The sequence below is a fragment of the Dendropsophus ebraccatus genome, chromosome 4 (assembly GCF_027789765.1).
Source record: "Dendropsophus ebraccatus isolate aDenEbr1 chromosome 4, aDenEbr1.pat, whole genome shotgun sequence".
Lineage (NCBI taxonomy): Eukaryota > Metazoa > Chordata > Amphibia > Anura > Hylidae > Dendropsophus > Dendropsophus ebraccatus.
Genome location: NC_091457.1, coordinates 20,185,476 through 20,309,827, shown reverse-complemented (window position 1 = coordinate 20,309,827; position 124,352 = coordinate 20,185,476). Strand labels below are relative to the sequence as shown.

Genomic DNA, 124,352 nt, shown 5'->3' with positions numbered 1-124,352 from the left:
AGGAGGAGAATTCCTAATATCTGTATGGAGAGTGCACTGTAAAGTAAAACAACTACTTAACTAGTAATTTACAATTAAACTAGTAATGGAAGCCACATAAATGCAGAGTGGCTACTATACAGAGCTGGGCTGTGTATATGTATAGCATAGTATGGATTATAGATGGTGCTGCCATAGCAAAACCAGGGAAAAGAGGAGGGATACCAAAGGGTAAATACGTTTTAACAAATATTAATAATAATTTTAGTATATTTCTTGTGACATGGACTCTTATTTCATAGTTCTTGTAAAAAATAAAGTTTTTTAGCCCTAGAGTAAAATAGAAAGAAAAACTATACTTACCAAGCCCCCCTTTCCCCTGCTGCTGCTCTTCTTCTTCTTTCTGCTTTGATCTTCTTTCTGCTTCCAAGATAATCGCTCTGGAGCAGAACCTTCCAGCTCAGCCAATCAGCAGTGGTGTCCCTTCTGTGCCAGTGATTGTAGGCCCTACTTCCAAGCAGGAAAAAGAAAGAACATCAGGGGACCAGAAGGAGGTGAACAGGAGCTGAGTAGAGGGATAGGTAAGTATGTTGTTTTTCATCTACTTACCCCAGCCCTGGCAGTATTTCAATTTTTTACTCTAGGTCCCCTTTAGTCTTGGACAACATCTTTAAACTCACATGCACATAACTTTTTTAGTGTTTGACAGTGCAATAATGAACAATTTTGATAATAAAGTTTGAGCTTTTTTTGTGGGATGACCACTCTTACAAGGATAATGTTAAATAATTTTCTCCATTTCTAGACTTATCTTGCAGTAAAATTGTAGTGATTGCCTAATGATCATTGAAGTATCTTTTTACATGGGGACCCCCCCCCCCCCAATCGAATGCGGCAGGTACGTGAATGTTCGAGTACAATCGAGCCTAGGTTTTTCCGAGGTTCGATCAACGCCACCTCTGACACCTGTCAAATTTTAGCCAGGGCCGGATTTCTCCTTTAAGATCACTTTGTCATTACTCTGAAAACCATGATTATAAAAATCTTCTGACAGGACAGGTACACTTTAAATTTGTCATCTTATATGTGAACTTGAGAAACCTTGCTTGAGAAACCTTTGTTCAGTGAATTGCTATAGAGGAATAAACACATTTTGTATTTTATCTATATCCTGCATTGATGCCATGTTACTTTGGTAAACAATGCACTGACTAAGGAGTCACAAGCCAGTTTATGGAATATGTGATGTGCTATGTAAGTTCTGGTGAACAGGAAGTGCAATTTAAACAGCAGAACAGTTGTCCCCTGGGGTAGACAGACATCCAGAAAGATATCCAGGTAATGCAAATGTGGAGGAAGAAGATGGCACTCACCAACAGGGTATAATCATCTGGTGTTATTGAACATCTGAGGATCGGGAGAGGAAGGAGTTGGGTGACCACAGTTTCGCGGCTGAACACTTTATGTAACCCTCCTTCCTCCCCCGATCCTCGGATGTTCAATAAAGATGATTATACCCTGTCGGTGAGTGCCATCTTCTTCCTCCACATTAAGGCTATGTTCACACTACGTATATTTCTGGCGAATATACGCCCGTAGTTTTGAGGGTGATGCGTTCTCTTGAAAGTATACGATATACGCCCGCACAATGCACACTACGTATGAGATTACGGCCGGATCGTATACGGCACCGTGAAAAATGAACAAGACCATTGTTTGAGGACCGAACTGTTCCAACTCACGGCCGTGGATTTCCATGCGGTCCCGTACGAAGTACTTATTTCAGCCAAATTGAACTTGATTTTTAGATCCAAAAGGTTCTGTGTGTTTTCTTGGGCTGGGCGAAGATTTCTAAGTAAATGACCTGCTTCAGATCGCTTCAAAACAAGCTAGGGAAGCATAACTCTACTACGGGGGTATGTTCGCGGTTCGCACGCATCCGGCCGCATGTCTATTTTTCCCACGGCCGTACTTTCAGCCGCACATGTCCGGCTGCATACGAACTATGGCTGGATTAGTACGTAGTGTGAACATAGCCTTATACAGTAATATTAAAGTGTTCCTGTCGTTTGTAAAAACTTTTGACATATAAAGATATATCAAAAGTTCAAAGTCTGAGTGTTCACACAACACTGAGTGTGGTGATATGTATGGTGATAATATGTGGTGATATGTATGGTGATATGTGATGATATGTGTGTTGATATGTATGGTGATATATGTGGTGATATGTATGGTGATATGTGATGATATGTGTGTTGATATGTATGGTGATATATGTGGTGATATGTGTGGTAATATGTATGGTGATATATGTGGTGGTCTGTGAGGTGATATGTATGGTGATATGTGTTGTGACAATATGTGATGATATGTGTGGTGATAATATATGGTGATATGTATGGTGATAATATGTGGTTATATGTGTGGTGATATATGTGGTGATAAGTGTGGTGATATGTTTGGTGATAATATGTAGTGATATGTATGGTGATAATATGTGGTGATATGTATGGTGATAATATGTTGTGATGTGTATGGTGATAATATTTGGGGATATGTATGGTGATAATATGTGGGGATCTGTGTGGTGATAATATGTGGTGATATGTGTGGTGATAATATATGGTGATATGTATGGTGATATTTGTGGAGATAATATGTGGTGATATGTGTGGTGATAATATATTGTGATATGTATGGTGACAATATGTGGTGATATGTGTGGTGATATATGTGGTGATAAGTGTGGTAATATGTATGGTGAAATGTGAGGTGATAATATGTAGTGATATGTATGGTGATAATATGTGGTGTTGTGTATGGTGATAATATTTGGGGATATGTATGGTGATAATATGTGTTGATATGTGTGGTGATAATATATGGTGATATGTGTGGTGATATATGTGGTGATATGTGTGGTGATATATATGGTCATAAGTGTGGTGATATGTATAGTGATAATAAATGGAGATATGTATGGTGATATATGTAGTGATATATGTGGTGATATGTGTGGTGAAATTTGCGGTGATACATGTGGTGATAATATATGGTGATATGTATGGTGATATGTATGGTGATAATATTTGGGGATATGTATGGTGATCATATGTGGTGATATGTGTAGTGATAATATATGGTGATATGTGTGGTGATAAATGGTGATATGTATTGTGATAATATGTGGTTATATGTGTGGTGATATATGTGGTGATAAGCGTGGTAATATGAATGGTGATATGTGAGGTGATAATTTGTTGTGATATTTACGGTGATAATATGTGGTGATATGTATGGTGATAATATGTTGTGTTTTGTATGGTGATAATATTTGGGGATATGTATGGTGATAATATGTGGTGTTATGTGTGGTGATATGTATGGTGATAATATGGGGTGATATGTGTGGTGATAATATATGGTGATATGTATGGTGATAATATTTGGTGATAATATGTGGTGATAAGTGTGGTGATATGTAAGGTGATATGTGTGGTAATAATAAGTAGTAATATGTACGGTGATAATATATGGTGATATGTATGGTAAAAATATGTGGTGATATGTGTGGTGATATATGTGGTGGTAAGTGTGGTGATATGTATGGTGATATGTGTGGTGATAATATGTAGTGATTTGTACGGTGATAAAATGTGTTGATATGTATAGTGATAATATGTTGTGATGTCTGTGGTGATAATATTTGGGGATATGTATAGTGATATATGTGGTGATATTTGTGGTTATATTTGTGGTGATATGTATGGTGATATATTTGATGATATATGTGGTCATATGTGAGGTGATAATATATGATAATATGTATGGTAATAATATGTGGTGATATGTGTGGTGATATGTGTGTTGATATATGTGGTGATATGTGTAGTGATATATATGGTGAAAATATGTGGTGATATGTATGATGATATGTGGTGATATGTATGGTGATATGTATGGTGATATGTGTGGTGATATATGTGTTGATATGTATGGTGATATATGTTGTGATAATATGTTGTCATAATATGTGGTGATATGTGGTGATATGTATGATGATAATATGTGGTGATATATGTGTTGATATATGTGGTGATATGTGTGGTGATAATATATGGTGATATGTGTGGTGATAATATGTGGTGATATGTGTGGTGATAATAAATGGTGATATATATTGTGATAATATGTGGTTATATGTGTGGTGATATATGTGGTGATAAGCGTGGTAATATGTATGGTGATATGTGAGGTGATAATATGTAGTGATATATTAGGTGATAATATGTGGTGATATGTATGGTGATAATATGTGGTGATATGTATAATGATGATAAGTGGTGATATGTGTGGTGATAATATGTGGTGATATGTGGTGATATGTATAATGATATATGTGGTGATAATATATGGTGATATATGTGGTGATAATATATGGTGATGTGTATGGTGATAATATGTGGTGATATGTATTGTGATAATATGTCGTGATATATATGTGATATATGTGGTGATATATATGGTGATATATGTGGTGATATGTATGGTGAAATGTGTGGTGATTTGTATGGTGAAATGTGTGGTGATATGTGTGGTGATACATGTTGTGATAATATGTGCTGATATGTATGGTGATAATATGTGGTTATATGTGTGGTGATAAAATGTGATGATATGTATGGTTATATATGTGGTGATATGTATGGTGATAATATGTGGTGATATGTGTGGTGATAATATATGGTGATATGTATAGTGATAATATGTGGTGATATATGTGGTGATAAGTGTGGTGATATGTATGGTGATATGTGTGGTCTTAATATGAAGTGATATGTATGGTTATAATATGTGGTGATATGTATGGTGATAATATGTTGTGATATGTATGGTGATAATATTTGGGGATGTGTATGGTGATAATATGTGGTGATATGTGTGGTGATATATCTGGTGATATTTGTGGTGATGTGTATGGTGATATATGTTGTGATATGTGTGGTGATAATATATGATAATATGTATGGTAAAAATATGTGGTGATATGTGTGGTTATAAGTGTTGTGATATGTATGGTGATATGTGTGGTGATAATATGTAGTGATTTGTACGGTGATAAAATGTGTTGATATGTATAGTGATAATATGTTGTGATGTCTATGGTGATAATATTTGGGGATATGTATAGTGATATATGTGGTGATATTTGTGGTTATATTTGTGGTGATATGTATGGTGATATATTTGGTGATATATGTGGTGATATGTGAGGTGATAATATATGATAATGTGTATGGTAATAATATGTGGTGATATGTGTGGTGATATATGTGGTGATATGTGTGGTAATATATGTGGTGATATGTGTAGTGATATGTATGGTGAAAATATGTGGTGATATGTATGATGATATGTGGTGATATGTATGGTGATATATGTCATGATATGTATGGTGATAATATGTGGTGATATGTATGGTGACACTATGTTGTGATATGTATGGTGATAATATTTGGGGATATGTATGGTGATAATATGTGCTGATATGTGTGGTGATATTTGGGGTGATGTGTATGGTGATATATGTGGTGATATGTATGGTGATAATATGTGGTGATATGTGTGGTGATAATACGTGGGGATATGTGTGGTGATATGTATGGTGATATATGTGGTGATCATATATGATGATAGGTATGGTGATATATGGGGTGATATGTGTGGTGTTAATATATAGTGATATGTATGGTAATAATATATGGTGATATGTGTGGTGATAATATGTGGTGATATGTCTGGTGATAATATATGGTTATATGTATGGTGATAGTATGGTGATATGTGTGGTGATATATGTGGTGATATGTGTGTTGATATATGTGGTGATATGTGTAGTGATATGTATGGTGATAATATGTGGTGATATGTATAGTGATAATATGTGGTGATATGTATGGTGATATATGTGGTGATATGTATGGTGAAATGTGTGGTGATATGTGTGGTGATAATGTGTAGTGATAATGTGTAGTGATATATGTGGTGATATGTATGCTGATATATGTGGTGATATTTGTGGTGATGTGTATGGTGATATATGTTGTGATATGTGTGGTGATAATATATGGTGATAAGTATGGTAATAATATGTGGTGATATGTGTGGTGATATATGTGGTGATAAGTGTCGTGATAGGTATGGTGATATGTGTGGTGATAATATGTAGTGATATGTACGGGGATAATATGTGGTGATATGTACGGGGATAATATGTGGTGATATGTACGGGGATAATATGTGGTAATATACACTCACCGGCCACTTAATTAGGTACACCATGCTAGTAACGGGTTGGACCCCCTTTAGCCTTCAGATCTGCCTCAATTCTTGGTGGCATAGATACAACAAGGTGCTGGAAGCATTCCTCAGAGATTTTGGTCCATATTGACATGATGGCATCACACAGTTGCCGCAGATTTGTCGGCTGCACATCCATGATGCGAATCTCCCGTTCCACCACATCCCAAAGATGCTCTATTGGATTGAGATCTGGTGACTGTGGAGGCCATTGGAGTACAGTGAACTCATTGTCATGTTCAAGAAACCAGTCTGAGATGATTCTAGCTTTATGACATGGCGCATTATCCTGCTGAAAGTAGCCATCAGATGTTGGGTACATTGTGGTCATAAAGGGATGGACATGGTCAGCAACAATACTCAGGTAGGCTGTGGCGTTGCAACGATGCTCAATTGGTACCAAGGGGCCCAAAGAGTGCCAAGAAAATATTCCCCACACCATGACACCACCACCACCAGCCTGAACCGTTGATACAAGGCAGGATGGATCCATGCTTTCATGTTGTTGGCGCCAAATTCTGACCCTACCATCCGAATGTCGCAGCAGAACTCAAGACTCATCAGACCAGGCAACGTTTTTCCAATCTTCTACTGTCCAATTTCGATGAGCTTGTGCAAATTGTAGCCTCAGTTTCCTGTTCTTAGCTGAAAGGAGTGGCACCCGGTGTGGTCTTCTGCTGCTGTAGCCCATCTGCCTCAAAGTTGGCCGTACTGTGCGTTCAGAGATGCTCTTCTGCCTACCTTGGTTGTAACGGTTGGCTATTTGAGTCACTGTTGCCTTTCTATCAGCTCGAACCAGTCTGCCCATTCTCCTCTGACCTCTGGCATCAACAAGGCATTTCCGCCCACAGAACTGCCGCTCACTGGATGTTTTTTCTTTTTCGGACCATTCTCTGTAAACCCTAGAGATGGTTGTGCGTGAAAATCCCAGTAGATCAGCAGTTTCTAAGGTTACTCAGACCAGCCCTTCTGGCACCAACAACCATGCCACGTTCAAAGGCACTCAAATCACCTTTCTTCCCCATACTGATGCTCGGTTTGAACTGCAGGAGATTGTCTTGACCATGTCTACATGCCTAAATGCACTGAGTTGCCGCCATGTGATTGGCTGATTAGAAATTAAGTGGTAACGTGCAGTTGGACAGGTGTACCTAATAAAGTGGCCGGTGAGTGTATATGTATGGTGATAATATGTGGTTATATGTATGGTGATAAAATGTTGTGATGTTTATGGTGATAATATTTGCGGATATGTATGGTTATATATGTGGTGATATGTATGGTGATATGTGTGGTGATAATATATGATGATATGTATGGTAATAATATGTGGTGATATGTGTGGTGATATATGTGGTGTTATGTATGGTGATAATATGTGGAGATATGTGTGGTGATAATACGTGGGGATATGTGTGGTGATATGTATGGTGATATATTTGGTGATATATGTGGTGATATGTTTGGTGATAATATATGATGATATGTATGGTGATATGTGTGGTGTTAATATATAGTGATATGTATGGTAATAATATGTGGTGATAAAATATGGTTATATGTATGGTGATAGTATGTGGTGATATGTGTGGTGATATATGTGGTGATATGCCTGTTGATATATGTGGTGATATGTGTAGTAATATGTATGGTGATAATATGTGGTGATATGTGTGGTGGTGATATGTGTGGTGATACATGTTGTGATAATATGTGTTGATATGTATTGTGATAATATGTGGTTATATGTGTGGTGATAAAAAGTGGTGATATGTATGGTTATATATGTGGTGATATATGTGGTGATATGTTTGGTGATAATATGTAGTGATATGTGTGGTGATATATGTGGTGATAAATGTGGTGATATGTATGGTTATAATATGAGGTGATATGTATGGTGATAATATGTGGAGATATGTATGGTGACAATATGTTGTGATATGTATGGTGATAATATGTGGAGATATGTATGGTGACAATATGTTGTGATATGTATGGTGATAATATTTGGGGATATGTATGGTGATAATATGTGGTGATATTTGTGGTGATAATTTGTAGTGATATGTACGGTGATAATATGTGGTGATATGTATGGTGATAATATTTGGGGATATGTATGGTGATAATATGTGGTTATGTGTGGTGATAATTTGTAGTGATATGTACGGTGATAATATTTGGTGATATGTATGGTAATAATATGTTGTGATGTCTATGGTGATAATATTGGGATATGTATGGTGATATATGTGGTGTTTTTTGTGGTGAAATTTGTGGTGATGTGTATGGTGATATATGTTGTGATATGTGTGGTGATATGTGGTGATATGTATGGTGATATATGTGGTGATATGTATGGTGATATTTGTGGTGATATGTGTGGTGTTAATATATAGTGATATGTATGGTAATAATATATGGTGATATGTGTGTTGATAATATGTGGTGATATGTGTGGTGATATATGTGGAGATAATAAATGGTGATATGTATGGTGATATTATGTGGTGATATGTGTGGTATTATGTATGGTGATATTATTACAACATATATTACCACATATATCACCATACATATCACCACACATATCACCACATAATATCACCATATATTATCACCACATATATCACCATACATATCACCAAATACTATCACCATACATATAACCATATATTATCACCACACATATCACCACATATTATCAACACACATATCACCACATAATATCACCATATATTATCACCACATATATCACCATACATATCACCAAATACTATCACCATACATATAACCATATATTATCACCACATATCACCACATATTATCAACACACATATCACCACATATTATCCCCATACATATCACCATATATTATCACCACACATATCACGACATATATCACCACGTATATCACCATACATATCAACACACATATCACCACATTTTATCATAATACATATCACCACATATTATCACCACATATTATCACAACATATATCAGCGTACATATCACCACATATATCACCACACATTATCACCACACATATCACCACACATTTTACCATACATATCACCACATATATCACCATACATATCACCACATATTATCACCAAACATATCACCACATATTATCACCATACATATCACTACACATTTCACCACATATATCAAAACATATATTACCACACATATCACCACATATTATCACAAGACATATCACCATACATATCACCACATATTATCATCATACATATCAGCACATATTATTACAACATATATTACCTCATATATGTGCTGATATGTATGATGATAATATGTGGTGATATGTATGGTGATAATATATGGTGATATGTGTGGTGACAATATGTGATGATATGTATGGTGATAATATGTGGTGATATGTTTGGTGATAATATGTGGTGATATGTATGTGATATATGTGGTGATATGTATGGTGAAATGTGTGGTGATATGTGTGGTGATAATGTGTGGTGATATATGTGGTGATATGTATGCTGATATATGTTGTGATAATATGTGGTGATAATATGTGGTGATATGTATTATGATAATATGTGGTGATATGTGTGTTGATATGTATGGTGATATACGTGGTGATATATGTCGTGATATGTGTGGATTTAATATATGGTGATATGTATGGGGATAATATGTGGTGATATGTATTGTGATAAAATGTGGTGATATATATGGTGATATATGTGGTGATATGTATGGTGATATATGTGGTGATATGTATGGTGATAATATGTGGTGATATGTGTAGTGATAATATGTGGTGACATGTGTGGTGATAATATGTGGTGATATGTGTGGTGATAATATATGGTTATATGTATGGTGATAATATGTGGTGATATGTGTGTTGATAATATGTGGTGATATGTATGGTGATAATATGTGGTGATATGTGTGTTGATAATATATGGTGATATGTGTGGTGATAATATTTGGCGATATGTAGGGTGATAATATGTGGTGATAATATGTGGTGATATGTATGGTGATAATATGTTGTGATGTCAAGCGTGATAATATTTGTGGATATGTATGGTGATATATGTGGTGATATGTGTGGTGATATTTGTGGTGATGTCTATGGTGATATATGTTGTGATATGTGTGGTGATAATATGTGGTGATATGTGTGGTGATATTTGTGGTGATGTCTATGGTGATATATGTTGTGATATGTGTGGTGATATATGTGGTGATATGTATGGTGATATATGTGGTTTCATATGTTGTGATAATATGTGGTGATCTGTGTGGTGATAATACATAGTGATATGAATGGTGATATATGTGGTGATATATGCTGTCATAATATGTGGTGATATGTATGGTGATAATATGTGGTGATATGTGTGTTGATAATATATGGTGATATGTGTGGTGATAATACTTGGTGATATGTATGGTGATAATATGTGGTGATATGTTTGGTGATAATATATGGTTATATGTATGGTGATAGTATGTGGTGATATATATGGTGAAATATGTGGTGATAATATATGGTGATATGTATGGTGATATTATGTGGTGATATGTATGATGATAATATGTGGTGATATGTATGGTGATATGTGTTGTGATAACATGTGGTGATATGTGTGGTAATACATATGGTGATATGTGTGTTGATATATGTGGTGAAATGTGTAGTGATATGTATGGTGATAATATGTGGTGATATGTTTGGTGATAATATGTGGTGATATGTATGGGGAAATGTGTGGTGATATGTGTGGTGATATATGTGGTGATATGTATACTGATATATGTTGTGATAATATGTGGTGATATGTATTATGATAATATGTGGTGATAATATGTGGGGATATGTGTGTTGATATACGTGGTGATATATGTCGTGATGTGTGCGGTGATAATATATGGTGATATGTATGGTGATAATATGTGGTGATATGTATTGTGATAAAATGTGGTGATATATATGGTGATATATGTAGTGATATGTGTGGTGATATGTATGGTGATATATGTGGTGATATGTATGATCAAATGTGTGGTGATATGTATGGTTAAAATATGTGGTGATATGTGTAGTGATAATATGTGGTGACATATGTGGTGATAATATATGGTTATATGTATGGTGATAATATTTGGTAATATGTGTGGTGATAATATGTGGTGATAATATCTGGTGATATGTATGGTGATAATATTTGGTTAGATGGGATAATATGTGGTGATATGTGTGGTGATATGTATGGTGATAAATTTGGTGATACTTGTGATATGTGTGGTGATAATATATGATGATATGTATGGTAATAATATGTGGTGATATGTATGGTGATATATGTGGTGATATGTATGGTAATAATATGTGGTGATATGTGTGGTTATAATATGTTGTGATATGTGTGGTTATAATATGTTGTGATATGTGTGGTAATATTTATGGTGATATATGTCGTGATATATGTCGTGATATGTATGGTGATCTGTGTGGTGATAATACATGGTGATATGAATGGTGATAATATGTGGTGATATGTGAGGTGATAATATGTGGTGATATGTGTGGTGATAATATATGGTGATATGTGTGGTGATAGTATGTAATGATATGTGTGGTGATAATATATTGTGATATGTATGGTAATAATATGTTGTAATATGTTTGGTGATATATGTGGTGATAAGTTGGGATAGGTATGGTGATATTTGTGGTGATAATATGTAGTGATATATTCGGGGATAATATGTGGTGATATGTATGGTGATAATATGTGGTTATATGTATGGTGATATGTATGGTGATAATATGTTGTGATGTGTATGGTGATAATATTTGTGGATATGTATGGTGATATATGTGGTGATATGTATGGTGATATTTGTGGTGATATGTGTGGTTCTAATATATAGTGATATGTGTGGTAATAATATGTGGTTATATGTGTGGTGATGTATGTGGTGATATGTATGGTGATAATATGTGGTGATATGTATGGTGATATATGTGGTGATATGTATGGTAAAATGTGTGGTGATAATGTGTGGTGATATATGTGGTGATATATGCTGTCATAATATGTGGTGATATGTATGTGATAATATGTGGTGATATGTATGGTGATAATATGTGGTGGTATGTGTGGTGATAATATATGGTGATATGTGTGGTGATAATATATGGTGATATGTGTGGTGATAATATGTAATGATATGTGTGGTGATAATATATGGTGATATGTATGGTAATAATATGTGGTGATATGTATGGTGATATATGTGGTGATATGTATGGTGATATATGTGGTGATATGTATGGTGATATTTGTGGTGATATGTGTGGTTCTAATATATAGTGATATGTGTGGTAATAATATGTGGTGATATGTATGGTGATATATGTGGTGATATGTATGGTAAAATGTGTGGTGATATGTGTGGTGATAATGTGTGGTGATATATGCTTTCATAATATGTGGTGATATGTATGTGATAATATGTGACAAATAGTAAAAATCCACGGCACTCAATGTTATGCAGAAGTGAAAAAGTTTATTTTACAGTGAAAAAGAATAATGTATACTCCGACCAATATGAGATACTATGCAATAGAGATCATAATAGTAAGGCAAGCTTTCGGCCCTTCCCGGACCTTCTTCAGGCTAAAGGATCTCGTGTGCAGTGTGTAGCTGGGGTCTGGTGGAGACACTATGGTGATAATATTTGGTGATATGTGTGGTGATAATATATGGTGATATGTATGGTGATAATATGTGGTAATATGTGTGGTGATATGTATGGTGATATATGTGGTGATATATGCTGTCATAATATGTGGTGATATGTATGGTGATAATATGTGGTGATATGTGTGTTGATAATATATGGTGATATGTGTGGTGATAATATTTGGCGATATGTAGGGTGATAATATGTGGTGATAATATGTGGTGATATGTATGGTGATAATATGTTGTGATGTCAAGCGTGATAATATTTGTGGATATGTATGGTGATATATGTGGTGATATGTGTGGTGATATTTGTGGTGATGTCTATGGTGATATATGTTGTGATATGTGTGGTGATAATATGTGGTGATATGTATGGTGATATATGTGGTGATATGTATGGTGATATATGTGGTTTCATATGTTGTGATAATATGTGGTGATATGTATGGTGATAATATGTGGTGATCTGTGTGGTGATAATACATGGTGATATGAATGGTGATATATGTGGTGATATATGCTGTCATAATATGTGGTGATATGTATGGATCTCGTGTGCAGTGTGTAGCTGGGGTCTGGTGGAGACTCCACCAGACCCCAGCTACACACTGCACACGAGATCCTTTAGCCTGAAGAAGGTCCGGGAAGGGCCGAAAGCTTGCCTTACTATTATGATCTCTATTGCATAGTATCTCATATTGGTCGGAGTATACATTATTCTTTTTCACTGTAAAATAAACTTTTTCACTTCTGCATAACATTGAGTGCCGTGGATTTTTACTATTTGTTGGATATATGGTTGAAGAACCACAACCCACTGAGCACCTACTAGCGAGAGGTGTGCAACACTGATTTGCTCCACTCTGATAATATGTGGTGATATGTGTGGTGATAATATGTAATGATATGTGTGGTGATAATATATGGTGATATGTATGGTAATAATATGTGGTGATATGTGTGGTGATATCTGTGGTGATAAGTGTGGTGATAGGTATGGTGATATTTGTGGTGATAATATGTAGTGATATGTATGGTTATAATATGAGGTGATATGTATGGTGATAATATGTGGTGATATGTATGGTGATAATATGTTGTGATGTCTATTGTGATAATATTTGGGGATATGTATGGTGATATATGTGGTGATTTTTGTGGTGATATTTGTGGTGATGTGTATGGTGATAATATGTAGTGATATGTGTGGTGATATATGTGGTGATAAATGTGGTGATATGTATGGTGATATGTGTGGTGATAATATGTAGTGATATGTATGGTTATAATATGAGGTGATATGTATGGTAATAATATGTGGAGATATGTATGGTGACAATATGTTGTGATATGTATGGTGATAATATTTGGGGATATGTATGGTGATAATATGTGGTGATATGTGTGGTAATAATTTGTAGTGATATGTACGGTGATAATATTTGGTGATATGTATGGTGATAATATGTGGTGATATGTGGGGTGATAATATGTTGTGATGTCTATGGTGATAATATTTGGGGATATGTATGGTGATAATATGTGGTGATATGTATTATGATATGTGGTGATATGTGGTGATATGTGTGTTGATATGTATGGTGATAATATGTGGTGATATGTGTAGTGATAATATGTGGTGACATGGGTGGTGATATATGTGGTAATATGTGTGGTGATATGTATGGTGATATATGTGGTTTTATATGTTGTGATAATATGTGGTGATATGTATGGTGATAATACATAGTGATATGAATGGTGATATATGTGCTGATATATGCTGTGATAATATGTGGTGATATGTATGGTGATAACATGTGGTGATATGTGTAGTGATAATATGTGGTGATATGTGTGGTGATAATATATGGTGATATGTATGGTGATAATATGTTGTGATTTCTATGGTGATAATATTTGGGGATATGTATGGTGATGTATGTGGTGATAATATATGGTGATATGTATGGTGATATTATGTGGTGATATATATGATGATAATATGTGGTGATATGTATGGTGATATGTGTTGTGATAATATGTGGTGATATGTGTGGTAATACATATGGTGATATGTGTGTTGATATATGTGGTGAAATGTGTAGTGATATGTATGGTGATAATATGTGGTGATATGTATGGTGATATATGTTGTGATATGTACGGTAAAATGTGTGGTGATATATGTGGTGATATTTTTGGTGATATATGTTGTGATAATATGTGGTGATATGTGTGTTGATATGTATGGTAAAATATGTGGTGATATATCTGGTGATATATGTGGTGATGTGTGTGGTGATATGTATGATGAAATGTGTGGTGACATGTATGGTGATAATATGTAATGATATGTGTAGTAATAATATGTGTCGATATGTGTGATTATAATATGTGGTGATATGTGTTGTGATAATATATGGTTATATGTATGGTGATAATACATGGTGATATGTATGGTGATATTTATGGTAATATGTGTGGTGATAATATATGGTGATATGTATGGTGATAATATGTGGTGATATGTGTGATGATATGTGGTGATATGTGTGGTCATATGTATGGTAATATATGTGGTAATATATGTTGTGATAATATGTGGTGATATGTATGGTGATAATATATGGTGATATGTGTGGTGATATATGTGGTGATATGTGTGTTGATATATGTGGTGAAATGTGTGGTGATATGTATGGTGATAATATGTGGTGATATATGTGGTGGTGATATGTGTGGTGATACATGTTGTGATAATATCTGCTGATATGTATGATGATAATATGTAGTGATATGTGTGTCGATAATATATGGTGATATGTATAGTGATAATATGTGGTGATATGTGTGGTGATATATGTGGTGATAAATGTGGTGATATGTATGGTGATATGTGTGGTGATAATATGTAGTGATATGTATGGTTATAATATGAGGTGATGTGTATGGTGATAATATGTGGTGATATGTATGGTGAAAATATGTTGTGATATGTATGGTGATAATATTTGGGGATATGTATGTTGATAATATGTGGTGATATGTGTGGTGATAATTTGTAGTGATATGTACGGTGATAATATTTGGTGATATGTACGGTGATAATTGGTGATATGTATGGTGATAATATGTGGTGATATGTATGGTGATAATATATTGTGATGTCTATGGTGATAATATTTGGGGATATGTATGGTGATATATGTGGTGATTTTTGTGGTGATGTGTATGCTGATATATGTTGTGATATGTGTGGTGATAATATGTGGTGATTTGTTTGGTGATATATGTGGTGATATGTATGGTGATATTTGTGGTGATATGTGTGGTGTTAATATATAGTGATATATATGGTAATAATATATGGTGATATGTGTGGTGATAATGTGTGGTGATAATATATGGTTATATGTATGGTGATAGTATGTGGTGATATGTATGGTGATATATGTGGTAATAATATATGGTGATATGTATGTTGATATTATGTGGTGATATATGTGGTAATATGTGTGGTAATACATATGCTGATATGTGTGTTGATATATGTGGTGAAATGTGTAGTGATATGTATGGTGATAATATGTGGTGATATGTTTGGTGATAATATGTGGTGATATTTATGGGGAAATGTGTGGTGATATGTGTGGTGATGTGTGGTGATATATGTGGTGATATGTATGCTGATATATGTTGTGATAATATGTGGTGATATGTATTATGATAATATGTGGTGATATATGTGGTGATAATATGTGGTGATATACGTGGTGATAATATATGGTGATATGTATGGTGATATATGTGGTGATAATATGTGGTGATCTGTGTGGTGATAATACATGGTGATATGAATGGTGATATATGTGGTGATATATGCTGTGATAATATGTGGTGATATGTATGGTGATAATATGTGGTGATATGTGTGGTAATAATATATGGTGATATGTGTGGTGATATTTGGTGATATGTATGGTGATAATATGTGGTGATATGTATGGTGATATATGTGGTGATATGGATGGTGATAATATGTTGTGATGTCTATGGTGATAATATGTGGTGATATGTATGGTGATAATATGTTGTGATGTCTATGGTGATAATATATGGTGATATGTATGGTAATAATATGTGGTGATATGTATGATGATATGTATGGTGATATGTGTGGTCTTAATATATAGTGATATGTATGGTAGTAATATATGGTGATATGTGTGGTGATAACATGTGGTTATATGTATGGTGATAACATGTGGTTATATGTATGGTGATAATATGTTGTGATGTGTATGGTGATAATATTTGCGGATATGTATGGTGATATATGTGGTGATATGTATGGTGATATTTGTGTTAATATGTATGGTTTTAATATATTGTGATATGTATGGTAATAATATGTGGTGATATGTGTGGTGATATATGCGGTGATATGTATGGTGATATGTGGTGATATGTGTGGTGATAATATATGGTTATATGTATGGTGATAATATTTGGTGATATGTCTGGTGATATATGTGGTGATATGTGTGTTGATATATGTGGTGATATTTGTAGTGATATGTGTGGTGATATGTGTGGTGATATGTATGGTGATATTTGTTGTGATATGTATGATGAAATGTGTGGTTATATGTATGGTGATAATATGTGGTAATATGTGGTGATATGTGTGGTGATAATATATGGTTATATGTATGGTGATTATATGTGGTGATATGTGTGTTGATAATATGTGGTGATATGTATGGTGATAATATGTATGGTAAAATGTGTGGTGATATGTATGCTGATGTATGTGGTGATATGTGTGGTTATATATGTTGTGATAATATGTGGTGATAATATGTGGTGATATGTATGATGATATGTGGTTATATGTATGGTGATAATATGTTGTGATGTGTATGGTGATAATATTTGCGGATATGTATGGTGATATATGTGGTGATATGTATGGTGATATTTGTGTTAATATGTGTGGTTTTAATATATTGTGATATGTATGGTAATAATATGTGGTGATATGTGTGGTGATATATGCGGTGATATGTATGGTGATAATATGTGGTGATATGTGTGGTGATAATATATGGTTATATGTATGGTGATAATATTTGGTGATATGTCTGGTGATATATGTGGTGATATGTGTGTTGATATATGTGGTGATATTTGTAGTGATATGTATGGTGATAATATGTGGTGATATGTGTGGTGATATGTATGGTGATATTTGTTGTGATATGTATGATGAAATGTGTGGTTATATGTATGGTGATAATATGTGGTGATATGTGTGATGATAATATGTGGTGATATGTGTGGTGATAATATATGGTTATATGTATGGTGATAGTATGTGGTGATATATGTGGTGATATGTGTGGTGATATATGTGGTGATATGTATGCTGATATATGTGGTGATATGTGTGGTTATATATGTTGTGATAATATGTGGTGATAATATGTGGTGATATGTATGATGATAATATGTGGTGATATGTATGATGATATGTGGTTATATGTATGGTGATAATATGTTGTGATGTGTATGGTGATAATATTTGCGGATATGTATGGTGATATATGTGGTGATATGTATGGTGATATTTGTGTTAATATGTGTGGTTTTAATATATTGTGATATGTATGGTAATAATATGTGGTGATATGTGTGGTGATATATGCGGTGATATGTATGGTGATAATATGTGGTGATATGTGTGGTGATAATATATGGTTATATGTATGGTGATATATGTTGTGATAATATGTGGTGATATGTGTGGTGATATGTATGGTTATATTTGTGGTGATATGTATGATGAAATGTGTGGTTATATGTATGGTGATAATATGTGGTGATATGTGTATTGATAATATGTGGTGATATGTGTGATATGTGGTGATATGTGTGTTGATAATATATGGTTATATGTATGGTGATAATACGTGGTGATATGTATGGTGATATTTGTGGTGATATGTGTGGTGATAATATACACTCACCGGCCACTTTATTAGGTACACCATGCTAGTAACGGGTGGTCTTCTGCTGCTGTAGTCCATCTGCCTCAAAGTTCGACGTACTGTGCGTTCAGAGATGCTCTTCTGCCTACCTTGGTTGTAACGGTTGGCTATTTGAGTCACTGTTGCCTTTCTATCAACTCAAACCAGTCTGCCCATTCTCCTCTGACCTCTGGCATCAACAAGGCATTTCCGCCCACAGAACTGCCGCTCACTGGATGTTTTTTCTTTTTCGGACCATTCTCTGTAAACCCTAGAGATGGTTGTGCGTGAAAATCCCAGTAGATCAGCAGTTTCTGAAATACTCAGACCAGCCCTTCTGGCACCAACAACCATGCCACGCTCAAAGGCCCTCAAATCACCTTTCTTCCCCATACTGATGCTCGGTTTGAACTGCAGGAGATTGTCTTGACCATGTCTACATGCCTAAATGCACTGAGTTGCCGCCATGTGATTGGCTGATTAGAAATTAAGTGGTAACGTACAGTTGGACAGGTGTACCTAATAAAGTGGCCGGTGAGTGTATAGTGATATGTATGGTAATATGTGATAATATGTGTGGGGATAATATGTGGTTATATGTATGGTGATAGTATGTGGTGATATGTGTGTTGATATATGTGGTGATATGTATGTTGATAATATGTGGTGATAATATGTGATGATATGTATGGTGATATATGTGGTGATATGTGTGGTGAAATGTGTGGTGATATGTGTGGTGATATGTGTGGTGATATGTGTGGTGATATGTGTGGTGATAATGTGTGGTGATAATATGTGGTGATATGTGTGGTGATATGTATGGTGATATATGTGGTAATATATGTTGTGATAATATGTGGTGATATGTATGGTGATAATAAGTGGTGATATGTGTAGTGATATATATGGTGACATGTGTTGTGATAATATGTGGTGATATATGTGGTAATATGTGTGTTGATATATGTGGTGAAATGTGTAGTGATATGTCTGGTGATAATATGTGGTGATATGTGTGTTGATATATGTGGTGATATGTGTGGTAATATATGTGGTGATATGTGTGTTGATATATGTGATGATATGTATGTTGATAATATGTGGTGATATGTATGGTGATATGTTTGGTGATATGTGTGGTGATATATGTGGTGATATGTATGCTGATATATGTGGTGATATGTGTGGTTATATGTTGTGATAATATGTGGTGATAATATGTGGTGATATGTATGATGATAATATGTGGTGATATGTGTGGTGATATGTATGGTGATAATATATGGTGATATGTATGGTGATAATATGTGGTGATATGTATGGTGATAATATGTGGTAATATATGTTGTGATAATATGTGGTGATATGTGTGGTGATATATGTGGTGATATGTGTGTTGATATATGTGGTGAAATGTGTAGTGATATGTATGGTGATAATATGTGGTGATATGTTTGGTGATAATATGTGGTGATATGTATGGTGATATATATGGTAAAATGTGTGGTGATATGTGTGGTGATATATGTGGTGATAATATGTGGTGATATGTATGATGATAATATGTGGTGATATGTGTGTTGATATGTATGGTGATATATGTGGTGATATATGTCGTGATATGTGTGTTGATAATATATGGTGATATGTGTGATGATAATATGTGGTGATATGTACAGGGATAATATGTGGTGATATGTATGGTGATAGTATGTTGTGATGTGTATGGTGATATTTGTGGATATGTATGGTGATAATACGTGGTGATATGTATGGTGATATGTGTGGTGATAATATATAGTGATATGTATGGTAATATGTGATTATATGTGTGGTGATAATATGTGGTTATATGTGTGGTGATAATATATGGTTATATATGTATGGTGATAGTATGTGGTGATATGTGTGGTTATATATGTGGTGATGTGTGTTGATATGTGTAGTGATATGTATGGTGATATATGTTGGGAGAACGAGCGGGGACAGCGCTGTGCTGCAGTGCATCCTCTCCCCGCTCTGCACTAGAAAAAAAGAGTTCGGCTCATAATGTACGACTATGGATCCCGACTCTTTTTTCCTACACAGAGCGGGGAGAGGACGTGCTGCAGCATAGTGCTCTCCCGCCTCGTTACTAGTCTAATCTCTCAGACCTGGACCGATCAAAATCTTTGACATGTCTTGGGGTTTGACAGTTTCAGAATGGGTCTTTCCTTTTTCAACATGACTGTGCTCCACTGCACAAAAAAAGGTCCCAGAAGAGATGGTTAGACGAACGTGGTGTGAAGGAACTCTGGTAACCCTGAGCTCAACCCCATTGAACATCTACGTTTTGAATAGAATGCTGAATGCAAATTTTTATTTCGCTTATTGGGGACATTTCCACACAGACGACCAAACCCTTGTAAAAATGGAGACTGTCATAGCAGAAAATGGGACCCCCATGTCCATATAAACGCCCACTGTTCTGGAATGAGTCAAGCGAGTTCATACAGATGTTCAGTGTGTCCACATACCTTCTGCCCATATAGTTGTCATGTTACTTGGACCATGAGGCCCAAATAGAAGCACCAAACTGGGTGACAGTCCCCACTCTAGACTAGAGATGAGCAAACCGGTTCGGCCGGTATGGGATCCGGGTCGGATTTTCCCAAAAGTCCGAGTCCGCTCGGATTCGGATTTTTGGAAGTCCGCCCTGAATTTTTTTTTTCTTGCTGGAAGTGTTCCGAGCGGGAAAAGCGCTATCCCATGATGCCCAGAACACTTCCAATCAGCAGGGATGTTGCACTAGCCCCCCCCCCCCTTTGTCACATTGGTATAGCTTTAAGAGGAGCGGCCTCCATGTTCACTACTGCTGCCCCTGTACTGGCCTCAAATGACTATTGCTGGACCTCCACTGGCCTCCAATGACTATTTCTGCTCCTTCACTGCATTTGTGACCTTTTTCCTGCATAGGCCCTGTAATGGTGAGTTTCCTGCATAGACCCTGTAATGGTGAGTTTCCTGCATAGACCCTGTAATGGTGAGTTTCCTGCATAGACCCAGTAATGGTGAGTTTCCTGCATAGACCCAGTAATGGTGAGTTTCCTGCATAGACCCTGTAATGGTGAGTTTCCTGCATAGACCCTGTAATGGTGAGTTTCCTGCATAGACCCTGTAATGGTGAGTTTCCTGCATAGACCCTGTAATGGTGAGTTTCCTGCATAGACCCTGTAATGGTGAGTTTCCTGCATAGACCCTGTAATGGTGAGTTTCCTGCATAGACCCTGTAATGGTGAGTTTCCTGCATAGACCCTGTAATGGTGAATTTCCTGCATAGACCCTGTAATGGTGAGTTTCCTGCATAGACCCTGTAATAGTGAATTTCCTGCATAGACCCTGTAATGGTGAGTTTCCTGCATAGACCCTGTAATGGTGAGTTTCCTGCATAGACCCAGTAATGGTGAGTTTCCTGCATAGACCCTGTAATGGTGAGTTTCCTGCATAGACCCTGTAATGGTGAGTTTCCTGCATAGAACCTGTAATGGTGAATTTCCTGCATAGACCCTGTAATGGTGAGTTTCCTGCATAGACCCTGTAATAGTGAATTTCCTGCATAGACCCTGTAATGGTGAGTTTCCTGCATAGACCCTGTAATGGTGAGTTTCCTGCATAGACCCAGTAATGGTGAGTTTCCTGCATAGACCCTGTAATGGTGAGTTTCCTGCATAGAACCTGTAATGGTGAATTTCCTGCATAGACCCTGTAATGGTGAGTTTCCTGCATAGACCCTGTAATAGTGAATTTCCTGCATAGACCCTGTAATGGTGAGTTTCCTGCATAGACCCTGTAATGGTGAGTTTCCTGCATAGACCCAGTAATGGTGAGTTTCCTGCATAGACCCTGTAATGGTGAGTTTCCTGCATAGACCCTGTAATGGTGAGTTTCCTGCATAGACCCTGTAATAGTGAATTTCCTGCATAGACCCTGTAATGCTGAGTTTCCTGCATAGACCCTGTAATGATGAATTTCCTGCATAGACCCTGTAATGGTGGATTTCCTGCATAGACCCTGTAATGGTGAGTTTTCTGCATAGACCCTGTAATGGTGAATATTGAAGTCTAAAAAAAAAAATTGACTTTGAGATATTGAAAAGATAATGATATTACTGACATGTAGAGCCCTAAACTCAACCAAATACACTACCCCCGTATCATATAGATGCTTTAAACTATGAAATCCGAAGAAATCCGATATCCGGTCGAACCAAACTTTTTCAAAAAATCCGGAAGTCCGGTCTGAACGAACTTTTGAAAAGTTTGCTCATCTCTACTCTGGACTAACTACACAGAAAGGAAAGAGCTCCAACAGGCTGGGTCAATGGGCTGGGCATAAACGAACATAACTGGAAAACGGGAAATTCACGAAAAAAAAAAAAACAATACAAGGTCAAGCAGGCTGGGTCAGAACCAGGAGGTTAGCGTCAGGCTGAAATTGAGGCAAAGGCGATGGTTAGAACACAGACAGGAAATCAGGATACAAAGAAAGCGCGATAGAGAACATTAGTAAGGTGAGTAAACGATCAAGGTGCCCAGATTACATACACAGAGGCTAAGGAGGATGGGAACACTGGCATTGTTGCCTCCCGATGACCTGCCAGTTCTCCTGACAACCTGGGGAAGTATCCTCAGGCTCAGAGGAACGGTTGGAAGGAGCGCCTTTACAGGAGAAGAGGCTGGCATGGGGTCAGATGTGTCTGCAATAATGTACTTATTTGTTTCCCTGAATCAAAGGTTAAGCAAAAAACATGGCGACACCATATAAAGGTTTATTATCATTGTGTGGTGGTGGTATGAAATAAAACAATCTTGGGCCATAGAACACTATCGAAGAGTGTAAAGTATACACTGGTGTAATGCCCACAGCAACCAATCACAGCTCTGGTAAAATGAAAGAGAAGATGTGATTGGTTGCTTTGGGCAGTTGACACTAATAAATCAAATCTGGGCCAACACAATCCCTATAATATTAGTTCCTATGTGTACGCAGATAAGATATGGTGAAATAAAAGACAGACAGTAAGTAATACAAAGGTACATTTACTTCAATAAAATAATTCTTTCATACAGCACAAATCAGAACAGGTGTAATGGTGATCATTGGGGAGTTGTAGATAATATCACAAGAATGGCTTTACACCACCATACAGGAGTGGGGGATGTTTACAAATACTGATTTTTTTTTTTTAAATCTCTTTATATCATTTTCCAGAATTTTAAAGCAGGAATGGACAAACTTTTTTAGCATACAGCCGAAGCATGATGTAAATCCCCCCTAAGCTATAATATAACTTCCCATAAACATGAACTTTAAAAAGTTCCATTTTAGTTTGGCAATGTATTCAGAATTTAAATACTTTTTTGCTGAATTTAAAATATTTTAACAATTAGTGGATCTGATAACTTCTGTCCCTTTCTAAGTATGGTTCTTTCTAGATTTTCTATGAACACAAAGTTGCAATAATATTACAATTAGTTGTTTTTCCTAAAGTGAGTGTCACAGAGATTAGAGCCAGATACCATAGCCTTCTATTATTATTATTATTTTCTGACCATATTTATCCTATTTTATTATTCTGTCATCATTATGGGGCAGCCATCTTGCCTGAGCTGTTATTACCAGCATTTTACAGCAAGCCCCGTGGATATAGGCAACAATGACCTGTTGATATGAATAGGAGAGGTTTGTGGGCATGCTCTGTGACCTGTACATATCTAATTCTACAGGGAATAGCTTCAGCTATTCTGAATAACAGTGTCTTATCTAGACCCTGGTGTCACTGTTCACTGTAATCTGTGATGATCAGGAGGAGACTGATGAAAAATGATCTGTACAGAACAGGAAGTCTCAGGCCCCTTTTAAATAGGCCATATATTGACTGCAGGAATGCTCGTTCCTGACAATGGACCTGATTGCATCTTTTGTGTTGTCTCTGTAAACAAGGGGTCTGTGTAAAAGGGCCCCTTTAGTTTTAGTGGTCAGAATGAAAACTGTAGAAATTTTAGGATTGTTAAAAAATATAGATTAAAAAAAAAAACATGTTTCATATAAAAACGTCATTTGACACATTCCCTTTGAGTATTGATCTAATATAATCAAATACAAATTATGAGCACCACTCTCCAACCATTTGCCTAGGTAAGAGGAGAGGCTATGTGACTAAAATATATGTAATAATAACATAAAATATTGATAGTGGAGCATGCTGATATATTGCCTTCTATCTCAATACATAGTAAAAGCATAATGGTAACATAAGTGATGGCTGGAATAGCCGACTATCCTCCCATATTCTTTTGTACTGAGTAATATTCCCCATGGAGCATGCTACAAACCCATTTACATGGTAAGTGATTCAGCAGTATTACGTATTCTCTTTAATGTCTGAATGGGATACATTACTCCAGTTACATCTTCAGCCCTAATACAAAGAGAGAAGCAGATCAAACGTCACTATACTAGAAATATCGTTTTCCTACACGTCTCTTATTTAGATTTTTTCACTTACAAAAATAATGGCTTTTCGCCGATTCGTCACTCTCTTTTTTCCATAATTCAGTTTATTCATAGTAAGAGTGATGGACGCCTATTCATTTCTTAATCTAAAGTTAATCTAATCACTTTATTATGCTTGCATTGGAAGGCTTATAGCCGAATCGGATGTAATACATTACAAAATATTTGTCTATATATAGAGACCTAGTTATACCCTATTACTATGTTAGACCTAGTTAAACCCTATGACTTTGGATTTTTGGTGGCGTAATAATAAATCATACTCACCTCCCCTGATCCCCCACAAGTCTCAGTATGCGACCATGCAGTCCCTGATCATCACCGCTCCCATCTGCTTCTGACACTGCCTGCTCAGCCAATCACAGTGTCCCATCTCAATGATTGACTGAGGGAGCAGTTCCTGCTAAGACAACTTTTTTTTTTTTTGGTTTAGTACAGGGTAGGGAACCTTGGCCCTCTAGCTGCTGCAAAACTACAACTCCCATCATGCCTGGACAGCCAAAGCTAAAGCTTTGGCTGTCCAGGCATGATGGGAGTTGTAGTTTTGCAACAGCTGGAAAGCCAAGGATCCCTGCCCCTGGTTTTGTAGCTTGTACATTAGTCATTCTGTCCTTGTTTCATTTAAATTATTAATTCCTAGCAAATGTATGCACCAGCCAACCCTAATGGAGAGTAAGAAAAGAGACACAAGGGAGCCCCTAGTCCTTTTACAAGATGCAGTTTTGGGTCTTAGTGCCGTCCTATGACTCCATCTTTTTAAACCATGGCTGTTTTCTCCCAGAAACAGCACGACTCTTGTCCTGTTTGTGGGTGGTACTGCAGCTTTGTGGAGTTGTGATACCACACAACCTGAGGACATGCCTTTGTATGTGTTTTTTTGCAAGAAAGTAGCTGTGTTTTTTTCTAATCCTGGATAACCCTTTTAACATAGAATGCTACAAATGTAGCCTGGAGTACCCCTTTAAGCTATGTTCACACAATGTAAAACAGTGGATGTTGTTTGCAGTGTTAAACAACGGCCGCAGTTAAACATGTTTCTCTGGCCGATACTGCATTATTAGCTGAAGGAAGATTATTTAAAGGCCACTGAAAACTGCCGGCCTAATGGATGTGCTTGGAAGTCAAATATCCATAGATTTTCACGCACAGTACGGTTGGCATGACAGCCACACAATATTCATTTATATTGTGTGAACATGGCCTTAAAGGAATACTGTTCCCCCTCTGTTCTGTATGAGGACATCTCTACACAGCTATAAAACCTAAATTCTGCAGTTTTCATACCTTCCTTTATAATAGATCTCTTGGTGCTTGGTCCAGTGAAAAATACCATTTTGCTCCGCCCACATCAACGCCGTACGCCCTGCGATCAATGATGTCATTGGCATCTAGGTCCCGCCCCCTTGACGGCCATTGGAATGCCCTGGCCTAGAGGTCTAGGCCTCGATGCTGATGACGTCATGGAAGGGCAGGGCCTACAGTGTTGATGAGGGTGGGGCAAAGTGGCCTAGCGGTCGTGAACCCCCCGCCCAAGTGGTACAATCTACCAACGATAAAAAGAATTTTTCACTGGACCAAGCACCAAGAAGTCTATTATAAAGTAAGGTATGAAAACTGCAGAAAGTAGGCTTTACAGCTGTGTAGAGAAGTCCTCATACAGAAAGAAGGTGACAGTGTCACTTTAGGCAATGATCACACTACGTAAGTACCGTAATGATCAGGGCTGTGATTTTTGCGGTACTCACGTAGTGTTGCACCTGAGGGAATCCCGGCTGGAGTGCATACACATAGTTTACACTCCGGCCGGGATCCATAGCGGCGACGCAAGAAACTGACATGTCATTGAATGTTCATTGAATAGCAGCCGCAGAAAACTCTGTCAGTTCACACAATGGAGAGTGCGGCTTCGGCTGCATGCTCCATTGTGTGCAGTGGGGAACTCTGATGCCGGCGTGCACGGATGCGCCTGCAGCCGAATTTAGCCGGCCGAGATTATCTTTTCTGACACCAGCCGTTGGGTCACGGAACAACCGAAACATGCCCTGTTTGGTACATGCCCCTCCATATGGAGTAAAGCCTAATTGCAAGATATGCCAAGTGAGTGCCGGGAATTTCCTTAGTTGTTGCTGTATATCTATCCACGTAGCACCACGCTCCGGAGTGCCGACTTCCTGTATACACTCTTACAGAGTGGGAACATAGCCTTAAAGGGAATGTGTCACAAAGAAAAAAAAAATGGGAAAGTGTTAAAATTACATTTGTTGTTGTTTTTGGTTAATTTATATATGTTATTTATATTTTTTACATGTAAGGAAATATGAAAAATTAATGATCTAATTTTTCATATTTCCCACTGATGGCCTCTAGGGGGAGCTCCAGCAGGTAAAAAGTAACCTGAAATACAGCTGCTGAAAAGAGGCAGTCTCTGCTTTACTGCTGTGACATCATCACCTCCCCCTTCTTTTCACAGAACAAAGAGGGGAAAGGAGCAGTGCCATTTTGTTGTTGTCTGTATAGCAGTACAGATACTGATAGAAGTGTGTCCCCAGCCAACTTCATAATACACCTCAGCTCTGCTCCAGATGATTTGAAAATCTGGATACAGTCCTGCAAAACTTCACCCAGGACTGTATCCCACTTATCCAGACATGCAGAGCAGAACTCAAATGCTGCCAGCTGACAAGCCGACGGCCGTGCGAAGCGAAGCACTTCACTACTACCATTAATTTGCTCCTCCCTGATGTACACTCAGACAGGCAGCTCATACACGCACACCCATACGGGGAGATCTAACGCGCACACCCATACGGGGAAATCATACACGCACACCCATACGGGGAGATCATACACGCACACCCATACAGGGAAATCATACACGCACACCCATACAGGGAAATCATACACGCACACACATACGGGGAGATCTAACGCGCACACCCATACGGGGAAATCATACACGCACACCCATACAGGGAAATCATACACGCACACCCATACAGGGAAATCATACACGCACACACATACGGGGAGATCTAACGCGCACACCCATACAGGGAAATCATACACGCACACCCATACAGGGAAATCATACACGCACACACATACGGGGAGATCTAACGCGCACACCCATACGGGGAGATCTAACGCGCACACCCATACGGGGAAATCATACACGCACACCCATGCGGGGAAATCATACACGCACACCCATACGGGGAAATCTAACGCGCACACCCATACGGGGAGATCTAACGCGCACACCCATACGTGGAGATCATACGCGCACACCCATACGGGGAGATCATACGCACACACCCATACGGGGAGATCATACGCACACACCCATACGGGGAGATCATACGCGCACACTCATACGGGGAGATCATACGCGCACATTTATACAGACAGGTGGGTCTCCTGACAGCTGCTCCTGGTGCTCCAAAGCTACCCTCTTATCTCCGTCCACATGCAGCTCCCCGCTCAGGCTCCAGTAGCCTCTGACCATAACACACACCTCAGCTGCTGTAGAACCTCCATACTACATCTCAGCTGCGACAGAACCCCATACTGCACCTTAGCTGCTGCAGAACCTCATACCACATACCTCAGCTGCTGCAGAACCTCATACCACATACTTCAGCTGCTGCAGAACCCCTTACTAGACCTCAGCTGCTGCACAATCTCATATACACCTCAGCTGCAGCAGAACCTCATACCTCAGCTGCTGCAGAACCCCTTACTAGACCTCAGCTGCTGCAGAACCTCCTATACACCTCAGCTGCTGCAGAACCTCATACCTCAGCTGCTGCAGAACCCCTTACTAGACCTCAGCTGCTGCAAAACCTCATATACACCTCAGCTGCTGCAGAACCTCATACCTCAGCTACTGCAGAACCAGGGGCGTAACTAGAAATGGCTGGGCCCCATAGCAAACTTTTGATTGGGGCCCCCCCGCCCCACCCCCTCTCGATCGACCACTATGCCATCAACACACTCAGCTCTACACAGGTTCTGTACACCATATAAATTACAGTACAGTTACATCAGGTGACTTACAGGAGACGTCTTCTCTGATCGGAGTTCTTCCCTTTTCATTTTCTTTTCCATCTGCCCTGGGCCGAACTTCTCCGGGCCACGAATCCACAGAATCTGCCAGACAGACATATTAGTCTCCTCACTCTATCACCATCCTCATCTCTACCAACTGCACATTGCCCCTTTACACCCACATTTAGTGGGCAGGCTGACTCTATGTGATCCCATTTTAGTATATGGCCCTCCTCTCTGTCGCCCCTCCTTATAGATAGCTTCCTTATGTTGCCCCCCCCCCCCCGCTGTCCCCCTTATAGATGCCCCCCATGTTGTCCCCTTATAGATGGTCCCCTATGCTGCCCCCCTATAGATGGCCCCCTCTTCCCCTATATTGTCCCCTTATAGATGGCCCCCTTTCCCCCTTTATTGTCCCCTTATAGATGTTCCCCTCTCCCCCAATGTTGTACGTTTATATCCCCCTCTCCCCTATGTTCTCCCCTTATAGATGGCTTGCTCTCCCACTATGGTGTCCCCCCTAATAGATGGCCCTCTCTCCCCCCCCCTTATAGATGCCCCCTTCCTTATAGATGCCCCCTTCTCTTCCCCCGCCCCTTCCTTATAGATGCCCCCTTCTCCCCCCCCCTTCCTTATAGATGCCCCCTTCTCTTCTCCCCCCTTCCTTATAGATGCCCCCTCCTCTTCTCCCCCCCTCCTTATAGATGCCCCTTCTCTCCCCCCCCTTCCTTATAGATGCCCCCTTCTCTTCTCCCCCCTTCCTTATAGATGCCCCCTTCTCTTCCCCCCCCCCTTCCTTATAGATACCCCTTCTCTCCCCCCCCTTCCTTATAGATGCCCCCTTCTCTTCTCCCCCCTTCCTTATAGATGCCCCCTTCTCTTCCCCCCCCCTTCCTTATAGATGCCCCCTTTCTCTTCCCCCCCCCTTCCTTATAGATGCCCCCTTCTCCCCCCTTCCTTATAGATGCCCCCTTCTCCCACCCCCCCTTCCTTACAGATGCCCCCTTCTCCCCCCCCCTTCCTTATAGATGCCCCCTTCTCCCCCCCTTCCTTATAGATGCCCCCTTCTCCCCCCCCCCTTCCTTATAGATGCCCCCTTCTCCCCTCCCTTCCTTATAGATGCCCCCTTCTCTTCTCCCCCCCCTTCCTTACAGATGCCCCCTTCTCCCCCCCCCTTCCTTATAGATGCCCCCTTCTCCCCCCCCTTCCTTATAGATGCTCCCTTCTCTTCTCCCCCCCCTTCCTTATAGATGCCCCCTTCTCCCCCCCCCTTCCTTATAGATGCTCCCTTCTCTTCTCCCCCCCCTTCCTTATAGATGCCCCCTTCTCTTCTCCCCCCCCCTTCCTTATAGATGCCCCCTTCTCCCCCCCCCCCCCCGTCCGAGGAAAGCAAGTTTAAAAAAAAGAAAAAAAACTCACCTAACAACACGCTCCCCCGTCGAGCCTTTTTCCTGTCACCCCCTGTCTGATGCGCGGCTGCCGTCTGATGCCGGGTCCTAGCCCCGGCAGCGCGCGTATCATAGAGTCCTGTGTGGGCTTGTGGCTGCGACTTCCGGCACACGTCTCTGTGCCGGAAGTCGCGGCCGCAGCACAAGCCCACACAGAACTCTATGATACGCGCGCTGCCGGGGCTAGGACCCGGCATCAGACGGCAGCCGCGCATCAGACAGGGGGTGACAGGAGCGCTGTGGACCGATCCCGTGCTCCTCCTGGCCCAGTGACTCCTTTTCCCTATGGTTGGGGAAAGGAGTCACCGGGTCGGGAGGAGCACGGGACCGGCCCCCGGCTACAGCACCCGGGAGGCATGCTCAGCCGCCGGGTGCTGCAGGATATGTAAGCTCCAGGGGCCCGCGTCAAGGGCCCCCTGATGCGGCGGGGCCCCGTAGCAGTCGCTACGGCGGTAGTTCCGCCAGTGTGCAGAACCCCTTACTAGACCTCAGCTGCTGCTAATTGCTTGGGAGCTAAAATGAAATTCTTTGCCAGGTCATATATATCCCATCTATACCATGTTAGCCTTGCATTACATATGCAGATGCAGTGTAGTAGCTACAGGCAGTGTCCTGACATTGGGAAGGATGGGGTTAACACACTGGCAGCTTTTCTCTTTATTACTCTGGTCAGTGTGACACTTTTCTGCCTCCTCCATCCACTATCTCCTGAGACGGAGCTCCCCTGTCCCAGCATGTAGCACTGTAGTCTCTGTGCGTCCCCTCCCCCGTCCTCCTGCACGGAGCTGAGTCCTGCCGGCTCATAATCAGATCAGTCACAGCCCGAGCAGGAGGATGGGGAGAGCGGCTAGATGCTGAGGATAGTGCTGGGCACTGTGTACCTTCTCTGGGGGCTCCACAAGTATGGCGTCTGGCTCCCTCTGCAGCTCCCTGTGTGTGTGAGCTGCGCATGTCAGCTCTCAGCTACATTGTAGCAGACATGATGGGAGCCGTCCATTGACTCCAATGTACTGAGGGCTGCCATAAAGCAACTGTGTATGTGTCGTGCAGGGAGACATACACAGATGCAATTGCAAATGGCAGCCCCCAGGGAAGCACATTATTGTTAATTTTACAAAATATAAAAACAGGAATCAAAGTCTAACTATTTTTAAAGATATTAATTAAATGAAACAAAAATAATAAAAAAAGAAAAAAATAAGTGACACATTCCCTTTAAGCTGTAAATCACTACAAACACAAAGGTAAATAAAAGAAAGACATGAGAACAGAGTACATACAGTAAAGAACAGTGTTCTGGTAATATTCTTGTTTTCAGTATTATAACATAACATCTAGTCAATAAGTAGCAAATCACTAGCGCTATAGTACTAGACCTAGAAAGCTGAGAAGTAGCTGAGCAAGACCAATACATTACTGGTGATGATTCTAAAGACGCTGAAGAGGAACGCTGATAGAACTGCCATCCTATGGGGCAGGAGCCTAGTATCCACTAAGCAACAGACTGATAAAAAGCAGGACCTGGGGCAGACAAAGCGGATTCAGCTTAAAGGGGTTATCCAGCGCTACAAAAACATGGCCACTTTTCCCCCTCTCTTGTCTCCAGGTCAGGTGCAGTTTGCAATTAAGCTCCATTTACTTCAATGGAACTGAGTTCCAAACCGCACCCAATCTAGAGACAAGAGAGGGGAAAAAGTGGCGCTCCACATACAAGATACAGGAACTGGTCATTGGGAATACAGAGAATGTAACGTTTCTCAGCACACACAGCTACATGGTAATATCCATATTTTGCTACCTGGTAATAGAGGTTCGCTATATAACTCATAGGCTTTGTGTAGTGTGACGCTATCATACAAAACAAGTTCACAGGTGTTGTGTTCCAATACAGACATATATTTCAGGAATCTGACAATGCTTTCACAAAGAGATGAAGCACTTGACAAATAGCATCTTACATCAGAATGTAACAAAGCTTGACATGAGCTCCATTCAGACAGGAGTCCCTCACCTTTACAGGGGTAATCCAGGAGAAGGATAACATAGCCGCTATCTTCCAGAACCAGCGCTGCTCCTGTCCTCAGTTTGGGCGCGGCTTTTGCATGAAGCCAAGTTGTAATACCACACACATCCTGAGGACAGGGGTGATGCTGTTTCTGTAAGAAAGCGGCTATGTTTTTCTAATTTTGGATAATCCTTTCAATACTTTATTATTCTTTCTATGCATGACCACAGATCCTATAATACAGGTTCCTATGAAGCCATATTATTTCAGAACCATTATATCTCTATTATATCCTTCGAAAGGGAAGGACAGGAACCAATCAGTGATGACTAGCTGTGTTGACACTATATACAGGATTATTTATTAAAGGGGTACACCAGCGAAAATCTTTCAAATCAGCTGGATTCAGAAAGTTATATTTGTAATTTACTTCTGTTTAAAAATCTAAAGTTTTCCAGTACTTATCAGCTGCTGTATGTCCTGCAGGAAGTGATGTATTCTCTCCAGTCTGACACAGTGCTCTCTGCTGCCACCTCTGTCCATGTCAGGAACTATCCAGAGCAGTATCAAATCCCCATAGAAAACCTCTCCTGTTCTGGACAGTTCCTGACACGGACAGAGGTGGCAGCAGAGAGCACTGTGTCAGACTGGAAAGAATGCACCACTTCCTGCAGGACATACCGCAGCTGATAAGTACTGGAAGACTGTAGATTTTTAAATAGAAGTAAATTACAAATCTGTATAACTTTCTGACACCAGTTGATTTGAAAGGAAAAAGATTTTCGCTGGACAACCCCTTTAAATTCCTGCACTTGTTTCTTTATCTTCATATGCAATATTGGTACTTTTTTTTTTCTTTTTTAGAAACCTTTTTTTTTAACATCTTTATACAATTTTAAACTAAAGCCACAGCACGATATTCCATTGCTTTAATAGTTGTTTCTTTCCAAAAACAATAGACATCACTTTGTAAGTATCAAGAGGCCACCACCGGGACTCCATCACTTTTATGTATCAGTATAGTTTTCACCACAACCTCTACAGCCATCCCAGAATATTCTAGTGCAATTGAGTCATCCAGATATTTTATTTCAGAGCTTCTTCATCGCTGGGGGAAAGGTTTCCGGTAGGGGACTCTCTATCGGCTGCCGCCTGAAACAAAAAAAGGGTAGACTAAAATGGGCATACTGACCCCTCATCTAAATTCCTGGGGTATATGTATTTTTTAAATCACTTTTTATCCTGTATTTAAAAGATGGAATGAAGCAATTCTATTTTTTTCACAGAATTTTGGTTAATCAAATTTGTGGATAAAAGTCTACTGTATAAATCCCTATAGCGAGAGACCTGCATATATATATATATATATATATATATATATTATATATATATATATAGTACATCATGCACACTATCTCATACGCACAATACACCCCACCGCCACATACACAGTGTACTCCACTGCTGCCTCATATATGTTAAATACCTCACTGCTACCCCATATACACCTAATAAATATTTAAACCTTAGGCCCTCCAACTATTACAAAACTACAACTCCCATCATGCCTGGACAGCCGAAGGCTGTCCAGGCTTGATGGGAGTTGTAGTTTTTCAACAGCTGGATGGCAGAAGGTTCCCCATCCCTGCTGTAAACCATGAATCCCATTGCTAAGAAATTAGCTGCTTCTGCAGAGATGCCCACATACTGTACAGTATACAACACTGTGGTGCTCAATTATAATTATTAATTATTATTTAAATGATTTAATTATTTAAATTATTTTAATTTATAATTATTCAAGGGCCGTGAGTTACTGAACTGAATACTGGGTTATGAGTGAACCCATAATAATGAGGGATACTCTTGGCTCCAGTGCCCTCGCGGTATGAGGACGGATTACCATCAATGCTGAATGACTGCAGGGTTGAGAGGTGTAAAACGGTGCCATCTGGTGGTGGAATAGACTATTACAGCTAAAAAACTTAAAATTCAGAAAGCTCACAACATGTTGGGTTAGGTTTCTTTAATGTCTCACAGATCTGTACAGTTAGGTTAATGTGTGGAGGGGATCACATTAATGCCTGATATATCTGTTCATTGGTTTACTTTTAAAGGGGAACGGAGTGAAATAAGTATTTCCCAGTTGCTCTATCTATTGCATGCGGTCTTTTAAACACTCGCAATAAAGAAATTACATACAGGATTGGTTTGCATATAGAATATGCATGCCAGCCTTATAGGAAATTTTGAAAGAAAGTCATATAGCCCTCAAAGTCACAGCAGCCCTCAGAAATTCTCTTGAATAGGGGTAGATAGAAAGAAAAAAGGAATGGTAGAACAATTCACAAAATACAATGCAAATAATAAAATTGGCCGGGCGCTAATGGAAAGAATAAAAAAAAAAAGGTAAAAAAGTAAAATCTACAGATTGGGTATATTTCTGTAGTGTATACCCAGAGAATACTGCAGAGAGTCCGAGCAGGGGAAAAGATGCTAGCTGTATACAGTTGTTGTAAGTGTTCACTGTTTGTATTAGCTGTTTGTGTGAGGTAAAAGCGGCAGAATTCCGTGGCAGAACTCCCACCGTGGAATCCCGCCTGCCTCAGTGTGTCAATGGGATGCAACATGCGCCTCTCTGCTCAAAGGATTGACAATTTACAACAACTGTGTTACAGCTATCACCGACTCACTGTATACAGCTAACATCTTTTCCCTAGTTTTCTCCCCACACCAGTGACTACAACGCTGCTTGGACCAGGGCTGTGGAGTCGGAATCAGAGCTATTTTGGTTGGAGTCGGAAAAAAATGTACCGACTCCGACTCCAGCTTTAAAAAAATCTTTAAAAAATGTTGAATTAAGTTTTGATATGAATTTTACAAGTTTTGCTCATGAATATATATTATGAGCAACATTCTAATAGGACACTGGCCCTATTACATAAGGGTGGTCGGGGAAAAGTTGTCGGTCACTATTTGGAAGTTTGTTTCTGAGCTGGAAGATTCCATTGTGTGGGGGGAGATCTGTGCTGTTCTCTTCCTGGATGCTGGATGATTGTATATGAGCAGCAGTGTAATATGAAGATATCCTGTGTAATATAGAGGAGGAGGAGAAGACATAAGTAGTGTAGCTGTATCCTTAGTGTGGTGTTTTCTCTCAGGGAGAAGATTGTGTGTTTTTCTTCAGTGTTCTATGGCTGCAGCTGTGTGTGTGTGTGTGCGCGTGCTATGGCTGCAGCAGGCTGTGTGTGTGTGTGCGCGTGCTATGGCTGCAGCAGGCTGTGTGTGTATGCTATGACTGCAGCAGGCTGTGTGTGTGTATGCTATGGCGGCAGCAGGCTGTGTGTGTGTGCTATGGTTGCAGCAGGCTGTGTGTGTGTGCTATGGCTGCAGCAGGCTGTGTGTGTGTGTGTGTGTGTGTGTGTGTGCTATGGCTGCAGCAGGCTGTATGTGTGTGCTATGGCTGCAGCAGGCTGTGTGTGTGTGTGGTGCGCGCTATGGCTGCAGCAAGCTGTGTGTTTGTGCTATGGCTGCAGCAGGCTGTGTGTGTGTGCTATGGCTGCAGCAGGCTGTGTGTGTGTGGTGTGCGCTATGGCTGCAGCAGGCTGTGTGTGTGTGTGCGCGCTATGGCTGCAGCAGGCTGTGTGTGTGTGTGCTATGGCTGCAGCAGGCTGTGTGTGTGTGTGCTATGGCTGCAGCAGGCTGTGTGTGTGTGTGTGTATGTGTGTGCTATGGCTGCAGCAGGCTGTGTGTGTGTGTGCGTGCTATGGCTGCAGCAGGCTGTGTGTGTGCTATGGCTGCAGCAGGCTGTGTGTGTGTGTGTGTGTGCACTATGGCTGCAGCAGGCTGTGTGTTCTATGGCTGCAGCAAGCTGTGTGTGTGTGTGTGCTATAGCTGCAGCAGGCTGTGTGTGTGTGTGTGTATGCTATGGCTACAGCAGGCCGTGTGTGTGTGTGTGTGCGCGTGCTACTGCGTGCCCCCACAGTGACCTTCTATATCACTATGTGTGACCCCTCTCTATATCACTATGTGTGACCCCTCTCTATATCACTATGTGTGACCCCTCTCTATATCACTATGGCTGACCTCTATATCACAGGTATCTGGCATTGTTAGCAGTGTTTCTTTAAGTATGGTGAATATTTAGTTACAAACACAGAAGACGGTCAGCAGGAAAAGACCACCTGCTCCATCTAGTCGTGAGTAGTTCAGGACTGCTATTCCCTACTGCTGCCTGTATCGATGAGTACGGGCAGCAGCAGGGAATAGCTGCGGACTCTCCCTTAAAGGTCTATCAATCAAAGTGGGGTGGGTTGTGAGAAAGGGGCCTAAGACCACCCTGTAGACGTGTGGCTCAAGCAGCATGAAAGTGATGACAGGTTTCCCTTAAGCTGAGTAAAGTGAATTCTCACTTTTTGTACATTTGTGACTGTGAACTTTCAGAATGCATACACTTAATTCTTTTACTCTAAGTTTGTTTTTATTCTGTTCATTTATAGAATCTTATGAGAATGGCTATGCTTTCTGGCCTTGAGTGCATAACACAAAGTAGTCCATCGGCCGGGGGAGAGTTTACCTCCCATTAACCGACTAAATACATTTTATAAATGACTGCACTTTGGCTCAATAAATCTAGTGACACGGGTTTGTTAAAGCCGTACCTATTTTCTTAAAAGACGCCTTTTCTTTTTTTTTCATACATCCCACTGCATTAAGCCAGTGTGACATCCTGACCATGGCACACTCCAGTGCTCTCAGCACTCGGGCATCTCTCTGTACTTATGGTAACCAGCACCGTTGTCAGTGGGGAAGGAAGTTGGGATGCTGAGCCAATTTGCTCCCTTCGGGCCAGATTGCTCTCTGCTGCTGAATCGCGCCTGCCTCAGTGTCAAATGGCATCTCTATGGGAGGGCTTGCGCGCCTCCACTCAAAGAATTGACATGTCAATTCCATCGAATTTACTCGTGTTTTTTTGCAGAAATCAATAGTACAGGCAATTTTAAGAAACTTTGTAAGTGGGTTTATTAGCCGAAAAATGCATTTTTATCATGAGAAAGCAGGTTGAAGCTCTCCCTGCTGTCTTTATGGTTGTCTATGGAGAGGGGAGGGGTGGAGGGAGATAAGGCACCAAAACAGGACAACAAAGAGTTAATTTACAGCTACATCACAGCTATCTCCTCTCAAGTCAGCACTGACCTCTCACACAGTTCCCGCTGTGTAATCCTTTGTTCTCTGCTGGCGACTAATCTCCCTCCTCCCCTCTCCATAGAACAGACAGGGGCACATCTGATGCAACAAGACGTGATTTCCTGATAATGAGCAGTGGATGAGAGGGAGGGGGGGGGACCTGAGAAAAGGCTTTGTGAATGCAGATAATGGCATATTTGCCTAATAAATCCAATTACAAAGTTACTTAAAATCGCCTGATCGACTATTGATTTCTGAAAAAAAAAAAAAAAATTACAGTGACACTTTCCACTATCCAGAGATTCCTGTGATTGGTTTCCTGAGAGCATCACACAATTTTGCTAGGCTTCTGACTCAGGTTCTCTCCTAGTCCTGACACTGGTAATGGCTCATGACCTTTGACCTATGCTTGTTGTTGACCGGGCTAGATGAACATCCCCTGTTCAATAGGTTGCCTGTGCAGATAGAAAGGGACCATCGCCCAGTTGGAGCGGCCACCATCTAGGTTGGGAACTCCAAGTAGGCCTGCGCTTTCCTGTCTGCAGCTGTCTAACACTTATTTACTGTATAAAGTGTATACTGTCTGTATAAGAATAAAACATAAATCTGTTACTCACCAGACAACCAGCACAGCATGCGACTAAGCAGACCACAGCAAATACTAAAGCCAAAAATATATACTCGAAGATTAGGATTCCAAATGCAACTTTGTACACAAGATCATTGCAGCGTCTCGGGTTCTCCTGGTAGATTCTAAACACCCAGACACTTCCTGTGGGAAGAAAAACACATTAAAGGAAATAAATCCATACAGTACAAGATATATATATATATATATATATATATATATATATATATATATATATATATATTTATTTACATAGCCGAGTAAAAACATGTAAAGATGCATACTGTAAATTGTTACCCACAGGGCTTTTATATAACTTATAGTTAAAGGGGCACTCTGGCCAGTCATATTTGTTTGTATGTTGTTGGGGTTGCAGAGAAAATAATTAATAATCCATACTCATCTAACACGCTCCCCTACTACAACATGAATGGAGACAAATGCTTCTCCCGCCTCCAAGACTTCTCTCGTGCTGCACCAGTTCTCTGGAACACCCTACCCAAAGACCTCAGACTCATACCGAACACTCACAGTTTTAAGCGTACTGATTGGCTGATGAGAAGCGAGGAGAGCCGGGAGCCTCACACACAGCCGCAGCGTCAAGCAGGTAATGTATGCTGCGGGCTGGGGCTGCGAGCAGCAGGGGGTTCGGGTCACATATCTGCAGCGGAATGAAAATTCTGCTGCGGATGTGTTACCCCATAGAACTTCACTATCGCAGCGTGAAATGCGATGCAGATCCAGTCAAAGCTACCCTAAAGGGGTTATCCAGCGCTACAAAAACATGGCCACTTTCCTACAGAGACAGCACCACTCTTGTCTCCAGTTTGGGTGCAGGTTTTGCAATTCAGTTCCATTGAAATGAATGGAGCATAATTGCAAACCACACCTGAACTGGAGACAAGAGTGGTGCTGTCTCTGTAGGAAAGTGGCCATGTTTTTGTAGCGCTGGATAACCTCTTTTAAAATACTGTCTGCTATTCCCTACTGCCGTCTGTATCGATGAGTACGGGCAGCAGCAGGGAATAGCAGAGCTGCGCCTGCACTGCACATTTGTTACTTTGCGTTGCCGTTTATATAAAATGCCAGGAAATGTACCTGAAATAAACCACAAAAAGGAAAAAAGGCCCAGAAAACTCTCTATTGTATATGCCAATTTTGCAGCAACCAACTTCAGTGGGATAAGAGCGAAGGCCAGTAAGTGAATTACTCCACCCACTATCAGGTAGATCGGGATCATCGGCTCTATTGGACAGTTGTCAATATGCATGGATCCTAAAAATAAAGAAAAAATAATCATTATAATAATAACAAATTAGAAAAACAATGATGGGGCTGGGCTGGATTGACATGAGAAAAAATACGCACGTATCAGGCCTATGTGACTGCGGCCTGTGAGCAGCTGTCCTGTTCATCTTACCTGTAATAACCATGGCAATGCTGAGCGCCGTCCAGAGCACCAAACTAAATATCTGCGAGCCTGAAAGAAAAAGCACAAAAACACCTGTAACTAATTTATGTAATGCTAGTTTTGCAGGAAAAAAAACTACTTATCTACAAATACAAATTCAGATGAATAGTTTTGGTGTACTGTGCACCAATAGGACTGCCTGACCACTCTGGAAAAACCATCCCCTTAACACACCTCAATATTCATGAACACCCGGCTTTGGCTGTCCAGGCATGATGGGAATTGTAGTTTTGTAACATCTGGAGAGCCGAAGGTTCCCTATCCTTGCTCTAAAACCTGATACTGATACAGGTTCTTTTTATCTAGTGTCTTCTTACGTTCTGGTTGTAATTTTTTTTATTCTCTTTTTTGTACATAAATATTGGGCAGCCACAGTTGTTCTTCTCTGCAAAGAATAGCTTAGTGAAATGCTTTATAGAAGTCCCATGACTTATTCTCGGAGATGACTCTGACTTCTATGCCGTAGGCTAATCTGTAATGTTTACAGACAAACGCACAGGGAGGGGGAGGGGGTGAGCTCTGACTACCACCTCCTGTCTATGCTGGGTCCTGTGTTATCTGCCTCCAGAATAATACCTGTCAATGTAATTTTGTCTGGGATGATAATGAGAAGACAGCTAAAAAGTGATCTATAAAGAACTAAAAATGTCAGCCAATAGTCAGGCACAGCTGTCTGTGGGAAAGCTGCAAGATTTCAGGATTTTATGTTAATAATTATGTTAATGTTAATAAGTTTTCCATATTGATAGCATCACTTTATGAGGGTGTCTAACCTCTGGGATCCACACTGTTCTTTTAACCTCTTAAGGACGGGGCCAATTTTCGTTTTTTGCGTTTTCGTTTTTTCCTCCTTGTGTTTAAAAGGCCATAGCAGTTGCATTTTTCCACCTAGAAACCCACATGAGCCCTTTTTTTTTTTGCGTCACTAATTGTACGAATGGCACTAATTAGTGCCATTCCCCTGGGGTAAAGCTGACTTGTTATGCATGTTCCTCAAGTTGTTGCGATTACAACGATATGTAACATGTATAACTTATATTGTATCTGATGGCCGGTAAAAAATTCAAACCATTGTTAACAAATATATGTTCCTTATAATCGCTCCATTCCCAGGCTTATAGCGCTTTTATCCTTTGGTCTATGGGGCTGTGTGAGGTGTCATTTTTGGCGCCATGATGTGTTCTTTCTATCGGTACCTTGATTGCGCATATACGACTTTTTGATCGCTTTTTATTACATTTTTTTCGGGATTTGATGCGACCAAAAATGCACAATTTTGCACTTTGGGATTTTTCTGCGCTTACGCTGTTTACCGTGTGAGATCAGGAATGTGACTAATTTATAGTTCGGGCGATTACGCACGTGGCGATAGCAAACATGTTTATTTATTTATTTACTTTTATTTAAAACATGGGAAAAGGGGGTGATTCAGACTTTTATTAGGGGAGGGGGGCTTTTTACTAATAACAATACTTTTTTTTTTTTCACACATATACTAGAAGCCCCCTGGGGTTAGGGTTATTCCCCCTGAGGCTAGGGTTATTCCCCCCTGGGGCTAGGGTTATTCCCCCTGCCGTTAGGGTTATTCCCCCTGGGGTTGGGGTTATTCCCCCCCTGGGGGACTTCTAGTATAAGTGCACTGATCTCCCATTGAGATCTTTGCTGTATACAGCAAAGATCAATGAGATCGGCACTCGGATGCTTTCGGCTGCTGCAGCCAAAAGCATCAGAGTGCCGAGCCGGGATCAGCGCCATTTTGGCGAAGACCCCGGCAGGAATAGGATGTGTGGATCGCTCCTCTGGGACAACGTCCCGGATGAGCGATCTACGCCACTAAACACCAGGGAAGTGCTGCATACAGTTTTCGGATGCAGCTGTCAACTTTGACAGCTGCATCAGATAACTGAATTAGCGGGCACGGCGATCGGACGGTGCCCGCTAATAGCCGCGGTCCCGGGCTACACGCGGCACCCGGGATCGCGGAGGTTCAGTACCGATACGTCATGCGTCGTTAAGAGGTTAAGGAGAAGTCCGGGGAAAACGTTTATGTATTTCCCCCCAGAAGTTATACAAATGCCCAATACAGTGGTACCTTGGTTCTCGGACTTAATTGGTTCAGGAAGGTAGTTTGAGAACAGAGCAGTGTCTTCCCTTAGGAAATAATGTTAGTGTGTTTAATTGGTTCCAGCACCAACCAATAATTACCTACAGTACCCATATATTACATTGTATAGTGCCCAGTTTAATCTCTACAGTACAATACAGAACAGCACTATATACTGTACAGGACATTATACACAAGAAACATTCTACAAAACCATCAATTATAGTACAGTAGTCACTAACTCCTCACTCATCCTTTACTGAATAGTCTCTCCCCCACCCCAGCACTGTAACGGATGGGAGATGGTGGTGCACTGTCTGTACCACTACTGCACTGTATATGCACTCCAGCAGTCTTATACAGAACTGTACTGTATGTGAAGCCTCACCAGTGCTAAACTCACCACGTACAACCCACCATCCACGCTCGCAAAAACGTTCAGATACCGAGTACTTCAAGACTGGGGCCCCGAAAAGTGTTTGAGAACCGAACAAGAGTTTGAGAACCAAAGCAAACTTTCCTTGAAAATACAGTTTGAGTTCCAAGCAGTTTGAGAACCGAGCAGTTCAAGAACCGAGGTACCACTGTATACACTTATTACGGGAAATGCTTATAAAGTGCTTTTTTCCCTGCACTTACTACTGCATTAATGCTTCACTTCCTGGATAACATGGTGATGTCACTTCCTGGATGACATGAGGGACACAGGGAACTGGAGGGACACTGAGCATCCCTCTACCATCATCCTCTCCAGCAGCCACAGCCCGCACAGCTCTGGGAGTCGGGCATCACCATTTTATCAAGGAAGTGACATCACAATTTTATCCAGGAAGTGACATCACCATTTTATCGAGGAAGTGCATTACCATGTTATCTAGGAAGTGACAGCACCATGTTATCCAGGTAGTAACATTGCCATTTTATCCAAGAAGTGAAGCATTAATGCAGTAGTAAGTGCAGGGAAAAAAGCACTTTATAAGCATTTCCAGTAATAAGTGTATATTGGTGATTTGTATAACTTTTGGGAGGCAATACTTTAATAAAAATTTTTGCCAGACTTCTCCTTTAAAAGGAAGAGCTGGAACAATCTTCAGTTCCCTGCGTAGCCAGGAATGAAAAAAAAAACAAAAAACACAGATTTGTTGACACGTGCACATACTATGTTTTCCTGCTCATGTATAACACTTGCTGTACTGACATGGTTTCTTTCTGACTATTGATGCAAAATACTGTGACCACAGGAAGAGGAGCACAGACTTCTGAGCTGTAGGCTGGCCTCACACAAGCATATTTCAGATGCAAGTCCCAGCCTGACCCGAAATACCAGGTGTCACCAGGGGCCATCAGACCAACAGTCATTCCCGAACCTGTATGTGTAATATGGAGTAATACTTTGACTCGTTCCCATATCTTAGGGCCCTATTCCACCGGACGATTATCGTTTGCATAATCGTTAACGATTTCAAACGACCGCTATTGCGAAAGACCTGAAAACGTTCACTCATTTCCATGGAACGATAATCGTTACTTATGATCGTAATTGCGATCGTTTTTCTTCGCTATTTATTCGCTATTGCGTTCGTATCTATTGCGAACGACCGAACGATGTCTTATTCAATGCGAACGATTTGCAAACGTTTTGCGAACGAGCAACGATAAAAATAGGTCAACGATTTCTCGTTCGGTCGTTAATCGTTAACTGCATTTCAAACGAACGATTATCGTTTAGATTCGAACGATTTAACGATAATCTGAACGATAATCATCCGGTGGAATAGGGCCCTAAGTCTTGGAGGACTTGGGAAATGCTCAGGCTCAGCTCTCTGTGCAGCACACACAATGGTAGTAATAGGAAGTGTATTGTGTATCCTAATGCACTATAGCTGGGTATTAGAGAACACAATAGACTGGGGAGCGGCCCTCTGTCACTAGTGCTGTGCACACTGCAGTCAGAGCAGAGACAGCCTGGATTACTGGATGACGAAGCAATCTGCCGGAGGCGGCAGTGTACATGGTGCTGGATGCAGAGAGTCCCCCCCCCATGTGGCAATTACAAATCTGTATAACTTTTTGGCATTGTTGATTTTTTCCCCTTTAATGAGACTTTTCCCCAGAAAGTTTAGAACTGTGTTTGGCCCTCTCTGACCTGGGTCTGTACACCACTGTTGCGTAGAACATATGCAAGGTAAATAATGCTACCATATACAATGAGCACAACAACAATATAAGGAGTATTAATTGATCTTTATTGGTTGTATAAAAAACATGTAATAATTATACACTGATACAGAACAGGAAACATGCCAGTTCATCTATTACAAATGAATAAAATGCATACTAAAAGTATGAACTTCGTATGAACCTGAACTCTCGGCTTCTGATTCCCGCTGTCTGCCCGCTCCGTGCAGCGGGTGGAAACAGCCTGAGGACCGCCTAGAAAACTGGGATACAGCCATAGCCATAGGCTGTATCCCAGTTTTTCAGGCGGTCCTCAGGCTGTATCCACCCTCTCCACGGAGCAGGCAGACAGCGGGAATCAGAAGCCGAGAGTTCAGGTTCATACTAACCTGAACCTCAGCCGGTTCGCTCATCCCTAATGGTTTTGTAGGAAAATTTTCAGGATAATTGGTTATTTCCCCATTGTAAGTCTCTGCTCATTCTGGGCTAAGTAGTCATGTGGGCGGTCCTATTCAGAGACTGACAGCTATCTGTAGGTAAGTGTACAGGTAATCAATCAATCACTAGGGCCACTTAGTGATTGACAGTTCTTTCTACCCACACACTTACACTGAGAGAGCTGTCAACCTCTGAATAGGACCGCCCACATGACTACTTAGCCCAGAATGAGCAGAGACTTACATGGGGAAATGACAAGTTATCCTGGAACTTTTCCTTAAAAAAAACCCCAAAAAACTATACATCAATCTGCTGAGCAAATCCTGCTCGATAACAAGATGCCTTCAAGTTGGATTGCATTTTCAGTGTGACAGGTTCCCTTTAAGTCATGTGTATCATTTCTTAGTGTACTACAAATGACCACAAATCCCTAATAAGTGTGTGGCATGAACATTTTCCACAGAGTTGTCCACAGATAAGGAAAGAAATCCCTATTGTAGCCCAGAAGAAACCGGAGCTTAGGGACTGTCACTTTAATGTCTCGCTGCAGATTTTCTGCATGGAAATTCACAGCATTTACAGCGGCAGTAAAGTGGATACTGTACATTTTCCAAAATCTCAAGCACATGCTGTGGGAAAAAATAAATCTTAGGCTTTGTTCCCTTATTCCTGCTTAAATCTTCACGGTAGTGTGCTGACACAGCCGCGTGGACTGTTTGGAGCTCCTGGCATCATAATGATACATGATGCTGGGAATTAGGATAATCTCCTCTGTCGCACACAGACTGTGTATATGTATATATATATATATATATATATATATATATATATATATATATATAGACTGTGCATGAATGTAGGAATAAGGCCTCACAGTACATTCACATGTACTGCATCTGGGGAAGTGAAAACCTGCAGGGGTTCTGTAGAACAGCACAATTTTTTTTGCAGACCTGTCCCAATACTGTGCAGTACAGTCTGATGATAGATCTGCTATAAACTGGGCTGTCGGGAATCACGTCCCTCACAAACAAGCAACGTCCAATTACTGTAGTCTTTGGCTGGAGGCCGTCCTAACACTGGCCATGATCAATTTCTCTTCTCTCCTATATGGCTGTAAAATATTAAATGTTAAAAGGGTATTCCTCTCTCCAAAAGTTATCTCTTTTTCTGTCCCCAATAGGGGATAACATGATGATCGCCTTGTGTAAGGCCAACGCTCCAATGATTCTCTATGGAGTGCAGCTCTTGGCAGTGTTCAGTCCCATACTGAATCAATATAGTGCTGGACTTGCATGTGCAGAGTGCTTCATCCAATGGGAATGACAAGGTCCACGAAATGATCAAATGTGCCACTACTATCACACACCTTTTTATAAACCGTAGGCTTGGGGGGATAATAGAGGATAATGTCACCCTTTGATTTCATAAACCTTGTAATCTTAAATTGAAATGAACGGGTGACAGAGAATGTTTTTTTTTCTTTTCACACCGCACACAAACATCTTTCTTTACACTTACCCTTTAATTTCATTTTAAGGGAAAAACGAGCTGCGCCGCCACTTCCCACTGAAAAATGAAAACAACCAATTGGAAATGACTGTGCGTTTATATGGAGGGACGACGCTCCCTATAGCAAATTACCAGATAACAATTTGGTAAGTTGCCATAAGGCGTGGGATGTCGGCACGGCACAAACTACTGCAAGAAATATATAAAAGAAAACAATGAAGCTGAGATTTTCCTGTTATGCCAGAGAGGAAATAATTGTATTGAACTTAATTAGGAAAAAGTCAACTAGATGGAAAGAATTTCATAAAGTTCCAATTCTTTCCCCTTAAAGTATTTTTCTTTATACTTTAAAGGGAATCTACAGTGCAAAGGGGCTGCTCAGTATTTCTTAAAGGAGTACTACAGCGAAAATGTTTTTCTTTTAAATCAACTGGTTTCAGAAAGTTATACAGATTTGTAATGAACTTCTATTTTAAAATCTCTAGTCCTCCCATACTTATCAGCTGTTGTATGTCCTGCAGGAAGTGGTGTATTCTTTCCAGTATGACACAGTGCTCTCTGCTGCCACCTCTGTCCATGACAGGAACTGTCCAGAGCAGTAGCAAATCCCCATAGAAAACCTCTCCTGCTCTGGACAGTTCCTGACATTGACAGAGGTGGCAGCAGAGAGCACTGTGTCACACTGGAAAGAATACACCACTTCCTGCAGGACATACAGCAGTTGATAAGTATAGAAATACTTGACATTTTTAAATAGAAGTAAATTACAAATCTATATAACTTTCTGAAACCAGTTGATTTGACAGAAAAAGATTTTTGCTAGAATATTCCTTTAAGGGCATTATTAGAGATGCAGACCATTTTGGTGGTGATGGGTAAAGTTCCGCTCCCATTATACCTTATGATCTTACTAGCATATCAATAATACACTTTTCATATAAAAATAGAACACTGGAGCCCCACTGTAAAAGTACCATGTACCTCTTTGCTACATACCCTACTAGGATCCATCACTCTCTATTTGTTAGTAAGCTCTATCCAACACAAAGTAGCAGCTTTTTGCCTTTTCAGCTAATGTATCAAACCATAAGGCCAATTTTTCACATAATTAAAAAAAAATAATTGCCCATTGATGGTGCGTGCTGTATTTGTGGTATGAACAGTGACTTTTTACTGCATGGGGTGAAGCCAACAATGCACCAACAAATTTATAAAATTTATAATGTACCTGTCATTAGATTTTGTTTGTTAAATTAACCCTTCGTGGTGACAAGGCGATGTCTATGCAGTCACTGCGCCTCTGAGAGTCCATGCCATGGTGCACAGCTATTTCTCATTCTCTCCATTTGGGTGAGGTCAGGGATGGGCTGTCTGCCATATTGCTTACTCTCTCTAGACAATTAAAGGGGTTATCCAGCGCTACAAAAACATGGCCACTTTTCCCCCTACTGTTGTCTCCAGTTTAGGTGCAGTTTGCAATTAAGCTCCATTTACTTCAATGGAACTGAGTTTCAAAACCCCACCCAAACTGGAGACAACAGTAGGAGAAAAGTGGCCATGTTTTTGTAGCACTGGATAACCCCTTTAAAAAACAGCACACACTCCTCTCTGACATAGTTCTATTGTAGGTGCATTGAACAGGCTGGCACTGTGTTGGGAAATGTTTACACAGTAAACTTTAATAGATGGCACGTAGGGGAAAAAAGAGTTACTTATGCACTGGGTTTGCAAAGTGCTGTATGAGCAGAAATGCAAAAAAACAGGAACATAAATGATGGGGTTACACTAAGCATTGAGCTGATGATGCTGAGGAGCTGAAAAGGTGGAGGGGAACATCATAATACATCACTGTGGACATATGGCACTAGATAAGAGAGGAGAAGGAAGCCTTGATTTACCCTTTAGGGGGAGTGTAAGCAGCAGAAAGACTTGCTCATCTTGCAGGTACACAGCCCAGGCTCCCTCTTCCCCTCTCCAGCAAAGAGCACATGCTGATCCCCACACCCACTCCGTCTATGTGGTACACAACTGATTTTACCTTCTGTAGGAGAGAGTGAGCCTGGACTAAGTACCTGCAATCTGTAAACCTGTCTGCCTTTAGAGGATCTACACTGTCCTAAAAGTAAAATCAAGGCTTATCTCTCATCTCAGCAGAAGCAGTTCAGTGCTTAGTGTAACCCTTTCCTTGCAGTGCTGTTTTTTTTTTTTTACTTCTGCTCATAGTGCACTGTGCAAACTGTGCAGTAGTGTATTGTAAATCATCCCCCATCCCAGTGCCACTTTTTGCACTTTCATCACCTCTATGTCATGGCATAGCAGAGAATATGCAAAAGAAGAGCCAGTGTAGCCTCATTTAAGAGTCTCAAAACACAGGATTAGCCAAATATCCCTCCGGAAAGGACCCGGGCAAGTGGTGGCTCCTGTAGGAAAACCACCATAACCACCACATTAAGTGGTCCTATAAATCAATGTAATGCCAAGGGAAAAACCAAGGCCAGGTATCCATCCACATACAGCTGTTTCGGGGGGTTGCCCCTCCTCAGTGTGGAGCAGGATTTTGGCTAGGTGGGAGCAATAATAAAGCCATAAGAGAGACAGATCACTGATCTCACGGAGACCAGCCAAACTATAATAACACTGCTGGCTGCTAGTGAAAGCGCTTAATGCAGTGAGATCCTAGATGCATTGCTCCCAGGGAAACATGAACATGCAAAAGAAGAGCTTGTGGAGTCTGCATTGTATTGAGCGCTTTAACTAGCAGCTGGTAATGTTATCTTTGGCTGGTCTCCCTGAGATCAGCAATCTGTTTCTCTTATGACTCTACTAGGCATTGCTCCCACCTAGCCAGAATCCTGCTCCACACTGATGAGGGACAACACCCCGAAACAGCTGTCTGTGGATGGATGCCTTGTCTTGGTTTTTCCCTTGGCATTACATTGACTTATAGGGCCACTTAACATGGTAATTTTGGTGGTTTACCTACAGGAGCCAACCCCTGGCTGGGTCCTTCCTGAGGGGTTCCTGGCTAGTCCTGTGCTTTGAGACTTTTAAATGAGGCTCCACGAGTTCTTTTTTTGCATATTCATGTTTCCCAGGGAGCAATGCACCTAGGACTTCACTGCATTGAGCACTTTAACCTGCAGCCGCCAGCGTTATCGTTTGTCTGGTCTCCCTGAGATCAATCTGTTTCTCTTATGGCACAGCAGAGAGGAATAGGTGTTGTGATTGGCCAGAGAAGGAAGAACCTTTGTGAGCATCACTTGCAAACACTCCCCTGGTCCTGCCTCCGGAAATCGAGAGAATAAGAGATAGTCGTGCAGCAGGAGGCGACTCTTAGGGGCTGAATAACTGTAGTGAAAGTCCAAAAATTACTAGGCAGAATTAAAAAAAAAAAAAAAACTTACAGATTTGCTTTAGTAATGTCCCAAAGGGTACGGACCTGCCATATTACCTTAATAGTCTAACTCATCTTGGTTTTCACCCTTTATCCAGCCTCAGGATGTGAAATCTGGACTTCTGCTGGAGGATATTAGGTATCTATCCCAACAGTCATCCCAGACCAGGAAGGCCAGACAGCCCCAATGACAAGCACCGGGCATAGAGGTAAATGTGAGATACCGCACAGTCCATTGTGGATTTAACAGTCAACAGTAGATGTCAGCTTCAATAGGTGGTGTTGGTCAGGAGCAGGAGGGTCAGCCTGGCGAGGGTTAAGCAGCTTTGAGATGAAGATGTAGCAGAGCCGATGTTCACGCAGCAGCAGCAGCAGCAGGATGAATCACTTGCTTGATGTAGCCGCAGATTTAGAGTCAGCGAGGTACACAAAGGTCAGCCGGAGGCATTGTCAGGTAAACAGACGCAGGTCAGATACGACAAAGCAGTTTGGGAGCACACACCTTCGCTATGGCAAAACCAAAAAATTGCTCAGCCTCAGATGACTGGGAGAAACAGCCTTAAATAATAATAAAAGTAATGAAGCCAGGAATTGGTGAGGGGCACATTAGAGAGGCTCGCACTGGCCCTTTAAGTTAGTTGCAGTGGTGCAGTTGCGTGGACCCTAGAGGGCAGACTAGGTACTGCAAAAATGGGTAAGCAGCAGGAGAGACACTAAGGAAGGAAGCCGCTACAGACAGCAGGGAGGTGGGGCACAGAACGATGCCCTGTCACAGTGGGTGCCAGGGCCCGCTGCATAGTCCCTGGCACTTCATAATGGAAATCTATGGTCACAGGTTGCCTGGCACTGATCGTATGACTGTCTAATCAAATACAGTAGCCAGGAGACGGCTGAAAGCTGAGCTTGGTTTGTTAATCCCTTAGATGCTTTGGTCTGTAATAACTATGGCAACTAAGGAGAATAACAGAGCAAGAGGGCACCCTCTATGTTAAAGCAAATGTGCCATCAGGTACATCACATATATATTTATATGAATAGACCAGCGCAGATGCAGAGATGCCAGTGCCACAGTCTTTTTTTAAACCGCAGCCTGGTTCCCGTGCATGGCGCCAGTCTATTCCCGGGCAAAGAACTGGCCTGAAGCACTGGAGGCGGGCTCGTATGCCCCCAGTGTGACAACCCCCCCCCCCCTCTGTAACACGGCTCCATTACAATCAATGGAGCTACTTCACAGAGCGGAGGGGGTTTTGTCAAACTGGGGGCAGGGGGGCAGGCAGACCGGCGCCATGTGCAGGAACCGGCATCTCTACGCTGCTAATGGTCTATTCATATAGTTCTTTTGCTGTAATTATTGGTTTTGTGGTACTGTAATAAGGGCACATTTTTGCCCAGACACAAAGCAGGGAGAGGAGCAAGCAGCAGCGCGGATGTGTCCCTGCTTGTTCTACTGATTGGTGAGGGTCTAAACACTGATGGATAAAAACGTGTCTCTCTGACATGACGGTACGTTCGCATGCTGAGGATCTGCCATGAATTTTCAGCAGCAGATTTTAAAAACATTGATATGATGCAGAAAAACTGCAGATTTTTTGCAGATCTGCATCCGAACATACTTTTAGTTTTTTCCTAACATTCTTCAATAAAAATCATTGAATCAAATGATCAAAGAAACACTTGTAAAAAAAAAAAAAACACAGAAGAAAAACTGCCAGATAGAAAATGTACACTAATACACATGAATAAAAAACAAAATACATCATGGAGTATGGGAAGTTTTTTTTGTGGTGTTTTTCAGCCCAAAAAAGCAATACAAAAAACATGCCCTACGGTTGTGTAAAACCAGGCATGGTATAAGCAAACAAAATACTGGTCTTACCTGTACTGGCTGTAATTTCCCCCATCTCAGCGACCCCTGAAATAAGTAAAAACAGATTTTATACGGCAGTCATTCATACGGCACACTTTTATCAGCTATACAGTCGATACAAGATGATTTCCAAAACACGGAACAAAACACAAACTGAGAACAAACATTCTTGCTGAACGCACCTCGCTCTCGGCCCCAGATCAGCTGTTGTAGCAGGAGGGGTGTGACATAACAGCGAGTAGGTTATTTCTGTTTACAAGAGGGGGAAGAAAGCTGCCAGATATAAATAGAATCAAGAAATAAAAAAATCATATCGTACTAAGGCTACGTTCACACGGCACTGTTTTGCAGTAGTATCTGTACGTCAAACCAGGATCCTAGGAGTGAAAAAAACACAGAAAACAACTATAATGGGCAGTACTCTGCTCCTAACTTATGAAAGGGTCCTACCTATTCCTCCCCCTGGCACTCTTCTTCCTCCCTCTGGTTGTCTTGGAAGTATACCTTCTGAGAGGAGAGAGGGGCGGGTGCATGTCAGAAGCATTGCGTGGGGGTGAAAATGTCCAATCGCTACCTGGTCGCCACAGCATTGATGACATACGGCACCTACTGAACATCATCCGCACATTATGTTCCTAACATGGCCCCTCTGGTCTTCTGGGACGGCCAGAGGAAAGAAGAGGAGCCCCAGGGAGCGGAAGAGGCAGGACCACCTCTGTTTCGTGCTGGTGCCGGGAGAAGAAGGCAACGAGGGACCACGCCACTTCTGTTGAACATTTGAGCCGGCTGGCGACCACAGACAACTTCACGGGACGTGTGAATGCAGCCTAACTGACTCTGAATAAAGAGATAGCAATGACTAATAAGGGCACATGATTCTATCATTGTGTACCCAGACTCTCCCCCCCTCTAAAGAGTTGCCTTGTTTGTGAATTGATCCCTAAGATGCTACACTTTTGTACTGAGCTGATTGGAAAACAGCTGGCTGAGGGAGAGGAGAGATACTTGAGAACAGAAAAAGGAAGCATTTTTGTCTGATAAGATATATTACAGAATTTATTGTATTCGCTTGTACTATTGATCTATACAAAATTTTGTTAAAACAGCAGTGCTTACGTAAGTCTTTGGAATCAACTTCCGCTCTTGCGGTTTAGTAGACTCAATGTCCTAAAGATGGACACTCGTATTACACATATTTTACTGTTGACTGGGATAATCCTAAACATTATACTTCCCATTTTCAGTGGTTGCTTGATAAGGAAGTATAAATAAATGCCACAAAACCATTAAAACAATAATACATCAGAGCCGCTATAACCACAGAGGAACAATCAACCTGTTTAGGAGTTCCACTATGCTCTTATTTAGCAGTATAATATACACCCGGCCAGACTTCACAAGGGTTACCTCTATAGGCAATAAACAGGTTAAATAAGTACTCACAATACGGGCTTGTATAGACGTATCAGTCACCTGTTTCTCCAATATGTGCCCTTTTAACTCACCCCGAGTTCCCTGTGTTTTTTCACTCATTGATGTGTGGTCATTGCATTTAATTTGCCCACACAGATTACATTTTTACTATTACAGGTTTTCAACTGTATTTTCATACCCTTTTTCACTTTTATGCGCTATGCCAGATAACATACACTGTCATCTTGCTGATCATTGAAACTAACGTCCAATAGAAATGTTTGTCTAGTCTTTGTACGTATATTCCATCTACGTAACATCACTGATTGATCTGCAAAACAAAATCACAAAAAAAATTCACAGAACGTCAGTCCCTGCATCCGAAGATCCCGGTAATGAGCACTGACCCCTTAGGATCCTATTAGACAAAGCGATTTTTCGTTTTCTCCGATCAATGATAAATGATTGCAAACGCTTTTGCGAACGATCTAAAATCGTTCACCATAATACACGGAGAATTAGCTACAATCACAATTATGATTGTTTGTACTTTTATGGTCAAAAGATGCGATCAACGATATACGAACGAATTTTCGTTAGTCATTTAATCATTACCTGCACACACACGGAAAGATTATTGCTTAAATATAACAATTTTTTTGCAATATAATCTGTCCCTTTAATAGTGCCCTTAGTCACCTTTGCATGCCTGCCATAAAGCAAAGTACTTGTAATGACCTGCCTTTCTTGCTATTTTTCCTTGTTCTCACATTTACAATACTTCACTGTCTGTCGCTTGGGATAGCCTCTTAGAGTAAATTTCTACACTATCTGTTCCATCTGTTTCAGTAAAAGAACATGTTTCTGTGACAATAAATTTGAGGAACAGCCATGGGGTCCAACCTGGGTCCAACTCTTGATAACATTTACAAAGCTATCTTCAAGGACAAGTACGTGTACATCTTGTGGTGTTGGCGACACCATAATAACCTAATAGTGTGGTACAGCAGTGTTAAAAAGGTATTCCCATCACCTAAATTTCTGTTAGGTGATAGGGAATGCAAAAGAAAGCAATTTTGTGAATGATTTGGCCTCTTGTTGACATCTCGATGCCTAGGTTCCCAATCACCGATCTCCGTTATGAGAGCGGTGGCCGGGCTGTTACGTCACTCGAGTGGTATGGACCTGGTAAGTATGTTTTTACTTCTTCTATGTCTCCCATTGGTTTACAATACCTATTGTTACGATGGAATATTTGTAGATGAAGCACAAAGAATATTTGTAGATAAGACAGGAGGTTCTGCAGCTCATCAGTATTATATATGTTCTTAGTTAATAGAGATGAGCGAACCGAGTTCAGGTCCATCCGAACCCGAGCGTTCGGTATTTGATTAGCGGGGGCTGCTGAACTTGGATAAAGCTCTAAGGTTGTCTGAAAAACGTGGATACAGCCAATGACTATATCCATGTTTTCCACATAGCCTTAGGGCTTTATCCAACTTCAGCAGCCACCGCTAATCAAATACCGAACGATCGGGTTCGGATGGACTCAAGCATACTCGAGATTCGCTCATCTCTATAAGTTAACAAACACAATGGTAGAGTATCTACTTTTTGGTTATGATAATTTTTTTTCACTTTTAGGGCAAAAGCAATGAAGTGAACTGATCTAGAATTGATTGAGTTGGCAGAGTGGGGTGATAGCTGTAAGAAAAGAAACAGAAACAAAAAACATATAGTGAATTGAAGCAAACATGGTGGGATTGGTTCTCATTGTGATTTCAGCATATGTTTTATTGCTCTGGACTTTGACATGTGATTGCATACTACCAGGGCCGTATAAACAGCTACTGCTGCCACAGGCACTAAACCTGGAGACGCCCCCATCTTGGGGAGTGCGGGGGAGAGTGGTTTCGGCCACATGCATTTCTCTACATGTAGAAACATTGCCTGAATCGAGTTTTTCCTGTTTTTTTAACAGCTTAAAACATAAATAAATTTCCACATTGAATCAATTTGAGCCGCCTGCATATTGTCTGAGGGAATTCTCACCACAGGATCGGTAGATAATAGCTCCACACCTGACCAATATCACCATCCCCCCCCCCCCCCTGAAAAGACGTCTGAATGGGAGGTGGGAAATAAAAGCAAGAAAAAAATAAAAAAGTTGTTTCTTTCCCAACGATGATTTGAGATCATGTTGAAAGATCACGATGACCGATTTATCGTTCGTCACTTGATCGTTCGCTTTGTTTACACAAGCCGATTATCGATTTCAGCGATCGTTATCGCAAAAATTCGAACGATAATCGTTCCGTGTAAATGCAGCATTAGACTCGGAACTGAGTTGGATATTTATTTCAAGGGCCACCTATCATGGTGGTTTTGGTGGTCTCCTCACGGGCGCCAACCCTTTACTTGGTTTTCCTTCCCTGGAGGAATATCTGGCTTTTCCCCCTTTAAGATCCAGCAGAAAAGTGGTAAATAAAGTGCTGAAAAGAAATCGTACATGAGACAGAAGCAATATAACACTGTTTTTGGCGCAATTACGACAAAATTCCTGTACGGTTACACTATGTGGGCTTTGTTTTTAATGCAGTACTTGGTACTTGGCATAGCAACTATATGTTTTGTGGAAATGTATGTGCCATAAATACTGTAGGATGATGGTGGTGTCTACTGAAAAATATGCCTGACAAAGACCGCTGAGTGGTTCAAAACACTGCTGCTATGTGTGTTGGAGGAAAGTTTTTTACTTGGATGGATGCTGCCAGTCAGATGTAAGGGCCCTATTACACGGGACGATTTATCGTGTGAAAAATCATTATATCGTTCGAATTTAAACGATTATCGCACTGTGTAATTGCAGGCAACAATCGAAAAATCGTTCGTATGTCGTTGATCATTGATTTAGATCTGAACCTAAAATTATCGTTAATCGTTCGCTGTAATTCCACATTCATTCGCTCAAGTTCTCAAGTTCCGCATTTTTTCACTAATCGTTCAGTGTAACTGTACATTGTTCACTGTTTTGATGGGATCAGAAGGAATAAACGGTCATAGTAACGATCAAAATTACAATCATCGTTCTGTGTAATATGGTGAACGATTTCAGGTTAACGATAAACAATCTTGTTTGTGATCGTTAGTCGTTAATCATTAAAAATCGCTCCGTGTAATAGGACCCTAAGTTTTGGCCCGCAGAGTGGGATTCCTGGCTTTCTAACTAGGCATCCTTTATTGTACACATTGCTTAAAGTGAATGTACCATCAGATACATTGTTTTTTTTTCATTAGCCGATTGGTGCTGCCGCAGGAATCCCGGTGGCGTAGTCCTCTTTTTTGAAACGCATCCTGGTTCCCACACTCGGTGCTATTCTATTGCTTTGCACTGACCCAGCTCTATGCTCTGGAGACGGCCCCCCCCCCCCCCCCCCCCACTGTGACCATATTCCCTCCCCTCTGTGAAGCGGCTCCATTGATTCTAACCCGCAAAAATAAAGTGGCAAGTGCAATGGTAAACATATACAAGATGTGGAATGTAACCACGAAATAGTGTGCTGCTCGTCAGGGATGCCGTCAAGCCACAGCGCACGATTTGTCATCTTCGTCAGGGGGTGCGCCATCTTTAGCAGAATTTACACCAACACGCAGTGGTAGTATTGTTCACTGACAGGGCATAGGGAGTTGTTGTGCACCTGGGTTTATGTAGAGGCGTAAAATTCTGCATGCCTGTGTATCAAGTAGGAAGGGCGGTGGCTACAAATTATTGGAACAGCAATGGCAGCAGACATCAGGATTAAAGCTGGGAACATACAAAGCTGGAAACAATGGTCTTTGGGATAGACTGCTACAGGCAATAGCAGATGTTAGAATGAGAGGCATCCTTATGGTTACTTCTTCTGTACAGCCTAGTTAAAGGGGTTTCCCGACAGAGAAGATAGGTAGCTGATCGTGGGAGTTCCTACCGCTGGAGCCCCTCATGATCTTGACAATGACTTGAGTTCTGTTCTTGAGATCAAGGGGGGCTCCAGTAGTCTGACCCTGTGTATGGGGGATAACTTTTAAACTTGGAAAAACTCCTTGAGGTGTCACTCAAGACACAAATTTTTGCGTTTTATTGGGTTTAAAAAAAACACAGCAAAATCGGCCAGTAGCTCTGCTTTTTGGCAGTTTTCTGGAATTGTCTCAGCGATGTAATGACGCTGATCCAAGCTCGACAAGCATTTACTAATGGGCTTCAGCAGACCTTACTAATCGAGCACTGCTTGTATAGATCAATGCAGTACATATGTACTGCATTGATCTTTATGAGCAACCATACCCCTGCCGATCGCTAGAATGAAGGGGTAGACCCAATCAGCAGCACGCACTCTGCCCCTTCATCTTCGCTATAACTGCTAAAACAAGCACTCTGTGTTATAATGGGAGCCTATGGATTTTGCTGTATACAGAATTGGCAGAAGTTCTATGGGCTCCCATTTACTTTACTCCAATTACTTAAGTACCGTCTGGGGTGATCCGGGTCACGGAACGTCCGGTTGTTCACGTAGTGTGAACATAGCCTAAGGGAATAAGATCGCCTTCAAAATGAAAGATTAACCAAAGTCTTCCATGTACTTTCCCAGCCTTAATCCTGATATCTGATACTACCGCTATCTCTTCTTGGTTTCTAAATAATAAAACATCAGACAGAATGTGAATAATCCACAAATCCACTGGATGAATGCCATAGGAGTGCATGGCCTGTGTGCGTTACTGTTTTCGTTAAATCCTCTCCAAGCTGCTTCCTGCAGATGAGGTAAAGGACTTTCCAGCAAATAATCTCTGCCACTCCCTGCAGTGGAGAAGAGCTCAGGAGAATGAAGATGAGCAGAACGCACTGCTTTACTAGGTGGTAGAGTATCCATTATCATAATGTGTTTACTATTTATGTGCCGTAATGGGCTGAAATATGCACCGTGCTTCTGACATAACATAGGGACCCATCGAAAGATGTAAACTGTATTGGTCATTTAGAAAAAATTTTGACAAGTCCAGTTTTGATCGATCAAGACAACAAGCAGTAGCATGCATCACTTTCCTGCTGTCAATCGTCTCCATCAAGCAGCCCCATGGACTTCTACTGGCTTGTTCTCGTGATCAGATATAGCAAAGGACATCTCTCTATTTTAAAGTGTACCTGTCGTTACAAAAAATTTTTGTCATGTCTAAGAGACATGTCAAAAGTTCTGATTGCTCCAGGTCCGAGTGTTCAGACCCGTACTGATCGGGGGAACAAGCCGGGAAAAAAAAGAAGAGTTGGACCTATAATGGAGCTTGACTCTTTTTTCTAACTCAGAACGGGGAGAGGACACACTGCAATGCGGTCTTCTCCAGGCTCGTCCTCCCGATGGTATGGGTCTAAAGACTAAAAAAACTTATGACATGTCTCTACGTCAGATCAAAAGTTTTTCGTAACGACAGTGACACTTAAAATTTTCTACCATGTAGCTGCTACTCGGAAGATAGAGATAAACTCATCAGAAGATCTTTCTGCTCTTTCATTGTAAGTGAGCTCAAAAAGTGGAGAAGTGGACATACCTTGGAGGACAGCTTACAAAGGCTGGGGATAGAGAAAAGAGGAGATAAAAATAAAAGGTATGGGGTTCAGATGATCATATACACTAGACTGAGTACAAGTATAAATCCAGCTCACGCAGCAAGCTGCAGTGGTCGTAAAAGCAAACGTATGCAAAACTTTTAGTGAAAATCTATGGAGAGATATTTTTTTTTCCACCATAAGTACAAAGCAAGAAGAAGCACTTTATCACTGAACATGGTCAGGGGTGCTGAGCTACACATGTTTCTATGGGTTTTCTTTTTTACTTCCTCTGGATCAACAATAAAGGATAATAGGCGGCACTGGATGAACATGTCTTTTTCAGCCGTACAAACCGGACCCCAGCTTAGAATCTAGTAACTATAACCTGTAATAATTCTGAGTTGTCATCCACAGGGTTCCACTGTAAAAAATAAATAATAATAAAATTGTGTATTTTACTGGATTCCTCTGACTGGAGTAGACTGCGGTTTTTCATATAGCCTGACGGGCAGCCGGGGCACTTTATCGGCCGCAGTTGCCTGAAAGAGCAAAGGCAAGCCAATGCTGCAAAATGCGTGTAAAAATGAGGAGTAAAATGACCAACTTATGTCCTTAAAATAGATTTTGCTTCAGTTTATTTGGAGAACACCTGACAGTTAACCCCTTTTTTTACAGCTGTATTTACTCGGCAATGCGTTAGGCTATACGTTGGCATCCCTTTTTGGCAAGTTTCCGATCTATAGCCTCGCATGGGGCAGAAAATGAAATGTCAACCTGGCCACATATATATAGGGTAAGTCTCTAAGGTATACGGCTATAGTGTGTCATCCGTCATACATAGGGGCCCACATGGTACTGGTTTTAATATTAGGATCCAACATCGTGTGTGGTAGCCTGCGCTAATTCATCCGCAAAACCTGTCTGTATGTCCTAACGGGGACTACAGCCACTTCTGGCGTCCGTCGGGTGAATGGGGGTCGTAGTTTTCACCATGTGCACCTGGACCATCTCAATACTTGCCGATGTGCTGAGCCACTAATGAGTGTGAACATGGCCAATATGTATTGGCACCTGAATGCCCAGGATAAGTATATATATATATATATATATATATATATATATATATATATCCCAGCTGTAACCCTGTATAGGACATCACAGACCCTGTGTCCTGTAGCTATGAGGGTCCCTGTAAGTGTATAGGACATCACAGACCCCCTGTCCTGTAGCTATGAGGGTCCCTGTATAGGACATCACAGACCCCTGTCCTGTAGCTATGAGGGTCCCTGTATAGGACATCACAGACCCCCTGTCCTGCAGCTATGAGGGTCCCTGTATAGGACATCACAGACCCCCTATCCTGCAGCTATGAGGGTCCCTGTATAGGACATCACAGACCCCCTGTCCTGTAGCTATGAGGGTCCCTGTATAGGACATCACAGACCTCGTGTCCTGCAGCTATGAGGGTCCCTGTATAGGACATCACAGACCCCCTGTCCTGTAGCTATGAGGGTCCCAGCTGTATAGGACATCACAGACCCCGTGTCCTGTAGCTATGAGGGTCCCTGTATAGGACATCACAGACCCCGTGTCCTGTAGCTATGAGGGTCCCTGTATAGGACATCACAGACCCCCTGTCCTGTAGCTATGAGGGTCCCTGTATAGGACATTACAGACCCCCTGTCCTGCAGCTATGAGGGTCCCTGTATAGGACATCACAGACCCCCTGTCCTGTAGCTATGAGGGTCCCTGTATAGGACATCACAGACCCCCTGTCCTGCAGCTATAAGGGTCCCTGTATAGGACATCACAGACCCCCTATCCTGCAGCTATGAGGGTCCCAGCTGTATAGGACATCACAGACCCCCTGTCCTGTAGCTATGAGGGTCCCTGTATAGGACATCACAGACCCCCTGTCCTGTAACTATGAGGGTCCCTGTATAGGACATCACAGACCCCCTGTCCTGTAGCTATGAGGGTCCCTGTATAGGACATCACAGACCCCCCTGTCCTGTAGCTATGAGGGTCCCTGTATAGGACATCACAGACCCCCCCGTCCTGTAGCTATGAGGGTCCCTGTATAGGACATCACAGACCCCCTGTCCTGTAACTATGAGGGTCCCTGTATAGGACATCACAGACCCCCTGTCCTGTAACTATGAGGGTCCCTGTATAGGACATCACAGACCCCCTGTCCTGTAGCTATGAGGGTCCCTGTATAGGACATCACAGACCCCCCCGTCCTGTAGCTATGAGGGTCCCTGTATAGGACATCACAGACCCCCTGTCCTGTAGCTATGAGGGTCCCTGTATAGGACATCACAGACCCCCCCGTCCTGTAGCTATGAGGGTCCCTGTATAGGACATCACAGACCCCCTGTCCTGTAGCTATGAGGGTCCCAGCTGTATAGGACATCACAGACCCCCTGTCCTGCAGCTATGAGGGTTCCTGTATAGGACATCACAGACCCCCTGTCCTGTAGCTATGAGGGTTCCTGTATAGGACATCACAGACCCCCTGTCCTGCAGCTATGAGGGTCCCTGTATAGGACATCACAGACCCCCTGTCCTGTAACTATGAGGGTCCCTGTATAGGACATCACAGACCCCTGTCCTGCAGCTATGAGGGTCCCTGTATAGGACATCACAGACTCCCTGTCCTGCAGCTATGAGGGTCCCTGTATAGGACATCACAGACCCCTGTCCTGTAGCTATGAGGGTCCCTGTATAGGACATCACAGACCCCTGTCCTGTAGCTATGAGGGTCCCTGTATAGGACATCACAGACCCCCTGTCCTGTAGCTATGAGGGTCCCTGTATAGGACATCACAGACCCCCTGTCCTGTAGCTATGAGGGTCCCAGCTGTATAGGACATCACAGACCCCCTGTCCTGTAGCTATGAGGGTCCCTGTATAGAACATCACAGACCCCCTGTCCTGTAGCTATGAGGGTCCCTGTATAGGACATCACAGACCCCCTGTCCTGTAGCTATGAGGGTCTCCACATCGCTGCCATCACTAGTTCTGTAAAGTTTCTCCTGACCTTCTGGGAGGAGAGGGATCTGCAGTGCATCAGCGCCGCCCCGACCACTCCCCGGCCCGGTACAAGTTGTGATGCCGCGCACTGCCCCCCGGTGCCCCCGCATCTGTAAGCTCCGTGCCGCCGCCGCCCTGCAGTCACTGCCCGTCCTGTGCCCGCTAATACACGCACAGAGCCTCGGTATACAGCGCCCCCGCCCCTCACCTTGTCACACAGCGGTCCTCGGTATACACGTCCCTGCCCGCCGCTCCGTCAGTCCTGGTAGCAGTGCTGAGGACAGCTAAAGAGCTGCAGGCCCTGCCCAGGACCGGCCCCTCACTGCAGCAGAGGAAGGAGGGGCGGGACGGGGAAAACTTGGAATCACTTCAAGTCCCGTAGACGGCGCCGAGCGCGGGAGTTACCTCACACATCAGTATGACTATAGAGAGAAGCTCACACATCAGTATGACTATAGAGAGAAGCTCACACATCAGTGTGACTATAGAGAGAACCTCACACATCAGTGTGACTATAGAGAGAAGCTCACACATCAGTATGACCAGGGCCGATTCTAGCTTCTCTGCTGCCTGAGGCGAAAATTAAAATGGCGCCCCCCCCCCCCCCCCCCCCCCCCCGATACTAGAATCAATTGTGCAGGAACCATTCTCACGTATTCTCCTGTCGATACCTCAGCTATTATTATGTATACATTATGTATACATTATTTATTATGATGTTCTGCAGAATCTCATCATGCACCTCAGCTGCTGCAGAACATCACACTACACCTCAGCTGCTGAAGAACATCATCATACACCTCAGCTGCAGCAGAACATCATAACATACATGCATGCACTGCAGCACCCTAATATATTCAAGTGGGGAGGGGGGTGCACATGGCACAGTGACTTTATTAAACTGCAGGGGTTAATAAAGTCACTGTGCCATGTGCATCCCTAAAACTCCCCACCCCACAGAATACATTACATAAGGGTGCTGGAGGGGTTAACGAGGAGAGGAGGACTGTTATATATACAGTGTACAGCACATATATGATACAGAAGACTATATATACACTGTATAGGGGAGGAGTATTACATATACAGTAAATATATGATATAGCAGTTAATGTATACACTATATAGGGGAAGGTTGTTCTATATAAAGCACACATATGAAACAGAAGAGACAATGTATACACTATATAGGGGAGGACTGTTATATATACAGTATACAGAACATATATGATATAGCAGTGGTTAATAAAGCAACTGTGCCATGTGACCCCTCCCCCCCTGGAATACATAAGGGGGCTGCAGTGCAAAGTATAAGAAACTAATGGTGCGTTTACACAGATAGATTTATCTGACAGATTTTTGAAGCCAAAACAAGGAACAGACTATAAAAAGAGAACAGGCCATGAAGGAAAGATTGAGATTTCTCCTCTTTTCAAATCTTTGGCTTCCAAAATTGGTCAGATAAATCTCTGTGTAAACGCACCATAACTGTGCCATGTGACCCCCACCCCCAATACAGTGACCCCTGCACTGCAGCACCCTCCCAAATGTATTCAAGTGGGGGAGGGGGTGCACATGGCACAGTGACTTTATTAAACTGCAGGGGTTAATAAAGTTACTTAACACATAACATAAGGGGCTGCAGGGGTTAACTCACCAGCAGCAGGCCCAGTGGATGAGGAAGTTGATGGGAGGGATCCTCACTCAGGTAATCGGCTGCCCACCACACACAGACAGAGCAGCACACATAGACACAGTGACAGATACACAGAGCTGTACATACACAGGGACAGAAAGGACAGGCAGACCCAGCACCACACACAGGTACACAGCAGAGACAGCACCACAACAGCACATTCACATCTCTTCCTCCTGGAGGGATGAGTCGCAGGGCAGCAGCTAATTAAGCAGCATGGAGGGCAGCTGTCCAGCCCTGGACAGGACACTCACGCCAGTACTGTACAAAAGATGATCTCCTCCTCCTCTGGGCCGACAGCGTCCAGCCATGTGTGCAGTCACTACTCTGACACTGTGAGCGGCTGCTGCCCTCAGTGTCTCTCAGGGGCCCTCCTCAGCAGCAGGCAGCCTCTGCACTATTAGTTTATATTAATACAGTAATTGAAGTATGCAGACCGGGCGGCCCCCTGGACTGCAAATCAGGCAGCAGGAAGAGGAGGGATCAGCATGTGGAGCCGCTGTGGCCGTCCGTTCATGCTCCTACCCAATCCTCAGGAAGACTGCCGGGTGACGTCACACATCACAGAGACGAAGCCCGGCAGTCCCTGGGAAGGGCGGCAGGGGGCGGCCAGGCACTCAGCACTGATAGGGGCCGAGGCTGCTGTCATTTCAGTGAAGTTAAACCTCACTAAAATGACAGTGGCAGAGAAGATTGTGCCGCCCCCTGGAGGAACACAAGAGCTGCCGCCTGAGGCAGAAGGCTCACTCTGCCTCATGGCAGAGGCGGGCCTGAGTATGACTATAGAGAGAAGCTCACACATCAGTGTGACTATAGAGAGAAGCTCAAACATAAGTGTGACTATAGAGACTGAGACAAGCTCAAACATCAGTATGACTATAGAGAGAAGCTCACACATCAGTATGACTATAGAGACTGAGAGAACCTCACACATCACAGTGTATAGAGACTGAGAACCTCACTAATCACAGTGTATAGAGACTGAGAACCTCACTAATCACAGTGTATAGAGACTGAGAACCTCACTAATCACAGTGTATAGAGACTGAGAAGCTCACACATCACAGTATATAGAGACTGAGAGAACCTCACACATCACAGTGTATAGAGACTGAGAGAACCTCACTCATCACAGTGTATAGAGACTGAGAACCTCTCTCATCACAGTGTATAGAGACTAAGAAGCTCACACATCACAGTATATAGAGACTGAGAGAACCTCACACATCACAGTGTATAGAGACTGAGAACCTCTCTCATCACAGTGTATAGAGACTGAGAGAACTGCACACATCACAGTGTATAGAGACTGAGAACCTCTCTCATCACAGTGTATAGAGACTGAGAACCTCACACATCACAGTGTATAGAGACTAAGAAGCTCACACATCACAGTATATAGAGACTGAGAACCTCACTAATCACAGTGTATAAAGACAGAGAACCTCACACATCACATTGTATAGAGACTGAGAACCTCACTAATTACAGTGTATAGAGACTGAGAACCTCACTAATTACAGTGTATAGAGACTGAGAGCCTCACTAATCACAGTGTATAGAGACTGAGAGAACCTCACTCATCACAGTGTATAGAGACTGAGAACCTCACTCATCACAGTGCATAGAGACTGAGAACCTCACACATCACAGTGTATAGAGACTGAGAACCTCACTCATCACAGTGTATAGAGACTGAGAACCTCACACATCACAGTGTATAGAGACTGAGAGAACCTCACACATCACAGTGTATAGAGACTGAGAACCTCACACATCACAGTGTATAGAGACTGAGAGAACCTTACACATCACAGTATATAGAGACTGAGAGAAGCTCACTCATCACAGTGTATAGAGACTGAGAACCTCTCACATCACAGTGTATAGAGACTGAGAACCTCACACATCACAGTGTATAGAGACTGAGAGAAGCTCACTCATCACATTGTATAGAGACTGAGAGAAGCTCACTCATCACAGTGTATATAGACTGAGAGAACCGCACACATCACAGTGTATAGAAACTGAGAGAAGCTCACTCATCACATTGTATAGAGACTGAGAGAAGCTCACTCATCACATTGTATAGAGACTGAGAGAAGCTCACACATCACAGTGTATAGAGACTGAGATAACTGCACACATCACAGTGTATATAGACTGAGAACCTCACACATCACAGTGTATATAGACTGAGAGAAGCTCACTCATCACAGTGTATAGAGACTGAGAGAACCTCACACATCAGCAGGGCAGGGTGTAAAGAGAGAGAACCTCACACATCACAGTGTAAAGACAGAGTACCTCGCACATCACAGAGAGTGGTTTGCTGCTATATGAAGCTTTTTTAATTCTGTGCTAAGAAAAGCACAGCGAGTGTGTAAGTGAACCCGTCTGTTGTCACTTAAGTGTGACCCATACCTCCAGTTACAGTTGTCTTTTCACCTCGCAGCACATTTATTTATAGCCACTTTGGTTCGCAAATCCACTTCAGTCCGCACCACACTTGAACGGCCACCTCTATTAGCCTGGTGTAACACTGACATTCATCAGCGTAATCGAATTTATGAAGGTCCATGCACCCCCCATGTGTCATGTCTGCCCACCCAGTGACAGGCACTCATCTGTGCACGGACAGTGTTCTGCCGACGGGTCCTCGGAGCTCCCGGCTTCATGTATTATTATGATGCCTGAAGCTCTGAAGCTGTTACAATCTTTGCGGCACTGTACTGACACAGCCATGCATAGCCACAGTAGCGTGAACTTTTAAGCAGAACTTTCCGTAGAAAATTGTCCGTGCACAGACACTTTATTGCTGATGTGTTAGTGCCTCCTAAGTTAACAGCGGTTTCATCAGGGCACAGATAGATTGCAGTGTAAGGCTATGCGGTCCTTATGTTGTGCTGCAGGCTGAGAGAATACCGGCCGGAGTGTATACACATGGTATACACTCCGGCAGGGATCCCTATCGGCGCAGCGAGAAACTGACATGTCAGTGCAGACTATGGAGCGTGCAGCCGGGTCACAGAACGGCCGCTCTTATTCAGCGTCTGAACATAGCCTATGGCTTTGTTCCCATACAGTATTTTTGCTCAGTATTTTGCAAACAAAATCGGGAGTGGATTGAAAACACAGAAAGGGTCTGTTCCCACACTATTTAAATTGAGTGGATGGCCGTCATTTAATGGCAAATAGTTACTGTTATTTTAAAACAACCGATTTTAAATTTAGCAATTAAAATAAATCCCTGGATCAGCAACCATTCTCTGTAATCTAGTAACAATAACTTGTAACACTCTCTAAATACATGACCCTTCTAAACTCTTTTAGTGAGTTTACCATGACAACTTTCCATAGTGTCTTTACTCTTTAGTAGAGATGATCGAACAACGCTGATGTTCAGGTTCATACAAGCTCGAACCTTCGGTATTTGACTCCCGCAGTCTTCCCGTTCTGTGAGAAAGGTGGAGACAGCCCGAGTCCCGCCTGGAAAACAGGAATACAACCTATGGCCCAGGCCAGTGGCGTAGCTACCATAGAGGCAGAGTAGGCAGTTGCTATGGGGCCCCTGCAGGAGGGGGGCCCGGGGGAGAAGGTAAGAGCGTGTGTCCTTCTGCTTAACCCCTTATGTACTGCAGTGTGTAAGTGACCCAATGTTTACATACATGCTGCAACACGAAAAAGGGTTAACAAGCAAAAGACAGAGATCTCTGCTTCACTGCACTGATAACCTCCGACCACTGTTCTCCAGCTGGCAATCAAGTAGGAAAGGAAAATGTGCAGAGCTCCGTGCAGAGGTCAGGGGTTATCTCATATATATATATATATATATATATATATATATATATATATATATGCACAGTGCTTTGTGTTGAGCGCTGGGGGAGGGGGTCCCCTTAAAAGTTTTTGCTATGGGGCCCGAGAATCCTAGCTACGCCACTGGCCCAGGCTGTATTCCTGTTTTCCAGGTGGGATATGGGCTGCCTCCCCTTTCCCATGGAACAGAAAGACTAATGCTACGTTTACACGGAGCGATAATTCGCCCGATCATCAGATTAACGATTTCGAAGTAACAATTTTTTTTTTTAGAACAATCAGCGTTTAGTGATATATCGTACAGAAAATTCGTTTTGCGATCGCTTAAGCCTATCTCGCACATAGGTAAAATCGGTGAACGACTGTTTACACGCAACGATCTGCGAATTTTTTTACGAACGACGATTTAAGAACATGTTCAAAGATCAAAATGAACGATTTCTCGCTCGTCGTTCGATCGTTCGCTGCGTTTACATGTACGATTATCGTTCGAATTCAATCGTTATCGTGCAAATTCCCACAATAATCGTTCAGTGTAAGCGCAGCATTAGGGAGTCAAATACCGAGGGTTCAAGTTCGTATGAACCTGAACAGCAGCGCTATACTTTATGTGGCCAAACATCTACATTAACTGATTGTTTGGCCAACAGCTATCTCTCCCAAACACAGGATCATTCAGCGCGGCCTGATCGCTCTGGTGGTGGCTTATCTCTCCAAGAACAAAAGAGTCAGGCAGTGATTTTCCATCAAGCCCGACCCCTATCTCTGTCGTGGTGTATCAGGAGCCCCATATACTTTATACTGACAGTCGAACCTGCTGACAGAAGTATAACTAGCACAGGGACCTTTACAGTAAAGAATGGCCGTCTATGTTGGTGTCCAAACCTTCTTTCCTCTAACAGTAGACAATGCCCCTTGTTATAGATAAAGTCCTGAGTGTAAATAAATCACGTGAGAGTTGTATTATACCTTATGCAGTGCATAGGTATTAGGTTGCCTAACAAAATAAGACTAATCTAGACAATCTTTCTGGGTATTGTAGTCCACCTGTTCCATTTTCCGTCTATGATATGGAGCCACACCATTGCCACCTACTTTTTCCAGGAAGCTTTTCAGTGTTTATTCACCTCCTTACTATTATAGGAATTTAAAGGAAATTGCTTAGGTCATAACCAGAGTGTGAACTGCTGCCAGTAGTTGTTCATGTCTTTATAACACTAAAAAATGATTTAATCCGCAGCTGGCAAGTGTCAAAGAGCTGTGTGTAGCCTTGGTATTGTGTGTGTTGTGGCCATACTACCTCTTTATTATTGCGGATCTGCAATTATGAACAAAAGTAGGGAGCGTGTTCATGTAGCCTTACTAATCCTGGACAAACCCTTTAAGTTCACACTTACCGGATCCACAGCTGATTTTCTGCTGCGGATCCGCAGCAGATCCGCAGCAGATTTCATTTAAATAACTGAACACAGCATCAAATCTGCACCATCAAATCTGCTGCGGATCCTGTAGGTGTGAATGCACCCTGACATAGAATGTTACAGATGTAGCCTGGAATAACCCTTTAAGGTACAAACCCACACACCGTATATGCAGCGTATTTTCTGCTGCGATACGCAGCAGATTAGATCTAAACAACTGAACACAGCATCAAGTCTTCACCATCAAATCTGCTGCAGATCTGCTGCGTATCTGCTGCATATACGGTGTGTGTTTGTACCCTAAGGGTACGTTCACACTTACCGGATCCGCAGCAGATTTCATTTAAATAACTGAACACAGCATCAAATCTGCACCATCAAATCTGCTGCGGATCTGCTGCAGATCTGCTGCGGATCTTGTAGGTGTGAACGCACCCTTAGGGTAGCTTGACACGTAACAGAATCGCAGCGGATTTCACGCTGCAAGTTGGCAACAAAATCCGCTGTGATTCCCGTCCTGTCAGTTTCAATAGGATTACATAGTTACAGAGTAATTGTCATTCTGCTGCGAGTATGTAAGCAGCAGCCCCCTTAACCCCCTGTGGCCCGGTGCATACATTACCTGGTCCGTGCCGGAGCCACAGGGGCCACAGGGGGTTAAGGGGGCTGCCGCTTACATACTCCCAGCGTCCTGACATCCCGCTCAGCCAATAAGTGCACTGTCCCACCGCAGAGCACTGGTTGGCTGAGCGGGACATTCAGACACTGGGAGCCACAGAAAAAGCCAGAACGCGGACCGGGTAATGTATGCAGCGGGCCGCAGGGGGTTAAGGGGGCTGCCGCTTACATACTCGCAGCGGGATGACAATTCTGCTGCGAGTATGTAATCCTATTGAAACTGACAGGATGGGAATCGCAGCGTATTTCGCTGTGAACTCGCAGCGTGAAATCCGCTGCGATTCCGTTTCCTGTGAACCCGCCCTGAAGCTGCAAATCACCCCAAAGAGTAAAACACAGGAGAACAGAGCATATAAATAACAGTGTTTTAGTAATATTCTTGTATTATAACAACTTTGAGTCAATAACCGACTAGTGCTATAGTCCTGTACCTATAAAGCTGAGAATTCGCTGAGCAAGACTAAGGGCCCTATTACACGGAACTATAAGCGGCCTATCTACGGCCTATTATCGCTCTGTGTAATAAACACAACGATCAGCCGATGACAACGATGATCGGCTGATTGTTGATATAGGTTCGAGCCTATAATTGTCGGGCACCGTCCGCGCATCGGTACGTGTAATAGCGGTGCGCGGCCGGCGACTGGCAATTTCCAAACTCTATACATTACCTATCCATGCTGCAGGGCTCCTCTTGCGGTCTGCCTCTCCCCCGCACGCTCCAGCTTCAGAGCGGCCTGTCTGAGTGATTGTCTGAGTGATTGCAGCGCACGGGACCTGGGGAGAGGAGCCCTGCAGCATGGATAGGTAATGTATAGAGTTTAAAGAGGACCTGTCACCCCCCGAGCCAGGGTGACAGGCTCCCGACTCCCAGCTAGATCCCCTTATACTCACCTCATCCCGCCGAGTCCCGCTCCCGGGACGGAGATATCCTGGTCAGGGCGCACGTGCTGAGATAGAGAATGAATGGAGCCGGACTCATCTCTGCAGCGCGCGCACGGCTCCATTCATTCTCTATGGACGTTGGACCTATCTCCACAGCGCGCCAGCTTCTGACCGGGATATCTCCGTCCCGGGACTGGCTCCGGCAGCGGGACTCGGCGGGATGAGGTACGTATAAGGGGATCTAACTGGGGGGGTGACAGGTCTCCTTTAAGCAGGGGCTGCAAGGACATCGGTAACAGCACAATTCTTGTCCTCAGCTATGTATAAGATATTTCAGCCTGGTCCTATTGGAAGGAATGGATGCAAGTTATAATACCACACACAACCTAAGGAGAAGAAATCCTTAGGATTCTTAGGAATCTAACCTCGAATAATCCCGTCAAATGGTATTCTTTCTATACATGAGCACAAACATTTTAAAACAGGTTCCTATGATGCGTTATTATTAGTGATGAGCAAATAGTGAAATATTCGAATATTAGATATTCGTACGAATATCTCCCGAATATTTGATCGAATATTCGATCCCATTAAAGTCTATGGGAACAAGTATTCGATTATTGAAAAACATCTATTCAACCACTTGGAGGTAAAAAACGGAAGCTGGGGGATTTGAACGCTTATGTTTTTCGAATATTCTGCAAACTATTCAATATTATTCGATAGATCGATTACCCTACTATTCGATCGAATATCTATTCGATCGAACAGTATTCGATCATCACTAGTTATTATATCAGAACGGTTATGTGCGTGACAGCAGACGCATCTTCACATGTGTTGTCTCGTCGGAAAAAGAAATTATGTATTCCGGGCTCCATCACCGAATGGGGGAAAGTTTCTGGTAAGGGTCTCTGTATTAGCTGTCACCTAAAACATAAAAAAGTAGAAAAAATAAAATTGGTCATATTGTCATGTCAAAAGTTTTTTTTAAATGACTGAAACACTTTAAATATGTTAAATGACTAAATACGGTTCAAGAGGGAAGTGTTTTTAATCACAAAAAAGGAAAAAAAATTAATACAGGGACAAGGGGGCACAATCTTAGGTTAGTTTGGGGAAAGATCAGAAACAACACAAGAAAATGTTACGTTACTGAAAGAGTAGTAGATGCTTGGAATAAACTTCCAGCTGAGATGGTAGGTAAATCTACAATAACTGAATGTAAATCTGCCTGGGATAAACATATATCTATCCCAAGATAATAGGAAAGGAAATAATATAAGGGCAGACTAGATGGACAAGGTCTTTTTCTTCCGACAATCTTCTATGTTTCTATGCTTGCAGACTTTAACCAGCATTCTGTATACTTTTTTATAACCAGATTATGGATATATATGAGTGTCCCCGTTTACACATCCATACATGTTTTGGTGTTGTGATCTATGCAGCAAGCCAAAAAATGAGAGGTCCCCATTCATTAAAGGGGTTATCCAGCGCTACAAAAACATGCCCACTTTTCCCCCTACTGTTGTCTCCAGTTCAGGTGCAGTTTGCAATTAAGCTCCATTTACTTCAATGGAACTGAGTTTCAAAACCCCACCCAATCTGGAGACAACAGTAGGAGAAAAGTGGCCATGTTTTTGTAGCGCTGGATAACCCCTTTAATGAACGGGTCCGGGCACTGTGGACAGCTAGAGAGGCACATCCGTAGGGCTGTCCTTGGCTATGGACAGGTGAATGTAATGTCATACGTATTTCTAAAATAATGCTACCACCCAAAGACTCGTTACTCACAGCTATTATACTTCCGCTATTGTAATATTACAGACACAACAGGAGCACCGACTGGGGTCAGCCATTACAGTTTACTTATTACTTACCAGGCAACCAGCGCAGCATGTGAATATGCACATAACCGCAACTACTAAAGCCAGAAAGATATACTCAAAGATCAGGATTCCAAATGCAAAGTTGTACACGAGATCATTACAGGGTCGTGGGTTCTCCTGGTAGATTCTAAACACCCAGACACTTCCTAAGGGAATAAAATAAATGAATGGAACAAAAGTACATAAATCCTTATAATAAAATATATATACTGTTTTTCCCTGAAAATAAGACAGTGCCTAATATTATTTTTTGCTTTCCCCTCAGCCTTCCCTTGGCTCTTTCCTCCAGCTCTCCCCCCCAGCTTTCAACCCTGGCTGAGCCCCGACTCTCAACCCCCCTGGGCTTTCAACCCCAGCTTAGCCCCCCGATTCTCAACTCCCCCGGCTCTCAACCCCGCCTAAGCCCCCGGCTCACTCACCAACGTCCAAGGAGAGGATCCAGAGCATGCGGCGGGACGTACGGTGGAGCGTGGGGGGGGGGACAGGGGGGTCGCGAGCTTACATTTATGGGGTTCCTTAGTTTAGGGTGGGTGTGCCTTATTTTTGGAGGGATGTCTCACTTTAGGCTAGTTGGTAGGATAGTGGGGGTGTCTCATTTTAGGAGGATTTTGGGGAAACACGGTATATATATCTGCATACCAGCAAAAACACATAGGGGGAGTTTTATCAAACATGGTGTGAAGTGAAACTGGCTCAGTTGCCCCTAGCAACCAATCAGATTCCATATTTCATTCCTCGCAGACTCTCTGGAAAGGTGGAATCTGATTGGTTGCTAGGGGCAACTGAGACAGTTTCACTTTACACCATGTTTGATAAATCTCCCCCATACTGTATATTGTTACATAGTTAATATATAATTACCTTTTAAAGAACTGAACAGTGACTGATGACGTATTCTGAGGATAGCCTTCAAGTCTATTTTGCTCTGCAAACCCCTTTACTTGGTGTATACACTCACTCATTTCCATATATTGCTCCAATTGAAGTGATAATATTAAAATGTATGGAGCCCAAAAATGTAAATGTCCCACGTCTTATAGTCACAGAACCAAAGAGAGAGAGAGAGAGAAAAAAAGAGGCATAGAGAAAATGCATACATTTATTAGATCTTGTTTAAGGGTGCGTTCACACCTACAGGATCTGCAGCAGATCTGCAGCAGATTTGATGCTGTGTTCAGTTATTTAAATGAAATCTGCTGCAGAAAATCAGCTGCAGATCCTGTAGGTGTGAACGCACCATAAAAAGACATAAAAAGCAAACAACAAAAAAAAAGCTAACATAAATAACAATAGAGTCTGGTGACATCATAAAAACACACACAAAAGGAGGGAACCTCCTATGTAAAGAGACTGCAGGTACCACCACAGAGGGGTAGAGAAAGTAATCGTTCCTGTTGTCTCTATTCACACTGTGCAAGGTATCACTGTGCGTATATGCATTAGAGACTAATAGTAAAATATATTCAATCTGGGCCTCAACTTATGGAACATATAAAGCCCTACTCATTGTATAATAGAGGGCTCAACCAAATCTAGTAAGAGACAGCCTGGACACCAAAAAAGTTGACAAAATAAATTTAAAGATAGTAAGGAACACCAGCCATACCTGACGCACGTTTCGCCTACAACGGCTTCTTCAGGGGTTATGTTACAGTCATTGTGCTTTACTGTTTATGTATGAGTCCACCTATAGTGGCTCCAGTAACCCCACTATGCGTCATAGCTACTGCAACAGGAATGGTTTTTACTGCCTACTGACACACCAATGTTGAATTACTTTCTCTACCCCTCTCTGGTGCTACCTGCAGTCTCTTTAGATAGGAGATTCCCCACTTTAATGTGAGTTTTTTTTCTGCTGTCACCAGGCTCTGTTGTTATTTATGTCAGTTTTTTGTTGTTTGCTTTTTACGTGTTTTTAAGATATATAATATTTATTTTCCCTATACCCTTTTTTTTTTCCCTCTTTTTGGTTGTGTGCTCTGATTGGAGGCCAAACACTGTTAGGGCAAGAACACACAGTCAGGTTGCATTGTGATTTTTAACTGCAGTTTCTATAGCAAGTAATAGAAAAAAAATTATGGCAGTATTAAAAAATCCTGTCTAGTTTGTGTTTAGTGTAAGTTCAGCACCAGTCACACAGTATCTGTAACAATCTGATCTGATTGACTATTATTTTGGAAGTGCACTTCATTCCAGAGCCTAATTACAGTGCCAACACTTACTGCATGCAAAGTACAAGAAACTAACCTTGGTCAGTAGCCAGCCGGAGGTTGGTACACAGGTAGCAGCAATGTGGGGTCACGTTTTTGCATCTGTCCCACTGTATCTGTTTTAGTACGTTTAATTTTAAAGGAGAAGTTTGGCCAAAAGTATTTTTTAATATGTTATTTCTTATGGAAAGTTAGACAATACAATAGACGCTCTATAGGAATTACACCTGATTCGTGACGTCACGTTTTTTGAGAGAATTTAAACACTCTATGATCTACTAAATTAAGCGAAATAGCCCTATATGTACATTTCCCATAATTAATGGACATTAGGAACTTTCCATAAGTAATAACATATTAAAAAAAACTTTTGGCAGGAGTTGTCCTTTAATATACAGAAAAATGCAGTCAACCTCATATTTGTGTAAAAACATGAAAACATAGATCAGTTTCCATCAGTTTTTTTTTTTTTTATATTTAATAATGTACATCAATGCAAAACTGATTCTGCAGTACGGCATACAACAGCACCCGTTTTTACTATCCATTTTTGCATCCATTTTAATCCCTTTAAACCTATACATTAAACGAATAGCAAAACGCAGTGTGAATCTAGCCTATTTGTGTTCAAATAATGACAATAGCTTGTATTGCCCTGTAACTCTGTGCTGTAAACAGCTGTATACTGTTCCCATAAAGAATTTTAGGGTTCATGCCATGCTTTCCCCACCCCCATCCATATGGAATCCAACAGAAAAAATCATTGTATTTGTACAGAGGTACTATAGTGTTTTATTATGATGCTGTAGAACTTGGAGGTTGTATAGAGCAGTAATGGGGCCATGCGATATGAAATCTTAAAATGCAGTCTGCTATTCCCTGCTGCCGCCTGCATTGCTGAGTACGGGCAGCAGCAAGGAATAGCAGATCTGTGCCTACACTCCATGCTGTGTATCTCCTAATAGCTTTGAGCTTCAAAAGATTAAACTTTTAAATAGGTCTTGCAATATAAATTATATTCTATGTAACTTTTTTTTATTTGAAATATATAAATTTCATGAATATTTATATGAAATGTACCTGCAATAAACCAGCAAAAGGCAAAAAGGCCCAAAAAACTCTCTATGGAATATGACACCTTTGTAGCAACCAACTTCAGTGGGATAAGAGCGAAGGCCAGTAAGTGGACGGCTCCAGCCACGATCAGGTAGATCGGGATCATCGGCTCTATTGGACATTTGCCAACGTGCATGGATCCTAAAAATAAAGGAAAAAAATAAAAAAATTACAATAAGAAATAAGAAAAACAATGATATATCTGTATGACAGGATTGACATGAGAAAAAATACGCGTGCATTATGCCTGTGTGACTGCGGCCTGTGAGCAGCTGTCCTGTTCATCTTACCTATGACAACCATGGCAATGCTGAGCGCCGTCCACAGCAACAAACTAAATATCTGCGAGCCTGAAAGAAAAATCATCTATGTAACAAATCAAATTTTAGAAGGCTGTCTGATACTATTTTTGCAAGGAAATAAAACATAAAGCCTTTTACTTAAAGGGGTAGTCAATAAAATAATAGGGGGGGTCAGGGTAGGATTAAAAAAAAAATTTGTACTTACTTGCCCCTGATCAACCACCAATGCCTGCCCTGCTGTTAAGAACTTCCTAATGGCATCTAGACACATAGCAAATCAGCGGGTCACCTCTGTGGCCAGTGACTGGTACTTTTTACGGGTCACCTGTGGCAACCAACATCAGCAGGGGATTGCTGGCAGGTGAATATGTTTTTCCATCCCACCCTGAACAGGAGGTGGGTGAGAAAAATAACATCTACTTACCTCCCGTGATGCCACCTGCTATCGGACGCTCTGGTGTCCAGCCGCTTCTTGGTATTGACACAGGACTTGAGACATGGCATGGCATGGCAACATCACATCTCAAGTCCTTTCTTAGTACCAGAAAGCGTCCGGTGACCATAGTGGCCAAATGCAGGCGGGGGGCAGGAAAGTAAGTGGATGTTATTTTTTTTTTTTACTTACCCTCTCCTGGGCATGCTGTAAAAATGGGGCCTCGTCAGATTACCTCTTTAAAATACTGGAAACCCATTTAATTTTTACTTAAATAGTAGCTGTGAATAATTAAAACTTTTGACATATTAGTTAGACATATCAAAAGTTTATATCGCTCATGGTCTGAGTGACCCTGACCAATCAGTAGAATGAGCAAGGAGATTACCACGCTGCCGTGTGCTCTTCTCCCTGCTCTGTGTCTGAGACCTAGATGTCCAGGGGCGTAGCTAAAGGCTGATGGGCCCTGGTGCAAAATGTTAGCTTGGGGCCCCCCCATCTCACCCGATCAGGCAAAGTCATATGTAACGTTATATCCAATTACTATAATGTGCCACCATGTTCTAATGCACTGCCACTGCCTCCACCTCATGTACTGCACTACTGCCCCCTATAATTAATGAACTGTACTGTGTCATTGTCTAATCATTGTATTCCAATCTTTGACTCTACAGCTGAAAAACTACAACTCTCATCATGAACTGCCAGTTGGAAACGATGGGGGTTGTAGTGCTGCAAACTGAAGAGCCACATGCTGCAAAACTACAACTCCCATAATAAACTGTCAGCAGGGCACGATGAAGTTTGAACTTCTGCAACCTGGAGCCTGCAGTCCTATGTAACACCACAGATAACAGTGATATCCCTCTGAGTACAGATAATGTAGTAGTCACCTGCAGTCCTATGTAACACCACATAACACAGTGGTATCTCTGAGTACAGATAATGTAGTACATTTCACCTGCAGTCCTATGTAACAGCACAGATAACACAGTGATATCTCTGAGTACAGATCATGTAGTAGCTGTCACCTGCAGTCCTATGTAACACCACAGATAACACAGTGATATCTGAGTACAGATAAAGTAGATGTCACCTGCAGTCCTATGTAACACCACAGATAACACAGTGATATCCCTCTGAGTACAGATAATGTAGTAGTCACCTGCAGTCCTATGTAACACCACAGATAACACAGTGATATCTCTGAGTACAGATAATGTAGTAGATGTCCCCTGCAGTCCTATGTAACACCACAGATAACACAGTGATATCTCTGAGTACAGATCATGTAGTAGATGTCCCCTGCAGTCCTATGTAACACCACAGATAACACAGTGATATCTCTGAGTACAGATAATGTAGTAGCTGTCACCTTGGGGCGCCCCTACTAAATGATGTTCTACAAAATAAGAAAAGTGTCATACAGGGACTCAGAGGTGACGTCTTCTTTGATCTGAGGCGTCACTTTCCCTTTTCCTCTCCATCCGGCCCAGACCTCCATCATGATTTCTTCCAGATATGTTTCATCTTTTCAGAACCTGCGAGACAAACAATTTAGGCTCCGCACATTTCTAGCAGCTTCCTTTCCTTTCTCCCTCCTGTAGGTTCCCATAGTAACTGCGCTGTGTGGGATGCCCCCTGTATGTAGGATCCCCTGCTGTGCCCCCTGTATGTAGGATCCCCTTCTTTCCCGCCTTTATGTAGGATCCCCTGCTGTGCCCCCTGTTTGTAGGATCCCCTGCTGTGCCCCCTGTATGTGGGATCCCCTGCTGTGCCCCCATGAGCTAATAATGCCCTCAGAGGTGCCCCATGAGCTAATAATGCCCCCAGAGGTGCCCCCATGAACTAATAATGCCCCCAGAGGTGCCCCCATATACTAATAATGCCCCCAGAGGTGCCCCCATATACTAATAATGCCCCCAGAGGTGCCCCCTATGAACTAATAATGCCCCCAGAGGTGCCCCCATGAACTAATAATGCCCCCAGAGGTGCCCCCTTGAACTAATAATGCCCCCAGAGGTGCTCCCATATACTAATAATGCCCCCGAGGTGCCCCCCATGAACTAATAATGCCCCCAGAGGTGCCCCCCATGAACTAATAATGCCCCCAGAAGTGCCCCCATGAGCTAATAATGCCCCCAGAGGTGCCCCCATGAACTAATAATGCCCCCTGAGGTGCCCCCATATACTAATAATGCCCCCAGAGGTGCCTAACCCGCGCTGTGTGGCTGCAGGCAGCAGCTCTCCTCCTCTTCGGGCTCCATCTTGCGAGCCGCAGGGACGGGACTTCCGGCAGGCGGGATGATGTCACATGATCACGCCTGCCGGAGAGGTCACGTCCCGGCCTCCTATAGGCTGCTGGTATGAAGTGCCAGCAGCCTATGGGAGGGAATACAGGAGGAGGACGCTGACAGGTCCTGCTCCTGTATTCTGATCGCTTTAATGTTCCGCCCACTCACTGCGACCCCTATAGCTACGCCACTGTAGATGTCCCCATAGACTTGCATTAAAAGTCTGTATGGTCATGTGGCACAGAGCCAGGATTAAACTAAGCGCAAAGTTTTCCTGCCTTGTTCTCCTGATCAACCGTGGTCTAAACACTTAGACCCCAATCGACCAAAACATTTGATGTGTCTAAAGTTTTTGTTGATGACAGTTATTTTTTCAAAAGGGGGTAAGTATTTCTGCATAAAAAGTTGGGCAAAAATATAAAGGGAACCTGTCAGCCCCCATGCCGGGGTGAAGGGCGCCCCAATCCCCCCCCCCCCTTAGAGCCCCGGATACTTACCCCATCTCTTCAAGTCCCGCTCCTGGAGCCGGTCCCGGGATGGAGATATCCTGAGTTTCAAAACCCCACCCAAACTGGAGACAACAGTAGGGGGAAAGTGGCCATGTTTTTGTAGCCCTTTAATGTTACGGTTATACCACTATTGCAGGTTAAAGCGAATGTACCACTAGGTGCATATCGCTTTCTGTTTTTACATGAATAGACTGGCACTGGCATGGGGATGTCGCTGCTGCGGTCTTTTTTCTTTAACTGCCACTTAGTTCCCGTGTGTGGTGCCAGTTTGTTCCCACGCAAACCGGCAGCAGTTCAATAAAAGGACCGCAGCATCGGCATCCTCGTGTCGGACACAGTGCTCTCCGCTGACATCTCTGTCCGTTGCAAATCCCCATAGAAAACCTCTTCTGCTCTGAACAGTTCCTAGGAGAAACAGATCACTGATCTCAGGAAGACCAGCCAAATATAACACTGCTGGCTGCTAGTTAAAATAAATAAATAAAATTGTTTGGTATCGCCACGTGATTAATTGCACAAAATATTAATTTATCACAGACCCGCCAACGTGCAAAAATTGTGCATTTTTGGTCGCATCAAATCCAGAAACATTGTAATGAAAAGCGATCAAAAAGTCGTATATGTGCAATCAAGATACCGATAGAAAGAACACATCATGGCGCAAAAAATGACACCTCACACAGTCCCATAGACCAAAGGATAAAAGCTGTATAAGCATGGGAATAGAGCGATTTTAAGAAACAGTTTTTTTCTGTAGAAGGTTTTATTTTTTTAAAAGCCATCAAATAATATAAAAGTTATGCAAGTTGCATATGGTTCTAATCATACCGACTTGTGGAACATCTATAACATGTCAGTTTTTCCATAGGACAAACGGTGTAAAAACAAAAGAAAAAGAATTGCGGGTTTTTTTTCCAATTTTTTTTCTGGTTTCGCAGCATATTTTATGCAAAAATTAAGCCTGCTATTGCAAAGTACAATTAGTGACGCAAAAAATTAGGGCTCATGTGGCATTCTAGGTGGAAAAAATGCAATTACTATGGCCTTTTAAAACAAGGAGGAAAGAACGAAAACGCAAAAACGAAAATTGGCTCCGTCCTTAAGAGGTTAAAGTCCCCTTCACACTAGGAACATATATGTGACACACAGAATGAGATTAACATATTTTTTTTCATACTGTGCACAAGAGATTTCTTTACACTTACCATTAGGTTCCATTTTTACGGAAAGAGTTGTACCATAACTTCCTACGGAAAAATCAAAATAACCAATTCACAACTAGTGTCTTTATCTGAAGTGACAACACGTAGGGCTGTATTAAATGGCCTGAGCAATATAGCAAAGGAGCGCCAATCTGCTTGGGGCTCGTTTACTGAGCCTATTACATGCCTCGATTATTATGTAGCAAGAGTTGCATGAAGCATGGAGATCATTAGCGACGTTCGTGCAGCCCTTCCTTTAAAAGTGTTATAATAATGTATATACGTTACCTCTTCACGCTCCCCGGTGTCTTCCTGGCTTCTCCACTCTCCCCACAGCATCCGGTGGAACTTCATAGCTGTTCTTTAAAGTGAAAGGTCACGCAGCCAATCACTGGCCGCGGCGGTCCCTTCCTGGCCAGTGATTGGCCGAGTGGCCTGTCACTTTAGAACAGCTATGAAGTTGCATGCGGGGAGCATGGAGAAGCCAGGAAGACACCGAGGATCGTGGAGAAGCCAGGAAGACACCAGGGATGGTGGAGAAGCCAGGAAGACACTGTGGATCGTCTAGAAGACAGAAAGACAACAGGGATCGTCTAGAATCCAAGAAGACAATGGGGAGCGCGGAGAAGCCAGGAAGACACCGGGGATCGTGGAGAAGCCAGGAAGACACCGGGGATCGTGGAGAAGCCAGGAAGACACCGGGGATCGTGGAGAAGCCAGGAAGACACCGGGGATCGTGGAGAAGCCAGGAAGACACCAGGGATGGTGGAGAAGCCAGGAAGACACAGTGGATCGTCTAGAAGCCAGAAAGACAACAGGGATCGTCTAGAAGCCAGGAAGACAATGGGGAGCGCGGAGAAGCCAGGAAGACACCGGGGATCGTGGAGAAGCCTGGAAGACACTGGGGATAGTGGAGAAGCCAAGAAGACACCGGGGAGCGCGGAGAAGCCAGGAACACACCGGGGACAGGGAGAAGCCAGGAAGACACCGGGATCGTGGTGAAGCCAGGAAGACACCGAGGAGCGCAGAGAAGCCAGGAAGACACCGGGGACAGGGAGAAGCCAGGAAGACACCAGGATCGTGGAGAAGCCAGGAAGACACCGAGGAGCGCAGAGAAGCCAGGAAGACACTGCGGACAGGGAGAAGCCAGGGAAACACCGGGGATCGTGGAGAAGCCAGAAAGACATCGGGGAGCGCAGAGAAGCCAGGAAGACACCAGGGATCGTGGAGAAGCCAGGAAGACACCGGAGATCGTGGAGAAGCCAGGAAGACACCGGGGATCGTGGAGAAGCCAGGAAGACACTGGGGAGCGTGAAGAGGTGATAATTATTTTCTTTACAGACTCATGAGCCATTGGTCGCGCATCACTATTACACGTAGATGGAATTTAATACGGACAGGCTCACTATAGCTCAGGTGATAAACTAGATAGAAAGAATTTGCAAACTTCCTATTCTTCTCCTTTCGAGCATTTAATGACTGAGGGAATTTTCATTTTCGCATTTTTTATTTTTCCTCATCATGTTTAAAAACCCATAGCCCCTTTCATTTCCTACAGACCCATACTCCTTTTTTTGCCAGACTGATTGTACTTTGTAATGACACTCTTTATTTTTCCATAAAATATGCTGTGACATGCTGTGAGGTGAAATAGAAAAATAATTTAATTTAAAATTTCGGGTGGGTTTCATGTTTATGGTGTTCGTTATGTGGTGAAACTGACGTTATCTATGTTCCTCAAGTCAGTACGATTATACCAATTTATATAATTTTTATTTTCTTTGACTACTTTTGAAAAAATAAATAAATAAATTAATTATGTGCTTTAACCTTTTTACCAAGGGATGGATTTAATTATATATTGGGGGAAAAAAAATCGTCTTTTTTTTTTTTATTTGTTAATTATACTTAGGTGACTTCTGTCAATGCAGTACATATGTACTGCATCGATTAATGTTACCAGTACTCGATTGCTACAGGCTGCTCAAGGTAGAGATACCTGGATCTTGCGGACACCTGGATCTTGCACCCTGCTGCTTCCAGGGCCCCCATCTGAGCACCGGAGGTCTTTTGGCTTCGGACCCCTGAGCTCTCGGCATCCGGGGACCACCTAGGGGGGAGAGCTGACGGACCGCGGCTCCCGCCTGAGGAGCTCTCGTGGCCATTTTGCCCACTGCGGAGGAGCTGGACTCTAGACCATGCAGCCAGCCTACAGTCAGGAACTCTGCCCCACGGTCCATAGAGACATTATCCCACAGAGACACCACCCCTCAGGGATACCTACCCGACCATCTCTACCCCCGGGTTGTGAGGCCCACCTATAGAGCACTATATAGTGCCTGCAGCCTAGTCTACGGAGACGCAGGGTCCTAGTGCCGTCCTCATACCCTCTCCCTGCAACCGCATCATATCAGGGAGAAGTGCCTGGCTGACGGGTCCCACGCCTGCAAGGAAGGCTTCTTGGACCCCTTCTACCCTGTCCTCCACGAGCCTCAGCAGGATCACTGCAAGAGGGGACTGGCTTCTATATCTGGTGGCAGACACGATTCTGGAGGACTGGAGCCCACAGACCCCTAGACTACAACCCCCCTCGGAGCTGGGGAACCTGTTACACCCGCTCTTACCCCTACCCCCCCTCAACAACTCACACAGAGGACTCTGCACCAACTTTTCCTCCCTCTGCAGGCGCCACACCATTTACAACATCAGCGCACTGTTCTTGATTCCACTCCCGGTGGCGGCACCCCACTGTTATCGTCTCTTCACCCTGCTGATAACGTCCCCATACCTGCCAGAGAGCAACCGGATACTCAATCCCCGAGATGCCTTACAAACGTACCCGCTCTGCATCCACCACAAAAAAGGGCCAACCTGGGCCCTCCCAGAGAATGGCGGGCTGGAGGGCCTCACAGGAGGAAAACTTTAGTGTTACCCCGTCTCTCCTGGCACAACGTAAAGACTGGCGCTCCTCAACGGAGTCTCTGGCAGAGGAAGCGTTCTCATACCGCTACTGATCCTCCAGAATGGCGCAGGCTTCTACAGTTGTTACCCTCTAAGGCAGACTTCCAATCCTTAGTCTCCGAAGTGAAAGAAACTTGCCGGGCAGAAATTGCACATCTGCGCAAAGATCTTAAACATGTCTCAGAATGGGTAGAGTCCCTAGAACATGCTCACACGGACACTAGGAAATTTGTATCCTCCCTCCAGAAGCATGCTGTTTTAACCACCAGGCATCTTCAGGAGACCACCAGACATCTAGAGGACCTTGACAATAGGGGCAGAAGGCACAATATCAGAATACGGGGTCTCCCGGAGGATACGTCTGAAGATCTTAAAGCAGTCCTGCAGACGCTCTTTAATTCTATTCTAGACTGACCGGCGGATTCTCCTCTGCAGCTGGACACGGCACATCGGGCTCTGAGGCCCAGGGGCACATCCACCCAGCCCCGTGACGTTATCTGTTGCGTCACGGACTACGCAACAAAAGAACTCATCATGTCTAAAGCCAGACAACTGACTGTTCTTGAATACCAAAATGTGCCTGTCCAGCTCTTTGCTGATCTATCCTGGCTGACCTTGCAAAAACACCGCCACTTGAAACCGCTTCTGATGATCTTGAAAGATCACAACATTCCATACAGATGGGGCTTCCCGTTTGCCCTTATTGCTCGTAGGGGAGGATATACTGCCACGCTGACAACGTATGCTGATCTGGATGACTTCTGCACTGCTGTTCCTCGTCCAGACATCTCGGATTGGGAACTGCCTTTACCTCCACGTATCCCCTCATCAGACTTGCTGCGAGTGGATGCTCAAAAGCGGAAGCACCCTTCCCCCAGGGGCTCCCCTGAGTCTGCCCTGCCCTGATAACACGGAACTCATGTTCTGCACCATTGTGTTTTGGAGAGTTATTGAATGTTATTAGATATTTTAACTCTCGCGGAATGTTCCTATGTTCTTTTATATTCCTATATTGCTTATATTGCTGCTGTTCCATCACCAGTGTAAACCTCCATTACTAACCCCTTTTACTTGCAAGAGGTTCGGTCCCTTTAAGAAATGTGCCTGGCACTGACAAGGTGTCATGATAATTGTTAGCTCCACAGCGGTTGAGCTTATCTCACGTTGATTTCACCTTATTCTTTCTAGTTTCGGTTGGCGGCCCTACTTGCTGGTAGTGTTGGTTCTACCCCCCCCTCCTTTGTTGGGGTTTTCCTTCTTTGGGCATCCCAGTCCTCCTGTCCTTCCCACGCGGTGGGTGGACGAAGCTCTGGGATCCTCATTAGTATAGAACTATTTGAGATTACAGTATTTTTTCTACCCCATCCCAGGATTATCCGGGGCGCCTTTTTGGGGCGCACTAGGTAATCCTTGGTATTGACTATTTGGATAGTATTTTCTTTATCTTATTTATTTGGTTTTTCCTTAGTTGTTCATTACCGTATTACTTTAACGTGTTTTCTTATTGTACTCCGTTTCTTATAGCTCTCTTCTTTGTTTGTGTCAGTCCACGTGTCCCCCCCCCATCCTTGGTGTGTGCCCCTTTTCCCTCCCATTGGACCCGCCTGTCATCTGGACTGGTAAGTAGCTTAGAGTTTCCTCATTAGGCTACCCTTATTACTGGGCTGACCCATGATGGTTCGGCTCTTTTCACTTAATGTTCATGGCCTCAATTCAAATGCTAAGCGCAGACTTGCACTGACGGAATTCATTAATGCGGGAGCTAAAGTAGTCTTCCTTCAGGAGAAGCACTTTGACACCAATGGCAATTTTAATTTCGCTAAGCAGAAATACCCTGTAGCGTACTCGGCGCCTTGTGATCGTAGACGAGCGGGGGTGGCAATACTTCTCTCACGTACATGCCCCATTCAGATCCATACCTCTACATTAGACACCGGGGTAGATATATTATACTTTAAGGTACCTATAGGGGGCTTCCAATTGGTCTATGTAACGCCTACGTCCCTAACTCCCACCAAATACGATTTCTGAACAAGCTTCTTTCACAACTATCTAGACTGCCCCCTTCTATGTTGATTCTAGGGGGAGACTTCAATGCCGTTATGTCCAAACACGTAGATCGCTTTTCTCCAACTATTGTCCAACCCCCTGCCTCCTTGGTCTCGCTGGCCAGAGACTTCCGTAAATTAGTCCGCAAATATGCTCTATACGACCTATGGAGAATTAACCATCCCTCCGACAGGTCATACTCCTTTTATTCTTCACCGCATGGGACGTTTACCCGTATAGATTATTTCTTTGGAAACATCCCAGCAGTACGAATAATGAAAGATGCGTATATGGGACTTATTACATGGTCAGATCACGCCCCACTCACACTAGACATCAAAGATTCGGCACTGTACACTAGGAAATGCCATTGGAGACTCAATGAGACTCTGCTACAAACTCCCCATTTGAGAGAGTCTAGGGTCCTCCCTGACTGAATATTTCACTGTAAACACAGGTTCGGTGGGGTCTTCGGTGATGCTATGGGAAGCCCATAAGGCTGTAATGAGAGGCTGCTGTATATCCTTCAGTGCAAAGCTGAAAAAGGATAGAAACCACATGATTGACAAGCTCTCTGCCCAGTTACGCTCCTTAGAGGCTAAGCTAGTCACTTCGCCCTCAGTGGCACTTCTGAGAAAGGTTCTGAGTATCAGAGCCAAAGTCAAAAACCTGGCTTTGGATAAAGTGGAAAAACTCCTACTTTATACTAAACAAAGGTACTATGAGAGAGATAACAAGGCTCACACCATACTGGCTAAGCAACTGAGGGATCGTACTGACCAGCAGACACCCCACACTATCCGGAACAAAAATGGCACTATACTCCATGATCCTTCTGCCATAGCGGAAGAGTTTAGAGACTATTTTGCCCGATTATACAACCTTCCGGATGCACTCCCGAAGACCCCAGGGGACCGAATGCGCCTCTTCGATGCTTTCCAAGCTACTTGTAATCTCCCTAGGTTGTCAGCAGACGCGCATGATGCTTTAAACGCAGAGATCACAGCAGATGAATTAGGGGAAGTACTGAAGGATCTACCCAATGGCAAGTCACCTGGCCCTGACGGGCTAACATATTTATACTACAAAACGTTTACCCATATTCTTACTCCTCATATGCTTAGAGTACTTAATGCCTTCCTCCAAGGGGAACCCATCCCAACCACACTATCCCATGCTTACATCACCCTAATCCCTAAGCCGGGAAAAGATCCCTTGGATTGTGGGAGCTATCGCCCTATTGCACTCCTCAATGCAGACCTTAAATTGTTCACTAAGGCCCTTGCTAATCGACTATCGGTATGGCTCCCGCAACTCATTGACAAGGATCAAGTGGGGTTTGTCCAGTGCCGCCAGGGGGGGCGATAACACGAGACGCGTAATCGATCTTGTAGATGCGGTAAACAAGGAGAAAGGCTCAGCACTACTTTTAAGTCTTGATGCGGAGAAGGCCTTTGATCGCCTAGGATGGCCGTTCATGCTGAGAGTCCTAGAGACCTTTGGTCTGGACGGGACCTTTCTCACAGCGATCAGAGGCCTGTACGCCTCGCCTTCGGTGACTATGAAATTTTCCCACACCCTGTCCAATCTCATACATATTCACAAGGGCACAAGGCAAGGCTGCCCCCTTTCCCCCCTTATCTTTGTCTTGTGCATCGAACCCCTGGCGGCAGCCATACGGCAACACTCTGCTATTCATGGGATACGGATTAGAGGGGTCGACTTCAAACTCTCACTGTTTGCAGACAACGTCCTGCTAACGATTACCCAACCCCACATTTCCCTACCTAACCTTCATGAACTATTGCACACATTTAGCCGACTCTCCGGCTATAAAGTGAATATGTCCAAGACCGAAGCCCTAGCCATTAACTTACCGGAGCCCTTACTAGATACTCTACGTTCTAATTATAAATATAACTGGAAAGATCTTTCCCTCAAATACTTAGGGGTCCAGATTACTAACTCCTACTCTTCTCTATATGCCCAAAACTTCGCTAGGCTCTTTTCCGAGATTCGGGCTCTGTTGGATAAATGGCATACCCTCCCATTATCACTCATGGGAAGAATTGCAGCGGTCAAGATGACCATACTCCCTAAGTTGATATATCACTTTGAAGCCCTCCCGATTCAGGTACCCCTCAGAGCCCTTAAGGCACTACAGGCTTCTATCCTCCGCTTTGTCTGGGCACATAGAAGACATAGGGTGGCAAAAAATATCCTGCACGCCCCTAAGTGCTGGGGGGGTTTGGCCCTCCCAGATTTGGTTTGTTACTATTGGGCGGCCCACTTACGCCATATCCCAGCCTGGGCCGCTTTACGTGCCTACTCAAAGTGGATGGTAATAGAGAAGCTCTGGATAGCGCCAATACATCCCAACTCTCTCTTATGGTCCACATCTGATGTTACCCTGCAGGACAGTGCTCTTGGGCCCATGGCCCATACTAGACAAATATGGAATGTGTGTAGGCAACGATTTCCCTTGGTGTTCAAAGCGCTCCCCTATGACTTCATTTCTGTTCCATCCTAAACTGCCGGACAGTCTTACCAGTGGGATGACGAAACATTGGTATGATAACGAATTATTTCGCTTCGCTGATATTGTGGCTCCGCTAGACAGGAGTCTGCGCTCATTCTCTAGTCTAGCTAAGGACTTTAACCTCCCCATTGCAACACAGTTTGAATACCTCCAGATCAAGCACTACATGATGACTCTATTCTCTTTAACGACAGTTTCCCTACCAACAGATTTTGAGAGGCTTTGCAAAGCTGGGGTGCCCACCAAAGGCCTAATCTCGGATATATACAGATTGATTAAGCAGCCGCCACCAGATGTGGATGTGCGGTATCCCTACATGGACACATGGGAAGGCCTTTTCGGGAGGCGTCTGCCTCAGAGCATTTGGAGTGTAATATGGGACAGAGCGGCTAAGACTTCTATCTGTGTGACTTACAAAGAAAATCAATATAAAATAATGTTGCTCTGGTATTATACGCCAAAAGTTCTGCATGCAATGAACCCAAAGATCTCTAATCTTTGTTGGAGATGTCAACAGACGGTGGGCACCCTCCCACACATCTACTGGCTTCGCCCTCTCATCTCCCCATATTGGCAGATGGTTAAGGGCCTAATTAACCCCTAGACGACCCTGGACGTAGGGTTACGTCATGGAAGTCTGTCCCCAGACGACCCATGACGTAACCTTACGTCATTGGTGGTATTCCCGCTATATAGGAGGTGGGGGCCGGCTGCAGTGAGCAGCCGGGACCTCACCGGTAATGACACGCTGCAGCGATCGCGCTGCCGCGTGTCATTAACCCCTTAAACGCCGCCGGGAGTCCCCTGTCACTTACCGATCGGGACCCCCGCAGTGTGACTGCGGGGGTCCCGATCGTTGAAACGGACTGCTGGAGGTCTCTTACCTGCCTCCATGCGGTCCGATCGGCGATCTGCTACACTGAGCCTGCACAGGCAGGCTCAATGAGCAGAGCGCCGATAACACTGATCAATGCTATGCCTATGGCATAGCATTCATCAGTGTATAAATCAAACTAATGTATGTACAAGTCCCCCAAAGGGACTTCAAAAGTGTAAAAAAAAAAAGTTCAAAACACTAACACACTACCCCAAAACCCCTCCCCCAATAAAAGTCTAAATCACCCCCCTTTCCCATTATATAAATAAAACATATAAAAATAAATAAATAGATAAACATATAATATACCGTAGCGTGCGTAATTGTCCGATCTATTAAAATATAACAAGCGTCATTGCGAACGGTAAACGGCGTACACGAAAAGAGGGGAAAAAGTGCGCAGATTACCGATTTTATGTTACATTATATATTAAAAAAAATCAATAAAAAGTGATCAAAACGTCCGATCTTCACAAATATGGTATTAATAAAAACTAGAGATCATGGCGGAAAAAATGAAACCCCATACAGCCCCATAGGTGAAAAAATAAAACCGTTATAAGCGTCACAATAGGCCCATTTTATTAATATTTAATTGCCAAAAAAAAGGATTTCATAAAAAAAAATATATATAACATTAGAGAATCTGTGTAACCTGCATATGGTTGTGTTCGGGCTGACCTATAGAATAATAGTGTCATGTCGCTGTTACCATATAGTGCATTACGTAGACACAGGAACCCCCCAAACGTTACCATATTGCATTCTTTCTTACGATTTCACCTATATATATCTTCATAAATAATATATTTGGAATTCCATCATACGTGTTATGGTAAAATGAATGACGCCATTACAAAGTACAACTATTCCTGTAAAAAACAAGCACTTACATGGCTTGTAGATAGAAAACTGAGAGTGCTAGAGCTCTTAGAAGGGGAGGAGGGAAAAACGAAAGCACTAAGATCAAAATTTGCGCGGTCCACTGGGTCATTTTGGGCCTGGTCCTCAAAGGGTTAAGGATGTGTCAGGTATAGATATCCCCCTGGATCCGGTATTCTATCTTTTTAACGTTACATCAGTCAAACTGAGACGCCATACTCTCAAATTGCTGTTGCATCTTCTCACGGCAGCACGGTGCCTGATAGCAAATTATTGGAAAGCAGTAGCACCACCTTCTAGAAGCGACTTGTATGCCAGAATCCTAGATGTAAGGAACATGGAACATCTAACAGCCAGATTAGACAACAAACTGGACCTGTTTAAAAAAGTCTGGGACCCGTGGGATCTCTATTGGGTGGAGAGGAATATTGACCGCTCCGACCCTTCTGCCTCTTAAACTAGTTCAGTTGAAGGTGGGCTCTTCCCTTACCCCTCCCCCTCCCCCCCCCCCCCCCTTTCTTCTCTTCCCTTCTGTGTACTGTCTGGTGTCTTTATGTAGTCTAGCTTTTTATAGTATCATTAGGAGATCGCCATATGCCCTTACATTGGAGCTCCGACATTGTCGTTCTGGTCCATCGCCCCTCTTATGCTACTATTAGGGACAATGACTTGTTATCTCTATGTATTCGGGCTATACTGGGTTACTATCATATGTACAATGCTCCTTTTTGTTCCGATGTTTACATTGTTGAAAATTCTTTTTGAAAAAATTTAATAAAAATACAATTATTTAAAAAGAAAAACACTGCAAAAAAACACCATGGTGGCCAGATGTTAGCTGGGAGTCAACAGAGAAGTATTGAACGCTATATCTACATGGGGTTTTTGGTTATAATGTTTTTATTTTTCCCCCCTTAAGGGTATGTTCACATGCTGAGGATCTGCTGTGGATTTTCTGCAGCTGATCTTACATACGTTCTGCTGTGGATTTTCTGCAGCTGATTTTACATTTGTTCTGCTGTGTATTTTCTGCAGCTGATTTTACATACGTTCTGCTGTGGATTTTCTGCAGCTGATTTTACATTCGTTCTGCTGTGGATTTTCTGCAGCTGATTTAACATGCGTTCTGCTTTGGATTTTCTGCAGCTGATTTTACATACGTTCTGCTGTGGATTTTCTGCAGCTGATTTTACATACGTTCTGCTGTGGATTTTCTGCAGTTGATTTTACATACGTTCTGCTGTGGATTTTCTGCAGCTGATTTTACATGCTTTCTGCTGTGGATTTTCTGCAGCTGATTTTATATACGTTCTGCTGTGGATTTTCTGCAGCTGATTTTACATACGTTCTGCTGTGGATTTTCTGCAGCTGATTTTGCATACGTTCTGCTGTGGATTTTCTGCAGCTGATTTTTTACATACGTTGATTTGTTTTGGCGCAGAAACACTGCAGATTTTCTGCAACTGATTTACAGCAGGTCTGCATAAAAATCTGCATATAATCCACCTATTCTTAGGTTTTTCCTTACGTTTTCCATTAGAAATCCTTAAATTACATGATCAAAGAATCACAGGTGAAACAGGTAAAAAACCAACAAACACCTGGGGGGACATTTATGACACGTACGGCAGGGGCATACGCCAGGGTGAAGGCGCACATTCTCCCCTGCTCCCTAGCGCACGCCTGACGTTTTCCCGGCTCGCCTGATCGGTGGGCGTGGGGGGGGTTGTCTCGGCGAGGCATGGAGGAAACGCCTCCTCCCGCATCTTATTAATCATGATTTACGCCTGCAAGCAGGTCTACACCTTCTGCAGTGCATTTGGCACGCCGGGTGCAGGGTCGGGTGCCCAACCGGCCGGATTCACTAAGAGGAAGCGCCTCTTAGGAAATTTGGTCGAGGAAAAGGGGGCAGGGCCTAATTTTAAATGCAAAAAACTGCATCATGTAGGAACAAGGTTTTTTTTGTGGTGTTTTTTCAGTTCCAAAAAATCAGTGCAAAAAGAGTACCTGAGTATAAGAAAACAATATAATGGACTTACCTGTGATAGCTGAAATTTCCCCCATCTCATCTATTCCTGAAATAAATGGAATCAGATTTAATACTCCAGGGGGAATTGTACAACATATTTTTTCAGCTATTTTATCAAATCCCAAGATGATTTTCAAAATATACAAACTCCTAGAACAAATATTCTTGGGGATATACAGTAGGTTGGATGGACACACCACGTCCCCTCCACAGCTGTTGTAGCAGGAGGGGGTGCGACATTACGGGGGGTAGTTTATTTCTGATCATAAGAGGGTGAAGAAAGCTGGAGATAAAAATAGGATCAAGGAAAAAAAATGCTATCGTAGTCAGGCTACGATCACATGGCCGTGTTTTGCAGTAGTATTTGTACGTGAAAACAGGATCCTAGGATGAAAACAAACACAGAGATAATCTATAATAAGCAGCACTCTGCTCCTAACTTAGGGAATGTTCACACTACGGAACATGCAAGGAAATTTCAAGGGGAGACCGTTTGGCGGACTACACTTGGAGTTCCACTTGTCCCATTGTCACTGCCGTTTAAATTTTTTTGCAGAGATCAACAGTACAGGCGATTTTAAGAAACTTTGTAATTGGGTTTATTAGCCAAAAATGCATTTTTATCATGAAAAAGCAGTTTGAAGCTCTCCCCCCTGTCTTCATGGTTTTCTATGGAGAGGGGAGGGGTGGAGGGAGATGAGGCACCAAAACAGGACAACAAAGAGTTAATTTAAGGCTACATCACCGGGCTATCTCCTCTGAAGTCACAGTCTCCTCTGTGTGATCTTTTGTTCTCTGCTCTCTGCTGGTGACTAATCTCCCTCCTCCCCCTCCCCTCTCCATAGGTTACACAGGGCTCGTCTGATGTAAACTAGTCGAGATTTCCTGATAATGAGCAGTGAATGAGAGAAAGGGGGGGGGGGACCTGGGGAAAGTCTTTATGAATGCAGATAATGGCATATTTGCCTAATAAACCCAATTACAAAGTTTCTTAAAATCACCTGTACTATTGATTTCTGCAAAAAAAAAAAAAAAATTACAGTGACACTTTATTGAATTACTCAAGCTCAATCCACCGTCCGCCCAAAGATTTGACATGTCAGTTCTTTGGTAGGATCGTGGATTGCACATGATAAATAACATTGGGTCAATGGGACAGGTGGAACAAGTGGAGTGCTTACTTCCGTAGTGTGAACATACCCTTAGGCCTCATTCACACATTCTGTTGGCTGTCCGCAATTCCAGTCAGCACTATGGGCCCATTAATTTAACTGGCCCAGTTCACATGTTGCATACATGTGACTGACGTCTATTCCTCTCCTTGGGGCTTCACTACCTCTCTCTGGTCATCTCGGAGTGGGAGTGGGTGTATGTCAGGATCAACCACACCCGCACACAATGTTCAAAAGCTGTCCGATGTCGCCACTATAATATCAGGCAGTTATTATACATCGCCCGCACACAATGCTTCTAAAATGCACCTGCCCCTCTGGTCTTGGAAGGCATAATTCCTTTCTACTCTCAAAGGGGAACTATCAGCAGGTTAGACAGATCTAATCTGCTGATAGCCCCCTATAGTGGGTATTTGGGTTACCTTCCTCCTCGGTGCCAGTCCCACGCTGTTAGCTAGTAATCTCCACATTGGAGCACCGTTAGGAGCACTGCCGGATTATACGGCTCACACCTTCTAATGGTAATTCATGGAGGGACGGACCAGATGACGTGGCAGTGCTCCTAATGGTGCTCCAGAGCGGAGTTTACCACGACTAACAGTGCAGGACCGGCGCCGAGGAGGTTAGAGTTGTCTAACCTGCTGATAGTTCTCCAGTTATTGTTTATGAGCGCTCCTAGGAATGATTATTTACCCAATAATCTTATATAATTGGGGGCTTATACAATGATTCCTTGATGTAGCCCCATAGGAGGGAGTCACAGGGTGTTAGATATGGCAATCATGGAGGCCAGCGGAACATTGGTTATTTCTTGTTTCTGGTATGGCCGTTCTAAGTTTACAGTAGACGTTCATTCAGGTATTGGTGAACATCCAAACGGAACATGGAGGTGCCTCATCGTGCTGATTTTTGTCTGTTTGGGAGATCTTCCTCTATCTGTAGACCATTCCCTTACCATTTCCATATCCTCGACAAAAAAAGAGGGACTGTAGACTTTCTGCCTGCTCACTGTACTGAAAAAGTTTACTTTGTGTGAGTTTCCCATGTGTTTGATAAGGGCACATGATTCTGTCGTTGTACTCCCAGGTTCTCCTCTTTCCAAAGAGTTTACTTTGTTTGTAATTTGATCCAAGAGATGCTACCTTAGTGACAGCTTAGTTCAGAGCCGATTTTTCAGAGTGAACGACAGTTTTGCAGGGTGTGGGAAATGAAAGACGCTTGATAACAGAAAAAGGAGGCATTTTTGTCCAATAAGATATATTACAAAGTTCCTTTTATTCACTTCTACTATTGATCTATGCAAAGTTTATTGAAGCAAAATTTTTGGAGTTAACTTTCGCTCTTGTGGTTCAGTAGGATCAATGTCCTATTAGGCTGCGTTCACACGTAACGGATCCGCAGCGAGTTTCCCGCTGCAGATTCGCAGCAAGACCCGCTGCAAATCTCTGCCCTGTACACCCTATGGACATCCAGCTGCGAGTTTGTCAGCAGCCTGCCGCGTTAGCCTATACTTCACCTGGTCCTGCTCCAGCTTGCTTCGGGGGTTCCCAGCAAGTCCCGCTTGGTCAATCAGTGCGCTGCCCCGCCGCAGTACACTGATTGGCTGAGCGGGACCTGAAGACACCTGGAGCCCCAAAGCAAGCCGGAACGGGGACCAGGTGAAGTATAGGCTCCGGCGGCCGGGGGGTTAACGGGACGGGCTGCTGACAAACTCGCAGTGGGATGTGCATCCTGCTGCGAGTTTGTCTGCCCATAGGTTGTACAGGGCAGAGAGCCGCAGCGGGTCTCTCTGCGAATTCGAATGCTTAAACTTATTCCAGACTATTAACTTTGATATTCCTAAACCTTCAATTGTCAGTGATTGCACAACTTCTTAATGGTGCGTTTACACAGACAGATTTATCTGACAGATCTTTGAAGCCAAAACCAGGAGCAGACTATAAACAGGGATCAGGTCATAAAGGAAAGACTGGGATCTATCCTCTTTTCAAATCCATTCCTGGCTTTGGCTTCCAAAATCTGTCAGATAAATCTTTCTGTGTAAACGCACCCTAAGGAAGTATAATAAAAGCTACAAAACAAGAGCAGAGCAGCTATAACCACAGAGCAACAATCCACTTCTTCAGGAGTTCCGCTATGCTATGCTCATTTAGCAGTATAATCTACACGCAGCCAGACTTCACAAGGGTTACCTCTATAGGCAATAAACAGGTTAAATAAGTACTCACAGTACAGGCTTGTATAGATGTATCAGTCACCTGTTTCTCCCCAGACTCCTTACTCCTGTGTGTGGTGATAAAGTATCGCTGTGTGATAGGTTTCAATAGCGCCTCCCCTGCTGCAACATTTTAGAAGTTACACCTCCTTCCTCTTGGGTGCACACGTATTAACGTGATGAAATAAACAAATAGCCCTTGAAACCTTTTAACCCTTTAGTGACTGGCCTATTTTGGGCCATAGTAACCGGTCAATTTTCTTATTTATTTTTTTATTGTCACCAAGAGTCATACTATATATATAAAAAATTTTTTTTTTTTTTTTTTGCTGACGTACCCATATGAGGGCTTGTTTTTTGTGGGACAGATTTAACTTTTTAATGGCGCTATTTTTGGATTGATATAATATTCATAAAATTTATATACCTATTAACCATTTTTTGGAAGGGGATAATTAGATTTTTTTCTTTTAAGAATAAATTTAGTGTGCAGTAAAATAACATAATAAATGTATTCACTACGATTACAGTGATGCCAAATTTGTACAGGACATTGTTTAAATAATGTTTTTATGGTAAACATATTTTTTAAGAATCTTTGATGATTTTTCAAATTTTAAATTTATTATAAAATTATCTGGAATTCTTGCAGTTTTCATTCTCACCGCTGGGCCTGTTGTGTCTGTGGTGACAAGAGGAGGCTGCTGTAAAGTGATCTGTCCAGCATTGCAGCGACATGTGACACCAGTTGATAGAGGGGACAATAGCAGCTCCCTGTGGAATGACCTCTTCACAGGTCACAGAGCATGCCCAGTAATGTTTCACATTCATCTCAAGGGGACAGAGTCTGTTGTCTATGCCTATGAGTCTTGCTGTAAAGCATGTTACTAAATGCTGGTAAAAGCAGCTCAGGCAAGGCGGCCGCCCCCATATCAATGTACAAAAAGTGAAATAAAAAAATTACAGTTAGAAAATAGACACAGATTAAAATAAAAGAACAACTTTTAGTATCTGCCTCTAAACAGTAAAAGGAAATCTAGGCAACACATTCCCTTTAAGTATTACCACTTTGGCACAATAGAAAGTATTTTCCTGAAAAACAAAATCAAATCTTTTATTCAAAGATCCAAAACATTCTTATTCTTTTCAGGACGGAGTTCGTGTGGCTTAGTTTTTTGGAGGAAGATGTGTAATTTTTATCTTTTTTTTTTACTAATTTATGACTTTTTCATCTCTTTCTTATAATTTTTTTCCAAGGCGGATTGACAAAATACAGCCGTTCTGTTTTTTTCCCCCGTTAACTAATGGTATATTTTATATTGTGGGTCATTATAGATGTGGCAGTACAGACATCGTTTTTGGGTTATTTTGTTTTATGTGACAGCTGTTACTTGAGATAAGCCACTCACTGTATAGAAATAAACCTGCAGAATATGTCAGGACCACAAATAAGGAATTACTATTATTACATTTGCAACAATTTTCTTCCAAAACCTACACAAAAACCATTGTGTAAATTGATAAATTCCTCCCCCGGTTTCTATACTGTACAAACAATGATATTAGAGAACACTCTGGTCGCAGGGTCTTAGTATCATTTATTAAATGAAAAATATTAAAGTGAGTCTTTCTCTCTGCTCCTTGCCCACCCCAGAACGGCGCTCCTGGTGCTTCCTGGTGTCCCAGGCCGGGGTGGGTGGCGGCTGGCGCGGCCGGTCTGCGGGGGGCGGCCGGGTGGTGTGGGGGGTCTGCGGGGGTTAGTTGGTGGCGCGGGTGGCGGGGGGTTGCCGGCCAGCAGCGGGGGGTCGGCGGGGAGTCGGCGGCACCGTGGGGCCGGGGGGGGGGGCATGGGGGGCAGCGCTTCTGTGGGCGGCAGCGCGGGCAGCGATGGGGTGGCGCAGGTCCTGCTCCCCAGTTGTCTGCGGGTGGTGGGGGAGTGGTGCTTTGTGTGTGTGCCCGGGGGAGGGGGGGTGGATGGCGCTTCTCTCCCTCCCTGCTCGGTGCCCTGCAGGCGTGTTTATTGAGTGCATTTGTGGGATGCTTTGGGGAGCAGGGACACTTGCTCCCCAGGGTGTTCCATGGATGTGTTCGGTCGCGGAGTGCAGTGCATGGCATTGCATGCGCACGTCCGTTGTGGTTCCGGTGGGGTGTCCGGCAGGGGCGCACTGTGTGTGGGGGTCGGTGGTGCTCATTGGCTTCTGTGTGTGGGGTGCCCCCTACTGGGCACTCCGTGGGGGTTGCACCGTTCGTCGTGGTGTCGCTGCTTCTGGGGGGGTTCTGGCACTTCCTCATGCACTGGATTGGGGGAGGTGGAAGTGTGTGGGCATTTCCCATGATTGATGTACATTGGAGGGTTGTGTAGCTTTCCATGGGTGATGACATATAGGGAATGGATTTTGGCCGGACTTCTCCTTTAAGTAACACGACAATAGTTGCTGAAACGCAAATTATTTATTCAAAAATAATTAAGAAAGGAAATAGGTACTTAAGCTGATATTTTTACCGATTATTTTATAAATAATCACTTTCATTCTTTTTTTTTTATTAAAAAACGTTGATTTTTGGAAAAAAAAAATATTCATCTAGATTTTACATATGTCAAGCTGTGTGCAACTAGATGGTCTTTTTTTTTTTTTTTTTTGGGAGGAAACAAAAACCCTGATGCTTTCTATACGTATTTGTCCACAGTCTTATATGCAGAGGAGACCAGCTGAATTACCAGTTCATTGTCCATTAAACGCATCTTACATTTCCATGTTCAGTTGTTTCTGTAAATGAAAACAATCATATATTGGTTACCACATTAAATTATTTTTGTAAGAGCTTCGGATATGACATGGAACCTTCCCCATAAGTCATTATGCCTTCTAAACCCTGGCCTCCGTGCTTAAAGGAGAAGTCTGGCCTGGATGTAAAAAATCATTATGAGCAGGGGTGGGGGGGAATACAAAAACAAGTTATAGTCACCTCTCCCAGTGCCCATACAGAGACGCGTCATGCTACGTCATGACAAATGCCCTGCTCAGGACACCGCTCCAGTCACTGATTAGCTAAGTGGCCAGTCCATCAGCCGGGACAGACATTTTCCAACAAGTCGTGATGTCAACACAACTTGGGGGAAAATACTTTCTGGCAGGGGTCTTAAAGCCGGTCTTGTGACACATGGTAGGCATGGGCAGAGGTAAGTAAGGACTGGTTATTATGTCCCCCCCCCCCCCCCCCCCGTCCCTGCCTTTAAAACAAAAAAGTACTTGGCCGGACGTCTCCTGTAAGTTTCTTTACATTAAAGAGAATCTGAACAGGTTATTCCAACGCAAAACCTTTCTCATGCAGGGGACTTCTCCTTTCTTGAGAAAAAAGAAAGTAGTTTGATTGCAAAGATGTTCTACATCAGACTTGTTTCCGGATTATGTCTGTAGCCTGGGTGGAGCTCCCATAATGAGAGAACTCCATCTGCCCTGACATCAGTTTGAGGTCTTCTGCTTTGGTACCATTTGCTGCTAACAGTGACTACTCTGAGGGTAGTGACTTATCCATTTCCTGCAGCAAAGTCCAGATCCCTGTATAGGGTGTAAGGGTAAAAGCCTGGAAATCTGATCCTCTGATCCCGTATTCCTTCATTGTCACTATCCAGTTCAGGTAATCTTACTGTGACCCCATGCTTTTTTTTTATTTATTTTTTCTTGAGAACTGATCAAAGTGACAAAACCCCTCCCAGATCAATTCTCAAGAAAAAAAGAGTAATAAAGAAAATGAAAAAGTAAACCATGGGGTTACGTTCAGTTCATCTGACCTGGATAGTGACGATAGAAGGAGTACTGGCACCAGCGGTTTCGGCTCCCAATAGGCCTGAAAATACATCATATGGCTATGTTCACACACTGTCAAAATGACGGCAGTTTTTATTGGTCATCTAACGGCAAACAATGGTCGTTGTTATACAAATAATAGCCCTTTTCATAAAGTAACGGCCGTTAATGATGTCTGTCCAATAAAAACAGACGTCATTTTGACATTGCCTATTACTGTACAAAAGATTACTGTGTGCTTTAATTTTTTCCTCCTTGTGTTTATAAGGCCATGGCAATGTTTTTCACCTAAAGACCCACATTGCTCTATGACCATGCTTATAACATTTTTATTTTTTGGTCTATGGGGCTGTATATTTATTTTGATTTATAAAATGGGAAAAGGGGGTGATTCGAACTTTTATTAGGCAAGGGGCTTTATATTAATAAAATAATTTTTTCTACATTTACATTAATTAGAAGTCTTTCTGGGGGAATTCTCATACAACTACACTGATCTATCATATACATAATACACATAATCATATCATATCATGCAAAATACAGCACTGATCCATTAGAGCAGTGCTGTATTGCTCTGGTCTGCTGCAGACCAGACACATCGGTTGCCGAGCCAGGATCACCGTCAGTCCGACACTGAGGCACGGCCGGCTCAGAAGAAAGGAACTCCCCTCTGTGATCGCATCACGTAGGAGAGATCCCACCACTAGACCACCACCGAAGGGCGATCAGAGGCATTTCAATGCAGCTGTCAGCACCAAAACCGCCTGTTGTTCACTAAAATTTTGCCAACATTTTATTTATTGTATTTCACTCTTCATACATGAATGTTCAGCAATATAGATACCGGTACGCCACAATGCTCTTCGAATTTATCATAAACAATTGTATATCATGTGACAAATATTCCCACAAGGCATCAGTGCGGTGAACAAACTAAATAGTATAACACTAACCTTTCAGATTTGGAACAAAAGCAATAACACAAGCACGTCATCCATAAAACAATCCATTCAAATGTCATGGTGCCATAGGCAAACAAGTAAAGGTGTGTAGGGCATTTTCCTTCTTTTTGGTCAAACATGTAAAAAATCCAGAAGCTTCCTATAAATAAATGGATGAAGCAGAGATAATTAGATGTATACTAACCGATATGTAGAAAAAGATACGGGGGCACTCACCGTTCAGATGCGTAGTCTTTATTTCAAGTGCAGGTTAAAATTTCAACAGATACATCTGTGGCGGGCCTGGACGCCAAACACTATTCACACAAGCTATGACAGCCGTTTCACGCGCCTGCGCGCTTCGTCAGATGTATACTAATTTATTACTGATAAACAGCCTAATTGTCTAAACATATATCGGCACCTAATAAAACCTACAGAAAAGAGAGCACATAATGCATCCAGAATGTCTTCAGACCCCAGCAATTGTCCCCCCATCAATCTGCACTCAATGCTCCATAATGAATAGTGATGAGCAAACTTTCCGCATGTTCCGGTGCCAAACTCCTGGTGGCTGGATAAGTTGGATGCAGCCCTAGGGAGTTCTGGAAAAAATGGATACAGCCATAGGCCATAGGCTGTATCCATGTTTTCCTGGCAGCACTAAAGCTGCATCCAACTTATCCGGCCACCGGGAGTCAAATGCCGAGTGTTCGGGGTCGGCTGCACCTGAACATTCGGCAAGTTTGCTCACCACTAATAACGAGAATGTAAAAAACTGAATTTTAGAATTTTTTGCAAATTTATTACAAACGTAAAAAAATGTTTTTTCTTTGTATTGATGTAAGTATTCAGACCTCTTGCTATGAGACACAATTTAATTTATAGATATCTATGGTTTCATTTCTTACCCTGTGTGGATTAGATGGGTTGTTGGCGACCTCTGGTGAGAATTGCATGTCAATAGCACCTTTAGGCTACATTCACACAACGTCTTTAACGGCCATTGTTAAAATGTACAAAAATGTGGCCGTAAAAAAAAGGTGGTGTGTGAACATAGCCATACACATATATTTACTTTGAAAATTGGTGACATATTGAGCACTTGCGCACCCACTGGTTTTGATCTAAACACAAAAAAATGCTAAGCAAAAACTCAGCAAACTGAAGAAGACATAAACAATATGCCATGAGGAGGCGGTAGAGAGATTTTAAGATTCCTCTGCTGGTGGCTGTAGTAGAGAGAGGTAATAATAACCACGTCTCATTCTGTAGAGGCTGCTGCAAACACAGCGTTACTGACAGCCGGCTTCCCCCTGTGTATCTGATATAGGCATTGGGGGGTACCTGCTCTGTATCAATAGCAATGTGTATGCAGAGTGATCAGAGCCGGGGAGTGGAAACCAGGTACGTCATTCCAAACATGATTGTTGGTCTCACAAGAGAGGCTTATTTCGACCCTTACTGCTGTCACTCATCATAAAATAGTGTATAAATAACAAATTTACACTTATTTTATTGAAGTTTTATTATAAAGCAATGTATTTTTTTTTTTAAATTGAAAAAAAAATGTTATTCGCCATGATAACTCCTATAAACTATGTATTTATTTTATCAATTAAAGGAGAATCTGGGCAGAAGCTTTCTTTTTTTTTTTTTAAACCTAAACCTGCCGGCGAGAAGGTGGGTGAAAACAATAACATGCACTTACCTCCCTGGCTCCAGCGCTGGTGAGATGGAACATTTCAGGTCTGCTCAGCCAGTCGGTGGCTTTGGCGGTGACCCGACCTGTTGAGGGGGCCTGATTTGTCATGTCCCAAGTCCCATCTCTACACCAGGAAGAGGCTAGGAATCGGGGACCGGAGCAGCGGCTGGCTGGCACCAGCGCTGGAGCCGAGGAGGTAAGTGCACATTATTCACACCGACCCCCTCCCCAGCAAGTTTAAAAAAAAGCCTCTGCCCGGACTTCTCCCCTAGAGGAGTCTGTTTTTAATGTAACATCTTCACATACTATTTGTAAAGTTACCTTGTTTTACCTTATACAATGGTAACCCTGGTTGGCTGAGTACCCAGTATATTTTCCCATAAGTAGTAAAGTAAATGTGTTTAATTGGTTTCTGCAACCTCTAAAAGTTAAAGGGGTATTCCCCCCAAGAGCTAAAAAAATGAAATGCCTCCAAAACTAGCTAGTCTTACTCACGAAGTCCCCTTGAGAATTTTGAGCCGTCTCCCGTCTTTCTAGCTGCTTCCATTCCTGAGTTACAAGTTTTTCTAAAAGATGATCTATATCCAAGATAGGAAACTACATTTCCCATCATGCAATGCTTATGCCTGATGATGATAATGATGATGATGTACCAGAGTTGAGAAGGTGATGGCCATGTAGCAGAGCTGAGATGTAATGGGGATGTAGCAGAGCTGAGATAGTGAGCACGATGTAGCAGAGCTGAGATAGTGAAAACGATGTAGCAGAGCTGAGATAGTGAGAACGATGTAGCAGAGCTGAGATAGTGAGAACGATGTAGCAGAGCTGAGATGTCCAGGGGTGAGAAGGCTGCAGGCGGCCGCAGGTGAGAGGGCTGCGGGCGGCCGCAGGTGAGAGGGCTGCGGGCGGCCGCGGGTGAGAGGGCTGCGGGCGGCCGCAGGTGAGAGGGCTGCAGGCGTCCAGGGGTGAGCAGGCTGCATGCAGCTGCGGATGAGGGGGCTGGGGGCGTCACACAGTTGGGGCTGCAGGCACAGGAGCGCTGCGGGCAGCCACCGGGTGAGCGGGGGTAAATGCACAGCCTGATGGAGAGGGGAGGAGTGAAGGGGTTGTGCACACAGTGTGGGGGGAGGGAGATGCATAAAATGGGTGATCTCTGTGGGGGGCGTCGCTACACAGTTGCACTTATCGGAGGCTGCCAGCGGCCACCGGGAGACGGGGGGCACAGACTGTGGGTACGCTCAGGGTGGGGAGGTTACATAGAGCTGGTGACCTCCAGGGCGAGGGGCACACAGTGGACGGTGCTGCTGTCAGAGAGGCAGACAGCTGCAGCGTCTCACTGTCCTCCCTCACTTCAGTGGACTGGGTTAGAAGCGCTAACCCAGCCCATTAAAGAGATGGAGGACACGTGATGCCGTCTCGGAGGGTCGGGGCCAGGAGCAGGGAGCGTGTCGGAGTGGACTGAGAGCTGATGATTCTATGCAATCCGTGGGGGTTGGGGCACCTAGATAACAGCAAAACTGTGCAGAATCCTTAATAAATTTATATTGGAAAGATGGAAAGATATGGGTGGGCAATGTATTAATGCAAAAATAATTTTGGGGGGAATACCCCTTTAACTACTGAACCGGTATCTTTAATTTAAAAAATGTACAATGTAATCAGTACAGCACAGTACTATACACTATATACAATATAATTCACACAGGGACCTCCATACCCCATTCTTTATAATACAGATGTATGGAGTCAGCAGGAGGGGCCGACCAGTACAAACAATATAGTAGAGGTTCAGACAGGTAGCAAACAGCAGTCAATACCAGCACTATGTAAACGTCCTTTTGCATTGGGTTGTGCAAGAATGCAAATGAGCGCTGATCAGTAAAACCGGCACTAGTTTTCCGTGCACGATTAATTGAACAGCTGGGCCGCACAAATAGTTTTTCTATTGTTCGTGCAGCAATGGAAACTAACAGCACAGATATGCATATATTCGTGCTGTTAGTTTCCAGATCACACATCAGTGCATACTTACCATCAGCGCTGCTGTGTGATCCCACTCTCTGGTCCAGCCTCTGTTTTCAGGCCACCCTGTCTCTTCCAGCTGCCATTCATTCTGGAGGAGATGGGGCGGCCTGACAGTACAGCGGCTAGACAGGAGAGCCACAGAGTGGGATGCTGTATAACAGCAGCACCACATTAGGTAAGTATGCACTGCTGTGTGATCTGGAAACTGACAGGATATATGCAGTTTACACAGGGAGATGTGTGGCCGATAATAAATTTTGAAGCATGCTCTGAAGATCGGGTGATAGCCTGCTTCTTAGCTGATCGCAGTACACAGTCCTAGACATATTTCTAGCAACGTGCTTGGCTGATAATTGGTCCGTATAAACGGCCCTTAAGTGCCACTGTGACCAATCCATGGTATATGGCAGCACTGGATGTGGAACAAGTGGTTGAGAACTGAGCAAGTGGTCGAGTTCTGAAGAACAATTTCAGTGGAAATATTGATTGAAAACAAATTAATATGTGGGGAGCAGCTCGAGAACTGAGGGACCATTGGGAATATAACACTGTAGATGAGATGTACGTACCTGTGATAAACCAGCAAAACATGAATATAAAGATCACTGTGTCCACAAAGACACTAAATAGATGACGCACTATTCTCAGAAGAAGGACGGTGGAAATGATAAAATGTGCAACTCCAGTCACCAAAAGGAATATCGGGATGTTTGGCTGAATGACGCAGTCGTGTAAGTATACACCTCCTGTAAGTGAATAGAAATCATAGCTCTTGAATGGAGGAATCAGTAAAACACACAACTTCTGTATGTGTAGCTGCATGTGCCACTTTAGAACATACTGCACCTATATACTCCAATTCCTACTGACAGATGGAGTGAATAACAGTGATTATTTCTTGACAATATCCTATGTCAAGGGGCGGGATATATTAGGCAATAATGATATATTAAGAACGTTTTAAGCTGTTTAAAAGAAACAAGGCATAATACTGGAATACCCCTTTAAGGAGATAAGCCACACCCAGATGTGGCTGACAGCTGCTTGCCACCCCTCTACTGATTCAGAACACATGAATGCATGACTAAGCATATAAGCTAATGTCTCCTGGGCCCTGGTGCGAGAGGTCAACTTGGGCCCCCCCCCTTTCACGACCAAGTGATGCTACTGGTAGGTGTATGTGTGTGTATATATATATATATATATATATATATATATATATATATATATATATACACACTCCAAGACAGATATTACCAAATAGGAAGTGAAAATATTATCACCATATATATTACCGCCATACTGTTACTGTATACTAAGACCAATATTGCCAATAATACAAGTATACAAGAGGCAAATATTAACGCCACACCACAACCACTACCATCACCACCACATTGTTACTGACCAAAACCAGTATACTGAGACCAATAAAACACAGTATCGGATAACAAGTAACAAATATTACCACCACATACTGACTAACACCACCACATACTGACTAACACCACCTCTGCTACTGAATAAGATCCACTGTACACAGATCACTATCACCTCATACACTCATATAGAGGTGGAAGCAGCTCCACACAGGTTGTATACACCATATACATTACAGTGCAGTTATATCAGGTGACTCACAGGGGACGTCTTCTCTGATCGGAGTTCTTTCCTTTTCATCTTCTTCTCCATCTGTCCTGGGCCATTATGAGAACTTCTCCGAGCCACGAATCCACAGAATCTGCCAGACAGATCTATTAGGCTCCTCGCTCTGTCACCATCCTCATCTCTATACACACTGCACATCTGTACTGTCCAGGAAAAGAAGTCGGTAATCCAGCACTTGGATTACCGACTTCTTTTCCTGAACTGTAGTACCACGCATTTGCCAGATGTGAATCCGGGGCACCAGAGGATTCTTGGCCGGTGAGCTGACAATTACACATTTCTGTTTACATCTGTACTGTCCCCTTTACACCCTCATTTGGTGGGTAGCCCTGACTCTATGTGACCCCCTTATAGTATATATAGATGGCCCCCACTGCATGTTGCACCCCCTTCCCTTATAGATGGCCCCCTCTCCCCCTCCCCTTATAGATGACCCCCTCCCCTTATAGATGACCCCCTCTACCCCCATTATAGATGCCCCCTCTCCCCCCCATTATAGATGCCCCCCTCCCCTTATAGATGACCCCCTCTACCCCCATTATAGATGCCCCCTCTCTCCCCCCCATTATAGATGCCCCCCTCCCCTTATAGATGGCCCCCACTCCCCCCCTTGAAGATGGCCCCCTCTTCTCCCCCCTTATAGATACCCCCTCCCCTTATAGATGGCCCCCTCTTCTCCCCCCCTTATAGATACCCCCTCCCCTTATAGATGGCCCCCTCTCCCCCCCCCTTGAAGATGGCCCCTCTTCTCCCCCCCTTATAGATGCCCCCCTCTTCTCTTCCCCCCTTATAGATGCCCCCCTCTCCCCCCATTATAGATGCCCCCCTGTTCTCTTTCCCCACTTATAGATGCCCCCCTCTCCCCCCATTATAGATGCCCCCTGTTCTCTTTCCCCCATTATAGATGCCCCCCCTTCTCTTCCCCCCATTATAGATGCCCCCCCCTTCCTCCTCTATGCTAAGCAGTATTTAAAACAAACAAACACACAAACTCACCTGACAACCCGCTCCCCCGGCGATCCTCTTCTTCTTCAGGCGCTGTCCCCGGCTGATGCGGGGCTGCCGGGGGGTGTCCCGTCCTATCCCCGGCAGCGCGGCACATCAGTGAGCTCCCTGTACGCCGGGGCTGTGACTTCTGACACAGGAAGCGTCTCTGACGTGCACTTCCTGTGCCGGAAGTCAGGGCCCCAAGCAGCTCACTGATGGGCCGCGCTGCCGGGGATAGGATGGGACACCCCCGGCAGCCGCGCATCAGCCGGGGGCCCGGACGAGCACGCTCTTGTGACCGCAAGCAAATCAATGCTTGCGGTCACAAGAGTAATTTAAGGGGGGAGCAGTGCAGTGGCAAGGGGGGGCCCTCGCGGGCCCCCCCCTCGTAGCGGGCCGGGTCGCAGCGGCGACCCTGGTAGCTACGCCACTGCATAGAAGTGCAATGCAGAGCACAAGATATGGGAAAGTCTGACATCATTCCAGAATGCATTCTCCCACTGATCCTCCTGTCAGATCTTATGGTCCCGGCTGTACCTTTCTCTTCGATGATGTCCTACTCCCTGCTTAGCTGCTTACAGAGCTGTATGGGGAGCACAACATCATTAGCAGCTGGATGGATGGATGGGAATGCAGCTGGAATGGGAAGATCTGGCAGAAGGGGCAGTGGAGGAGCAAGGGAGGTAAGTATTATTATGTGTAATGTACATTGTAAATGTTTACTTTATATGTATGTAACTTACCCATAACAATCATGGCAATGCCTAGTATAATCCAAAATATTACAACTGATATCAGAAAATCTAAAAAAAAAAATATATATATATATTTAACAAGTGGTATGTGTACACAGCTATCTAGAATAGATAGAACTTTGTAAGTCTTTCAAAAATCTACTATAAGTTTTTTATACACTTCTCCATTGGGTCTGACTAAAGAGGCGTGGCTTTTGTATTAAAAAGGGGCGTGGCTTTAGTGTGCCTAAACCCTTGAGCAAAACACTGGTGCAGTCTAAACCAACAAGACAGTTTCAGACTAGACAGATAGGGGGGTTAGGCTGACAGTATAAAGTGGATGGGGGCCTCTGACGATGATATTGGTGGAGATAGGGGTTGAGGATGATGGATTTTCACTGGCCAACGTTTTTCTACTTGGAGGGATAAGCTGGTGCTAGAGTTGTTTGGTGGTGGATTCCCCATTCCCACATTTGGCTTAAGGAGAACAAGCAAAATAACTGATGACAGTAATTGAAGGTGTATAAAACAATTCATCATGGTCATTTGTAAGTAATCATGCATGTCTTTGTTAAAGCAGAACATAAAATGCACTACTTGGCTTTCTCTGGCAACTCCATAGAGAATAAACAGGCTTCCAGGTCAAGTGCCGACCCATGGCTCCCATTTATAGCAAAGTAGTCGGGGCACTGATCTAAAGACTAGGGTGGGGGAGGCATGCCCCCCCCCCCATGATTTCTGGGGGGGCTAGTATGTTTAAATTGGAAAACCCCATTTGGAGCCATAACTTGCTCAAGGTAGGCAGGGTGCTTTTGAGGTAGTTCTTTCAGGAAAGTTTACATACTCTGATTATCAGCTAAACGTTATTAGGAACGTTCATCCCCCATAATCAACCCATGTAAAATGGCCACCGATCAACCAATAATCGATATAATGCTCAATCCTCAAGTGAGCTGATTATCACCTTGTACTTGCAAAGGGTAAAATTCACAGCAAACCCCAACAAATTCTTATCAAAATTCACACCTAAAACATTTATTTTAAAATCACGCATACCCATTGTGAACTACGATAGGCCAGGGAATTGTGTAGCTTGGATGTTTACTTCAGATAATATTGCCTTCACTGGATAGAATTGCAGAAACCCTAAGCTTCAGTAGAAGAAGGTACACTATATCACAAAGCTGACTACAGTGAAAGCAGTGCACAGCTCCTCACCCTGAATCAGGAAATGTAACTCTTATTTCCATCAACCGCTCCAGCGCTGAGATATAAGCCTTAGAATTGTTATGCAAACAAAAAGTTAAAACCCACAAAGCGTTCCCATTGACTGCAAAAGCTGAATCTTTTTGGGGGCCGCCCTGTGGGCTATTTCCCCCCCTAATTTACATAAAAATTCTAAAGCTTCTATCTAAGCGCTGGAGCAATGGATTGAAATAAGAGTTATGTCTCCTGATTTGGAAGAAGAAGCTCTTGTCAGGAGCCGGCCATCATGCTGGCCTCCTGCCGAAGCTTGGAGCATACGGCTGGCCTCCTGCAGGTGCTGATGGCGTCCCTGGCAACCGGTCCGTCTGGTTGCGGGGAGCACGCCAACGCCATCCCTCACGACCAGGCGAAAGCATTCTTTGTTCTTGCCCTGGCCGGGCTTCACCTCCCCCGGCTGATTGGCACAGGTGTCCAGTGAAATGTTATGCTGACTGGCGGCCAGCACTGCCAGTCAGATCTGTGTATTGTTGAGGGCTGGAGTTTCTTTCCCAATAACACCTGGGCTGGGACTTCAACCTGCATAAAACTACCACCCCTATCATGTTTCCTTGCCTGCAATAGAGCCTGTTTAGAGTGTGACTAAGCTAGAGTTTTATCCTGATTTTGTATTTCCTGGTTTCCTGATATTTTTGGCATGACTTTCCGACCATTCTCCCTGACTACTGATTTTGTACTGCGACGACCCATAGATTCTAACCCGGCTAGTTGACCTTGCTTATATTGTGTTTGTTCTTCTTGACTCTCTTTAGTGTTTCACTTGTACCAGTGTAGGACTTGTCTTCAGGTTGGGGCCGGCCTGCAAAGGAGCCGACCACTCCAAGAAGAAAGGACAGCTGGCCGGGTGCCAGCGTTAGGGCTTTACCTGTCCTGTGTCTCTGGCTCCCAGTCCTGAGAGCTCTATTGTACACTAAATTACTTAAGTCAACACATAGCTGCTGACAGGTCCGCTTAAAGACAGATCATCACACATTGGGACTATGGTAAGAAAAAAATTATACTTACAAAAAATGACATTATTGTGCAGGTTTTGTAGTTCTGAACAAAAGAAACAAAAACATTTACTTAAAAAATAATTTATGCAACAAATAATATATGCAAATGCTTAGCAATTAAGAACTAGATAGCGGTGTCTTAAGCTAAGAACATTGCTCAAGTTTTTTTTTTTTTTTTTTTTTTTAACTTTTATTAGGTGATTGACATTGTCAACAAAACATGATAGGTTCCATTGTTCTCTTTCCAGTGAGTCATCAGCGGGGAATGGATAAGGAGATTGTGCACAGTGTTGACACGGTAGCTACCTGTGACTTAAAGGCCAATTATCGGGCACATGAATGTGTCTTCAAGCATTTATTCTGGATCGTTGCCCAGTGTAAACAAACCAGTCATCGGTCCAGAAATGAGGGAGTGCTCACTTGCTAATTGAAGCATCAAAATCCTTCTTTAGATGGTATATCTTCCCTATACAGTATAAGTGCTGTCTATAAACAATGTATGGGTTTGAGCGGAAGGGTTCGGACAAGTTAAGGAGCACACAGCTTCTGTATCATCATGTTCCTTTGCAACAAACCACATCCAAGGGTCCAGGGTCAATGGCCACCCTTTACTTAAAGGTCCGGGCAAAATCTATATGTTATTACATAAGCAAACATATGTATGTATAGAGGTATTGTATAAGGTATGTTATAGAGGTATTGTATAAGTACTGTACCTTGCGGTAAAAGTTTGGATCCTGCGTTTTTTTCCGCATTAGCATCCACAGAACCTGTATGATGTGTTATGGGTCTCTTTGTGTTACTCTCATCAGGTGCCATAGAACTTCTTTCTTGTAAGGGAAAAAAACTCTAATGACATGATCCCAATAAAAAAAACTAAAACATTGTTTATCCATTTAAGGATGATGCCAATTTCAGGTTTATGGCTATGTTCACACCCAGCCGGGTTACGGAACGGCCGGTCTCAGAAAAGATCATCCCTGCCGGTACTGCAGTACCGGCCGGATGATCTTAAGCGCCGCTGAGTTTTGATGCTCGCGCAACCGAGTGCGCCCGCATCAAAACTCCCCACTGCACACAATGGAGCATGCGGCCGGAGACGCATGCTCCATTGTGTGAACTGACAGAGTTTTCTGCGGCCACTATTCATTGAGTAAAAATCATTATTACACTACCCCAAAGCCCCTCCCCCAATAAAAGTTAAAATCACCCCCCTTTCCCATTATATAAAGAAAACATATAAAAATAATTAAAGAAACATATAATATACCATAGCGTGCGTAATTATCCGATCTATTAAAATATAACAAGCGTCATCACTAACGGCGAACGGCGTAAACGAAAAGAAGGAAAAAAGCGCCAGGATTACCGATTTTTTGTTACATTATATATATAAAAATGTTAATAAAAAGTGATCAAAACATCCGATCTTCACAAATAGGGTATTATTAAAAACTAGAGATAATGGCGGAAAAAAATGACATCCCATACAGCCCCGTAGGTGAAAAAATTAAACCGTTATAAGCGTCACAATAGGGCCGTTTTATTGATAAATAATTGCAAAAAAAAAAGGATTTCATTAAAAATATATATAACATTAGAGAATCTGTGTAACCTGCATATGGTTGTGTTCGGACTGACCTATAGAATAATGGTATCATGTCGCTTTTACCATATAGTGCATTACGTAGACACAGGAACCCCCCAAACGTTACCATATTGCATTCTTTTTTTACGATTTCACCAATTTATATCTTCATATTTTTGTGATTCCATCATACATGTTATGGTAAAATAAAAGACGCCATTACAAAGTACAACTCTTCCTGTAACAAATAAGCCCTTACATGGCCTGTAGATAGAAAACTGAGAGTGCTAGAGCTCTTAGAAGGGGAGGAGGGAAAAACGAAAAGCAAAAATGAAGATTTGCGCGGTCCACTGGGTCATTTTGGGTCTGGTCCTCAAAGGGTTAAAGAGTCTCGAAACACAGGACTAGCCAGATATCCCTCCGGGAAGGACCCAGCCAAGGGGTGGCAGCAACGCCTAGTAGAGCCATAAGAGAAAATCCTAGGTGCATTGCCCCCTGGGAAACATGAATATGCAAAAGAGGAGCCCGTGGAGCCTCATTGAAGAGTCTCAAAACACAGGACTAGCCAGATATCCCTCCGGGAAGGACCCAGCCAGGGGGTGGCTCCTGTAGGGAAACCACCAAAATCACCATAATAAGTGTTCCTATAAGTCAATGTAATGACAAGGTAAAAATATCAAGCTCAGAGCTCAAGTGTCAAGGAACTATTGCTGAGCTGCAGCATGCATGCCTCCTCCCTGCCCACCAATATTTACATTGACTGATTGATGTTACAGGTTCAGTAAGGGAAGCCCAGTAAGGAGGGGTGGGGCAGGGAGGAGGCATGCATGGTCTCTGTGACACTTAATCCTGAAAAAAAAAATGCTTTGAGAGAAAAAAGGATTTTATAATTTTGCAAGCATTAGCTTAAGGATAGGTATTGTTTGTTTTGTCCCCCTATCAGCTATGTGTGACTTAGAGCTTGACAGTTTCCCTTTAAATCAACTTATTTAAATTAACCATTTAACTTGTACGTAAGCGATGTATATAAAGTGCAGATGGACCTTTAATAAAAATATAATCTCAAAATATCCAAATTGATCACAAAAAGCAGCTAAAACTATAGATCATTTCATTGCAAAACAATGTAGTCAGTGAGGATTAGCTGGGATGTCCCTGAGCTCCTCATATCCCTGATTCACGCTGAAGGTCTCGTATTACTTACTAGTCATAGTGATACTCCTATTAGCTGACAGATAAATATGAAGGACTCACCTTTCTCACAGGTAAAACAGCAGGAGATAAAATTGATATATATATAAAAAAAATTGATGAATTATGAAGAATAAAGTTTACCAGTCTGCCCAGACGCTAACGTTTCTTCTGAGCTTCTTATGTTTCTACCATGTAATTGTAAAGAATGCCGTCCGTCTGCTCCTTCTACTTTTCTTAGATTCCTGAACCGAAAATGTTTTTCTAAATGCTTTATGACTTTTCCGCAACCTACCAATTTTTGTTACAATCTCCTCCATTTCCAGGCTGTTTATTGTCCACTGGTGAATACTTACGGTGAGGCACACTGCCCTGTGAACCAATCCGGCGCATCCACAGCAGATGCACAAATGGATACTTTTTTTTTTTTAACCATCATTTTTTTTAACAGGTCAATGGTAGATAAATCTTTTATACAAAGACCCCTCTAAAACGTAATGTAAAACAGATCCTTTTTAATTAATAAAAGGATGAAAAAAATCACTAGTAGAGATGAGCAAATCACTCGGAAATTCGTTTCGTGAGGTTCGCGGAAATTCGTGAATTGCAAACAAACGAATCTCATTATAACAGGCCAACATAGTGGGACTATGAAGGTATGTCCACACGACGGAATCCCGGCGGATCACCTGCCGCAGATTCCGCTCGCGGATACACGCATCTCCACTGGTACCATAGGCTTCATTCTATGGTTTGCCAGATTCTGCCTTCCGTCCGAAGAATAAGCAGGCGGAATCTGGCAAGCCATAGTATGAAGCCTATAGGACCAGCGGAGACGCGGGCACCCGTCAGGGCCCGCGAGTGGGGGCGAACTGCGGAATCCACGGCGGGTGATTCGCTGGGATTCTGTAGTGTGCACATATGCTTACAGAGTAGTAATATTTTCAACAGCTGTTGCTGTGACAGTGTCAAAATTAGAAAATGTAAATTTATTTAAAATGTCAATCATTCCATTTCCGCCATGGACAGTAGTGGACGTTGGTGGATCAGCGGCGCAATATCAATGTTCTCCCAGGACAGCAGTGGACATTGGTAAATGAGCACCCAGTGAGTTATTAAGTTGGACACTGTGTTCATTGTGACTTCCTATAATGTACACCCAGCACCCAGTGACTTCCTTTAATGCACACCCAGCACCCAGTGACTTCCTTTAATGCACACCCAGCACCCAGTGACTTGGTGTAATGCATGCCCAGCACCCAGTGACTTGGTGTAATGCACACCCAGCACCCAGTGACTTCCTATAATGCACACCCAGCACCCAGTGACTTCCTATTATGCACACCCAGCACCCAGTGACTTCCTTTAATGCACACCCAGCACCCAGTGACTTGGTGTAATGCATGCCCAGCACCCAGTGACTTGGTGTAATGCACACCCAGCACCCAGTGACTTCCTATAATGCACACCCAGCACCCAGTGACTTCCTATAATGTACACCCAGCACCCAGTGACTTCCTATAATGCACACCTAGCACCCAGTGACTTCCTATAATGCACCCAGCACCCAGTGACTTCCTATAATGCACCCAGCACCCAGTGACTTCCTATAATGCACACCCAGCACCCAGTGACTTCCTATAATGAACACCCAGCACCCAGTGACTTCCTATAATGAACACCCAGCACCCAGTGACTTCCTATAATGCACCCAGCACCCAGTGACTTCCTATAATGTACACCCAGCACCCAGTGACTTCCTATAATGAACACCCAGCACCCAGTGACTTCCTATAATGCACACCCAGCACCCAGTGACTTCCTATAATGTACACCCAGCACCCAGTGACTTCCTATAATGCACACCCAGCACCCAGTGACTTCCTATAATGTACACCCAGCACCCAGTGACTTCCTATAATGTACACCCAGCACCCAGTGACTTCCTATAATGCACACCCAGCACCCAGTGACTTCCTATAATGAACACCCAGCACCCAGTGACTTCCTATAATGAACACCCAGCACCCAGTGACTTCCTATAATGCACACCCAGCACCCAGTGACTTCCTATAATGTACACCCAGCACCCAGTGACTTCCTATAATGCACACCCAGCACCCAGTGACTTCCTATAATGTACACCCAGCACCCAGTGACTTCCTATAATGTACACCCAGCACCCAGTGACTTCCTATAATGCACACCCAGCACCCAGTGACTTGGTGTAATGCACACCCAGCACCCAGTGACTTCCTATAATGCACCCAGCACCCAGTGACTTCCTATAATGCACACCCAGCGACTTCCTATAATGCACACCCAGCACCCAGTGACTTCCTATAATGCACACCAAGCACACAGTGACTTCCTATAATGCACACCCAGCGACTTCCTATAATGTACACCCAGCACCCAGTGACTTCCTATAATACACACCCAGCACCCAGTGACTTCCTATAATGCACACCCAGCACCCAGTTACTTGGTATACTGGACAATGGCTTCACTGCTCCCACAGAAAAGCACCCACAATCCACCCTCTTCTCCTCTCTGTCCCTATCTCTCTGTATTTCTCTCCCTGCTGCAACCTGCTCTCCACTATACACAGCCGACTGGCCATTCCAGCCATTAAAGGGTTTTTTATGATAAAACATGCTGATGAGCTGGCCACCCATTGCTCCTTGCTGTATAAAAGAGCATTTACATCGTCAAACTTTTTTGCTGCATACAAAATGCTTAATTGACTCCTTTTTTGTATAAAGCAAAAAAAAAAAAAAAAGTACACAAAAACATGGACTAATCTCATGATGTCTGGTGGTTAAATTATTCTAAGATTCCCGGCCCCAGGTAACAAGGCTTCAGTTACGTACACAACATCTAGACAGGTCAGAAGAATAAATTTATATTGTAAGCTAGAACTGTCACCTGAACACATATTTACCCAAGCTCCTCGGCTACGGGTTTTTCTTGTTTGTGGTTTTATTATATTCAAAAGAAAATCCGTGACACCCATGTGCGTCGCCTCAGGTCATATAGTCCTTCCCATACTGACTGATCAGCTATTATAGGAACGGTCTTTTCTTTCAGTTTTTTGCGCTTCTTATTGACTAATGTCAACAAATCTGTAACAAAAAAAAAAGGAGTCGCCCCATTGGCTTGCTAGGCAGGTAGTTTTTTTTATTAAATACCATACCGTATACATATTATATATATCACAAATCACTTGTTATACAAATCACCAATATACACTTATTACTGGAAATGCATATAAAGTGCCTTTTCCCCTGCACTTACTACTGCATCAAGGCTTCACTTCCTGAATAAAATGATGTCACTTCCTGGATAACATGGTGATGTCACTACCCGATCCCAGAGCTGTGCGGGCTGTGGCTGCTGGAGAGGATGATGGCAGGGGGATGCTCAGTGTCCCTCCAGTGCCCTGTGTCCCTCAGTGTCCCCCTGCCATCATCCTCTCCAGCAGCCACAGCCCACACAGCTCTGGGAGTCGGGTTGTGACATCACCATGTTATCCAGGAAGTGACATCACTATTTTTATCCAAGAAGTGACATCACTATGTTATCCAGGAAGTGACATCACCATGTTATCCAGGAAGTGATATCACCATGTTATCCAGGAAGTAACATCACCATGTTATCCAGGAAGTGGCATCACCATGTTATCCAGGAAGTGACATCACCATGTTATCCAGGAAGTGATATCACCATGTTATCCAGGAAGTGATATCACCATGTTATCCAGGAAGTGGCATCACCATGTTATCCAGGAAGTGGTATCACCATGTTATCCAGGAAGTGATATCACCATGTTATCCAGGAAGTGACATCACCATGTTATCCAGGAAGTGATATCACCATGTTATCCAGGAAGTGGCATCACCATGTTATCCAGGAAGTGGTATCACCATGTTATCCAGGAAGTGATATCACCATGTTATCCAGGAAGTGGCATCACCATGTTATCCAGGAAGTGGTATCACCATGTTATCCAGGAAGTGATATCACCATGTTATCCAGGAAGTGACATCACCATGTTATCCAGGAAGTGATATCACCATGTTATCCAGGAAGTGACATCACCACGTTATCCAGGAAGTGGTATCACCATGTTATCCAGGAAGTGATATCACCATGTTATCCAGGAAGTGACATCACCATGTTATCCAGGAAGTGGTATCACCATGTTATCCAGGAAGTGGCATCACCGTGTTATCCAGGAAGTGAAGCCTTGATGCAGTAGTAAGTGCAGAGAAAAAGGCACTTTGTGCATTTCCCCTAATAAGTGTATATTGGGGATTTGTATAACTTTTGGGGGCAATACAATGCTTTAATAAAAATTTTCTACTTTAAAGGGTTGTACAAAGAAGAGCCTGCCATTTCCAGATAGACTTTTGTGCAAAGGCGATTTGTAGTATTACGGCTTGGGACAGACACTTCCCGTAGACAAGAATAGCGCCCTCTGTAGAAAAAACGCAGACCTTTTCTCTATTCCCAGTCCACTGTACTGTCTGTATTTTATGTTAAGAATCAATTTGTTTAAAGCCATGTATAATGGCTGTAGGACAATCATAATTCTTTTCACAAATTCTCATTATTATAAGTGACTTTGACCATAGCCCAGAGTGGCCACTTATACCAATGTAGACTAGAACTGTGTATGTGTAGCATTGAGCTCAGACTCCACACTGGATGAGTGCAGACCAGTATAGTACACTTAAAACTGAACTCAATGGGGTTATCCAGAAATAGATCAAGTGCAGCTACTTTCTTCAAAAACAGCACCATCCCTGTCCTCAGGTTGTGTGTGGTATTACAATCCAGCTGCCTTCAATTGAACTAAGCTGCAAAATCACACCTAAATTGAGGACAGGGCTGGTGCTGTTTCTGGAAGGAAGCAGCCAGCCAGCCTGAATAACCCCTTTAAAATAGTACAATAATATGTACTGGTTACAGTTCACACTTAGCTTGTAGGGGTAGCAGCGGGTTACTGATTAGCAGTTCCCGTCCACTACACTTAGGGTCCTATTAGATGTGCCCGATCAATAATGTAAATGAGCGCCAATCTGCTAGATCAGCATTCGTTTACTGGGCCTATTAGGGTCCATTGACACAGAAAGATTATTTGTCAAAGATTTGAAGCCAAAGCCAGTAATGGATTTGAAAAGAGGAAAAATCTCAGGCTTTCCTTTATGCAGTGCGCAGCAATGATGAGGCGACCTGAGTCGTCTGCCTCAGGCGGCGCCACCAGCTGTCATTATGGGGGCGGCATATGGCGGATTATAATATGGGCGGTTTGGGCGGCCGCCCGGGGCCCGAGGCTCCGGAGGGCCATGCCCGGCCGCCCACATTATAATCTGCCACTGATTCCCGGAATGCATGTACCGGAGTCCCCCCCCCGCCCGGACAGCATCTGTAATTAGATGCTGGGAGCGGGGGAGACTGTATTCATAAGCGCCGCGCTGTACTGAATCAGCTGCGCGGTGCTGTTACTACAGCGCGGCGCTTATGAATACAGTCTCCTCCGCTCCCAGCATCTAATTACAGATGCTTTCCGGGCGCAGGGGGACTCTGCTACCGGCATTCCACGTCCGTGATCCGTCAGGATCACGGAACGTGGGAATGCAGCCTTAGTCCCCGAGGTGATGCGCGGCTGCCAGAGGTGTCCCATCCTGTCCCCGGCAGCGTGCGCATCAGAGAGCTCCCCGTGCGCCGGAAGTCACAGCCACAGGCACACGGGGAGCTCTCTGATGTGCGCGCTGCCGGGGACAGGATAGGACACCCCCAGCAGCCGCACATCAGCCGGGACCAGACCAGAGAGGCTCGACGGGGGAACGAATGGCAGGTGAGTTGTGTACTGTTTTTTGTTTTTGTTTTATCTGCTGTGCAGGGGGGGGGGAGAGGGAAGAGGGGGACCATCTATAAGGGGGGGGGGGAAATAGGGGGACCATCTATAAGGGGGGAGAGGGAAGAGGGGGACCATCTATAAGGGGGGAGGGGAAAGAGGGGGACCATCTATAAGGGGGGAGAGGGAAGAGGGGGACCATCTATAAGGGGGGGGAAGAGGGGGACCATCTATAAGGGAGGGGGGAGAGGGGGACCATCTATAAGGGAGGGGGGAGAGGGGGACCATCTATAAGGGAGGGGGGAGAGGGGGACCATCTATAAGGGGGGGGAAGAGGGGGACCATCTATAAGGGGGGGGGAAGAGGGGGACCATCTATAAGGGGGGGGAGAGGGGGACCATCTATAAGGGGGGGGAGAGGGGGGACCATCTATAAGGGGGGGAAGAGGGGGACCATCTATAAGGGGGGAGAGGGAAGAGGGGGACCATCTATAAGGGGGGAGAGGGGGACCATCTATAAGGGGGGGCATCTATAAGGGGGGAGAGGGAAGAGGGGGACCATCTATAAGGGGGGAGAGGGGGACCATCTATAAGGGAGGGGGGAGAGGGGGACCATCTATAAGGGGGGGGGGGAAGAGGGGGACCATCTATAAGGGAGGGGGGGAGGGGGACCATCTATAAGGGAGGGGGGGAGGGGGACCATCTATAAGGGAGGGGGGGAGGGGGACCATCTATAAGGGAGGGGGGGAGGGGGACCATCTATAAGGGGGGGAGAGGGAAGAGGGGGACCATCTATAAGGGGGGAGAGGGAAGAGGGGGACCATCTATAAGGGGGGGGGGGAGAGGGGGACCATCTATAAGGGGGGAAAGGGAAGAGGGGGGACCATCTATAAGGGGGGAGAGGGAAGAGGGGGACCATCTATAAGGGAGGGGGGAGAGGGGGACCATCTATAAGGGAGGGGGGAGAGGGGGACCATCTATAAGGGGGGGAGAGGGAAGAGGGGGACCATCTATAAGGGGGGGAAGAGGGGGACCATCTATAAGAGGGGAGAGGGAAGAGGGGGACCATCTATAAGGGAGGGGGGGAGAGGGAAGAGGGGGACCATCTATAAGGGAGGGGGGAGAGGATGACCATCTATAAGGAGGGAGAGGGAAGAGGGGGACCATCTATAAGGAGGGGGGAGAGGGGGACCATCTATAAGGGGGGGAGAGGGAAGAGGGGGACCATCTATAAGGGAGGGGGGAGAGGGGGACCATCTATAAGTGGGGAGAGGGAAGAGGGGGACCATCTATAAGGGGGGGAAGAGGGGGACCATCTATAAGAGGGAAGAGGGGGACCATCTATAAGGGGGGAGAGGGAAGAGGGGGACCATCTATAAGAGGGGAGAGGGAAGAGGGGGACCATCTATAAGGGAGGGGGGAGAGGAGGACCATCTATAAGGAGGGAGAGGGAAGAGGGGGACCATCTATAAGGGAGGGGGGAGAGGGGGACCATCTATAAGGGAGGGGCGAGAGGGGGACCATCTATAAGGGAGGGGCGAGAGGGGACCATCTATAAGGCAGGGGGGAAAGGGGGACCATCTATAAGGGAGGGGGGAGAGGGGGACCATCTATAAGGGAGGGGGGAGATGGGGACCATCTATAAGGGGGGGAAGAGGGGGACCATCTCCTAAAAGATCAGCACCCTCCTCTCCTGACATCCTCTGCGCTGCTGTGACCTTCCCTATAAGATCAGCACCCTCCTCCCCTGACCTCCTCTGTGCTGCTGTGACCTCCCCTATAAGATCAGCACCCTCCTCCCCTAACCTCCTCTGTGCTGCTGTGACCTCCCCTATAAGATCAGCCCCCTACTCTCCTGACATCCTCTGTGCAGCAAGGGACCAAACGTTATGTTTACTGGGGACAGCAGTGTGTGTGGGGGGGGGGCAGTAGTGGATTATAATGTGGGCGGATTGACCGGGGGGGGGGGCAGTATTGGATTATAATGTGGGCGGATTGGCGGAGGGGGAGGGGGCGTCATCCTATAGTTCGCCTCGGGCAGCAGAGAGGCTAGAATCACCCCTGCCTTTATGACCTGATCTCTGTTTATAGTGTTTCTGGCTTTGGCTTCAAATCTTTGGCAGATAATCTGTCAGTAAACGGACCCTTCCACGGCTCGATGATTGTTTAGCAAGGGCTGCACGGACATAGTTAGCAATGTTCATGCCGCCCTTGCCCTAAACTGTTATACATTACCTCTCCACGCTCTTGGTCTTCTCCTGCCCTCTGCTTGCTTCCCAGCACTTTGGCTGTAGCTTCAAAATGGCCAGTGATTGGCTGAGCGGCCTGTCAGCTCAGAGACCACTTCGAAGCTTTAAGGCCCCATTACACGAAACGATTATCGGCCATATTCGGCCATTATGGCCGATAATCGTAATAGAACACAACGATCAGCCGACACGACCCAAAGACCCCCCCCCCTCCCCACACCTGTAAATGAAGACAATGACCCAGTTTTGAAAAAAATCTGGCCACAGCAGCCAATTTTATTAACAAACACACAAATAACATAAAAAAACATTATGCAAGAATAGCAATACCAGTACTAACCCCAGCTAACTAAGCCCAGAACGGGAAGGAGGTCCTTGAGGCTAAAACTATAACTGGCCACCCATAAATGTGCCACAATGTATCTGTCTATTACCACTCGCCTCTGGCCCCCAGCCGGTTCCCACAGGCTCAGGAGCCCTACCCCAACACCAATGCCACTGGGCGATTATCCAACCCCCCCCCCCCCCCCCCCCCCCCCCCCCCCCCGCATTACTCCCGGGACACCACCCAGTCCGGAGCCCAGAATCCTCCAAATCCCCAGATGATCCTTAATCAAAATGAGGGGGAATAGGGGGGGGGACTTCAACTCGTGTACCCCCCCCCCCTTTATTTTAATTTTTGCCAACCCCAAGGACCCCCTAACCCGCCAACAGCTGCTATGACAAAAAAACTACACGCCATCACCCTCTCCCCGAGACGAACCGACTACAACCGTACTACCCTATCCCAAGAAAAAAAAAAAAAAAATTAAGGGAGGGAGGGAGGGCAGGACTCTTCACTGCTGCTCCGCATGTGCTATATATATATATATATATATATATATATATATATATATATATATATATATACACACCCTCCCCAACTCCCCTACCCCTCCCCTTAGCAACTCCCGCTCAAAGCAGTTCTCCCATTAACCCCCTCCGTGCCAGTTCCCCTATCATGCTGGCCTCCCTTAAACTTTGTTACGTCCGGCCTTCTCTTTACATATACCACCCGAGCACTGAGGTTAGTGGGCATACAGGTGTATTTGTACTTCATGGATGTTAGGGCCTATTCCACGGAGCGATAAATCGGCCGATTATCGTTCGGTGGAATAGGGAAAACGATCAGCCGATGACATGATCATCGTTTATTTAGGCCCAAACCTAAAATCATCGTTCACCCTTCGCTGCGTGGAATAGCGATGCGCGGCGGGCGACAGACGTTTCAAGCAGCATGCATTACCTAGCAGGGTTTCTCCACCGTTCCGTCTTCATCCCGGTCCTACGCGCAGCAGCTTCGGTGCGGCCTGACTGAGCTGTCAGACCGCTCAGCCAATAACAGGCCGGGACCGCTGCAGCCAGTGATTGGCTGAGTGGTCTGACAGCTAAGTCAGGCCGCTCCGGAGTTGATGCTGCGAGCGGGACCCGGGGAGGAAGACGGAGCGGAGAAGAAGCCGTTAGATAATGTATGCTGCAAGGACATTGTTAACAATGTCCCTGAAGCCCTCGCTAAACGATCATTGGGACGTAGAATAGGCCCAGTAAACGAGCGCCGATCTAGCAGATTTGATCGGCACATGGAATAGGGCCCTTAGTCTCTCAGTATCCTTACCCAATTGTCTTTTTTGTGTTGACTTTCGCCCTTTTATGTTGTTTTTTTTTTTCTTAAGATTAAATAAATTTTCTATTTTATAGGTATTGGTTCCATTTTGTCGTTTTAGATCATGGGTGTACAGTTGTATACGTATGCACAGGATTCGGTATGTAAGCTTTAAAGGAGAAGTCCGGCCAAAATTAATTTTTGATATGTTGTTACTTATGAAAAGTTATACAAATTTCTAATGTACATTAATTATGGGAAATGCACATATACTGCTATTTCCCTTAATTTATTAGATCAGGAAGTGTTAGAAATATCTCTGAAGAAGTGACGTCACGACCCAGGGTGTAATTCCTATGGAGTGTCCAGCAGGGGGCGCTCTCTATATAGAAGTCTATGGGACTTTATTGTTTCTATGGGTTTCTATGTAATGTAATGTAGTGTACAGTGCTTTATTGAATGAATACATGTATGGAATACTTTGGGGAGCAAGTGTCCTTGCTCCCCAAAGTATTGCATAAATGTATTCATTCAATACATTCAATACACAGTAAGCCCGCCGATCCGCCGCATTTCCGCCGCATTCCCGCCGATCCGCCGCATTCCCGCCGATCCGGACCATATACATTGAACTACAGCTCCCATCATCTGCTTATAGTATGAACAGGTGATGGGAGCTGTAGCTGGGTAATGGATATGACATGCCGCCGGGCGCAGGGGGGAGCCGCTCAGTACACAGGAGCGCTCCCCCCTCCTCCTCCTCCTTCCGTGATAACTTCCGCCTATACCAATGCTGAGTCCCTGCCTGGCCGCCGCTCTCCGCTCTCATATACCGGCTCCCGGCATCAGCGCGGACACCAGGATGCATCGGGAGCCGGTATGTATGGGGGGGAGAGCGGAGAGCGGCGGCCAGGCATTGAGTCAGCATTGGTATAGGCGGAAGTTATCCCGGAAGGAGGAGGAGGAGGGGGGAGCGCTCCTGTGTACTGAGCGGCTCCCCCCTGCGCCCGGCGGCATGTCATATCCATTACCCAGCTACAGCTCCCATCACCTGTTCATACCAGAAGCAGATGATGGGAGCTGTAGTTCAATGTATATGGTCCGGATCGTCGGGAATGCGGCGGATCGGCGGGAATGCGGCGGAAATTCGGCGGATCGGCGGGCTTACTGTGTATTGAATGTATTGAATGAATACATTTATGCAATACTTTGGGGAGCAAGGACACTTGCTCCCCAAAGTATTCCATAGATGTATTCATTCAATAAAGCACTGTACACTACATTACATTACATAGAAACCCATAGAAACAATAAAGTCCCATAGACTTCTATATAGAGAGCGCCCCCTGCTGGACACTCCATAGGAATTACACCCTGGGTCGTGACGTCACTTCTTCAGAGATATTTCTAACACTTCCTGATCTACTAAATTAAGGGAAATAGCTCTATATGTGCATTTCCCATAATTAATGTACATTAGAAATTTGTATAACTTTTCATAAGTAACAACATATCAAAAATTAATTTTGGCCGGACTTCTCCTTTAAGACACTGTAGTTTGCCCAACTATGTAGGTAAATATTTAGAATGATGAAAAGAAAACAAAAAATATTCAAAATTGCTTTATTTTAATAAACTTTTTTTTTTGTACAAAAATAGATAGTTTTATTTTTTAAACTTTTAATCATTATACGCCATAGACATGAAGGTTTTCTAATTATTATGCTTCACAACTGTTTGGGGAAAGCGGTGATTTTTCTGTATCAATGGTTATTGCAACTCTTGTAGCCTAAATTTAGAAATAAGGTGAAAAAGATGATTAGTTTCAGATTTTCCTTCGTATGTGCAGAAAATAGTCACAAATTATCAAAAAATGCACAAATCATCATACAGCATGTATGGCCCATAACTCAAATTTGACCTGGTCATACTTTATAGCGAATCTGTCACCCCCTGACTGCCTACCCAGCTTGTAAAACCGCTGGATAAATATTAAAAAATAATATTCAAAACAGAGCTTTTTCCCCCGTGTCCATGTAAAAAATGCCTCTATTCGGCCATGAATTGTGTCAAGTAGGTGGAGCCTAGGGTTACCTGGGCCATGCCTTCTTGACAATATTCTTGGCCTGAATTAAGATGTTTTTAATGGTGTTTTAATAAAAAAACACAGACAATTGCTTTTATTAATATCCATCCAGTGGTGCCGCCCCCTTGATAGGTGGTCAGGGGGTGACGGCTTTTATTCTGACATTTCCAAGGAATTCTGAGATTGGGAAACGTTTATCAAGGGCTGAGTCTAGCCACGGCATGCGCCTGTTGAGAAATCCAGCAGACAAGGCGGACTTTCAGACTTGAGTGGTGTATGTAATACCGCTGTGTACATTCATTGGGTATGTTCACACACCTTTTTTAGGCTGGGTTCACACACAGTATATTTCAGTCAGTATTGTGGTCCTCATAGCAACCAAAACCAGGAGTGGATTGAAAACACAGAAAGGCTCTGTTCACACAA

General features: G+C 43.4%; 3 protein-coding genes across 9 annotated transcripts in view; all 3 read right to left on the bottom strand.

The window, feature by feature from the left end:
* Positions 1–34,067: 34,067 nt before the first annotated feature.
* LOC138789490 (transmembrane protein 272-like) lies at positions 34,068–62,341 on the bottom strand. Of its 6 annotated transcripts, XM_069968156.1 has the most exons (8): positions 62,206–62,341; positions 53,577–53,708; positions 52,147–52,213; positions 51,974–52,009; positions 40,421–40,480; positions 40,099–40,275; positions 38,990–39,144; positions 34,068–34,337 (listed from the first exon to the last, which is right to left on the bottom strand). In XM_069968156.1, exons 4-8 carry the CDS (start codon positions 51,996–51,998, stop codon positions 34,272–34,274), a joined length of 483 nt encoding a protein of 160 aa, XP_069824257.1. In that variant the 5' UTR covers positions 51,999–52,009; positions 52,147–52,213; positions 53,577–53,708; positions 62,206–62,341; the 3' UTR covers positions 34,068–34,271. The 6 variants fall into 6 exon arrangements, with proteins under 6 accessions (XP_069824257.1, XP_069824260.1, XP_069824259.1 ...); XM_069968159.1 differs by lacking the exons at positions 52,147–52,213; positions 53,577–53,708 and adding an exon at positions 58,961–58,982; XM_069968158.1 differs by lacking the exon at positions 52,147–52,213.
* An 8,724-nt stretch (positions 62,342–71,065) lies between these two features.
* LOC138789489 (transmembrane protein 272-like) lies at positions 71,066–95,274 on the bottom strand. 2 transcript variants are annotated; one of them, XM_069968153.1, is made up of 7 exons: positions 95,192–95,274; positions 91,802–91,837; positions 80,458–80,499; positions 76,005–76,064; positions 75,679–75,855; positions 72,380–72,534; positions 71,066–71,426 (listed from the first exon to the last, which is right to left on the bottom strand). In XM_069968153.1, exons 2-7 carry the CDS (start codon positions 91,824–91,826, stop codon positions 71,358–71,360), a joined length of 528 nt encoding a protein of 175 aa, XP_069824254.1. In that variant the 5' UTR covers positions 91,827–91,837; positions 95,192–95,274; the 3' UTR covers positions 71,066–71,357. The 2 variants fall into 2 exon arrangements, with proteins under 2 accessions (XP_069824254.1, XP_069824255.1); XM_069968154.1 differs by lacking the exon at positions 80,458–80,499.
* A 28,262-nt stretch (positions 95,275–123,536) lies between these two features.
* Positions 123,537–124,352, bottom strand: part of LOC138789207 (transmembrane protein 272-like) — a 9,878-nt gene continuing 9,062 nt past the window's right edge. Inside the window, exon 6 of the mRNA XM_069967815.1 lies at positions 123,537–123,629. Coding sequence (XP_069823916.1) covers positions 123,561–123,629 — 69 coding nt within the window. The 3' untranslated portion in view covers positions 123,537–123,560. The remainder of the gene's footprint in view (positions 123,630–124,352) is intronic.

What these genes read in the sequence shown, in the direction of transcription:
- LOC138789490 (XM_069968159.1), bottom strand. Translation starts at nt 51,998, where the DNA reads ATGGGGGAAATTACAGCCAGTACAG. An exon ending in CATTGCCATGGTTATTACAG is followed by an intron (nt 40,276 to 40,420) that starts GTAAGATGAACA and finishes CTTTATTTTTAG; the next exon opens with GATCCATGCATATTGACAAC. An exon ending in CTTTTTGTGGTTTATTTCAG is followed by an intron (nt 39,145 to 40,098) that starts GTACATTTCCTG and finishes TTCTTCCCACAG; the next exon opens with GAAGTGTCTGGGTGTTTAGA.
- LOC138789489 (XM_069968153.1), bottom strand. Translation starts at nt 91,826, where the DNA reads ATGGGGGAAATTTCAGCTATCACAG. An exon ending in CTTTTGCTGGTTTATTGCAG is followed by an intron (nt 72,535 to 75,678) that starts GTACATTTCATA and finishes TTATTCCCTTAG; the next exon opens with GAAGTGTCTGGGTGTTTAGA. An exon ending in CATGCTGCGCTGGTTGCCTG is followed by an intron (nt 71,427 to 72,379) that starts GTAAGTAATAAG and finishes TTTATGTTTTAG; the next exon opens with GTGACAGCTAATACAGAGAC.